The sequence below is a fragment of the Palaemon carinicauda genome, chromosome 28 (genome assembly GCF_036898095.1).
Source record: "Palaemon carinicauda isolate YSFRI2023 chromosome 28, ASM3689809v2, whole genome shotgun sequence".
Classification (NCBI taxonomy): domain Eukaryota; kingdom Metazoa; phylum Arthropoda; class Malacostraca; order Decapoda; family Palaemonidae; genus Palaemon; species Palaemon carinicauda.
The window spans coordinates 53,176,834-53,319,555 of NC_090752.1; the positions used below are offsets into that span (position 1 = coordinate 53,176,834).

The following is a 142,722-nucleotide window of genomic DNA, read 5'->3' on the forward strand; positions in this document are numbered from 1 at the left end:
CAGACAAACTCAGAGTCATTCTGGACTTGTCGCCACTCAACAAGTTCATAGGAAACAGCAAGTTCAGGATGTTAATCCTTCAACACATAAGGACCCTGTTACCCAAAGGGGCGTCACAGTCTCGATAGACCTGGCAGATGCCTATTGGCACATTCTAGTCAGTCGCCCCCTCTCCTACCTAGGATTCAAGTTACAGAAGATAAAGTATGTTCTCAGAGCCATACCCTTCGGACTAAATATAGCCCCAAGGATCTTCACGAAACTTGCAGACGCAGTCGTGCAACAACTATGCCTAGAAGGCGTTCAGGTAGCAGCATACCTGGACGACTAGCTGGTGTGGGCAGCATCCGAAATGGCTCGTCTGCAAGCATCCAAAGAAGTGATCTATTTCCTGGGACATCCGGGATGTAAGATCAGATTAAAAAAGTCTCGACTCTCTCCAGCTCAAGGGTTTCAATGGCTGGAAATCCATTGGAACCGGAGGTCACACCGCCTCTCCATTCCCTCAGGGATGAGGAGAGATCGCAGGGTCTGTAAACAGACTACTGAAATCCGACAGGATCTCAAGACGCCAACAGGAAAGAGTACTGGGCTCTCTCCAGTTCGCAGAAGTAACAGACCCAGTGCTAAGAGCATAGCTGAAAGATGCATCAGAAGTCTGGAGAAGATACGCATCAAACGCTCGAAGAGATCTAAAATGACCGATACCGGCCTTACTATGATCACTTCGGAAGCCGTGGTCGATGGCCAAGAGCCTAACTTCAACACATAAGGACCCTGTTACCCAAAGGGGCGTTCACAGTCTCGATAGACCTGGCAGATGCCTATTGGCACATTCTAGTCAGTCGCCCCCTCTCCTACCTAGGATTCAAGTTACAGAAGATAAAATATGTTCTCAGAGCCATACCCTTTGGACTAAATATAGCCCAAAGGATCTTCACGAAACTTGCAGACGCAGTCGTGCAACAACTACGCCTAGAAGGCACTCAGGTAGCAGCGTACCTGGACAACTAGCTGGTGTGGGCAGCATCTGAAACGGCTTGTCTGCAAGCATCCATAGAAGTGATCCAGTTCCTGGAACATTCGGGATGCAAGATCAACTCCAAAAAGTCTCGACTCTCTCCAGCTCAAGGGTTTCAATGGCTGGAAATCCATTGGAACCTGAGGTCACACCGTCTCTCCATTCCCTCAGGGAAGAGGAGGGAGATCGCAGGGTCTGTCAAGACGCTAACAGGAAAGAGTACTGGGCTCTCTCCAGTTCGCAGCAGTAACAGACCCAGTGCTAAGAGCACAGCTGAAAGATGCGTCAGGAGTCTGGAGAAGATACGCATCAAACGCTCGAAGAGATCTAAAATGACTGATACCGGCCTTACTACGATCACTTCTCAAGCCGTGGTCAAAGGCCAAGAGCCTAACGAGGACCGTGCCCTTGCAACCACCTCTGCCGTCGGTGACCATCCACACGGATGCCTCGACGGAAGGATGGGGAGTTCTCTCCCATCAAAGGAAAGTCCAAGGGACTTGGTTATCTCTGTTCAAGGCCTTTCACATCAAGATTTTGGAGGCCATGGCATTCCTCTTGAAGTTTGGAAAACTCTCCCCTCACAGACCAGTCCACATCAGACTGATCTTGGACAGCGAAGTGATAATGAGATGTCTGAACCGACAAGGCTTGAGATTGTCCCATATCAACCATGTGATATTAGCCATCCTTTGTCTAGAGAGATGGCACTTATCAGCAGTTCACCTACAAGGGCTCCGCTATATGACAGTGGATGCTCCATCCAGGCTCAAGCCGATAGAGTCAGAATGGTCCCTACAATAAGACTCATTCTCCTCCATCTTGGAACAAGTCCCGGAACTGCAGATCGACCTCTTCGCAACGAGCGACAACAAGAAACTACCTCGATATGTAGTCCCATACGAGGACTGTCTAGCGAAGACAACGGACGCCATGTCCCCTGGTTGGAACGAATGGACCCGGATTTTCCTGTTCCATCCATCCAACCTTCTGCTGAAGGTCCTCAACAAGCTGAAATCCTTCCAGGGAACGGCAGCTCTGGTGGCCCCCAAGTGGCCCAAGAGCAACTGGTTCCCTCTAGTGATGGAACTGAAGCTGAGGCCGGCCCCTCTACCGAACCCAGCACTATCTCAACATGTTCAGAAGTCGACTGTCTTCACTTCATCACAGAGAACCCAAAACCTTCATCTCATGATTTTCTCACCTTAGCGGTTAAGAAAAGATTTGGGATCTCAAAAGGTAGTATAGACTTCTTAGAAGAATACAAGTCTAAGTCAACTAGAAGACAATATGAATCGTCTTGGAAAAAGTGGGTTGCTTTTGTTAAAGTCAAAGGACCGAATGAAATTTCAGTAGACTTTTGTCTGTCCTTTATCCACCTCCATGAACAAGGTCTGGCCGCCAACAGGAAAACTACATGTAAGTCAGCCCTGACTAGACCACTTCTATACGCCTTTCAAGTGGACTTGACGAATGAAATCTTTAACGAGATCCCGAAGGCATGTGCTAGACTTAGGCCTGCAGCTTCTTCGAAGGCCATTTCATGGTCCTTGGACAAGGTCCTTGCTTCATCTGTGAACAATGAAGATTGTTCTTTGAAGGATCTAATCCAAAAGGTTATTTTCCTTTTCGCTATAGCCTCAGGGACTAGAGTTTGTGAAATAGTAGCCCTATCAAGAAATGAGGGCCACATTCAGTTCACAGAAGTGGGAGAACTGAATCTCTTTCCTGATCCAACCTTTCTCGCCAAGAACGAGCTACCCACTAAAAGATGGGGTCCCTGGAAAATCTGCCCTCTGAAGGAAGATGTCTCTCTATGTCGAGTGGAGTGTCTAAAGGTCTATCTTTGAAGAACTTCAGACTTCAGGGGAGGACAGCTCTTCAAAGGAGAAACTTCAGGATCAAACTTATCCCTAAAACAACTGAGGGCGAAGCTCACCTACTTCATCCACAGAGCGGATCCTGACAGTACACCCGCAGGTCATGATCCGAGAAAAATTGCTTCCTCACTGAACTTCTTTTAGTACTTTTAGTTCATGGACTTCGAGCGTCTTCGCTCATATACTGAACGGAAGTCTTCCAGAGTGTTCTACAAACACTATGCAAAGCAAGTGCACAAGCTGAAGCATTCCGTGGTGGCAGCAGGTAGTGTATTAAAACCTGTCGTCTAGTGCTGCAATGAACCGTGAATTGATTGGGACTATCAATTAGGGTGAAGAGGTGTTGACACTTCCGGTGGGATACCTTTTAAGTGGGTGTCACCATGGTGACACTAAGACTGTTTAAAATCTCAGGTGTGGAATTATACAGATAACACTTGTGCCGTGTGTACATAGTACACAGTGTTGATATACAACATGTACAGAAAATTATATTAGAAAGTTTTATTAAAATTTTTAAATTTCAGAGTGGCACTGATCATTTCTTCTCTCTCAGGGAGGAAAACGTTTTCTGTATACGTTGTACGTCTAATTCCTGTAACATGTTACACTCGTTATTCCATTTGGACATTTATTCGAAATAAATGTCTATTAGAGTGTAATTGCATCTTATTTCGCCCTGCAATTAGCACAATAAATATGGCCAGAGTTTTCCTACTTATTTAACTAAGTAAACCTCATGTTATTGTATGCTTACAAACTATGGATATAGTTGATACTTAGTTGTTCTGACAACATATACAAACCGTGAGACCTTTGTATATCTAGTTGATAGTTATGTTTGTTCATACAATATATGCAAACCTTGAGACCCCTTTTCTACTGTCTGGTATGACTCTTCCCTGCCGGGGGCAGGAAGCCCTAACATTGTCCGTGATTAGTGGTAATGACGGAGAACGGTAACGTTATATGTCTCAATGGTCCGGAAGACCATAGAAAAATTTGTCCCAAGGTTAAGGCACCTATGGATATCCACAGATACAATACTTTCTAGTAATTCTCTCGTAAACTTCCATCAGGACGACATAGCTTGAGCCTAAAAAACGCATTTTGAAGCGTAGTGAAAAATCTACTTTTGGGTGAGATAGCCATGTCGTCCAGATGGACCCACCCTCCTTTTCCATAGAAAAGGCATAGGCAAGATCCCTCCCAAAAACTACTATATCTGTAGCACCATGCTCAATGCTACAAGGAATGAGTGCCATCTTGGATACTCGTAGTAGTACGGGAGGAAGGGTAACCTTGATAACGGCTCCCCTTCTATTTTCGCCACTCTTCCCTCTCAAAACGAAAACGCTATTCGGGATGAAGATTTCTATGTATCGTATCAAGATATACGTCCCCTGATATTATGCGATATCCTTAAGTGAAATTTTAAGGATATTCGCGCCAGGAGTTAGAATTCTGGAGACCTAAAGGTTAATTCTCTGGGAATATCACTGTAGCCAAATATCCCTTAGAAAGCTACCAATAGGAACCTTCCATGAGGACGACATGGCTATCTCACCCAAAAATAGATTTTTCGCTTCGCTTCAAAATTTGTTTTTTCGCTTTGCTTCAAAATCCGTTACTCACGCCAGGAGTTAGAATTCTGGAAACCTGTGGTTAATTCTCTGGGAGTATCACTGTAGCCAAATATCCCTTAGAAAGCTGCCTAAAGGAACCTTCCATCAGGACGACATGGCCATATCACCCAAAAATAGATTTTTCGCTTTGCTCAAAATCCGTTTTTTATGCCAATCTATACTGCAAATTTTCTGAGCTTGTCAATCTATTGTCTTTTCTTCCTTTTCATGCTATGTTTGCAATCTGTAGGGACCAATTTCTATTATTCATTTTATCCATTTATTATCTGTATTCTCACTATACAGTATGTCCAACCCATGTCCTTTTGAATTTTGCCATGTGTGTCGTGGTATTCTAATGAGATCTTAGATGTGCAGTTGGTAATAAAAAGTTTGAGATACATTAAATTAAATTATTTATATTAACTGCCTAGGTCCTTCAAGGACTTCAAGTATATTTTTAGTATATTTAAAGGACTTTGTTTGCTGCATAAATCCACAAAGCTTGTTGAGTTGTAGTATTGTGCAAGAGTTTGGTAGAGTGATTACCTTTTTGTAACACTAGCTTCTAAATCTATATTTCAAGTCTTTAACTCCACGATTGAATAATGCTTTATACTATATAAAAATTCAACTCCATAAGTAAAGATAACTTTATATATACTTTAGACACATTCAGCCTTTTAAAAAAGTACACTTATTTCTTTGCTTCATAAACATTCAATCATACTTGTCAATCGGGCATTTATATGCTGGTTGGTGCCAAGTGGACTAACTGCATTTGTATATCTGGTGAACATATATCAGTAAAGTATATGTTTTGATCACACAAAACACTTGAGATAAATGTAGTTATTAACAAAGACATCTTCTGTGAATTAAGTATGTGAAAGCCAGATAGATAAGGTTATTGACTATCAACACTTGAAGTGATTAAGATTAGCACCCACGATAGTGATGCTGATAACTTATCGTAAGAGCAATAGCATGCAGGAGTATAGCAAAGATTGGAACTGGATCTAGAGTGTTCAGTTTGCATCAAGCAAGAATTTAAAGCATTTGCAATTTAGCATCTCTCCTGCTGCAGCCGTTGAATAACGATTAAATCATCCGGCTAAATTACCATATTCTGCATATTTTCATCATTGCACAAAAGCTCCTTATGGGTGTGTCATTTACGGTGTACTTGCGACCCTACTCGAAAATAATATAGTGCAGTAAAACAGGAAGTCTCATTACGGAGAAAAGTGAAGTGCCCGAAAACTTATGTAAAACGTCCCTGAAAATTTCACCATAGAAGATGATATATGCATGTTTTATATTAGTCCACAATTTGTGAAAATAAATGTGAATCAGGAAAATTATGTTTAACAAACCGTAACAATAATCTTTGCCCTTGAAAATTATATAATATCAACGAATTTAAAAACAATCAAATTCTATAATTGGAAAAGATTATTTTGGAAATTAAAAGTTTAATATACAGTGACTGATATTTCCAGATAAAACGCGGTTTATCGTAACATAATATACTGTAATTCTATGTTTGGTAAAAGTTACTTATGAAAACTACAGTTCAATAGTATCAATGGATGGTAGAAAGATGGAGTTGGGCATATCTGTCACTCAAAGTACCGAAACCATAGTACCCAAGAGGGAGAGATGTTTGGTGGAAAAGAACAAGTTAATATTCAGTATTTATAGATGTTTGGGCCTATTTCCATTCAGATGGGATTCTTCAAAGTCATTGTACACTGTACAAGCAGTTTCTTTCGCCGTAGCCTACAGTTTTTGGTTTTTGTGGCCACTCATAGGTCTGGGTGTTGCATTATATGGCATAAAGACTTTTAATCTAAATGAGAATTTGGATCAAGTTGATGATGTAGTAGAAACATCTATATTCATTTTAGGGTTTGCTGTTGCTCCTGCAATTACCACCTATTCAATTAAACAAATAGCCAAGTACCTCCCAGAGATCTTAGATGACATATCCAACCTGTGTGAGCTTAAAGTCGGATTCAAGACCCCTTTACACATTCACATGCCATGTAGAAAGCAGAAGGCCCTTTCTTCAAAGGCTGAGTTCATAAATTCCCAGAAATTCCAGGAACACGAGAAAACGCTCTTTTATGTGCCCTTAATAACATTATTCCTATCCATTGTTGCCTTCATAATTGCATGGGTGAATGGTATTCTTGAAGTAACAGAATGGAGCACCCTGAAAAGTGAATGGCCCTTCTACATCTTGCAGTTTTTTTACCTCACTCAGCCAGCCATAACAACATGGTTTTGCGTGGTGTTCATAGAGTGGATGAGACTAGTCTATGAGGCACTTAAAGTAGAGGTTGAATATTTATATCACAACACTTTGACATCTCTACAAAGAACATCTGGCCCACAGAGAGACCGTAACATTCCAACAGCTGCTTTCAGTAAAGAAAGTGTCAAACTTACTGATGACTACATAGATAAAGTGCAAGAGATTTTCGTTTTGCTCATCAAAATTATAAAATATGTCGCCTCAGTAAACTTCCTGGTGTACTTGATCAGTGCTGTATTCTGCACATTGGAACTACTCAAAAGTTTTCGTCTTATTATGTACATGATTCCTTTGGCAATCTCAGTTGGTCACATGGCATTAATTTGTTACGCTTCAAACTGCTTGATGGATGAGGTACGTTTATATCTTCACTTGAATCTTGGCTTTAAATAGACATTATATACATTTTTTAATAAGTTGATACTTTCAGAGACAACTTATCTAAGAGCACTTGGTGCCCAGATCAATGGTCAGGTTAGTTTTAACAATTAATGAAAGATTAAGAAAATGATAATGCCCTTATTTCATATAAACCAAGCAGTCCAGCTGTGCTTTCCCTGATCCAGTCAAATTTCTCCCGATGACTACCTACAGCATTGTCTTCTATATTGGGTCAGTGCTTATCAGTTGGCCTATAAAGAAACTGTTGCCCTTCAGCAATGAAATTATCCTCTGTAGAGGCCTAGTGGTGCCATTGCACATCACACAGTGCACTAAAGGCATTAGTTAAGTGTCTTTTGCTGTGTCCTTGCAGATTGTAACTTCACTTTTTGTCTTTTTTGTCTTTTTTTTCCTTCTAGCTATCTATCTTCTTAATATATACTACGCTTTTTAGTGCAACTGCAGAGGTTTCCCTTAATGTTACCTTGGTGCTAAATAGACTCCCAGTCCCCAGTACTAGCTATCAATAACAGTATTATTCATTTTTTTAAAAAATTACACTCATGGCTTTCAATTTCTCCAGTTAGCTCTTCTTATATCAGTTTCTCCACGAACACTTTTCTAATTTTATGCTCTCCGTGAAATAGCACCTGATTTTTAATTATCTTTGATCATTGGTACAGTGTCATTAAAGCTATAAAATTTTCTTGCGTGATTCTTCGAGTTTGCAGAAGAGTTGGTTTTATCTAACTCTTTTGCCTAGCTGTTGATTCTTTCACTTACCCTTTCTTTCCAAAAACCTACTCTTACTCTTGCAAACATATAAACTAGTCCAGTCGATCTCTAAGAAGGCCAAATGCTTTGAGCATTCCAAACACCTTATTGCTCCATGTTTTGGCTTTGCTAATGATGTCTCTTTGATTCCAATATGAGTTTTATAAGGATGTTTATCTATGAGACTACGGTTATTATTTTTGTGCTCTTGTTATCCTGATTTATTTGACAGAACCTATCATAAGGTTCTGTGTGTCAGTCTTCCTGCTTATAGCTTCTGCCCTTATATCTGAAAAGTTATTTGTTCCATCAATAAATACAAACCCTATCCCTCTTAATTAGGGAATATACTTTCGGAAAAGCTGGAAGACTAACCATAAGACTTTTAGCGAGATGTAACTACTCCACCGTTAGTTAGGGGGTAGTATCGGCTATCCGGCTCACACACATCGGTGTTGTCTCGTCACTTTTGCTTTTGGCTTGGGTGAGAGTAGACGTTCATCTCTCTCCACCGCCCATACTGACTGGCCATTATAGACTTATCTTTCCTTTGCTTTCTCTTTTTCTTCCTGGTCAACATGTGAACATGTCCAGGACCTGAGGGATGCAAGTGCGGTACCTTTATGCCTCCAGTCGAGACAGACACCCCTTCGCTGTGCCCGGCCTACCAAGGATAACCTTGTAACCAGGGCAACACCTGTGAGGAGTGCAGGGAGTGGTCATCCTCTCAGTGGGAGAGGCTTAGTAGGAGGCGTCAGAAGAAGTCGAAGAGGGATTCTCCTTCGGCGGCATCCTCAAAGTCAAAGAAAACTCAACTTCCTTCTTCTACTCCTTGATCTTTGCCCTAACCTCCTTCTCAATCGGTCTCCCCAGGGGAGTGGTCGAACAGGAGTGGTGTCCCTTTAACCCTAGGACAACCCTTAGGTTTGAAGGCCACTGCCGCTTCCCCTAGCAAAGCGCCGCCATCCTTCTTCGTAGGGGTCTTTTTCTGTTGGTGATTTTTTGCAGGTGTGGCATTCCTTGGGCATCGCCAGTCCCCTGTCAAAAGAAGGTCTGCTTGAGCTGTTGCAGTTGGGAGCGAAGGAGAAGTGCATACCAGCTTCCTCAAAGATTGACCTTGATCCTCCTCCTAGAGGCTCAGAAGGTTTCATACTGGAGGAGTCTCTAGCGTCTGTGTCCGTCACTGTCTACCCAGTTCCGTCTCCATCTTTTCTGAGAGATTCGTCCACTGCAGTTCCAGTTCAGCGTGCCGGCGATGGAGCTCTCCTTTGTTCTGAGTTTGCTCAGCCATTAGAAGTTGGGGGGGGGGGGCAAAGTCCGAGGCCTGTTCCTGTCACTCTTGAGGGAAACTTTTCCCGTTCGTGGTTTACGTTCTTCCCAGAATGGTCCCTGCCACATGGGACTATGAGAAGGCGTCTGGTCTCACTCATGCCTTTCTCTAACCCCTAGGAACTTGGCTCATTAGAAAGTGAAGATGTTGTGCACCCCCACCAAGTTTGCCTCATCCATTGTCCTGATACTTCATCTCGCATATCTCCCACCTTGGAGCCTATCAGGAGCTCTTAAAACACTCCCAAGGGAGTCCTGACGAGTGACGCAGCTGTTTCGCCTTCGCATGAGCGTGCTCGCTACCAGAGGCGCCTTGCCAATTTCAACCAACGCTCGTCATCCCCATCTCGCAGCGCCGAGGAACTTCCAGACCCACCATCGCGATACTGAGTGATCGCTTAGGCAGCAGGCAGCAGACTCATCTAGACTCGACAGTGGTCCAGCTCGAGACCAGTTCCCAGCACGGGATCAGGCTTCAGCTCATAAACATGATCTAGCTCGTCAATGGGTTCCAGAGCATAACCAATTTCCAGTGCGTAACCAGGTTCCAGGTCACCAGCAAGTTCTACCTTGTGACTAGATGCCAGCCCACGACAGCACTCCAAAGAGCTCCAACCCTCCAGCTCGAGATCGCCCTTCCACTCGTGATCGCTTCATCTCTCCCATTCATGGTTTGACCTCCGCCCGTGATCACGTTCCTGCTCGCGAGAGCACAGTAACATGCAGCAACGCACCGTTTCACAGCAGCACATTCCGACCCGTGGTGCAGGAGTCCCGTTCCAGCCCTACCTCAGAAACATCGTCCCCCAATGATGATCTCACCAATTTACTTTAAGGTGTGCAACCTTCCTACAGGTTCGGAGATGTTGCAGTAGGATTTCTCCCAGCTGGAGATGTCCCCGATGATGACGTCGAAGAAGAAAAGATAGAGGTAGCCTACTCTTCAGGTGATACTTTTCACTCCTGTACAAGTTGACCAAGTCTTACCAACTGTCTCCCATCGAGGTCCCCACACCCAGTCAGTGCGCTTCATCGGCTGTATCGGAGCAGCCTTCGCACAGCCCAAGGATTCGTCAGATTCCACTAGACGTAGGGAGATTACAAGATTTTCCCTGCTGGCAGAGTTCCTTCCCCCTCCTAGGGAGTGTAAGGACTCTAAGACAGTGCCGAAGAACCGCTTCGCGAGGACCTCGACCCAAACTCAGGAGAAGGTGCAGAGCTCTTCAGCTTCTAGGTCTCTAGGACAACGATGACATAGAAGGAGTGCCCCCGTGACATCAAAGGACTCCTCCAGGCACTACGAAGATGACCGCGACTCAGCCCGGGCTCCTATAGTTGAGAGCCCATTGGTGGACGAGGACCAGGATTTCGATCAGAATAATGCTCTTCCCAGACCAGCAGGTCCAAGGTTTTCGGAGGGCAAGCAGAAAGAAACTGACCACAGGTTCTGGTAGGTCTTGACCTGCAGGAGGGCCATCAACAGACTGGATGATCCTTCAACAGCACCACCAGTAGGGAAGAACATAGTGCTGGATCATCTGCACAGCACTTGGAAACCCTCCAAGACCAATACAGCATTGCTCTGGTCGAGGGGGGTTTGAAGGGTGCTAGGAAGAAGGCCTTCTCTCCGATGACCGGGGCTTCGAACTCTTTGTGCCAACAACTTTTCAAAGCTCCTCCCTCCCCCCTTCATCCAGCAAAAGAGGTATTATGAGATAACCGAGGAGAAACTGTCAGCTTTACCTCTGGATCCGGCCATCGAAGCGCTGACTAAAATTGTATTGTGCCAGAAACTCGCTGGACCTCCCATCACGGTCTCAGCTAATGAGACCCTAAATATGGAGAAGGTTGCGAAGTTTGCCATGCACACAACTTTGTGGCTTGATCTGTGGCTAGGTTCAGTGGGCCACCTGATCAGGACAAAGGACTGGTCGCAGGAACATACAGTACTGCACCAGGAAGTCCATGTCAACCTTTCAGGAACTAGGACTGTTGAGTTCCTTGCTCACCAAGTGGTTAACTTGTGGGTAAACTTCATCCTGAGTCGATGGGACTCAATAATAGATAGGATCCACAGGCACGGGCAAGTTCCTACGACTGGAGTAGCAAGATTATTGAACTCAACATTGGAAAGACTGTGTCTTTTCAGCACAGAAGATGTCGAAAGGGAAGCGGAGCCCTGAAGGAAGTTGAGCCAGCACTCTCTCCTTCTAAGGTGGATGACCTAGATATCCTACAGAATGGCTCCTCCATCCAGGAAACCTCAATTCCTGCATGGGAACAGCAGGAGTCCAGATGCTCTCAAGTCGTCGTCCAAAAAGCCCTTTCCTGCCAGAGACCAGCCGAAAGAAAGTAGGAACAATAGAGGAGGTAAGGGAGGAAGAAGTGGCGGTCGAGGCCTCTCCCACTAGGGAGATCAATCCCCCCACTTCTCCACCAGTGGGGGGGGGATACCTGCGACGCCAGTGGCAGAGGTGGCTGTAGCATGGGGCAGAGTCCTGGACTGTCTATGTGATTCGTTCAGGTTATCGCATCCAATTCATGCAACCTCTCCCTCCATTGACTCAGCGTCAAGTTCTGTCGAGCTCGTACACGAAGGGATCACTGAAGGAGCTGGCCCTCAGGGCTAAAGACCAGACCATATTGGTGAAGGGTGCTTTCCAAGAGGTCTTACACAGGTCCCCAGGCTTCTATAGTCGACTCTTTCTTGTAAAGAAGGCGTCTGGAGGCTGAAGACCCATTATCGACCTTTCTTTCCGGAACAGACTCCATTTAGGATGGAGACGGCAGACACGTCAGACAGGCAGTAAGATCACAGGACTTTATGTGCATGTTGGACTTGAAGGACGCATACTTACATATCCCAGTACAGTAGAACCTCTACATACGAACGTATCTACATCCGAATTTTCCAACATCCGAAGTAAAATTTGAGCAATTTTTCGACTCTACACCCGAATTAAGCAATTTTCGTCGTACCGGTTGTATCCAAATTTTTCGACACGTGAAGTACAATTCGAACACGTTCCTACTCTACACCCAAATTTTTTTTCGACACCCGAAGTAAAAAATACCCGTACGGGTAGGTGGTACTCATAGCGCCGGATGTATTTTTTATTTCCGCCGATAGAAGGCAGCACTTCAACCTCGGAGGGACCCTCAATTAGCATGGCTTGGGTCATTCCTCTGTTCTTGTCGGCTTCGTGTGGTTGTGCGCTGTGCGTTCTGCTATTAACTGTTTTAATCGTGATTTTTTACGTGCATCCTTTTACGGTAATTTACGTAAAGCATGGGTCCTAAAAGGCTTAGTTTTGCAAGTGGTAGTGGTAGTGGTGAGAAAAGGAAGAAGGAAATGCTTTCTTTAGACGTAAAGCAAGAAATTATTGAAAAACATGAGTGAACTTGCAAAAGAATATGGCCGTAATATGTCGACGATCTCGACAATCTTGAAACAGAAAGAAGCCATTAAAGCAGTGAAACCTTCTAAGGGGATCACCATCATTTCAAAACGTCATAGCCCTATCATAGAAGAGATGGAACAACTTCTGCTAATCTGGATCAAGGACAGAGAGATTGTTGGCGACACCATCACCGAAACTATCATCTGCGAGAAGGCGCACGCCATCTTCACGGACTTGAAGGAGGAGAGCTCTGGGGGTGATGCTGGGGAGAGTTCAACCGAACCTTCCTCAGACGATTTCAAGGCATCTCGTGGCTGGTTTGAAAAATTTAAGAAACGGTCCGGGATTCATTCAGTTGTTCGCCACGGAGAGGCTGCTAGTGCGGACACAAAGGCTGCAGCTGACTTTGTGAAGAGCTTTGAAAGGATCGTGCAGGAAGAAGGCTACGTAGAGCAGCAGGTGTTTAATTGTGATGAAACCGGGCTGTTTTGGAAGAAGATGCCCAGTCGAACCTACATCACCGCCGAAGAGAAGAAATTGCCTGGGCATAAGCCAATGAAGGATCGGTTAACTCTTGCCCTATGTGCCAACGCTAGCGGGGACTTTAATAAAGTCAAGCCCTTACTGGTTTACCATTCGGAGAACCCTAGGGCCTTTAAGGCACACAATGTGGATAAGGACCAGCTTCATGTTTTCTGGCGATCCAACTCGAAGGCCTGGGTCACTAGGCAGTTCTTTGTCCAATGGGTTAACCAAGTTTTCGGTCCTTCTGTGAAGAAGTATCTTCATGAGCAGAAATTGCCTTTAAAGTGCTTGCTATGCCTTGACAATGCACCCGCTCAACCCCCCCGGACATGAAGATGATATCTTCGATGAATTCAAGTTCATAAAGGTGCTGTATCTTCCACCGAATACCACCTCTATCCTCCAGCCCCTTGGACCAGCAAGTCATCTCGAATTTAAAGAAGCTCTACACCAAGAACCTATTCAAGCAGTGCTTTAATGTCACGCAAAGCACAAACTTAACTTTGCGTGAATTTTGGAAAAACCACTTCAACATCGTGCACTGCTTGAAGATCATAGATCAGGCTTGGGTGGGATTAACTCGATGAACCCTCAATTCTGCCTGGAAGAAGCTGTGGCCTGATGCAGTTTCTCCCCGAGATTTCGAAGGTTTTGACCCCGAACCTGATCCCGTGGTGGGTGGAGCGGAAGACATAGAGGAAATCGTCTCTCTTGGCAAGTCCATGGGTCTGGAGGTCGACGCAGATGACATCACGGAACTCGTCGCCGAACATCACAACGAACTTAAAACAGAGGAGCTCAAGGAACTCCATGCTATGTCTGAGCACATGAGTGATGACGAGGAAGAGATCGAGGAGGTAGAACATGTGTTAGGTTCGGCGCAAATAAAAGAGGTGTTAGGAAAATATCAAGACGTGGTCGACTTCATCGACAAATACCATCCAAAAAAATTGCAATTTTGTCATGTAGTTGCGCAGTTCAATGATGTTTGCCTAACTCATTTTCGAAACATTCTGAAAAGCTGTACCAAGCAACTTTCTATCGATAGCTTCTTTAAAAAAAACTACAAAGCGAACTTGTGATGAAGAGGATGGAAGTGGTTCAAAGAAAACGGCAAAGAGTGAAGAGAAAAAAATTCAATCAATTTTAAGTGGAGAGAGTGAAAGTGATTAAAATTAATCATCAAAAAGAAAAAAAGAAAATGTAAATAAAAAATATAAAATATGAAAATAAAAAAAATAAATAAGCTAAGTTAGGTTAAAGTTTACTTAGTGTAAGTTAGAATAAGTTACCGTAGTGTACGTTTATCGTAGTCAACCTCTCTACCTCCTCGCCGCCCGTCCGTCTCCTCTCTGCGTAGCAAGACCAACAACACCTGCGCTGGACTTTCTAAGGTAAAGTGACGCTAAAAACCTGTTTCTTATTTATCATTTTTTGATAATTATTCTTTTTTACATGTCTATTATCTTATTTAGTGTGCATATTGTCATGTGTAATTATGTGTAGTACAGTAATTTATTAAGGAGTTATCATAGGTTTTTGGGCTCAACCACGGATTAATCCTATTTCAATGTATTCTTATGGGAAAATTCGTTTCGACATCCGAACATTTTCTACATCCGAAGTCGGCTGTGGAACGGATTAAATTCGTCTGTAGAGGTACCACTACCCATCATCAAGGAAGTATTTAAAGATCATATTCAACAACTGACGATAGCAGTTCAAGGTACTGTGCTTTGGCCTGTCGACAGCAACTCAAGTTTTCACAAGAGTTTTCTCCTTAGTATCAACAGGATCGGCATTCGTCTTTTGAGATATAGTGGAACCTCTACATACGATTGCCTTTACATACGATTGTTCCAACATCTGAAGTAAAATTTGATCAAATTTTTGCCTCGACACCCGAAGTCATGCATCCGACGTAGATCTTGTTTACACCGGTAGATGGCAGCACATCGGAGGGATGCCATTGAGCGTCGAGTCGGTCAGTTCTCTGTTCTCGTGCGCATTGTGTGGTTGTCCTCTGTTCAGTCTGTTATTAACAGTGCTTATTATCTTCCTTTTCTCGCGTTTCATTTGTTATTTTACGTATAATCATGGGTCCTAACAAGCTTAGTTTCGGTACAGGTATTAGTAGTGGTGTAAAGAGGAAGAAGGCAATGCTTTCATTAGAATTGAAGTAAGAAATTAGAAAAAAACATGAGCGTGGTGTGCGTGTGAGTGATCTGGATAAACAATATGGCCGGAATAGGTCTACGATCTCGACGATCATCAAGCAGAAGGAAGCCATTAAAGCAGTCAAACCATCGAAGGAGATCAAAGTGAAGCAAAGAAAACTAAGATTGAGAGAGAGAGAGAGAGAGAGAGAGAGAGAGAGAGAGAGAGAGAGAGAGAGAGAGAGAGATGATGATGTTGTTTATTGTCGAGCATGCAATTAAACAAGCTGAATAAGTGAATCCTTAAAATAAGTTTTAAAAAATTGTCGTTAATCTCTCTCTCTCTCTCTCTCTCTCTCTCTCTCTCTCTCTCTCTCTCTCTCTCTCTCTCTCTCTCTCTCTCTCTCTGTCAGAATCCTATTTGAAGGCAGGCAAATCTGGTGAGTTTATCTGGTCTTTAATGAGAGAGAGAGAGAGAGAGAGAGAGAGAGAGAGAGAGAGAGAGAGAGAGAGAGATTAACGATAACTTTTTAAAACTTGTTTAAAGGATTCACTTATTCAGCTTGTTTTATTGCATGCTCGACAATAAAGATCATCTTCATCTCTCTCTCTCTCTCTCTCTCTCCTCTCTCTCTCTCTCTCTCTCTCTCTCTCTCTCTCTGTGTTCTTTTATTAAAAGAAGTGTCATATGTAAGTGATCAAAATTCAAAAGAAAAAAGAAAAATAAATGTTAAAAAAATATAAAATAAAACAATAATAGAAAATAAATAAGCTAAGTTAGGTTAAAGTTCACATAGTGTAAGTTAGAGTAAGTTACGGTACGTTATCACAGTCACCATCTCTACCTCCTCGCCGACCGTCCGTCTCCTGCATAGCAAATCCTACACCTGCGTTGGCCTTTCTCTAGGGTAAAGTGACAATAAAAAACCCTTTTTTATTCATTATTTCTTTATAATTATTCTTTTTTACATCTCTCTTTTATAATGCCATTGTATTATTGTTATGTGTAATTATGTGTAGTAATTTATTAAGGAGTAATCATAGGGTTTTGGGCTGTAGAACGAATTATACAAACTGCAGTGTATTCTTATGGGAATATTTGCTCCAACATACGATTGTTTTAGCATACGAAGCAGGTCCTGGAACGAATTAAGATCGTATGTAGAGGTTCCACTGTATCTGGATGACTGGCTGATACCAGTAGACTCAGTGATGAGCCTTCTTCAACACTGAAACAGACTCCTCGAGTTTTTGTCACGATCTTGGGATTGCGGTAAATCTCAAAAGTCCTCCCTTCTACATTTACAAAGACTGGTATACTTGGGTATGATCAAAGGCACCTAACCGGCAGAAAGTCTTCTCTTTCGACAGCAGTATCCAGAGTCTGAAGAATGTAGCAAGCCCCTTCTTATAATGAGACACACTCCCGGCGCAGCAGTGGTTACATGTGCTCATCGGCTGGCTACAGATATGATCCCTTCAGTGGTGGCTGAAGTCCAGTTGGGTTCAGCATGAAGACTCACCAGACTAGCTGGTCCCCATGGGACCCAAGCAGAGGATGGACCTGAGATGGTGGGTGTCTGACGAGAACCTCCACTGAGGAGTCGACCGTCTCTCCTCCCCCGGAATTGATGATCTTTTCAGATATATCAAAGTAAGAGTGGGGGGGGGGGATCTGCTGCATTACAAGGCCTCTGGGCTCTGGTCCAAGTCTGAAAGATTCCAGCACATAAACCTTCTGGAGACGAGGGCATCCTTCTTAGCCCTATAACAGTTCTTGGCGGGTCACTCTGTGGTGTTGATGAGTGACAACACTGCGGTAGTGGCATATGTAAACAAGCAAGGCGGTACCTTTTCTCAGCACATTTGCCATCTTGCAGTGGAGACGCTAAGATGTGCAGAAGACAACTCAGTATCCTATCGTGATTCAGATAGTGGGCTACGATTGGTCTTTAATCATCTAATAGCCAACAAAGTTCTGACTTTGTGGGGTTTCCCGGCGGTGGAGCTGTTTGCAACGTTGGAGAACAACAAGCCCCCGCTGTGTTGTTTCCAAGTGCTAGATCCCTAGGCTCTTTAGCAAGATGCATTCCAACAACGGTGGGACAACATCGATGTCTATAACTTTTACCAAGAGAAGGGTTCTTGACAAGGCAAGATTGTCCACCAACTTGGCAATGACCCTCATAGCTCTGCTATGGCATCCTGCAGAATGATTCCCGGACTTTCTTCAGCTGCTGACTGAAGTCCCGAGAAAACCCCCCTCACGTCATGATGTACTCAGACAACCACACGTGAAGATCTACCACAAAGCTGTAGAGTCAATATGACTTCAAGCCTGGAGGTTATCCAGCATCTCACGCAGAGAGGATTTTCGAAACGTTGTGAAGATGTCTGGATACCTCCAGGAATCTTCAGCTACTGTGTACCAGGCTAAGTGGGCAGTCTTTTGTCATTTGTGTCGTGGAAGGGATATCTCTCCTCTCGATGCCACTATTCCAGCAATAGCGTATTTCCTTGTATACCTTCGGGAGGAAAAGCTCCTCTAGGTCTTGGCGATGAAAGGGTATTGCTCAGTCTTGAAAATCGCCTTGAGATGGAAAGGAGTTAATATTTCATCATCGTTGGAATTGTCTCTCCTCATGCGGAATTTCGAGCTTACCTGTCCCTAGTTCAGTTGGAATTAGACCACCTCCATGGAACATGGTTCGTGTCCTTTGAGCTCTGAAAGGAGCTTCTTATGAACCATTACGCCAGGCTTCAGATCTTCACCTGACCTTATAGGTGGTTTTCCTTCTCACTTTGGACTTGGCTAAGAGAGTAAGGGAACTCTATGGTCTTTCCTATGACGTCTCCCATTCAAGGGGATGGGGAAAGATAATGCTTGGCTTCGTCCGTGACTTGGTCACCAAGACTCCAAATCTGGGAGTAGCGGATCCTAGATTTGGGCCCATCCAGATTGAGTGTCTGTAATGTAACCGATGACCTGGATCAATCACTACTTAGTCTAGTGAGGACTTTGAGGTGCTTCCTTAAAAGAAGTGCAGAGCTCGCCCCGAGTGAGAGCACTCTTGAGGTCAAGAGAAGCATGTCCAAGAACATGATCTCAGCGTGTATTCGCAAGGTCGTAGACTGGGCCTTGACTCCTGATCCATCCCCACAGACAAGGAGACCTAGAACTCACGACATTAGGGTTATTGGTACGTCTCTAGCGTTTAAGAAGAACTAATCTCTGATGCAGGTCCCTCAAGCGGGTGTGTGGAAGCGTTAGACGACCTTCACTTCTCGCTACCCTGCGATATGTGACCCACAGGAACATGGAGATGTTCTCCATCGGCCCTGTGGTGGCTGTACAACAAGTAGTTTAAATGCCTCAAGCTCTTTGATGGGCAAGTAGCAGATGGTAGAGGGCAGAGGTTACCCAGAATTAAGACTGGGATGAATGTTATGACTGCCTCTTTCTTTCATATACCCCTTTCTTGGGAACAGCACCTATAGTACTCTGCAAGCTGGTTCCTCTGTCTACAGGTAATAACCATTTCCCTTGTGTAACCTGGTACTGTATAGGAACATATATTTGTTGTGTCCCCATACCCCCTGGCGAGGTGGGATTGGATAACGTCTATGGGTGGTTCAAAGAATCTTACGATTTCTGAGAATTCCTACTCAGACTAGTCACACTGCTAGTATCACGCAATCACACAGATTGCTCAGGCCGCTAAAGTGGGCTATTGCATAGAGTTTTAGCGAGGTGTCAGGGTGTTCCCCCTTATGCTTGCATAGTACTGGTGGAAACCCAGGGTCAGAAACCAGCCAGTTGGTTAGGACTTTCGCCCACCTTGATGATGAGTCTTCCCTATTAACGAGTGAAAGGGTTTGTACTTAGTGATGGAACAAATGACAAATTTGAAATGTTTATTTTCTTAACGATGCAAACCTTGAGCTCTTTATACAAATTTGGCCCGCCATCACCTATCCCCCTTCAAATCTTACCTGCTATTAAAAGTGATGAGACAACACTGGTGCATGCGTGTGAGCGTGGTTACCCCCCCCCCCCCCCCAACTAGCAGTGGAGTAGTTACACCTCGCTAAAAGTCTTATGGCTAGTCTTCCAGCTTCGCTGAAAGCATATTCCCTAATAAAGAGCTCAAGGTTTGTATCGTAAGGAAAAATACAAATTACTTTAAATTTCTAATTTCTTGCATTTTAGAGCTTAAATTGGTCTGGTTACAGTTCCAGTATCATCAGTAGAGACATGCACCAGAACATCAGCCGGGCAAGCCCACAGAAGTAACCTCACCAGTAAACAGCTTACACTATTGGTCTCAGGCTGGGATTGATTTGTCACTATGCAAATGCTAGGCGAATGCATTAGCACTATACTATGTCTGTTGTTATTCCTGATACTATACAACATATGCTACTTTATTCATCTCGGTGTTGCTTCTGTTGGATTTATTCTCTTGGGTACTCTATATCCTGGTAGTTAGTGATCCTCTTGATTCCATCTCATTTTCTGATCAAACTTTTGTCAATAATTCAACGATCTATGTTTTTACATTTACTATCCTACCTCTTGTCATGAAAGCTCAAGTTATTTTTCCCTTTATAGAATTCTAATTATGTGCTTATATAAATCAGTCTGATTCAAAACTGCCATTACACAATATTTAGGTTTATCATTGTCTCACCTCTGAACCCCCTTTTTTTTTTGTTTCTATTTAAAACAAGTTGTTGAACAATAACTTCTATCAACTTTTTAATGCTCAAATTACTCCAAACTTATTTTGAAAGGATCACAAAATTCAAATTTCTAAATGACAGATAAAATTTTTAAATGTCAAAAGTGGCTTACTATATTCCATTGAAACCTTTGTGTTGGCCTCAATTACCCTTTTCTACATTGGTCTTGTATCTACCTGTAGATCCTTTGTCTTTGTCTAATTCTTTGAATGCATCAATTCAAAGACAATTTTGTTTGAATAATGACTATCCCTTACTTCTCTATTATTCTTGCCTCCAATAAGTTACTTCCATTCATTTTATTGGTATTTCTTCACTTGCTGTTCTACTAATCTCAAAGAAAGACTTCCTCATCCAATCAAGTGGCTCTGTAATATCCGTTATGCCGGTGATGTCACACCTTTATCTTATAGAAATTAGAGATCCCGGATCTTATTGGTCTACGATTGTTTCTTTCCCTCAACTGCTAAACTTTGGAATTACCCATGCCTCTGCCTTACTTAACTCTGATAAGCCTCTAATCCTTTATCTTTAAGTAGGCATGTCTAATTGATTGAGCCTACAACTCCTTCCTTTATTTCTGTTCCTCTTTCTTGTTTCCTACTCTTGGGTCTTGGCTAGCTAGGGCCATTTGGTTGGCCGTCACATTGGTCTTTGAATTTAAGGAGAAATCCAACGAGAAATTGGAACACTTAAGAAAAGATTGGTACAACACGGAAGGGTTGCATTTGACATACCAGATTTTTTTAAAAAGACGAAGACGTGGGAGTGCATCTCTCTCTCTCTCTCTCTCTCTCTCTCTCTCTCTCTCTCTCTCTCTCTCTCTCTCTCTCTCTCTCTCTCTCAACACTACAATGCTGACTCAAAACCGATACAAGTTCAAATTAGTATTGTTAGCACAATATATTCAGAACATTACAAAAATAAAGTAAATCATAGAATTCCAAAGACAACAATTACCTTTATTTTTTTTTTTTTTTTTTTTTTTTTTTTTTTTTTTTTTTTTTTTTTTTTTTTTTTTTTAAGTGTGAGATGGGTTCTAAATCTTGTGATTTTTATTTCCACAGTATGAACACATCTTGTTAATCCTGAAAAGAACAGTCCGTCTTGAGCGACATCATCCGGGTCTGCTGCCATATGATGAACTTCACATCCTGCGGGAAAACCTTCTTGAACTCCCGCCACAAGTTGTAGTTTTTGGCGGGTATCCCTTGGGGAATGGCTTTCTCATAGCTGTGCATGGTTTTATTCTGACCTACGCTGTGCTTGCAAATGACATAATGGATATGCAGAGCAATATCCCCCCACTAGGCAATGTGACTGGCAATGTTTAGTAATGATTGTATGGCAAGTGCCACGTTGTTTTGGAAATTAATAACTAAGGGCAGCGACTCTGCCCAGCCCACATGATCCGCCCACATGCATTGTAATTGGCCGTCACTCCAGTGGTTTCTGCTCTACCGTGGCTTGCTTCACTCGTAAATAAACATTGTCTCATTGTTCCTCTGTTCTGACAAGTGGCACATGGATATGCTGTACACACCAGTCGAGTTGGTCACTATCTAAGGTCTTATAATTACCTATTATTATTATTATTATTATTATTATTATTATTATTATTATTATTATTAGCTAAGCTATAAGCCTCATTAGAAAAGTAGGATGATATAAGCCCAAGGGCTCCAACTGGGAAAAGCACCCCAGTGAGGAAAGGAAATAAATAAACCACAAGAGAAGTAATGAATAATCAAAATAAAATATTCTAAGAAGAGAAACATTAAAATAAATTTTTCATATATAAACTCTAAAAAAAAACACACACAAAAAATAGAACAGTGTGCCCGAGTGCACCCTCAAGCATGAGAACTCTAACCCAAAACAGTAGAAGACCATGGTACAAAGGGTATGGCACTACCCAAGATTAAAGAACAATGGTTTGATTTTGGATTGGCTTCCTAGAAGAGCTGCTTACCAAAGCTAAAGAATCTCTTCGACCCTTACCTAGAAGAAACTAACTTCTGAACAATTATAGTGCAGTACTTGACCCTTTGAGTGAAGATTAATTATTTTGTAATCTCAATGTTGTCAGGAGTATGAGGACAGGAGAATGTAGAAAGAATATGCCAGACTATTAAGTGAATATGTAGGCAAAGGAAAAATGAGCCATAACCAGAGAGAGGGATCCAGTGTAGTACTGTGGCCAGTTAAAGGACCCATAACTCTCTAGCAGTAGTATCTCAATTTATAGCTGGTGCCCTGGCCAACCTATTACCTACAAGAATGAGCTATGAGAATGTGGCAGACAATCACGATGTTTGTGGGCAGACTATATTTAAAGCTTGGACAGGACCCAGTCACTTCTATAACAAGGTCGTTGTGGCAGGCAATGTAACTGAAGTGGTTTACTGACGGTATGTTTATGACGAGCTGTTACCTTGGAAAGTATATTGATTATAAATTACCTCCTTCAAGCATTGCGACTGACAAGGTTCATCAGTGAGAGGGTTAAATGTTCTTAAGTCAAGCTAACTTCTTGTTGAAAAATAAATTAAAGTCTAATAAGCTAATTTAACGGCAACAATAATGATTTTGCTTGCAATATACTGTACAACTCTCAATAGTAATTACTTTTAACTATTTACAAAGCATTGTTAAATTTCAACTCTTGTATCATAAACATATCACAGTGTGGTTAGAAATGAACACTTATAGAAATATTGACTGTGAAGTACATATAGTACCCAATTACGGTCTTATTTTTCTTATTTATAAGCAACTGTAATTCCACTAATTAGTTAATTAGGTTTATTCATAGAATTACCCCCTCTTGATTCCCACAATTGGGTGGCTATCGTGTTGATTTTAATCATGTCTAACACTAATTTCACCAATCTTTGTTTATTGTAACATATGATTTGAGGTACTTGTAGAAAATACTTCCTGAAATCCAGGCTATCTGAAACCTTTAAAAAAATATTGCTGAAATGTACTAACTAGGCCTATGGAATAGAAACATTGGTAAAAAAACACTGCATGCTTAGAATGTAAAAAAAAAACATTGGTTAAACCTATTAGTTAAAATCTACAGAGCTTGGCCAGATATATTAAGTTACAGACTTGATTGAAAATAATGAATAAATTATACAGACTCTACCAACCGTGTGTCACACGATTGTACAGAGTAAAGACATTTCATTTTGTGTATATATTATGTTTGTATCTTCTCTCTCCCTTCGCACTGTTAAGAACCTGAAATAACATGTCTGTTTTTCTCACCGTTAACTGTTAACCGGTGCGGTGTCGATTGAACATGAAATTGCCTGTTATGTCTCTGTGCACTTTTTGCCTGGAGTTTATGTATATTAAAATGGATGTTCTGTAATAAATTTACTCAGTTGCTTTCATCCTGCCTTTGAGTCACAACCTTCTCTCGGCCTATCACAAGACCTTCGTGAAATATACTGTTCATGGTTTAAATATCATGAAAAATGAGAAAACGGATTTTGAAGCGAAGCAAAAAATCTATTTTTGGGTGAGATAACCATGTCGTCCTGATGGAAGGTTCCTATTGGTAGCTTTCTAAGGGATATTTGGCTACAGTGATATTCCCAGAGAATTGACCTTTAGGTCTCCAGAATTCTAACTCTTGGTGCAAATATCCTTAAAATTTCACTTAAGGATATCACATAATATCAGGGGACGTATATCTTGACACGACACATAGCAATCTTCACCCCAAATAGCATTTTCGTTTCGAGGGGGAAGAGTGGCAAAAATAGAAGGGGAGCTGCTATCAAGGTTACCCTTCCTCCCGTATTATTACGAGTATCCAAGATGGCGCTCATTCCTTGTAGCATTGAGCATGGTGCTACAGATATAGTAGTTTTTGGGAGGGATCTTGCCTAAGCCTTTTCTATGGAAAAAGAGGGTGGGTCCATCAGGATGACATGGCTATCTCACCCAAAAATAGATTTTTCGCTTCGCTTCAAAATCTGTTTTTTAGGCTCAAGCCATGTCGTCCTGATGGAAGTTTACGAAAGAATTACTAGAAAGTAGTGAATCTGGGGATTTTCATATGTGCCTTAACCTTGGTACAAATTTTTCTATGGTCTTCCGGACCATTGAGAGCATTACCGTTATATGTCATTGCCACTAATCATGGACAATGTTAGGGGTTCCTGCCCCCTTCAGGGAAGAGTCATACTAGACAGTAGAAAAGGGGTCTCAAGGTTTGCATATATTGTATGAACAAACATAAGTATCAACTAGATATACAAAGGTATCACGGTTTGTATATGTTGTCGGAACAACTAAGTATCAACTACAGTGAGCCCTCGCTACTTCGCAGTTCAACCATCGCGGATTCACCACTTAGCGGATATTTTTCATAACGCATATATATACACATATTGCGGATTTTCCGGAAATTTTGAAAATACCGCGATATATGAAGACCCCAAATACATATTTCGTTAATTCCATTAATACTGTAATTAGTAATATCTGCTCTTACTGATGGTTCATTGCATTACATGACATATAATTCAGTACAGAGAGAAATAAAACACGAAAAGAGAATGTGATCATACGATAATTCAATATACAGTACGTAGTAAAATTAAATCGAACATGAAACGCAAATCAGATGCAGTCATACCGTATTTGAATGGTGTAAGGCTGCTGATGGCTACTACTACAAATGTAATGGATGTGCTTCTTTTCCATGAATCTTTTGTATGTACAGTATATCCATAGTTTGTAGGCATACAATAATATGAGGTTTACTTAGTTAATTAAGTAAGAGAACTCTGGCCCTGTTTATTGTGCTAATTGCAGGGCGAAATAAGATGCAATTACACTAATAGACATTTATTTTGAATAAATGACCAAATGGAATAACGAGTGTAACATGTTACGGGAATTATACGTACAACGTATACAAAAAACGTATTTCTCCCTGAGAGAGAAGAAATGATTAGTGCCACTCTGAAATTTGAAGATTTTGATAAAATTTTCTAATATAATTTTCTGTAAATATATACTATCAACACTGTGTACTATGTACACACGGCACAAGTGTTATCTGTATAATTCCACACCTGAGATTTTGAAGTCTTAGTGTCACCATGGTGACACCCACTTAAAAGATATCACACTGGAAGTGTCAACACCTTTTCACCCTAATTGATAGTCCCAATCAATTCACTGTTCATTGCAGCACTAGACGACAGGTTTTAATACACTACCTGCCGCCACCACGTAATGCTTCAGTTCATGCACTTGCTTTGCATAGTGTTTGTAGAACACTCTGGATGACTTCCATCCAGTATATGAGTGAAGACGCTGAAAATCCATATACTGAAAAAAGTTCAGTGATGAAGAAATTTTCTTGGATCATGACCTGCGGGTGTACTGTCAGGATCCGCTCTGCGAATGAAGTCGGTGAGCTTCCTTCGAAGATGGACCTTTAGACTCTCTACTGGACACAGAGAGACATCTTCCTTCAGAGGGCAGTTTCTCCAGGGACCCCATCTTTTAGTGGGTAGCTCATTCTTGGCGAGAAAGGTTGGACCAGGAAAGAGATTCAGTTCCCCCACTTATGTGAACTGAATGTGGCCCTTATTTCTTGATTGAGCTACTATTTCACTAACTCTAGCCCCTGAGGCTATAGCAAACAGGAAAATAACCTTTTGGGTTAGATCCTTGAGAGAACAATCTTCATTGTTCACAGATGAAGCATAATGTAGGACCTTGTCCAAGGACCATGAAATGGCCTTCGGAGGAGCTGCAGGCCTAAGCCTAGCGCATGCCTTTGGGGTCTTGTTAAAGATTTCGTTCGTCAAGTCCACTTGAAAGGCGTATAGAAGAGATCTAGTCAGGGCTGACTTACACGTAGTTATCGTGTTGACGGCCAGACCTTGTTCATGGAGGTGGATAAAGAAGGACAGACAGAAGTCTATTGAAATTTCATTCCTTTTGCCTTAACGAAACTAACCCACTTTTTCCAAGACAATTCATATTGTCTTCTAGTTAACTTAGACTTGTATTCTTCTAGGAAGTCTATACAGCCTTTGGAGATCCCAAATCTTTTCTTAACCGCTAAGGTGAAAAAATCATGAGATGAAGGTTGTGGGTTCTCTATGATGAAGCGAAGACAGTCGACTTGTGAACCTGTTGAGATAGTGCTGGGTTCGGTAGAGGCACCGGCCTGAGCTTCAGTTCCATCAATAGAGAGAACCAGTTGCTCTTGGGCCACTTAGGAGCCACTAGAGCTGCCGTTCCCTTGAAGGATTTCAGCTCGTTGAGGACCTTAAGCAGGAGGTTGGATGGAAGGAACAGGAAAATCCGGGTCCAATTGTTCCAACCGAGGGACATGGCATCCGTTGTCTCCGCTAGAGGGTCCTCGTATGGGGCTACACTTCGAGGTAGTTCCTTTCACATCAACATTTTGGAGGCCATGGCAGTCCTTTTGACATTGAAAAAACTCTCTCCTCGCAGATCAGCCCACGCCACTCTGATCTTGGACAGCGAAGTGATAATGAGGTGTCTAAATTGACAAGGCTCGAGATCGCCCCATATCAACCATGTGATATTAGCCATCTTCCATCTGGCGGAGAAGAAGAGATAGCACCTATCAGCAGTTCACCTTCAAGGGTTCCGCAACGTGATGGCGGATGCTCTATCCAGGCTCAAGCCGATAGAGTCAGAATGGTCCCTAGACGTAGACTCATTCTCCTTCATCTTACGTTAAGTCCCTGAACTGCAGATTGACCTCTTCGCGACGAGCGACAACAAGAAATTACCTCGATATGTAGCTCCATACGAGGACCCTCTAGCGGAGGCGACGGACGCCATGTCCCTCGATTGGAACAGATGGAACCGGATTTACCTGTTCCATCCGACCAATCTCCTACTGAAGGTCCTCAACAAGCTGAGATACTTCCAAAGAACGGCAGCTCTAGTGGCTACCAAGTGGCCCAAGAGCAACTGGTTCCCCCTGGTAATAGAACTGAAGCTGAGGCTGGTCCCTCTACCAAACCCAGCACTGTCTCAATGGGTGCAGAAGTCGACTGTCTTTGCTTCATCACAGAGAACCCAAAACCTTCATCTCATGATTTTCTCGCCCTAGCGGTTAAGAAAAGTTTTGGGATCTCAAAAGACAGTATAGACTTTTTAGAAGAATACAAGTCCAAATCATCCAGAAGACAATATGAATCGTCTTGGAAAAAGTGGGTTGCTTTCGTCAAAGCGAAAGGACCGAAAGAAATCTCAATAGACTTCTGTCTGTCCTTCTTTATCCACCTTCATGATCAAGGCCTGGCAGCCAACATGATAACTACGTGTAAGTCGGCACTGACTAGACCTCTTCTATACGCCTTTCACATGGACCTGTCAGATGAGATCTTTAACAAGATCCCAAAGGCATGTGCTAGACTCAGGCCTGCAGCTCCTCCGAAGCCCATTTCATGGTCCTTGGACAAGGTCCTACATTACGCTTCAACAGTGAACAATGAAGATTGCTCTCTCAAGGATCTAACTCAAAAAGTTATATTCCTGTTCGCTATAGCCTCAGGGGTAGTTAGTAAAATAGTGGCCCTATCCAGAGACGAGGGCCATATTTAGTTCACAGAAGTGGGAGAACTGAATCTCTTTCCTGATCCAACCTTTCTAGGGTCGCTGGAGAATCTGCCCTACTGTATCCAGTAGAATGTCTAAAGGTCTGTCTTCGAAGAACTTCAGACTTCAGGGGAGGACAGCTTTTTAAAGGAGAAACTTCAGGATCAAACTTATTCCTGAAACAACTGAGGGCGAAGCTCACCTACTTTACTCGCAGAGCGGATCCTGACAGTATACCCGCAGGTCATGATCCAAGAAAAATTGCTTCATCACTGAACTTTTTTCAGTATATGGACTTTGAGCGTCTCTGCTCATACACTGTATGGAAGTCATCCAGAGTGTTCTACAAACATTATGCAAAGCAAATGCATGAGTTGAAGCATTACATGGTGGCAGCAGGTAGTGTATTAAAACCTGTCGTCTAGTGCTGCGATGAACAGTGAATAGATTGGGACTCTCAATTATGGTGTAAAGGTGTTGACACCTTCTAGTGCAATACCTTTTAAGTGAGTATCACCATAGTGAGCCTAAAGACTGTTCAAAAACCTCAGGTGTAGAATCATACAAATAACACTTGTGCCGTGTATACTTTACACAGTGTTGATAATATCCAACAGTTACAGAAAACTATATAAGAAAATTTTATTAAATTTTCAGATTTCATTATGGCATTAATCTTTTCTTCCCTTTCAGGTAGAAATTTTTTTCTGTATCAAGTTGTCCATTTTGATATGATTCTCCTAATATATTAATATTTGTTCCGTAACTGAAATACAAACCACGCTATTTACATGGGGTAATTACTTCGGCGTAGCTGAAATGTAGAGCCATAAGAATTTTAACAAGGGTTTACTACCCCTCCGCTAGTTAGTGGGGGGTAGGTAGGGGTAGCATGCTACCCCTCCCCCCTCACACACACAGTGCGTGCTCCCCTTTACTTTTGGCTCGGATGGCGAGCGGATGTCTCCACTCCCATCCTCGCTTGACGGCCATTAATGTTTTGTCTTTTAACTTACTTTTTCTTATACTTAATATATTTAAACATTATTGATGTTTATATATATTCTTGTGTATAGAATATAGTAAGTTTTCCTTTTCAGTGTTTGTGCGGTGTGTGTAGTGTACGTCTACGAGAGTGTAACGCCGGCTTAGCACTAGGCCACCACGATTCACTTCATTGTCACGGCCGTCCACTCCTAGGCCACCATGGTTGCCTTCATGGAGAGCGGCCCCTCTCTCGAGGTCGTTCACCTCGTACTCCGTACTACTATTTCTACGATAGCTTCTCGGTCCGAGTTGCGATTTCGTTTTATTGTCTCAATTATTTTTATGAAATCTAATTGCATTTTTAACTTTTCAGCTCTGGGAACACTTCCCTTCAGGGGTCTGTGATTCTTGGGATATTCAAAGTCAGTTACATAATTATAGTTGTTATAATTCTGTTTTTGTTAAGTTTTCCGCCCTCTCCCCTCGCCCGTGCTTGTCTGTGGGGGAGGAGGGCGTATACCTAACTTTCATTCTTATGTTTTACTTTCCCTCGGGGTTACTCTTCGGAGTCTCACCCGGGGGAATTTCTGTTAAATAATTATTCATTTTCTATTTCCCAGTTTACGATGCTGTTTCTTCATGGACTGTAGTGTGCCTTCAAAGCAGAGCTGTCCTGTTTGTGCCTGGGGAGTCTGCTGTCGCTGCCGTCTCTCTAGGACATCGTCATGGGTGTTATCCCTTCTCTTAGAAGTTCTCCCGGGACAACTGTCAGCTCTTCAGTGCATCCTAGAGCGATAAGGAGGTTTGCCTCCTAGGGTAGTTAGTTAACTTCCCTTCTTACGCTTTTTTCCTGGTTCTTAGGCGGTTATGCTCTTGGGGCTAAGCGACCGCCCTTGTAACTATGCTCAAGGGGCTGAGCGGTTGCAAGGCCGGACCTTGGTACTTCAGCGACTATGCTCTCGGGGCTGAGCGGTCGCTTCTGTTGCTATGCTCAAGGGGCTGAGCAGCTGCAGGATCAGTCTTGTGACCTCTTGTTCTCGAGGGAGGCCGCATTAAGGGCTCCTCTTCGGAGGATTGCTCCTTTTGGTCTCTTCTACGAAGTGTCTCCTCCCGTTCGCGTGAGAGGACACTCATAGAGACTCCTCTCCGGAGGATTGTTCCTGTTTACGTCAGCTGATCCTACGGCCCTTGGGGGCACCATCTCCTGTCTCTTTTACGAAGTGTTCACCTCTCTCGTTCGCGAGAGAGGCCACTCATAGAGACTCCTCTTCGAAGGTTTGTTTCTGTTGAAACAACTTGCTGTTCAGTCACTAACACTTCGGTGTTTAGTGACAGTGAAACTTCGGTTTCTCGTTACACTGAGCCTTCGGGGTCTTGTACTTTAATTACGGAGATCCCTCGGGCTCTCGTAACTTTAATCACTACTACACTTCGGTGATTAGTGACAGGGAAACTTCGGTTTCTCGTTGCGCTGACCCTTTGGGGTCTCGCAACTCAACTCTTCGGGGCCTCGCTACAGAGGCTACGTTAAACCTTTGGTCTCTCGTGCCCTCAGTGGACCTGCTGACCTGCCGTATCCGTTCCTGGCTGTTGACGCGCTTTGGGTGCCCACGCTCCCCGTTAGCTCCTCGTTATCCAACAAGCTCCTATCCCTCTAGGGTAGAAGAGGCTTTCTCACATCGTAAGTAAGTCCCTTAAGCGCCAGGTATCCCCTGCGCGCCAACGTTCTCTTGCGCGCTAGCGCACGACTGCTGTTCCTGCTGTTCCTGAGACTGCCTTCCAGAGACATCCTGTTCCAGAGGCTGCTACAAACGTTCCCTGCGCATTAGCTCACATCGTTGGAGTTCCTGAAATAGCGCACAGGCGCTTACCAGCGGTTCAGCCTGCGGTGTCTCCAAGTCTCTTCTACAAAGGACACCTCTCCCGTTCGCGGGAGAGGTCCCTCACAGAGACCACTCCTTGGAGTGTTAAGCAGTACTTCCAGTTGATCGTCGGCTTTCTGAAGCAGACCTGCCTTGGTCCTCTTCAGGGGATGCCCTCCCTTTTAGGGACACATCCCAGTTCCTGATCTACGAGTTAGCTGATCCTTCAACCTAGCGCACGTGTGCAGTTTCGCGCGCGCGCTCTCGCACCGACGATCTTCTGTTGCGCACTAGACGCGCAAGGGCCGACGATCTTCACTCGCTCGTGAGCACCGAAGATCGTCCGCGCGTGGAATGGTTTCCCGCGCGCTATCTTCGAGGTCCGTCCGCGTGCGATCGTCGAAGATCGTTAGCCGATGATCTTCTGATGCGCGTTAGGCGCGCAAGCGCCGACGATCTTCATAATGCGCATAAGCGCCGAATATCTTTCCGCGCGCGGGATGGTTTCCTGCGCGCGATCGTCACGGATCGTCCGCTCGCGATCGTCACGGATCGTCCGCTCGCGATCGTCACGGATCGTCCGCTCGCGATCGTCACGGTTTCCCGTGCGCGGGCACCGAGGGTTTCCCGCGCGCGATCGCCGACTATCTTCTCTCGCACGCGATCGCCGACTATCTTCTCTCGCACGCGATCGCCGACTATCTTCTCTTGCGTGCGAGCGCCGACGGTCTTCGCACACGCGTAAGCGCCGAAGATCGTCCGTGCGCGCGCGATCGCCGACGATCGTCTTTACATAGCCGAAGATCGTCCATGCGCGGGCACCAATGGTTTCCCGCGCACAATCTCCAACGATCTTCTTTCGCGCTAACGCCGACGATCTTCGTACGCGCGTAAACGCCGAAGATCATCCACGTTTATTTCTTCCGCGTGCGGGATGGTTTCCCACGCGCAATCGCCGACGATCTTCTGTCGCGCGCAAGCACCGGCGATCTTCTGTTGCGCGTAAGCACCAAAGATTGTCCGTGCGAGCGATGGTTTCCCCCACGCAATCGCCCACGATCTTCATACGCGCGGAAGCGCCGAGGATTGTCCGCGCTGGCACCGATGGTTTCCCCCGCGCGATCGCCGATACACCCACACTCACGCGAGCGCGAATATCCTGCTACGGACGATTCATTCACGCGCTACCCAGAACAGGGCTTTTCGCGCGATCACCAGCGTGATCGGCGCAGTGATCTCAAACGCGATCACGCCCGAATTACATTAGGGTTTCTGGCGGTCAGGCCACCATCGCGTTCCCCTCCCCGCAAGCGCAGAGCAGCGCCCTCATTGCAGATTCTCTACAGGCGAACCCTCATGTGTCGACTCCTCCAAGGGATCGTACAATCCCCTTCCCTCCAGAAGGACTATCTGACGGTGCGACGGTCTGTCAGCAACCCTGGTTGGACACCGTTGTCAGAGCGCTTACGCAGGCGATTAAGCCTGTGCTTTCTGACTGGGGTCACTAATCAGTAGCAACTTCCTCCCCCCCTGAAGAGGGAGAAAGGAATCCCTGACGTGGTATCTCCTCCAAGGACTATCCTGTCTCTTCACGGGTCCTTAGGCAGGCTCCTATCCCTCCTCAGACTTCCTCCCCCTCCCCTGCGGATGAGCATTACCCATCCCCAGGTGAGTCGGAAGATCTGGTCCTCTTCCCCATCACTCCAATGGGGGAATCCCCTCCTCTTCCTGAGAAATCTTCTCGTACGGAGGGGGCGAAAGCCTTACATCCTTCATTGCAGGAGTCCTGTTTCCCTCCTATGAGGTAACCAATGGCCCAAGTCTTCCGCAAGGACCCGACAGGAACCAGATGGACCCTTGGAGAATATCTGTGAGTCTCCCCAGGAAGAGCCTCTGGGGACGGGAGACCTCGCTGCCAGTCCATCAGGAGGAGAGCTCGAGGGGTCAGAACACGCGTTCTGGCAGGTCCTCACCTTCAGGAGGAACCTCAAAGGGATCCCAGACCCAGAGATTCCTACTCGTGAAGGGAAGGATACGGTCCTGGACCGAATCTACGCCACCCAGAAACTCCCTAGGGCCGGTGCAGCTTTGCCCTGGTCTCAGGGAATGAAGAGCGCCAGAGACAAGGCCGAGGGCCAGCCCTCTGAGCTTGCCTCCTTCAATAGATCCAGTGCCAATAACGAGCCCCTCCCTCCTCCCTGGGTAGGGATTGGTAAAGGGACAGGCCCTCCGGGCAGAAGTCCAGACTATGCTGAAGAGGCGCTCCCTCTAAGAGGTTGTGAACGGGTACCCAGGCTTCTACAATCGACTCCTTCCGGTGAGAAGGCGTCTGGAGGCTGGAGACCGGTCATCGACCTCTCGACACTGAACGGGTTTGTCAAACAGTCTCCGTTCAGTATGGAGACGGCAGACACGGTCAGGCTTGCAGTGAGACCACAAGACTTCATGTGTACACTGGACCTGAAGGACGCGTACTTCCAATCCCGGTCCACCCGTCTTCAAGGAAGTACTTTGGATTTTGCCTGGAAGACAAGATATACCAGTTCAAGGTGCTGTGCTCCGGTCTCTCCACAGCACCTCAAGTGTTCACCGGGGTGTCCACTCTGATTTCATCATGGGCTCACAGGATTGGCATCCGTCTCCTCCGTTTCCTGGACGACTGGCTGATCCTAGCAGACTCGAAGGCAACCCTTCTTCACCATCGGGACAAGTTTCTCAGACTTTGCCAAGATCTAAGGATCATGGTAGTCCTCGAGAAGTCCTCTCCGCAGCCCTCTCAGAGTCTGGTATACCTAGGCATGGTCATAGACCCCAATCTCCACAAAGCCTTCCCTTCAGACGACAGGATAGCAAGGCTGAGGAAGGTCGCGAGACCTTTCCTCACACGAGAAGAACTTCCAACCCAAACGTGGTTATGTCTCCTCGACCATTTCTCCTCCCTGGCCCGTCTGGCTCCAAACAGTCGCTTCAGGATGAGTTCTCTCCAGTGGCAACTCAGATCGCGGTGGAGTCAAGGATCATGGTAGTCCTCAAGAAGTCCTCTCCGCAGCCCTCTCTGAGTCTGGTATACCTAGGCATGGTCATGGACCCCAATCTCCACAAAGCCTTCCCTTCAGACGACAGGATAGTAAGGCTGAGGAAAGTCGCAAGACCTTTCCTCACACAAGAAGAACTTCCAACCCAAACGTGGTTATGTCTCCACGACTATTTCTCCTCCCTGGCCCGTCTGGCTCCAAACAGTTGCTTCAGGATGAGTTCTCTCCAGTGGCGACTCAGATCGCGGTGGAGTCAAGGACACGACTCCCCGGACACCTTGATCCCTATGGGACAACCAGAACAGACGGACCTCCGGTGGTGGGTAGTAGACGAGAATCTACGAAGGGAGTGGATCTTCTCGTCCTCCTCCCAGACTTGATGCTGTTTAGGGACGCATCAAAGAAAGGGGGGAGGGGGGGGGGGTGGCCCACGTTCTGAACCACAGGACCTCAGGCCGATGGTCAGAACCAGGAAAGTACCTTCTCATAGGCCTGCTAGAGATGAAGGCCGTGTTTCTGGCACTTCAGTAGCTCCACCAAGCCTGGCGGACTAGTCTGTGGTTGTGAGGAGTGACAACACCACAGTTATGGCTTATTTGCTCAGACAGGGAGGTACTTTCTCAGAACAGCCATCCCATCTTGCAGTAGAGATACTGAGATGGCCGGAGTTCCACTCGGTCACCCTAGCAGCTCGCTTCATTCCGGACAAAGGAATGTGCTCGCCAACAGTCTGAGCAGTGCGACACATACCGAGTGGTCTTTGGATCCTCAAGTAGCCAACAAAGTCCTGACTTTGTGGGGTTCCCCAACTGTGGACCTGACCGCTACAGCGCTGAACTACAAGCTCCCGCTGTGCTGCTCCCCGGTCCTGGATCCCACGGCCCTCTGGTAAGCCTTTCAACGACGGTGGGACAACATCGATGTGTACGCCTTTCCCCGTTCTGGCTGATGAGGAGAGTACTCTACAAGACCAGAGTATCGGTCAGTCTCTCAATGACCTCCATAGCTCCGCTAGGGCATCTCGCAGAATGGTTCCCCAGACCTTCTGCAACTCCTTACGGGGCCTCCGAGGGAACTCCCTCCACGTCACGAGTTACTCGCACAACCACATACCAACATCCTCCACAAAGCCGTAGCTTCGCTTCGACTTCACGCCTGGAGACTATCCAGCATCTCCTCAAAGAGAGAGGATTTTTGCAATAAGTTGCGAACAGGATGTCTGGACACCTGGGCAAGTCTTCCGCAGTAGTCTACCAGGTGAAGTGGCGAGTTTTCTGTGGTCGGTGTCGTGGAAAGGGTATCTCTCCACTCGATGCCACTTCCAGCAATAGCGGAGCTCCTCGTGTATTTGCGGGATGAAATGTACCTTTCAGTCTCGGCAGTGAAAGGCTGTCTCTCAGCCTTAAGTCTTGCCTTCAGGCTCAAAGGATAGACATTTCTTCCCCGTTGGAACTCTCTCTCCTCATACGAAGCCATGATCTCTCCTGCCCTCAGTCGTAAGTGAGACCTCCTCCTTGGAACGTGGTTCGAGTCCTCAAGTCTCTAAAGAGACCTCCCTACGAACCACTACGTAAGGCTACAGATCACCACCTTACCGGGTAGACAGTGTTCCTGCTAGCCTTAGCCTCGGCCAAGCGAGTCACAAGGTCTCTCATATGACATCGCCCATTCAAGGAGATAGGGGAAGGTAACGTTCAGGTTCGCCCCTGAGTTTTGTTGCCAAGACTCAGAACCCGAGAGTGCTGGACCCGCGGTTCGACTCTTTCCGGGTTTCGAGTCTCCATCCTGTAACAGATGACCCAGACCATCTCCTACTTTGCCAGTAAGGAGTCTGAGGTTGTGTCTTAAGAGAACAGCTGCAGTTCGTCCCCAGGTTCAAGCCTGGTTCGTGGGCACTGGGAAACGAAGAGAAGGTTCACCAGGAATACCATCTCAGCCTGGATTCGCAAGGTAATACACCTGGCCTTGAATCCTGACCTTCTCCGTCACATCGCCCTAGAGCGCAGGATGTCAGGGGCGCAGCTACGTCAGTGCCCTTCATGAAGTATCATTCAGTGACGCAGGTCCTGCAAGCTGGGGTGTTGAAACGTCAGACCACCTTCACAGCCCACTACCTGCAAGACGTGACCCACAGGAGGCTTGATACATTTTCTATCGGCCCTGTGGTGGCTGCACAACAGCTGGTCTAAACCTTGGGCTCCTTAATGGACAAGTAGCAGAAGGTTGAGGGCATTGTTACCCGGTTAGTCTGCATGAATGAAAAGATCTGTCTGGCCCTTATTCTTTTCTTCATCCTCTCCTCCTTTGGAGAAAGCAGCATCCTGGGTTCTCTGCACAGCTGACCTTAAACCACTGCAGGTAGACCATGGTTCCTTGTGTTCCTAGTATTAAGTGTAATACTGTCATGTCCCCATACCCTGACGAGGTGGTATTGGGAGAGTCCTAGCCTAGATTTCCTTCTGAGGAACTCCAGGTCAACTTCCTAGGACGAGTCACTTTTCACCTTCGCACACACCTTACGTAGGCCGCGGCAGTTTCACAACCGCTAGCGAGGAGCAGGGATTCCCTATTGTCCGAGTACTTAAATGCTCGAATATGGAATCCCCGGGCAAGCCAAAGCCAGTATGGCAGGGACTTACCACCCTTCCTAAGGGTTAAGTCACCCCATGTAAATAGCGTGGTTTGTATTTCAGTTACGGAACAAATGACAAATTCGTAGATAATTTGTATTTTTATCAACTATACAAACCTTAGATATTTACACATATTTGCCCGCCAGCCCTGTCCCCCAAGATAAGTCCTACCTCTAAGTAAAGTGGAGCATGCACTGTGTGTGTGAGGGGGAAGGGGTAGCAAGCTACCCCTCCCTACCCCCTGCTAACTAGCGGAGTGGTAGTAAACCCTCGTTAAAATTCTTATGGCTTGTCATTTCAGCTATGCCGAAGTAATTACCCCATGTAAATAGCTAAGGTTTGTATAGTTAGGAAAAATACAAATTATCTACGAATTTGTCATATATTACACATGCTATTCTATCTTTAGTCATTTTTTAGTAAATAAATGCCTATTAATGTCTAATTGCATCTTATTTCTCCCCACAATGAGCACAAATAAAAGTTTAGCCAGAGTTCTCTTACTTACTAACCTAGGTATAACTCATATTATTGTATGTGATGGACAGTAAATAAAGTTGATACTTTTGTTCCAATTGGTATATGCAAACTGTGAGACTCTTGTATATCTAGTTGATACTATGTTTGTTCATACAGTATATGCAAACCTTGAGACCCCTTTTCTACTGTCTAGTATGACTCTTCCCTGCAGGGGCCAGGAAGCCTTAACATGGTTTATGATTAGTGGTAATGATGTAAAACGGTAACGTCATATGTCTCAATGGTCCGAATGACCATAGAAAATCTGTCCCTAGGTTAAGGCACACATGAAAATCCACAGATACAGTACTTTCTAGTAATTCTCTGGTAAACTTCCATATGGACGACATGGCCTGAGTCCAAAAACGGATTTTGAGCGAAGCGAAAAATCTATTTTTGGGTGAGATAGCCATGTCGTCCTGATGGATCCGCCCTCCTTTTCCATAGAAAAGGCCTAGGCAAGATCCCTCCTGAAACTACTATATCTGTAGCACCATGCTAAATGCTACAAGGAATAGGCACCATCTTGGATACTGGTAATAGTACGTGAGGAAGGGTAACCTTGATAACGGCTCCCCTTCTATTTTCGCCACTCTTCCTCCTCGAAGCGAAAACGCTATTCGGGGTGAAGATTGCTATGTGTCGTTTCAAGATATAGGTCCCCTGATATTATGTGATATCCTTAAGTGAAATTTTAAGGATATTGGCACCAAGAGTTAGAATTCTGGAGACCTAAAGGTCAATTCTCTGGGAATATCACTGTAGCCAAATATCCCTTAGAAAGCTACCAATAGGAAACTTCCATCAGGACAACATGGCTATCTCACCCAAAAATAGATTTTTGGGCCCAAGCCATGACGTCCTGATGGAAGGTTCCTTCAGTAGCTTCCTAGGGTATATTTAACTATAGTGGATATTCCCAGAGAATTAAACTAAAGGTTATCACAGAATTCTAACTTCTGGTGCGAGTACCCTAAAGGTTTCCCTCTAGGATATCGTATATCAACAGGGGACGCATGTATTAACACGCCACATAGCTATCTACACCCCATATAGAGTTAACACTTCGATATGGAAAGGTAGCTGAGTAACTGAGGAGCCGTTCCACAGTTACTCTCATCCGTGGTTGCTTTTGGTACTCGAGACGTAAACAAACGGGCGCCATTGCTAAATGACGTCACGTACGTCCTCATCCTTTCGTCTGTAGCTTCTTTGCTAAGTCAGATTTTTCCCAAGTGCTTTCTTTATCAGCTTACATCGCCGTTATGTCGCTACCTTCAGCCTCGCCTTCTTCTGGAAAGGAGGAGTATTTGAAGTGTGAGAGTAACTTCTGCGGGGTGAAGCGCCCGGACTTCTACGGGCACAAGGCGTGCTGGACCCACGCCCCCTGCGCCGCCAAGAAAGGCGACTTGAAGTATTGGGACCCGCAGAACTGTACTGTCTGCAAAAGTCTTCTTGTCGAGGCGTTCGACGATCCTCCTACTGCAGAGGCAAGGGACATTGCTAAGGAGAAGCTATGCATATGGGTGCGTGGCTTCCAGAAGAACGCCACTGGACCGTACCTTCCCAACGAAGACTTGAGGGCCTTGCTTTTCCCAAAAGCATCCAAAGATTCAGTGGTCCCCCGTGATCAGATCCCCACCGTCCAGATCGTGGTTGAACCTGACGTAGTCATGGCACAGTCCATGCGTGAGTGCCATCTTGATTCCGACAACGTGGAACGTATGTCGGAAGTGTCGGAAGAGACGGAGAAGAACCTCATGGGCAAGGAGCTCGACTTTGAGGAAGATCAGGTGGAATACCCTGATTCGGAAACTGAGGTCGCTCCTGCTCCCCCAGCAACTCCTGCACCGTCCGAGGAACCTGTTCCTTCGACTTCTGTCACCCCGGACCCTCTTCCATCGGCCACTCAAGAGGTCTTCAAAATGCTTGAAGCCCTCATGGATAAGAAGCTGCGAGAGACTCAGGAGCAATTCCGGACGACTCTCATCGGCTTCAAACAACCGAAAAAGATTTCGGTTAAGGACCTCCCCACCTGCTCGGAAGCTAACCCATGGAGATACGCCGAGCATATGCCAATTACAACTGGCAAGATTTACATCAGTGAAAGGGTTGGCTCTATTTTGCTGGAAGAAGTGGAGTTCTTCCCAAATTTCGAGGCTTATCCGGACTGTTACGTCTGGCTCATGTCCGAACCAACCTCAAAGGAAGAGACCGAACCAAAAGAAGTTATTGTGTTCGATCTCGCGAAGGCCCAAGCTATGTTAGCTCAGGCAGTGAAGAGTCGGGGTTTCACTAACTCCAAGATGCCGGCGCTTAGTAAGAAGCATCCAACCTTCGTTGCGCCAAATACTGCGACCTTCCCCTTCATCGAGAAGGCCTTCACAGCGGTCATAAAGGCAGTGGAGGAAGGGAAACCTTGTCCTGCACTGGAGGAGAGCAGACCCTTCTCCATTACTCTTCCCCCCGATGATAGGCACTGGAAAGACATCCAGTCGACCTTCACGGTAGGAAAACTGGAGCCTGATGTAGCCGGTCGTCAATTCAATGAGGACCTCCCAAGGCTGAACGATCACCTCCTTCGTAGGGAACAGGATACGAAGGAGCGACTCGCCGCTTCGCTGTCCCATCAGGTACAACTCGAACTCATGGCCGGGGATACCAGAGTCCCGGACTTTTATATGGTCCTCGCTAAGTCGCACCTGGTGACTGTAACCAAGGACCTATATAGCTTCACTAGGGCTCGCAGAGCCTGTCGAGAATTCGTGTTCGCTAACGCAACGGTGAAACACGAACCCCGGAGGCTGATTTCCTCCAATATCTGGGGCAAGTATCTCTTCCCATCTACCTTGGTGAAAGAGATAGTGGACAAAGCTGCCACGGTGAATAGGAACCTTCTCCATAAGTGGGGCATGTCCCGAAAGAGGAAGTCCTCTCAGGATGATAGCCCTCAGCCTAAGAGGAAATCCTCAAAGCCCAGACCCCAGCAACGTCAACCGAGACGACAGTATCCGGGTCCCGCTACTCCCCAAGTGGCTACGCAGCCGCAACAGACCTTTCAGTTGGTCCCCCAACCGGTGGTGTCGCAGTCGCCGGTCTTCACCCCTGCCTACGAGCAACACTCGACTACCTTTCGTCCCAGAGGTAGGGGCTCAGGCAGAGGTTCCGGCAGAGATTCTTCTCGCCATCCCTCCAGAGGCAGAGGAGGAAGGGGAGCTAGCGGCCGAGGTGGCAAACCCTCGGGACACCAGAAGCAATGAAGTGCTTCCGGTGGGAGGAAGACTCCACCAATTCCAGGATCGTTGGACCTTCGATCCCTGGGCACACAGCATCGTCAAGAAGGTACTGGGCTGGAGCTGGACTCAACCACCCCCAGCCTTCCAGCAATTCTTCCAACAGTCAACCCCCCTCCTGGAAGAATATGTCCTGGAACTCTTGAACAAGGTGATCAGGAGGGTAAAGTCAACCAGGTTCCAAGGGAGACTTTTGCGTTCCCAAGAAAGACTCCGACAAACTCAGAGTCATTCTATACTTATCCCCCCTCAACAAGTTCATTGGGAACAACAAATTCAAGATGCTGACTCTGCAACTAATAAGGACCCTTCCGCCTCAAAGGGCCTACACGGTCTCCATAGACCTGGCGGATGCCTACTGGCACATCCCAATGAATCATTACGCTTCCTCCTACCTAGGATTTTGACTCCAAAGGAAAAGTTACGCTTTCAGGGCCATGCCCTTCGGGCTCAACGTGGCTCCACGGATCTTCACCAAGCTGGCAGACGCAATTGTCCAACAGCTACGTCTTCAGGACGTCCAGGTGATGGCCAACCTAGACGACTGGCTAGTCTGGTCGACATCGCCCGAAGATTGTGTGAGAGCCTGCAACAAAGTCACCCAGTTCCTAGAGCATCTGGGCTTCAAGATAAACGCCGAGAAATCTCGCCTCTCTCCAGCTCAGAAGTTCCAATAGTTGGGAATCAATTGGGATCTTCAGTCACACCGCCTTTCCATCCCACAGAAGAAAAGGAAGGAAATAGCAGGGTCTGTCAGAAGGCTTCTAAAATCCAAGCGGATCTCAAGACGACAGCAGGAACAAGTCCTCGGCTCTCTACAGTTCGCCTCTGTGACAAACCCAGTGCTTCGCGCACAGCTAAAGGATGCCGCGGGAGTCTGGAGACGTTTCGCATCCATCGCTCGAAGAGACCTCAAGAGACGGCTTCCAAACAGACTTCGCCTACTCTTAAAGCCGTGGTCAGAAGCAAAGGCCCTGAAAAGGTCCATCCCTCTTCAACACCTGCCTCCATCGATCAACATCCACACGGACGCTTCACTGGAGGGTTGGGGAGGTCACTCCCACCAACAACAGGTTCAAGGAACATGGTCTCCCCTATTCAAGATGTTTCACATCAACATCTTGGAGGCGATGGCGGTTCTTCTCACCCTGAAGAAACTCTCCCCGCCTCTCTCGATCCACATTCGTCTGACTCTGGACAACTCGGTGGTAGTCAGATGTCTCAATCGTCAGGGCTCGAGATCGCCCCAGATAAATCAGGTACTTCTTCCGATCTTTCGTTTGGCAGAAAAGAAGAAATGGCACCTGTCTGCAGTTCACCTACAAGGATTCCGCAACGTGACGGCGAACGCTCTATCAAGGAAAAGCCCAATAGAGTCGGAATGGTCTCTAGACGCAAGGTCATTCTCCTTCATCTCTCACCAAGTCTCGGAACTTCAGATCGATCTCTTCGCGACGAGCGACAACAATCAACTTCCTCGATATGTGGCTCCGTAAGAGGACCCCAAGGCAGAAGCAGTGGATGCCATGTCACTGGATTGGAACAAATGGTCCAGGATATACCTGTTCCCCCCTCCCAACCTTCTGCTGAAAGTCCTCTCCAAACTGAGAACCTTCAAAGGGACAGCGGCCCTAGTGGCTCCCAAGTGGCCCCGGAGCAATTGGTACCCCCTGGTCCTGGAGCTGCAGCCCACGCTGATTCCCCTACCAGGTCCAGTTCTCTTGCAACAAGTACAGAAGTCGACTGTCTTCGCTTCATCACTGAAAGTCAGGGACCCTCATCTCATGATTTTCTCTCCTTAGCCGCAAAGAAAAGGTTTGGGATCTCGAAGAAAAGCTTAGACTTCCTCGAGGAGTACAAGACTGAATCTACCAGACGGCAATACGAATCTTCCTGGAGAAAGTGGGTTTCATTCGTCAAAGCAAAAAATCCTACGGAAATCACCGTTGATTTTTGTATGTCCTTCTTTATTCACCTTCATGGACAAGGCTTAGCGGCCAACACGATTTCCACCTGCAAATCGGCCCTGACTAGACCACTCCTATACGCCTTCCAGATTGATCTGTCCAGTGATATCTTCAATAAACTGCCAAAGGCATGCGCTAGACTACGCCCAGCACCCCCACCAAAACCTATCTCCTGGTCCCTGGACAAGGTGCTCCATTTTGCTTCTAGCCTGGACAATGATTCGTGCCCTCTGAAAGATTTGACTCAAAAAGTTATCTTCCTTTTTGCTCTCGCCTCGGGAGCTCGAGTCAGTGAAATAGTGGCATTATCTAGAGAAGAGGGTCATATCCTGTTCGCAGAGACAGGAGAGCTTACCCTCTTCCCCGATCCGACGTTTCTCGCTAAGAATGAACTACCCACCAAGAGATGGGCCCCTTGGAGAATCTGCCCCCTGAAGGAAGATGTCTCTCTATGCCCATTGGAGAGTCTTAAGGTCTATCTTCGAAGAACTTCAGACTTCGGTGGAGGACAACTCTTCAAAGGAGAAACATCGGGTAGCGACCTGTCACTGAAACAACTAAGAGCGAAAATCACCTACTTCATTCGCAGAACGGATCCTGACAGTACACCCGCAGGTCACGATCCTAGAAAAGTCGCTTCTTCTCTGAACTTCTTCCAGAGTATGGATTTCGAAAGCCTCAAGGGCTTTACAGGCTGGAAATCATCGCACGTTTTCTTCAAGCACTATGCAAAACAAGTGCACGAAGTGAAGCATTTCGTGGTAGCTGCAGGTAGTATTATGAAACCTGCTGTTTAACTCTGCATAGAACAGTGAGTTACTTTGGACTTTAACTCTACGGGTGCCTGTGTTGACCCTTTTGTGATACATAGTGATTTCATGGACACTTAGTGTTTCTAATAGACTGTTCTTACCAAGGTGAAATGTCATAGACTTTACATGAGTGCCACATGTCCTAGGGCATGATGTGTTTCCTTTGAATTTTTATAAAAGACTGGCGTTCCTTTGGAACTTGTGCTTCTAAAAGTGAATTTTCCTTTCAGATTCAAGATTAAAGTCTTTATTTTCTATGTACATTATTCTTTTATTATTGTAAATAAAATCTATATTCATTATTGTAATTAATGCCATAATGATCTGCAATCCTAGAAATAAAATGTCTATTTTATTCCATGTGCGTCTCTCTTCGCTCCTATTCTTTATCAAGAAATATACGATTGTTATAGTTTCATTTATCCCTTTCCCCGAAGAACAAGTAAGAATAATATAAGTAATTATGTTATATGCTCACTCATGCCTTGATAATGTTCCTATTTGAATATTAACTTTTGCCCTGTCTCTGAGACCAGACCGATCTCTCCCCCAGGGGGAGTAGTAAATGTTATTTACTTACCTATGCTTGATAATATTCCTACCCGAATATTAACCACTGTCTTGTCTCCGAGTCCAGCGTGAACTCTCCGCAGGGTGAGTAGCTCTTCAATAATCGCTTCGAGATGTTCCTATTGTCCACCAGGACTTCCCTGCCAGGGGGGCAGGAAGCTAGTTCAATATAGAATCTCTGGTAAGGACATGTTCTATAATACTGTTCGAAGCCCTTGGCACTTGGATTAAAAGGGGAAAAATTCCACGATACATTAATTCTCTGGTACACTTCCATCAGGACGTCATGGCTTGAGCCCAAAAAACGGATTTTGAGCGAAGCGAAAAATCTATTTTTGGGTGAGATAGACATGACGTCCTGATGGACCCTCCCGTCTATTCTAGTTCAGCCTTTCAGGACCCTCCCTGACCTGCTGTATCATGGAGATTAGCAGAAGCTGAGCTCAGGATGAGGACGGATGTGACGTCATTTAGCAATGGCGCACGTTTGTTTACGTCTCGAGTACCAAAAGCAGCCACGGATGAGAGTAACTGTGGAACGGCTCCTCAGTTACTCAGCCACCTTTCCATATCGAAGTGTTAACTCTATATGGGGTGTAGATAGCTATGTGGCGTGTTAATACATGCGTCCCCTGTTGATATACGATATCCTAGAGGGAAACCTTTAGGGTACTCGCACCAGAAGTTAGAATTCTGTGATAACCTTTAGTTTAATTCTTTGGGAATATCCAATGTAGTTAAATATACCCTAGGAAGCTACTGAAGGACGTCATGGCTATCTCACCCAAAAATAGATTTTTCGCTTCGCTCAAAACCCGTTTTTTCCGTTTATTATTATTATTATTATTATTATTATTATTATTATTATTATTATTTGCTAAATTACAACCCTAGTTGGAAAAGTAGGATGCTATAAACCTGGGGGCCCTAACAGGGAAAATAGCTTAGTGAGGAAAGGAACAAGGAAAAATTAATATTTTAAGAACAGTAACATTAAAATAAATATTTCCTTTATAGACTATAAAAAAACTCTAAGAAAACAAGAAGAGAAATAAGATAGAATAGTGTGCGCGAGTGTACCCTTAAGCAAGAGAATTCTACTCCAAGACAGTGGAAGACCATGGTACAGAGGCTATGACACTACCCAAAACTAGAGAACAATTGTTTGATTTTGGAGTGTCCTTTTAGAAAAGCTGCTTACCATAGCTAAAGAGTCTCTTCTACCCTTACAAAGAGGAAAGTAGCCACTGAACAGTTACAGTGCAGTAGTTAACCCCTTGAGTGAAGAAGAATTGTTTGGTAACCTTAGTGTTGTCAAGTGTATGAGGATGAAGAATCTCTAAAGAATAGGCCAGACTATTCGGTTTATATTATTATGTGTTCACGACCCGGACAGTAAAATGAATAATATTCATAAAAAAAAAGTTATTGAGCTACAGGAGAGATTTTGTGGTTAAAAGAAAGTTTAACTAATGCCACATCTTATGCTATGAGTTTCATATTTGTAGATATTATATTTTGGGTTTTACAGCCGCTTTTAAAATCCAAAATTCTCTGTCCGGGTCGAGACCGCGTGGTCACGACCCGGACGGGGTTGTGGTCTCAACCCGGACGGATGTTTTGGTCCACCAAAAACACACTTAAACCAATGTTTTATATTTTTTCTTAGTAAAAACATCCAGAACATGACACTGAAAGGTGGAATAAAACAATTGGTAGCAAAATCTCAATGTAATACAAAAATATATATATTAAACAAAAATGGGAAACTGAATGACTTAAAACTAATGCATGTTAAAGTGAATGACTTAAAACTAATGCATGTTAAAGTGAATGACTTAAAACTAATGAATCTTAAAGTGAATGACTTAAAACTAATGCATTTTAAAGTGAATGACTTAAAACTAATGCATGTTAAAGTCCCTCAAGGGAGGGAGGACCTTGATGAGGTTTGCTTGTCGTTGGGTGGTCCCCGTGCTGACTGTGAGGACCCCAACACCCTGCTGCGGTCGACACTGTCGACATCCCCGATGGCTGGGAAGTGGAAGGTGTCCTTCAGCAAGGGCGACCTTATCCTGAGGAAGTCCATCTGCAGCTGCTGCCCGTCTTCCTCCAGGGAAATGACCTTGCCCACAAAGTGGACAAGCTCCTCAGACCTCTTCCCCTGGAAGAGAAGCTGGACCAGGACAAAGTCACCCACCTGGGGGAAAAAATGAAAAAAAAAGAATGAATAGCCTAGCCTATGGAATGAATGAATAAGGAATTTGGCTTTAAAACCAAGCCATTCAGCTCGGCTACTAAATTTGACAATTAAATAGAAATTTTCTTCTAGACTTAGGCTAGGCTACTTATGCAATAGATGAACATAATCTAGGCTAGGATAGCCTAGGCTACAGATTTTGAAATATGAAAAAAAAAAGAATGAATAGCCTAGCCTATGGAATGAATGAATAAGGAATTTGGCTTTAAAACCAAGCCATTCAGCTCGGATACTAAATTTGACAATTAAATAGAAATTTTCTTCTAGACTTAGCCTACTTATGCAATAGATGAACATAATCTAGCCTAGCCTAGGCTACAGATTTTGAAATATTAAAAAAAAAAGTCCCTCACCTCTGGCTCCTTCTGGACGAATGGATAGGAGGCAGCATCAAACTCGAGCTCTTCTGCAATCTCATCTGAATATTCAGATGAGTCGTCACAGAGTACAGGATTGTCGATAGCCTCCTCATCACTGCTGCTCGCCTCAACTGGCTCAGACCTCCTCCTCTTGGCCGCCTGTCGTGCCTCCTGCCCTCTCTTCTTCTCCTGCAACCTCCGCTTCTTCTCCTCTCTGGCTGCTTTCTTCTCCTCCTTGTCCCGCAGCTGGCTAAGAGCCTCCCCATCCTCAGTCAGGATGCAGGCGCGGATCTTCTTGCGCCCTCTAGCAGCAGGGCGGGGACGAGCCTTCGGGTAGGGCTGCACAGCTTCGGGAGTGACGTCGGGAATTGGAGGAGATGAAGGTGTTGGAGTTGGAGTCTGCCGAGGTTGGAGTGCTGCTTCAGGAGTGTTAGCCCTAGACACTGAAGCAGAGAAGGCTGGTGACATCCTACCTATTCCAGATGGTCCAGGCTGAGGTTGGTCAGGCTCCGATGGAATTGGTGTCAAGGGTGCGGCAACAGTTTGTGGCAAATCATCATCATCATCAGGAGGGGCCTGCTCTGTGACTTCTGCCCCAGCAAACGCATCATCTGGAAAGATGTTGCGGTTGACGGGAAAGATGCCAGTAGCGCGAAACCCATTGGTGATGTTGGTGACATTACAAACCTTGTCCCAGGCCTTGCACGCCATCTCTGGCAACATATGTTCCGTGATGGGCACGTGAGGGTTTGAAAGTTTAAAATCGTCCTGAATGGATCGCAGGACAGACTTGAAGGGGCCAAAGACACTTACATCTAATGGCTGGAGTTTGGCTGTAGTATGAGGTGGCAGCGTGACAATTACGATGCCATGCTGTATCGCATACTCAACCACATGAATGCTCATGTGACACTCGGCATTGTCCATTATCAGCAGTATCTTATTCTCCACTGAAGAATAAGACACCTTATGGAGATGCTCGAGTGTCTGCACGAAACGCTCATGGTCCATCCAACCGTTAGCCTGCAAGAGCACTGTGGTTCCAGGAGTAGTCCCTCTCTGAAAATCAGCATTCATCTTCTTTCGTGCGATGATAAACACTGGAGGGAAACCATGCCCTGCAGCATTAGCAATCCCCACGAAAGTCATATGATTGCCTCTCTCCCGAGCAACCTGCGAAGCAACAGGACGACCTCTCTCGCAAACAACCTTACATGGCTTTATCACAGTGGACAAGCCACTCTCATCCAAGTTGAAGATCCTGGCTGGCATGAAACTGTGTCGCTCGACAGCTTCCACGTAAGCCTTGAAGAAGACTTCAACGTTTACGCGGTTGAAAGCCATCGCGCGCGAAAGTGACATGCCCGCCGGAGCCTTCAATGCAAGCCTTGGATGACGGAACATATACCCGTAATACCAGTCACGGGTGGCCATACCTTCCCTCTTCCAGGCATCAGGAATAGACGGGCTGCCAACAGCCTCTGCATACTTCAGGATCATCCTCCTGAAAGCTCTCGTTGGCAGGCCGTAGAACATCCGCGCGTTCTCGATAGAGTATTCCTCGATCAAGCGTTCTTGCGCATCGGTGAAAACCTTTTTGACGTTCTGATGCTTAGGCACAAACGTCCTCCCATCACTCTCCTTGATGGACCGAGTGAAAGCATCCTGAAAAAAATAAAACAAAGGTAAAGTGGGGAGCATAGGCCCGATAGGGTAGGCTAGCCTAAATGAAAAGTAGCCTAAAGTTCTTAGCCTACACATAGAATTTAAGAGGGCTTAGATTTATTCAAGCTTACCCCAAGAGTCGAAACTTTAACTCCAAAAAGGTTGCACGCAGTGCGGATGCTAAAACCAGTCTCTAGGCGGTGGTAAAATGCCTTCTCTAAGTTGGTCCTATCCGTGGTTAGGATGTTCCTTGGCTGGTAGTTGCGAGGCATGGCTGGGAGTCACGAAGGATCTGAAAGAGATAAATAGCATTAGAGACATAGGCTAGGCTAATGAATATTGTCTATAAGTTCATAATGAAAAAATATTTTGACCTTTTCAAAAACCCATAATTTGTTAGTTTAGACAATCAATAACTTTATACGAGGTAATAAACAGTATTGATATTTGTTCCATGTTAAAATTCTATTGCCTGACCAATTAATAAATTTTAGAAAAATAAAAATTCTCCGTGTTCTCAACCCTGACAAACCTGTCCGAGTCGAGAACACGGACCTTGCATTTTTTAATAATTTTTAAAAATTAAAAAATTGGCCTAGGTTAAATATTTCAATTTGGAAGACTAAACACTATTGGGGGGCACATATTAATTCTAAAAAAAATTAATTTGCACAAAAATAATAGCTCAAAACTGACTCTATGTTTGACTTTGGCAACCACCCATATTTAATTATTTTAAACCATCAATAATTTTATAAGAGTTAATATATAGTATCAATATTGGTTTTAGGTTAAAATGAGAGTGATTGACAGAGTCATTTAAAAAAAAAAAATTTATTGCTTCTTATACCTCCGTGTTCTCGACCCGGACAAACCTGTCCGAGTCGAGAACACGGACCTTGCTTTTTAAAAAAAAATATTAAAAAATTAAAAAATTGGCCTAGGTTAAATATTTCAATTTGGAAGACTAAACACTATGGGGGGGCACATATTAATTCTAAAAAAAATTAATTTGCACAAAAAAAATAGCTCAAAACTGACTCTATGTTTGACTTTGGCAATCACCCATATTTAATTATTTTAAACCATCAATAATTTTATAAGAGTTAATATATAGTATTAATATTGGTGTTAGGTTAAAATGAGAGTGATTGACAGAGTCATTTAAAAAAAAAAAAATTATTGCTTATACCTCCGTGTTCTCGACTCGGACAGCACGTGCACATTGTTCGAGTCGAGACCACGCACATAATTTTTTTAAAAATTCGTAAAAAATATAAACAATTGACCTAGGTTAAATATTTCAATTTGGAAAAGTAAACACTAATGGGGGCACATATTAATGCTAAAAATAATTCACTTCCATCATTAAAACACTTCGAAAAATCACTCGATATTTAGCCGTGGCAAACACCCATTTCCAGCTTTTTCCATGGCTTTATCTCACATATGGTACATTATAGTTGTAAGAACTATGCAATCATTCACTTTTTAAGTGGTTTTTCCAGTACACTTAATTTGCATGAACCGTCAAAAATTGTCCGAATCGAGAACAAACCATAAAATTATTTAGCGGGCAACCCAAACCACTCCATTGTTGTTTAGGCACTCCGTATTATCACTGATTTTACGCCAATATGGCTATATTACATAACAAAACTTATCACAACTTGATCACGCCTTATTCGTGGTCATGGCACAATATATCCTGATGCCGAAAATTAAGATCGCGACCCCTTAAAATTGAAATTCTTACCTTGTTTACAAGCGGAGCGTTGGCAGGCAGGTTTGCAAATGGCGTCCAGTTAGGACCGCCCTCCCTCATACGTCATAGCTCTGACGTCATCCTAGGCTCGATCGTTCATTGGTTATTAAGACTGTCCGAGTCGAGACCGTGTCCGGGTCGTGAACACATCACCCTATGTAGGCAAAGGGAAAGTGAACCGTAACCAGAGAGAAGGATCCAATGAATTACTGTCTGACCAGTCAAAGGACCCCATAACTCTCTAGCGGTACTATCTTGCTGCTAACAACTATGTAGATTTGCCTATTTCATGTTACTTTTGGTGGATAGATATTTAAAATAACAATCAGGTCAATTGGTTTTATATATTGAAGATTATTTTTATTTTCTTTTCAATAGTTGTTTTGACCTTTTTGATTATTATTATTATTATTATTATTATTATTATTATTATTATTATTATTATTATTAAGCTACAACCCTAGTTGGAAAAGCAGTGGCCCCAGCAGGGAAAATAGCCCAGTGAGGAAAGGAAACAAGGAAAATGAAATATTTTCAAAACAGTTACAGCATTGAAATAAATATTTCCTATATATACTATAACAATTTAACCAAACAAGAGGAAGAGAAATTAGATACAATGATGTGCCCAAGTGTACCCTCAAGCAAGAGAACTATAACGCAAGACAGTGGAAGACCATGGTACAGAGGCTATGGTAGGCTACTACCCAAGACTAGAGAACAATTGTTTGATTTTGGAATGTCTTTCTCCTAGAAGAGCTGCTTACCATAGTTAAAATAATATAGAAAAAGGAAGTCCACCTAGTGTGTTCCATTATCTTTCATGTCTTGAGATTCCATTTTTACACGTACAGTTAACCTTGATTATAATACTAGTGCATCTTTTTTTTACCAAATTCATACCTTGAACGACATTGCAGGAAATTGTACGAGATACAAATAGAGTATAAATGGACCGGTATGGATATAGGTGAATCTATCCAAAAAAATTACTATTTAACGTTTTCTTTGATTGATCTAAGAGAATAGGAAGCGCTATATGACGTCATATTTACCGGACCCAGTACTGCCAGATATGGAGATTTGTCCCTACATTTGGGGGTTTTAGGTGACTGATTGGGATATTCAGTAAAAATTTCTATGAAAAGACAAAGATGAGTAAACATTTATGATGTCGCAATTAGTTTACTTGCACTTACATAAAGTATAGTTAGTAATTTCAATATTAGTAAAGCCTACATGAAGAAAATATATTTGTGGAAATGGAGATTTTTGGGCTTTGGGGATTTTTAGACTAACCCATCTGACAACACTTTACCTTAAGTCCGTAACGTAAGTCCCCTGTTACGTAACCCAAGTCAACACTCCGGTCTGTGTTATCCACCTTAATTAATATGATAATTTCGCGGAACTTGAATTTCATTGAAATTTTGTCTCTAAAGAGGAACGAAGAGGACATGTAATTGTCTTTCTAAGGAGATTCGTAAGTATTGTGATGATCTGTCACTTTCTGGAAAATTTTAATTGTTTTCTCACATGTGGTCAACTGCAGCATTTAGAATTTTAAGGGTCGCTTATGATGAAACAGAGAAGGGGCATTGACAATTGACAGGCCCCCTCTCCACCCAAGCTAGAACCAGGGAGGGGTCAGGCAATGGCTTATAATGAATCTGCAGGTCTTAGCTCACAAATGTGGTGAATGTAAAGACACCACAAGAAACTATAGAACTTGAGCGGAACTTAAACCCCAGTGCACTATAATGCCCATCAGGGACGTTTCCAAGAAGCTACCACACCTTTTCGTAGTTAAGGCGAAAACCCCAGTGTTTTATTTGTTTTCTAACGAAATGGATATTTATTTGTACTTGAGTTTATCACCAGATGCTTATTAAGGTCAATGAGGCATTTCAAGAGAGTTCTATTCCTTGTTAAAGGTAAAATTGTTTTAAATAATAGACACAACCAACGATAGATTTGGTCAGATAGGACGACACCCTATGTTAGGTTAGGATAGAGTTATTAGGCTAATTGTATGGTGTCTGGGAGTAATTGTCAGATTTTACCTATGGAATATTAATTTTGGATTAAATTACATGCCTTTAATCTGACTTGAAGCATGGCCAATTTGAATTGCAACGGCACTGGTTTTATAATAGAATTTAATCGTGATGCCTAGTGTCGTGAATTTCACTTCGACAATTATGTGATTAGTTCTAAGCCCGATGTTTAGGGCAGATAACAAGACCTTGAAGAAGCAAGCCTCCCAAAACCGCCCAGGAATCAAATAAAATACGGCTACACTTTACAATTTTATTACAAAAATAGTTATTTAATAGGGGAATAACATATTAAAAAATTTATACTGCTTAATAAATGAAATATCCCGAAACAATTACATGTGCTCGTGGGACACTAGGTCCACATCGGACTGAAAAGGAGAACAAAATACACCCAATTTTAACAAAATACCTTGGTAGACCACATACCAAAGCTTTCTACCATAATTTAGTGAATGAATCTGGTCCCCAATCACAAGGATCACCGAAATATGTACAGATACAAAACTCGCATCACACTTACAAAAAACTATGGGGAAACCGACCTAGTTATACAAGGAGCAGAGACGTAACAATAGAGACAACTTACTTGTTTGGGGGATATTAGGCAAAGAGGACGACCGTAGCTCCTGCAGCTTCGATGAAAGCAACGATTTTCCGCGCTAACTAAAGTATCCTTGGCAGAGGGGGGGGGGGAATTCTTACCTTATTAATTTATAAGGTGTTGGTTAAAGCTTCTTTATCTACCACAAGACTGAGAAACTGTTAAAGTCTTACTTTAAATACAAGGGGGAGCTTAATGTTTCGGCTGAAGGCCATAATTTGCCGTAATCCACCAACTTAGGGAGTCCTTGGCTCTAAACATATACATAAGACATTTTCATCGTGGTATAGTAACGTGACGTTACATTCGTGATTCATAAATTACAAATACCTGTACTCAATTTCTTTAACACCCGCTCCTTCCCCACCAGGTGGTTAAGTTTTAGGCCCTAATACCGTCGCGTATTAGACCACAGTCATTTGTCTGAACGCCCGCGAGATCTTCCAGCCTTCCCTCAATTTAACGTAGCGTTTGTGGAGTTAAATGGCGGGACCTTCGAATGATCAGTTCGAAATTCCCGACACCTAGTGTAGGCATAGGGTTTATCCTAGTTTACCCTATTGGAAATTTGGTAAATTTTTTTAATAGACCTGGGATAGGTTTTGGATAATGAAATAAGATTTATCCGTTTAATAGTACTGTATGTTTCCTACGATTTTAAGCTTTATTCTAATTGAAATATGTAGGTGTTTCATTTACTGGGAATTCATGGCTTTTGGGAATACATTTATGCAACCTTACATAACCACACCCACCAAACTTAAAGTACTTGGTCCTTCTTTTTGGGCTCAAGCCATGGTGTCCTGATGGAAGGTTCCTTTTTGGTAGCTTCCTTGGGTATATAACTACTAAGATATTCCCAGAGAATTTAACCACAGGTTATCACAGAATTCTAACTTCTGGAGCGAGTATCCTAAAGGTTTCCCTTTAAGACATCGTATATCAACAGGGGACGCATGTATTAACGTGCCACATAGCTATCTGCACCCCACATAGAGGTAACACTTGGATGTGGAGGGGCTGAGAATAGCTGGGGAGCCGTTCCACAGCTAAACTCGTCCGTGGCTACTTTTGGTACTCGAAACGTAAATAAACGGGGGCCATTGCTAAATGACGTCACGTCCGTCCTCATCCTTCTACTAGTAGCTTGCCTTACTAAGTCGGATTTTCCCTTGTGCTATTTTCATCGGCTTGCATCTTCGTTATGTCGCTACCCTCGGCCTCGCCTTCTTCTGGAAAGTTGAGTACCAGGTTCCAGTATTGTTTAAATAAGCTCTGACCGTAAAGTAACTTTTACTTTTCGAGATATTTTATGTTTTCTGGCAGAGCTGTGCTGCTTCCGGACACGCCATTTTATGGCGTCGCTGTTACATTGCATGCGTTATTTAGCTAGCCTGAACAGCTTATTCTGGTCTTTTTAACTAATTGATACTATTAGTTATTTAGTCTTCATAGCTAGGAACTTTATATATCGTGTTTTGACGCTTTTTTATCGGTCATCGCCTGACCCCATACTAGATCGCTAACTTAGCCCCTAGGCCAGAGTACCTATCACCAGTGTTCATGCATGATATATTACAGTGATCCTAGGTTAAGTTATGAAGATAGTGGCATTATTTATGATACTGTTTACTGTGATGCAAGTGTTTTCGCCTTCAGGGACCATATAGGGAATAGGTTTGATAGTGTGCCTTTCTAACCTAACCTAAATGTAGGACCCCTATATGCTCCCTTCACCCCCTGCCTTAGGGCATTCCCTCTGTGTAGCCTTGCTCCCCCTACCATGTAAGGGGATCAAGTTCATACCAGAGTACCTATGGCTTCTCTGTCCTCCCTAAGGGAATGATCCCCCCTTAGGGTTGTGTCCGAGAATGAGGAACGGCCTGCCCTTCCTCAATTGCTGAGGTTAGGTTACCTGACCTTCCTTGCAATTGCGATACGTCTTCCAGCCTTCCTAGCTTAGGGTGTAACATCCCTGCTCTAGGTTAGGCCTTGGGGGGAGCTAGTTCTGTGCCTTGCTTGAAACGGTACCCATGCACCGTTCTCAGCCAGGCTGCCTACCTTAGGCTAGGGAGCGTCCTCCCTTCCTTGGTGGCCGCTTTGGTACAGAGCCTCCCCTATGGAAGACCCTCCTCTTCTCCCCTCCCCACCTATCCCTTGTATGGCCTAGCCTATACTTAGGTTAGCCTATACCCATCTGTCCCCTGTCCTACAACTCCTCCTTAGGGTGGAGTGACGGGGCTTTCTTGAGTCCCTGTGTGCAGTCCGCTCTGGTACATATACCCTTCAAAGTGTCCTATGGGGTTAGCCACTGGATGCGTTTTGTCCGCAGGGGTTCTCCCCCCTCTTGGGTGTTCCCTAGCCCTCCCTTGGGCTACCCTGGCTCCCGGCCGCCTGCGGCCCCCTGCCATTGGGTGATAGGGCTAGCCTCTATCATGGGTACACCCATTCAGGTGGGATGCTTTGGGGTTCGTGTCCTTACCCCTTCCATCCCTCTTTCTGTCTCTTTTCACTGTCCTGGTGCTGGTCCCTTGCCGCCTCTACTGCCGGCGATACCGCCCTCCCCCTTGATGACACATTCCTTGTTCCCCCTTGGCCGACAGTCCTCCGTGTGCCGGAGTGCTGCCGCCTCCCGTTGGCGTACAGCCGATGGCCTACCCTCATACCTCCTAGCTTCGGTCGTCCGTCCATCGGGCCGGCCCCCGGCGTGCCGGCATCCATTGCCGGCGGTCCAGTTTTGCTATAACCTATCCTTTGTTCCTGTGACCAAGCCGGCTGCCGGAGCCGCCGCCTCCCACCGGCGTGCCGCCGCTATCCTGGAATTACTCCTGACTTCTCTATGTGTCTTCACTAATGCCAGAAACTCTGCTGGAGCGGCCTCCGGTGTGCCGTCGGTCTGCCGGAGCCTTCCGGAGATGCCAAGAGACTTGCACCCCTTCTCCCAGCTATCAACACCATGCTGATACCCCTACACTGCAGCCAGATGGCTTGGCTACATAAATAGATAGGTATTGTCTTACTGTTCTATTAGTAGCCGTGCTGTCTTCTTGCATATCACAATTTTCCAGCATGCTGTGTGTATCTTAGCACGGCTGGTTGCCGGAAACCGTTACCCTATGGGGTCTTCTACACCCCCATTTTAATGGCCTGAGTGGTCTCAGTCCCAGATTTATATCTTAGGCAATTCCTGCTAGAATTCCCTTTGCCTCCCTGGCAATCTATGAAGAATTCTGCCTTGTGTCCTTGGCCACAAACAAATTGCCTATGGATAAGGTTACGGTAACCAGCCTGGCGTGATACACGGAGTATGTGTTTATCTACTTCATTTCCCACTCCACTCTCTAACATCACAAAGTTATTAATTACTTAAGATTAAGTTAAAATTAACCTTTTAAAATTTAACTTTAGAATAATATAAGTCATTGGTATGACTTCCATATACTCATGTGCTCTTTCTCTTACAGGAGGAGTACGTGAAGTGTGACCACAACTTCTGTGGAGTGAAGCGCCCGCACTTCTACGGGCACACGGCGTGTAGGACCCACGCCCCTTGCGCCAACAAGAAAGGCGATCTGAAGTTTTGGAACCCGCAGAACTGTACAGTCTGCAAGGACCGCCTGGTCGAGGTGTTCAACAATCCTCCTTCAGCGGAGGTTAGGGACGCTTCTCGAGAGAAGCTACGCTAGTGGGTGCGTGGCTTCCAAAAGAACACCACCGGACCATACCTTGCCACCGAAGACTTGAGGGCCTTGCTTTTCCCTAAGGCATCCCCAGACGCTGTGGTCCCCAAGGATCAGATCCCCACCGTCCAGATAACGGTGGAACCGGACGTAGTCATGGCTCAGTCCATGCACGAGTGCCGTTTGGATGCCGACAACGCGGAACGTATGTCGGAAGTGTCGGAGAATACGGAGAGGAACCTCATGGGCGAAGAATTGGACTATGAGGAAGACCAGGTGGAATACCCTGAGTCAGAGCAGGAGGTCGCTCTGCCTTCCACCCCCACACCGACTCCTACCCTGACGGATGTATCACTTCCGTCTACATCCGCTACCCCCGGATCCCACCCCATCCAACACCCAGGAGATCTTCAAAATGCTTGAGGCTCTCATGGATAAGAAACTCCGCAGGACGCATGAGTTCTTCAGGACCAACATGGGAAGTTCGAAGCAGCCGAAAAGGATTTTGGTTAAGGACCTCCCCGCTTGCTCAGATACCAACCCCTGGAGGTATGCCGAGCACATGCCAATTACAACGGGCAAGATCTTCATAAGCGAAAAGATCGGCTCGATTGTGCTGGAAGAAGTGGAATTCTTCCCGAACTTTGAGGCTTATCCGGACTGTTACGTCCGACTTCTATCCGAACCTGCCTCTAAAGAAGAGACCGAACCAAAGGAGGTGATAGTGTTCGATCTCGCGAAGGCCTAGGCTATGCTGGCCAATACAGTGAAAAGTAGGGGCTTCACCTGCTCGAAACTTCCGGCGCTTAGCAAGAAGCACCCTACCTATGTCGCACCAGACGATGCGACCCTCCCCTTCTTGGAAAAGGCCTTCACTGCGGTACATAAAGCAGTGGAAGAAGGAAAACCTTGCCCTGCACTGGAGGAGTGCAGACCCTTCTCCCTGACTACTCCCCCTGATGTTAGACACTGGAAGGATGTCCAGTCAACATTTGTGGTGGGAAAACTAGAACCTGATGTCGCTGGCCATCAGTTTAACGAAGACCTCCCGAAACTTAATGATCATCTCCTTCTTCGGGAACATGACACGAAGGAAAGGCTCGCCGCATCCATGTCCCTCCAGGTACAGCTCGAAGTCATGGCCGGTGACACTAGGGTCCCTGACTACTACATGGTTCTCACCAAAACACATTTGGCGACCGTAGTAAAAGATCTGTACAGCTTCACGAAGGCTCGTAGAGCCTGTCGTGAATTCGTGTTCTCCAGTGCCACAGTGAGACACGAACCCCGGAGGCTGATTTCCTCCAACATCTGAGGTAAGCACCTCTTTCCCTCCTCCCTTGTGAAAGAGATCACCGACAAGGCCGCCACGGAGAACAGGAACCTTCTCCACATGTGGGGCATGTCGAAGAAAAGGAAATCCTCTCAGGACGACGGCCCTCAACCTAAGAGGAAACCCACAAAACCAAAACCCCAGCAACGTCAACAGAGACGGCAGTTTCCGGGATCCGCTACTCCCCAAGTAGCAGCTCAGCCACAGCAGACCTTTCAGCTGGTCACCCAACCGGTCTTGTCACAGTCGCCGGTTTTCACCCCTGCTTTCGAGCAACAGTCAACTACCTTTTGTCCCAAAGGTAGAGGCTCAAACAGAGGTGCAGGCAGAGACGCATCTCGCCGTCCCTCCAGAGGCAGAGGAGGAAAGGGAGCTAGCGGCCGAGGTAGTAAACCCTCGGGAAACCAGAAGCAATGAAGTGCTTCCGGTGGGAGGAAGACTCCGCCAATTCTAGGATCGTTGGACCTTCGATCCCTGGGCACACAGCATCGTCAAGAAAGGTCTAGGCTGGAGCTGGACTCAACCACCCCCAACCTTCCAGCAGTTCTTCCAACAGTCAACCCCCCTTCTGGAAGAATATGTCCTAGAACTCTTGAACAAGAAGGTGATAAGGAGGGTAAAGTCAACCAGGTTCCAAGGGAGACTGTTTTGCATCCCCAAGAAGGACTCTGACAAACTCAGGGTCATTCTAGACTTATTCCCCCTCAACAAGTTCATAGTGAACAACAAGTTCAAGATGCTGACTCTTCAACAGATAAGGACCCTTCTGCCTCAAGGTTCCTACACGGTCTTCATAGACCTGGCGGATGCCTACTGGCACGTTCCAATGAACCACCACGCTTCCTCCTACCTAGGATTTCGACTCCAAAGGAAAAGCTACGCTTTCAGGGCCATGCCCTTCGGCCTCAATGTGGCCCCACGGATCTTCACAAAGCTGGCAGACGCCATCGTTCAACAGCTCCGCCTCCGCGGCGTCCAGGTGATGGCCTACCTCGACAACTGGCTGGTCTGGGCTCCATCGCCCGAAGATTGTCTAAGATCCTGCGACAAAGTCACCCAGTTTCTGGAATACCTGGGATTCAAGATAAACAGAAAGAAATCTCGCCTCTCTCCAGCTCAGAAGTTCCAATGGTTAGGAATCCAGTGGAATCTTCAGTCACACCGCCTTTCCATCCCATAGAAGAAAAGGAAGGAAATAGCAGGGTCTGTCAAAAGACTGCTGAAGTCTAAATGGATCTCAAGACGTCAGCAGGAACGAGTTCTAGGCTCTCTACAGTTCGCCTCAGTGACAAACCCAGTGCTACGTGCACAGCTAAAGGATGCCGCGGGAGTCTGGAGATGTTCCGCATCCATCGCTCGAAGAGACCTCAAGAGACGGCTCCCAAACAGACTTCGGTTACTCCTAACGCCGTGGTCGGAAGCAAAGGCCCTGAAGAGGTCCATCCCTCTTCAACACCCACCTCCATCACTCAACATCCACACGGACGCTTGGCTGGAGGGTTGGGGAGGTCACTCCCAAAAACAGGCTCAAGGAACATGGTCTCCCCTATTCAAGACGTTTCACATCAACATCTTGGAGGCCATGGCGGTCCTTCTAACTCTGAAGAAACTCTCCCCGCCTTCCTCGATCCATATTTGTCTAACCCTGGACAACTCGGTGGTAGTTCGATGTCTCAATCGCCAAGGCTCAAGATCGCCCCAGATAAATCAGGTGCTTCTCCCAATCTTCCGTCTAGCAGAGAGGAAGAAATGGCACCTGTCTGCAGTTCATCTACAAGGATTCCGCAACGTGACGGCATACGCTCTATCTCGGACAAACCCGATAGAGTCGTAATGGTCTCTAGACGCAAGATCCTTCTCCTTCATCTCTCACCAAGTCCCAGAACTTCAGATCGATCTCTTCGCAACGAGCGACAACAATCAACTTCCTCGATATGTGGCCCCGTACGAGGACCCCTAGGCAGAAGCAGTGGACGCCATGTCACTGGATTGGAACAGATGGTCCAGGATCTACCTGTTCCCTACCACCAACCTTCTGCTGAAAGTCCTCTCCAAACTGAGAACCTTCAAAGGGACAGCGGCCCTAGTGGCTCCCATGTGGCCCCGGAACAACTGGTACCCCCTAGTCCTGGAGCTACAACCCACACTGATCCCTCTCCCGGGCCCAGTTCTCTCCCAGCAAGTACAGAAGTCGACTGTCTTCGCTTCATCATTGAAAGTCAGGGACCTTCATCTCATGATTTTCTCTCCCTAGCCGCGAAGAAGAGGTTTGGGATCTCGAAGAAAAGTCTCGACTTCCTCGAGGAATACAAGACCGAATCCACACAACGGCAATACGAATCATCCTGGAGAAAATGGGTCTCATTCATCAATGCAAAAAATCCTACGGAAATCACAATTGATTTTTGCATGTCCTTCTTCATTCACCTTCATGGACAGGGCTTAGCAGCCAACACGATTTCTACCTGCAAATCGGCCTTGACTAGACCACTACTGTACGCCTTCCAGATTGATCTGTCCAGCGACATCTTCAATAAACTGCCGAAGGCATGCGCTTGTCTACGCCCAGCACCTCCACCAAAACCTATCTCCTGGTCCCTGGACAAGGTGCTCCATTTTGCCTCCAACTTGGACAACGATTCGTGCCCTCTTAAGGATCTGACTCAAAAAGTTATATTTCTTTTTGCTCTTGCCTCAGGAGCCCGAGTCAGCGAAATAGTGGCATTATCAAGAGACGAGGGTCACGTCCTGTTTACAGACTCAGGAGACCTTACCCTCTTCCCAGATCCGACGTTTCTCGCTAAAAACGAACTACCCACCAAAAGATTGGGCCCTTGGAGAATCTGCCCCCTGAAAGAAGATACCTCTCTATGTCCATTAGAGAGCCTCAAGGTCTATCTTCGTAGAACTTCTGACTTTGGTGGAGGCCAACTCTTCAAAGGAGAAACATCGGGTAGCGACCTGTCACTGAAACAACTAAGAGCGAAAATCACCTACTTCATTCGCAGAGCGGATCCTGGCAGTACACACGCAGGTCATGATCCTAGAAAAGTCGCTTCGTCTCTGAATTTCTTTCAGAGCATGAATTTCGAAAGCCTCAAGAGTTTCACAGGCTGAAAATCCTCGCGTGTTTTCTTCAAGCATTACGCGAAACAAGTGCATGAAGTCAAACATTTCGTGCTAGCCGCAGGTAGTGTTATGAAACCTGCACCTAACTCTGCATAGAACAGTGAGTTACTTTGGACTTTAACTCTTCGGGTGCCTATGTTGACCCTCGTGTGATACGTAGTGATTTCAGAGACACTTAGTGTTTTTTCATAGACTGTTCTTTACAAGGTGAAATGTCATAGTCGTCACATGAGTGCCGCATGCCTAGAGCATGATGTTTTTTTCCTTATTAAAGACTGACGTTCCTCTGGAACCTGTGCCTTCTAATAATTTGAAATTTTCTTTCAGATTCAAGAGCGAAGTCTTTCATTACTATGTACATTATAATTTATTGTAAATCACTTTTACATCCCTTATTGCATTTATTTACCATATTCTGCAATTGTGAAATAAAATTTCCATTTTATTACTTGTGCGTCTCAATCCGCTCCTACTTATACTATGAAATACATGGTTGTCATAGTTTCATTATCCCCTTTTCTTTAAAATATGATGATGAAGAATAATAAGATTCAATCCATATTATATACTCACCTATGCTATGTAATATTACTAACTGAATACTTACTTGCGCTATACCTTCGAGACCAGATTGTTCTCTTGTTACAGAACATAGTGCCTAACCACCACTTGTCTGTCATTGTGAATGTTCCTATATGAATATCAACCATTCTGTCTTGTCTCCGAGTTCTTCACGTTCTCCCCGCAAGGTGGGTAGCCCTTCGATGACCACTTTGATCCTCAGCATGTCCGTTGGGACTTCTCTGCCAGGGGGGGCAGGAAGTTTCATCCCCACGGAACCTCTATCGAGGTCACTATGCTTACCCTATTCAAAGCCCTCGGCACTTACTCTACAAGGGGAAATCTACCACGATACAGCCTTTCAGGCCCCACCCTGTCCTGCTGTATTATGGTGATCGGCAAGCAACTGACATCAGGATGAGGACGGACGTGACGTCATTTAGCAATGGCGCCCGTTTGTTTACGTTTTGAGTACCAAAAGTAGCCACGGACGAGTTTAGCTGTGGAACGGCTCCCCAGCTATTCTCCGCCCCTCCACATCGAAGTGTTAACTCTATGTGGGGTGCAGATAGCTATGTGGCGCGTTAATACATACGTCCCCTGTTGATATACGATGTCTTAAAGGGAAACCTTTAGGATACTCGCTCCAGAAGTTAGAATTCTGTGATAACCTGTGGTTAAATTCTCTGGGAATATCTTAGTAGTTATATACCCAAGGAAGCTACCAAAAAGGAACCTTCCATCAGGACGCCATGGCTATCTCACCCAAAAATAGATTTTTCGCTTCGCTCAAAATCCGTTTATTTACCAAATGGTGGGCTTAGACACGGCCACATGCTTAGACCCTTGTGGTTCCTGATCTCACTTATGATACCGTTTCACTTTGAAAACCAGATATTTGTTTTCAAGATCACGCTCTCCATTTACTTCCAAATTATGCAGTTCTGCAGCTCTCTTCTTCTTGTACAATAATTAGGAGGTTCTTCAAATGCTGGGATAGAAAAAATAGCAGGATGATATCATCATCATCACCACCACCACCACCCCAGGGGCTCCAACATGGAAAGAAGCCCAGTGAAGAAAAGAAACAAGGAAAAATAAAATATTTTAAGAACAGTAACAGCATTAAAACAAATATTTCCTGTATAAACTATAAAAACTTTGAGGAAGAGAAATAAGGTAGAATAGTGTGCCCGAGTTCACCCTTAAGCAAGAGAACTCTAACCCAAGACAGTGGAAGACCATGGTACAGAGGCTATGGCACTCCCAAGACTAGAGAACAATGGTTTGATTTTGGAGTGTCCTCCTAGAAGAGCTGCTTACCATAGCTAAAGAGTCTCTTCTACCCATACCAAAAGGAAAGTAGCCACTGAACAATTACATTACAGTAATTAACCCCTTGGGTGAAGAAGAGTTGTTTGGTAATCTAAGTGTTGTCTCTTGTATGAAGGCAGAGGAGAATATGTAAAGAATAGGCCAGACTTCGGTATACAGTAATACCTTGAGGTACGAGTTTAATCCGTTCTGGGACCGAGCTCGTATTTCAATTTCCTCGTATCTCAGATGAATTTTTCGTTATTTTTTTACTTATGGACATTAATTGCTTTCAACATAAAATATAGGTTTTTCTGTTGTATTATGATGTGATTTGAATGATTTTCAGGTTTGTTTCCATCGCGAATGAATACTTATCCTTCCACCACCCCTCCCCCTTTACCCCTACGGGGGGGGCACCCCCCCCCCCTGCGACCCCCCTTAAGGCCACAGTGATTTTCAGGGCACTACCGAACATAATAAACCCACCTAACCTAGCCTAAAGGGCCCTGTACCCCTACCTAGGCCTACCCGGGGGGAGGGGGCTCCGCTCCCCCTGCGACCCCCCCTTAAGGCCACAGTGATGTTCGGAGCACTACCGAACCTAATACAACCACCTAACCTAGGGTCCTGTACCACTACCTAGGCTTAGCCCATGCGACCCCCCCCCTCCTTACGGCCACTACCTAACACATCCATCAAACCAAATCCAAAGTGATGGTACTGCTGTATACATTGTTATACTATCACCATTATAATATACTCTATAAATTGATGAAGCTTACCTTAAACTGTTGGTTCATAAAGATGTGCTGCTGCTTTGAGGAAAACGTGAAGCCATTGCCAAGGTTCGTTGACATGCAGGACAATTTTTATTTTGTAAAATTAAATTGTGTTTTAAAGGTTTTAAAGGTTGCTCATGAACGGCAGAGGCAAGGGACAGTGACATTGCACTAGCAATCAGGACAATGCCCTAGAGACTGACCATATATTATATGATCAGTGCCCAAGCCTCCTCTCCACCCAAGCTAGGACCAGGGAGGGCCAGGCAGTGGCTGCTGATGACTCAGCAGATAGACCTAATCCACTAGTTTTTCAATATTCCCCGAATAAGTTACAACAAATTCATTGTAAGTTAGGAAACAGTCAGGACAAGAAGATGGAATTTCAACTTCTTGTGCAATATGAGATGACGTGCTTGCTATGGCCTCCATGTCTAAGAACGAAATGAAAGACCTGGGTAAGATAATGTATTGTAGCGCTGTGATTGGCCAAACCTGTAACGTCATAGTGGATAGGCGCTGTGATTGGCCAAACGTCATAGTGGACTAGTTTGTCTGCGGATTATAGTGGTGACGGGCTCATTTGAGCAAAAACAAGACACAGTCAACAATAACAACAGACTTAGAAAAAATCTGGGAGGAAGACATGAATAGCGTGAGTTTGATCGTCGATATATAAAGAACTAGGCATTTGCGACAGTTGATATTATACAGAAATACTACAAAAGACTTCCTTAACTAAGTTAAAATACGCTACATTATTAATGTCCATAAATAAACTAATACCAATTTTTCCCATATAAAATAACTGAAAACAAATTAATCCCTTCCCACCCTCTGAAAAAAACCGTAAAAACAGTATATTATAGAGGAAAAACATGTTTTTAAATGTTGTAAGCAACATCCTACGCTAACAAAATAATAAAGGCTATGAACTGGTTATGAAATTTAACATTATTATGGAGTTCTTACCTTCTTACCTAATGGCGGTGTGTGTGGAGGAGGAGGAGGAGGGAGAGAGGCCCGGGAGGAGAGACTTGACGGCAACACGTTCGGTACGCAACACTTTGTAACACTATGTAACATAACCTTAACTTTAAATTCAACTTATATGAAATTCAACTTTAAAATTAACTCAAATGAAATTCAACTTTAAATTTAACTTAAATGAAATTAGCTTACTGTACACACACCTAAAAATAAAATGTTTATCTTCTTCCGGCTTGGCTCTTTTTGCCTCACTTTCACCTGCACTTTTTGACGGCCTTTTTAAAAGGCACCTCTCTAGGATGTTTGCTTCTGTCTACCCTTCAATATGTTGCGAAAATGACGCACTCAAGTGTCGTCACAAAAGGCTAACGCACGGCTGCTCGCCAACTTGTCCGGGTGCCTCTTTTCCATAAAATTAGAAAACTCCTGCCACTTATCTGACATGTCTTTGATTTCTGCCGTAGAAAGGCGGCCTTCGTCTTCCACCACCTGCTCGCTACCGAGCTCCTGCAACACCTACGAATGTTGCATCTCCTGGAGCTCGATCAATTCCTGTGTCGTGAGATCTTCCTGACGCTCCTCAACAAGGTCGTTCACGTCTTCCTCGTCTACCTATAGCCCCATGGACTTTCCAAGAGACATGATTTCATCCATCACAACAGGTTCTGGGTCATCAGGGTCCGTCGTATCAAACCCTTCAAAGTCCCTCTCAGCGACGGAAGCTGGCCACAATTTCTTCCACGCTGAATTAAGAGTTCGTCTTGTGACACCCTGCCATGCATCGTCTATAATTTTCAAACAATGCACGATGTTGAAAATTGAAATGTTCTTTCCAAAATTCCTGAAGGGTGAGATTGGTGTTGTCTGTGATATTGAAGCATTTCTGGAACAAATGCTTCGTGTACAGTTTTTTAAAGTTGGAAATAACTTGTTGGTCCATGGGCTGGAGGAGTGGCATGGTGTTGGGCGGAAGATAAAGGACCTTGATGAACCTGAATTCATCAAGAATGTCCTCTTCGAGACCAGGAGGGTGACCAGGGGCTTTGTCGATGAACAAGAGACATTTCAATGGCAGGTTTTTCTCAGCCAAATATTTTTTGACTGCAGGACCAAAGCACAGATTAACCCATTCTGTGAAGAAATGCCGGGTAACCCAAGCCTTAGCATTAGCGCGCCACATCACTTGCAGTTTCTCTTTCAAGATCCTTTGACTCTTGAAAGCGCATGGGTTTTCAGAGTGGTACACCAGCAGTGGCTTGACCTTACAGTCACTGCTGGCATTGGCACACAAGGCTAGAGGTAACCGGTCCTTCATGGGTTTATTGCTCAGTAGTCTCTTCTCCTATATCGTGATGATAGTCCTCCTGGTCCTGGGCATTTTCTTCCAGAAAAGGCCAGTCTCATCGTAGTTGAAGACTTCTTGGGGGATGAAGCCATGTTGGGAGATAACCGAGGCAAAGGTTGTGACGAAGTCTGCCGCGGCTTTTGCGTCGGAACATGCTGCTTCCCCGTGCCTCACAACCGAGTGTATCCCAGTCCTTTTCCTGAAATTATCCAGCCAGCCACGACTGGCTTTGAAGGTTTCCGCTGGCGTCGAAGTCTCCCCTTTCTCGGCTGCTTGCTTCCCTTTCAAGTCATCATAGATTCGACTGGCTTTCTCGCATGTGATTGTCTCGGTCACGCTATCTCCTGCCAACTGTTTCTCCTTTATCCAGATCAAAAGAAGCCTCTCCGTCTCGTCGTGAATATCACTACACAGCTTGGAAAGGATGGTTACTCCTTTGGAAGGCTTGGTGTTCTTTATAGCATCCTTCTGCTTGAGGATGGTACAGTACATTGAGTCGATGTACTCCTCTCGTAATGGTGCGCCATCTCAGTCACTCTTACGCCACTCTCGTGTTTTGCGATTATTTCATGCTTCATCTCCATTGTCATCATACGCTTTTTCTTCTCACTACCCTTGTTTGCACTCGCTTGCTTTGGACCCATTGTTTATTCACTTAATTCTGCACTGATTCACGCAAAAAAAACAGGTAAAAAAAGCAAACAATACGGCCGATGCTCGGAGATAACTTTACGCGACGGAGATCCGACGGGAAAGACAGAGTGATGCTGTCCTCGTGCGCAGCCTCTCGCGCACGCGGCCACCTGACGGCTGCGTAGGGAACTACTGTACCTCGTATCTCAGAATAAAAATTTGCTCGGAACTCTCCTCGTATCTCAATTTTTTCGTATGTTGGGTCGCTCGTATCTCAAGGTATTACTGTATATGTAGTCAAAAGGAAAATGAACCGTAACCAGGGAGAAGGATCCAATGTAATACTTTCCGGCCATCCAAAGGACACCATAACTCTCCAATGGATATGTTGATCAAGGGGGGAGGGGTTATAAACAAATTAGCTGAGTTTCCTCTCTAAACGAACTGGACTTGACATCAACCTAGTCAACCAAACAGAAGATTGTGATGCCAGCGTACATTTAATATACTGTATATTTAAAATATATACTAAATAAAAAATGGAGTGATTACTTATAAGTGTCCATATTTTGAATATATATCAAATGTACGATGGCATTTGTTAGGTTGAGTCACCGTTGACTGTGTTGACGATGTCAGTTCCAGGTTGTCTTATAAAAAAACACGGAAAACCCTTAAATCAATCATTTATGTAATTAGGCTGTCTATTACTCATATGCTATTCAAAACAAAGTTGCAAAATTTAGATAGAATATATTCAATATCCTTCCATTATTCAAACAGTGATCATACTGGAAATTATACATAAGGATACCATAGTTGCCTCTATACATAGAATACGTAGGCCTACTGCAACTGAGCGAGGGCCAAAATGTTCCATGTGGAGTCCATGCAATATTTAATACCAAGGTGAAGTTCAGAGTTAAATATTTTGGTAATGCTTATACAGTACAGTAGTTATTAGTAGCCTACATAAATTTTGCTATAAACTTTAGCTTGGGTTTTATAGTGCATGATTTGCTGTGACTAGCAATTCATACCTAGAGGAGGTATTGTTTATGGTAATTAACATTTGTTCCCACACGACATACAAACACTCGTCCTTTAATTAGGGAGATTACTTCGGCGCGAGCTGGAATCGGCTGATAAAATTGGATAAAAAATGGTTTTGTTCTGTAACTGGAATACAAACCCCGCTATTTAATAGGGCTATTACTTTTGGCGTAGCTGAAATGACGAGCCATTAATTCTTAATGAGGGTTTACTGCCCACTCCGCTAGTTAGCGGGGGTAGGGAAGGGTATCTTGCTTCCCCCCACCCCCCCGGCTCATGCACCTGTGCTTTAGCTCACTTTGCTCTCGGCTCGGATGGTGGTCGTACGTGTCTGCTCTCATCCTCGCCGTCATATTGGCAGCCATTTAATTGCTTTTGTTCTTTCTTTTTCTAGTGTCTGTGTATGTGAAGTTGGCCTCTGCGATCATGAGCACCTGCCCTGGTTTTCCTGACCTCCCCTGTGGAACATTCATGTCTGCAGTTGAGACTGATCCTCACGCCCTTTGTCCTTGTAGGGGCCAATGGTGTGATAGTATCAACAAGTGTAGGGAGTGGTCTGCCTCCCAGGGAGAGGTTTTCGCGACGACGGGAAGGAGTGCAAACGGGATTTGTTCCGTAACTGAAACACAAACCACGCTATTGAATATGGGTAATTACTTTCGGCGTAGCTGAAATGACGAGCCATTAGAATTTTAATGAGGGTTTACTACCCCACTGCTAGTTAGCGGGGGTTAGGGAGGGTAGCTGGCTACCCCTCTCCCCCCTCACACACACCTGTGCTTGAGCTCACTTTGCTCTTGGCTCGGGTGACAGTCGGACGTGTCCGCTGTCACCCTCGCCTTCTTTGACAGCCATTGCTAATCTTTTGTTTGCTTTTCCTTTGACAGAGTGTGTGTGAAGTTGGCCTCTGCGATGCGTAAGTGTCCTGGTTTACCTGACGTATATGTCGGTGGTCGAAACGGACCCCCACACCTTGTGTCCTTACGGTAGAGGCCAATGGTGTGATAAGAATGTGTGTGGTGAGTGTAGGGAGTGGTCTACCTCCCAGTGGGAGAGGTTTTCCCGGCACCGGAAGAAGAAGTCCAGGCGGGATGTTTCTCCTTTGAAGGTTTCTTTGAAAGGAGAAAATCCCAAGGGCTCTTCTTCCGTGGCCCAAACCTCCTCCGAAGTTCCCACTCGATCGGTTTCTTCCGAGAAACTGTCGAGTGGTAGCGTAGGCCGTAGTTCTGTTGACCGATCTCGGGTTTGGGAGAGGGAGTTGCCTCCCATAGCGAGGCAGTTCCTCCTCCTCCCCCGGGGGAGGATTTAAATGTAAATGTTACTAATAATTATTTGTTGTAGCTCTGGGCTTCCTTGGGGCTTGAGGGTTTGCCCTCCAAGGAAGCCTTGTTTGACATGATCAGGTTGGGAGCAGCTGTCAAACAATCGGCGACTTTAGCAGAGGTTGATCCTCTGTCTATTGTCGACGTTGTTGTGGCAAATGCTTCCGATGAGTTGTATCAAACCTTTGCTCCTGATGTTGCTGATGTAGCTGAAGGCTTAGTTCCCCCCTCCGAACATCTTTTGAGGGAGGAACTAAGTCCAACGGTCTCTCCTGCCGGTGATTCTCCCCCTCGGGGGAGTTCACTCACAGAGACTCCTCTTCAGAGGACTGCTGATGGTCAGCCCGCTGACCCCACAGCCCACAGAGGGCGTATAAGGTATAAAGCCCGCCTTCCTCTTCGCCGTAGAGGCCTTCCTTCACCTCACAAGGGTGTTAGGAGACGCCTCTTTGGTTCATCATCCCCGCAGTCCGCCGCAGAGGAACCTCGCCGTCGTTCGCCGACTCTACCAGCTACATCCCTCGACCTCTCCGCAGATCGTTTGCGATCTCCTTCGGTGGAAGGTCGTCCTTGCAAAGGACACGCCGACCTTCCACCCGCCAGACCTGCTGACCTGCTGTCGTCGTTCCTGGCTGCTGACGCGCTGTGGTCGCCTACTCACCCTGTTGTTAAACAAGCAACGGTCCCTTCGGGGTACAAGGGACTTTCACACAAAATTGTGTCTAAGTCCCTTACGCGCCAGGTATCCCCTGCGCGCCAATGTTCACCTGCGCGCCAGCGCACAACTGTGCGCAAGCGTTCACCTGCTGATGATCCTGTTATAGCACGCCAGCACTCACCTGTGCGCCAGCGCTCACCTGTGTGCCAACGCTCACCCGTTCGCCAGCGCGCTACTACGCGCCAACGATCTCCTGCGCGCCCACGATCTTCTGATCTGGGCGCAAAGGGGAAGATAACCTCTTCCCCTGCTCGCCAGCGCTCTCCAACGCGCCATCAATCGCCGATGCGCCATCGGACCCCGCCTACTCTCCATCCTTCACCTGTGCATCGTCGCACGCTCTGCGCACCCACCTATACAACCAGATGTGCGCACGCCCAACGTTATCGCCCTCACAGGCTATTCGAGAACCTGCGCGCGAACAATCGCCTTCGCGCGCCCTCGCCATGGCCCTCGCGCGAACAATCTCCCACTCGCGACCTAGGCCAAATCCCATCGCGCGATCCCATGCGCGAGACTGCAGGACGCCGCGCGGCCAGGTCATCATCATCGCGTCCCCCCCCCCAAACGCAGAACAGCGCGCTCGCCGGAGGGAGGGAGGAAGGATTCCAGATAGGTCCAGGGACTTTTCTCCTTCTTCTTTTCAGGCAGACCCTCCTTTGGTAACTCCTCCTAGGGATCGAACGATCCCCTTCCCTCCAGAGGGAGTGTCTGACAGCGCAGCTATCAGTCAGCAGCCCTGGTTTGGGTCCCTAGTCAGAGCGGTCATGCAGGCTTTTAAGCCTGTTCTCTCTGAGCTGGGCCACAAATCAGTGGTAGCTTCGACTCCCCTGAAGAGGAAGAGAGGAGTATCTGACATGGTGACTTCTCCAAGGGCGAAGCTGACTCCTCGGAAGTCTTTGAGGAAGGCCTCCTCAACCCCCCAGACTTTCACTCCCTCCCCTTCGGATGAAGATTTCCCATCCTCAGGGGAGTCACGCGAGGTTAGGCGTTCCCCCATCGCACCAATGAGGGAAACTCCACCTCGCGCAGGGAAGTCTAATCGGGTAGGGGTGGAGAAGAGCCTCCCACCATCACTGTTGGAGTCCTGCATCCCTCCCAGGAGGGAGTCGAAGGACTCCAAGACTTGACCGAAGTCATCCTCAAGGATTAGACCAGAGCCAGCCAAGCCCTCGGAAAACGTCTACGAGTCCCCCAAAGAGGAGCCTTTGGGGACAGGAGACTTCGCTGCTAGCCCTTCAGGAGGAGAGCTACAGGAATCAGAGCATGCGTTCTGGCAGGTTCTGACCCTTATGAGGAATCTCAATGGGTTCGCAGATCCAGATTCCCCCTTGTGAGGGCAAGGACACGGTCTGGGACCGAGTCTTTGGTACTCAAAAACCCTCAAAGGCCAGAGCGGTTTTGCCCTGGTCTCAAGGGGTTAAGAGTGCCAGAGACAAGGTCGAAGGCCAGCTCTCCGAGCTTGCCTTCTCCAGCCGATCCAGCGCCGGTAACAAACTCCTCCCGCCTCCTCGTGTCCATCAGAGGAGGTACTTTGACATCATGGAGGAGACTTGTTTAGCTCTTTCCTTACACCACTCTTTGGAAGAGCTTACCAGGGGAGTCCCTCTAGAGAGACTCTCCAACCGGTAAGTATCGTTCTCGGCGACGGAGATTCTTAGCCAGGAGAAGGTGGCGAAGTGTGCCATGCAGGCAGCTTTGTGGCTGGACATCTGGCTAGGGTCTCTGGGCATCCTGTTACGATCTGAGGACTTGTCCAAAGAGAGTACCAGGAAGGCCATGGAGACCTTTTTACTCTCAGGCACTTGTACCATTGAGTTTCTAGCGCACCAAGTCTCGAACTTGTGAGCTAATACCATCTTGAAACGTCGAGTTGCGATGTCTGAGAGATTCCACCAAAAGGTCCCCAGTACCGAGATCAGCAGGCTCAGACATTCTTCCATCTTGGGGAAGAATTTATTCGAGCCTAAGGACGTGGAGCAGGAGATCTCTCCAATGCCGACTCAAGTCCTGGTGGAGTCAAGGTCACGATTCCCCGGACGTCATGATCCCTATGGGTCCTGCGGAACGGACGGACCTTCAGTGGTGGGTGACAGACGAGAACCTACGAAGGTGAGTGGATCTTCTCGTCCTCCCCCCGGATTTGATGCTGTTTTCGGACGCCTCAAAGAAAGGGTGGGGGCCCACGTTCTGCACCACAGGACCTCAGGCCTGTGGTCAGAATCAGAAAAGTGCCTCCATATAAATCTGCTAGAAATGAAGGCCGTATTCCTGGCCCTTCAATAGTTCCAACATTACCTGGCTGGTTACTCTGTGGTGGTGATGAGTGACAACACCACAGTAGTGGCTTACATCAACAAGTAAGGAGGTACCTTTTCAGAGCAGCTATCCCATCTCACAGTAGAGACACTGAGATGGACCGAAGTCCACTCAATTCCACTATCGGCTGGCTTCATTCCAGGCAAGAGGAATGTTCTCGCCAACAGTCTGAGCAGAGCGTCTCAGATAGTGAGTACCGAGTGGTTTTTGGATCATCTAGTAGCCAACAAAGGCCTGACTTTGTGTGGTTCCCCGACTGTGGATCTGTTTGCTACACCACTGAACTTCAAGCTCCCGCTGTACTGCTCCCCAGTCCCGGATCCCAAGGCACTCTGGCAAGATGCCTTCCAACAACGGTGGGACAACATCGACGTATATGCCTTTCCCCTGTTCTGTCTGATGAGGAGGGTACTCAACAAGACCAGAATATCGGTCAATCTCTCGATGACCCTTATAGCTCCGCTATTCTATCACGCGGAATGGTTTCCAGACCTTCTGCAACTCCTGATGGAACTTCCGAGAAAACTCCCTCCACGACACGAGCTACTCAAACAACCACACGCCAACATCTTTCACAAAGCCGTAGCTTTGCTTCGACTTCACGCCTGGAGACTATCCAGCATCTCCTCGCAGAGAGAGGATTTTCGCAACAAGTTGCGAACAGGATGTCTGGACACCTGCGAAGGTCATCCGCAGGGGTCTACCAGGCAAAGTGGCGAGTTTTCTGTGGTTGGTGTCGTGGAAGGGGTATCTCTCCACTCGGTGCCACTATTCCACCAATAGCGGAGTTCCTCGTGTATTTGCGAGAAGAAATGCGCCTTTCAGTCTCGGCAGTGAAAGGCTATCGCTCAGCCTTAAGTCTAGCCTTCAGTCTCAAAGGAGTGGACATTTCTTCTTCGCTGGAACTTTCCCTACTCATACGAAGTTATGAACTTACCTACCCTCAGTCGGAAGTGAGACCTCCTCCATGGAACGGGGTTCGAGTTCTCAGGTCTCTTAAGAGACCTCCCTACGAACCATTACGCCAGGCTTCAGATCGCCACCTAACTTGGAAGACGGTGTTCCTACTAGCTTTTGCCTCGGCCAAGCGAGTCAGTGAACTTCATGGTCTCTCGTATGACATCGCCCATTCAAGGGGAAGGGGGGAGGTAACGTTCAGATTCATCCCTGAGTTTGTTGCTAAGACTCAGAATCCGGGAGTGCCGGACCCTCGGTTCGGCTCTCTCCGGATTTCGAGTCTTCGTTCTGTAACAGATGACCCAGACCATCTCCTACTGTGCCCAGTAAGGAGTCTGAGGCTATATCTCAAAAGAACGGCTGCAGTTCGTCCCCAAGTGCAGGCATTGTTTGTGAGCACTGGGAGAACAAAGAGGAGGGTTACCAAGAATACTATCTAAGCATGGATTTGTAGGGTAATCCATCTGTCCCTGAATCCCGACCCTCCTCCGTCACGTCGCCCTAGAGCACATGATGTCAGGGGCGTAGCTACATCCCTGGTCTTCAAGAAGAACTTTTCAGTGATGCAGGTTCTACAAGCTGGGGTGTGGAAGCGTCAGATGACCTTCACAGCCCACTACCTGCAAGACGTGACCCACAGGAGGCTCGATACGTTCTCTATCAGCCCTGTGGTGGCTGCACAACAGCTGGTTTAAACCTCAGGCTCCTTAATGGACAAGTAGCAGAAGGTTGAGGGCCTTGTTACCTGGTCTTAGTCTGCATGAATGAAAAGGTTTGTCTGGCCCTTATTCTTTTTTTCATCTTCCCCTCTCTTGGGGAAAGCAGCATCCTGGGTTCTCTGCACAGCTGACATCGAACCACTGCAGGTAAACCATGTTTCCTTGTGTTCCTAGTATTAGGCTAATACTGTCACGTCCCCATACCCTGACGAGGTGATATTGGGAGAGTCCTAGCCTAAAGTTTCCATCTAAATGACTACAGGTCAACTTCCTAGGACGAGTCACACTTCAGACCTTCACATACAGCTTACGTAGGCTGCAGCCCTTGCGCAGTAAGGTTCTAGCGAGGTGCAGGGACTCTTTATTGTTGAGTGCTGACACACTCAGATACTGAGTCCCCGGGCAAAGCCAAAAGCCAGTACTGGCTGGGACTTACCACCCTTCCTAAGGGGTGAGTTACCCATATTAAATAGCGTGGTTTGTATTTCAGTTACGGAACAAATGACAAATTCGTAGGTAATTTGTATTTTTCCTAACTATACAAACCTTAGCTATTTGATCAAACTTACCCGCCAGCCCTATCCCCCGTGAAGTCCTACCTCTAAGCAAAGTGAGCTCAAGCACAGGTGTGTGTGTGGGGGGGTAGCAAGCTACCCTCCATACCCCCCGCTAACTAGCGGTGGGGTATTAAACCCTCGTTAAAATTCTAATGGCTCGTCATTTCAGCTACGCCGAAACTAATTACCCATATTAAATAGCTTAGGTTTGTATAGTTAGGAAAAATACAAATTACCTACGAATTTGTCATATTTCTCCTTCGAAGGTTGCTTCGAAGGGAGAAAAACCCAAGGCCTCTTCTTCCATTGCCCAAACCACACAATTTAATAGGGGTATTACTTTTGGCGTAGCTGAAATGACTGGCCATTAATTTTTAACGAGGGTTTACTACCCACGCCGCTAGTTAGCTTGAGCTCGCTTTGCTCTCGGCTTGGATGGTGGTCGGACGTGTCTGCTCTCATCCTCGCCGTCATATTGGCAGCCATTTAATTGCTTTAGATCTTTCTTTTTCTAGTTTCTGTGTATGTGAAGTTGGCCTCTACGATCATGCGCACCAGGCTTGGTTTTCCCGACCGCCCCTGTGGAATGTTCATGTCTGCAGTTGAGACTGATCCTCACGCCCTTTGTCCTTCTTGTAGGGCCAATGATGTGATAGTATCAACAAGTGTAGGGAGTGGTCTGCCTCCCAGTGGGAGAGGTTTTCGCGACGACGGAAGAAGAAGTCCAAACAGGATATTTCTCCTTCGAAGGTTGCTTCGAAGGGAGAAAAACCCAAGGCCTCTTCTTTTGTTGCCCAAACCTCCTCCGAAGCTCCCACTCGGTCGGTCTCTTTCGAGAGACTGTTGAGTGGTAGCGTAGACCGATTTATTGTTAACCAACCTCGGGTCTCGAGAGATGACGTTGCTTCCCCTAGCGAAGCAGCTCCACCTCTCTCCCCCCGGGGGAGGACATGTCACTAACCTCTTTGTTTTAGCTTTGGTCCTCCTTGGGGCTTACGGGTTTGCCCCCCAAGGAGGTTTTACTTAACTTCATCCGATTGGGTGCTGCTGTCAAGCAATCGCCGTCACGGTCAGAGGTTGATCCTCTGTCTCTTGTCGACGTTTTGGTGTCAGAGGTATTCAATGCGGTTTCACCCATCTCCTCTTCCACTCCAGAATCTACGGTAGTTGACGGCTTAGTTTCTCCCGTTCCTGATCAACCTACGAGGAGGAAACTAAATCCATCGTTAGTGTCTCCTGCTAGTGTTTCTCCCCCTCAGGGGAGTTCACATACAGAGACTGCTGAAGGTCAGCTTGCTGATCCAACGGCCCCCAGAGGGCGCATCTGTCAGAAGGCTCACCTTCCTCTTTGCCATATAGGCCTTCCTTCACCTGCAGTCCCCCGCAGAGGAGCCTCTAGACCGATCATCAGTCACTGCACCTGCATTGGTCTTGGACCTCTCTGGAGATCGTTCGCGATCTCCTTCGGTGGAAGGTCGTCCTTTTAATAACCACGTCGACCTTCCACCCGACAGACCTGCCGCCCTGCTGTCGCCGTTCCTGCATGGGCCTAACAAGGCTCCAACCGAACATGATGTTGCGCGCCAGCGAAACCTGACAAGCGCTCATTAGTAGCTCGTCAGGCCCCATCACTACGCGCTGATCTTCCTTCTTACCCTAACACAGGGCATCAAGAGTGTACGTGCCAACATGCGCATACGCTCCACCACGTGCCATGCACGCCCTCATGCGCACATGTGCCAACGATCTCCTGCGCCAGCGCCAATTTGCGCGCCGTCGATCTCCTGCGCAACAGCGCTCTACTGGGCACCATTGCTCTCCCGTGCGCCAACATTCTCCTGCACGTGCGCATACGCGCCCTACATCTTACTCTCCTGCGCGCCATGCTGCGCACCATCCTACGCGCCATGCTGCGCACCATCCTACGCGCCATGCTGCGCACCATCCTACGCGCCAGGTAACCCCTGCGAGCCAACTTTCTCCTGATAGCAGGACTACTAACAAGCCAGCCATGCTGCCTTCACCCGCGCGCCAATCCTTACCAACGCGCCAGCGCTCACCTGCACGCCAGCCTTCTCCCGCGCGCATCCACACGGATATGCGCACGCTCATCAATCCTCTCCTAGGGATGCGCGCCAACATTCTCCCGCGCGCCCCGCATGAATCTACTGCGCACCTGCGCGCTATGGGGACTTTTTCCTGCGCGCGCCCTACGGCTATAACAGATGCGCGCAAACACTATCCCCTGCGCGTGTTACTAATCTTCCGCGTACGCCACCGGTCTCCCGCGCCCGCCACCAGTCTCCCGCACGTGAGCGCCATTATCCTCCCACACTCAAGCCTACACATCTCAAAGAACGATGTCCAGCAAGGTCGCCATCGCCTCATTCCCCTCCCCGCAAGCGCATACCACCGCGCAATGTGGGAGAATGGAAACTTCCAGAGGGGTTCAGGTTCCCAAAGCTACCACAGGCGAACCCACCAATTACAGTGACTCCTCCCAGGGATCCTTCAATCCCTTTCCCTTCAAGGGGTATGTCTGACAGTGCGTCTGTCAGCCAACAGCCCTGGTTCGGTGCCCTGATCAGAGCCGTAACTCAGGCTTTCAAGCCTGCCCTCTCTGAATTGGGACATGGAACCATGGCTTCCTCTACCTCATTGAAGAGAAAAAGAGGAGTTCTAGACGCGGTCACTTCCCCAAGGGCGAAACTGACTTCACGCAGACCTTCGAGGCAAGTTCCTTCTATTCCTCAGACTCTCTCCTTCCATTTCAGACGAAGACTCCCTGTCTCCAAGGGAATCATGCGAGGAGAGACTTTCCCCCATCGCACCAATCAAGCAAACCTCTCTTCGTGGCGAGAGGTCCACACAGTCAGTGATCGGAAGGAACATGCCACCCTCGTCAATGTTGGAGTCTTACATCCTTCCCAGGAAGGAATCCAAAGACTCTAAAACATTGCCTAAGTCCTCCACTAGGACTAGGATGGAGCCAACTAGCCACTCAGGGAATGTCCGCGACTCTCCCCAAGAAGAGCCTTCGGGGAGTGAAAGAGACTTCGCTGCAAGTCCTACAACAGGAGGAGACCAGCCAGAGTCAGAACACGCGTTTTGGCAAGTTCTGACTCTAATGAGGGCTCTCAACAGGTTTTCCGACCCAGAGATCCCTCCTCAAGATGGCAAAGACACGGTCTTAGACTGCGTCTTTGGTACTCAAAAGCCCTCTAAGACCAGTGCAGCCCTGCCCTGGTCTCAAGGGGGAAAGATCTCACAACAGCTCTCCGAGATGTCCTCCTCCAACTGTTCCGGTACCAACAACAAGCTCCTCGCGTACAGCAGAGGAGGTACTTCAAGATCCTAGTGCAGTCTTGTCTATCTCTTCCACTTCACCACTCGCTGGAAGAGCTAACCAGGGGAGTCCCTCTTGAGAGAGACTCCAACCGGCAGGTCTCGTTCTCGGCAGCCGAGATCCTCAATCAGGAGAAGGTCGCGAAGGGTGCTATGCAAGCTAATTCGTGGCTTGATATCTGGTTGGGGACCTTAGGTATCCTGATACGTTCTGAGAATTTCTCCGAGGAACGTACCAGGAAAGCTATGGAAACCTTCCTTCTCTCTGGTACTCACACGATTGAGTTTCTGGCCCATCAAGTCTCGAACTTGTGGGTAAATACCATCCTGAAACGTCGAGATGCAGTAGCTGAGAGATTCCATCAGAAGGTCTCTAGCGCCGAGATTAATAGGCTCAGACATTCCTCTATGGAAGGGTCTGTTCTTTTCGAGCCTAAGGATGTGGAACATGCCGCTGAGAGGTGGAGGAAGTCTCATCAAGACTCCCTTCTTCATGGGGTCTTAACATCCAAGCCCTATAAACCTCCAGCACCACAGCAGTCCTGTCTAGCCAAGACCACTACGACGACAACAGCAGCGAAGACGATGGTGTCTAAGCCCTTTCCTGTCAAAAAAAGGAAAGGCAAAAAGTCCTCCAGGGGAGGCAAAAATCCTAAAGCGAGCAGCTGAGGCCGCAAACGCTAGGATAGGCTGTCCCCCTGCTTTTCCACCAGTGGGGGGATGCCTACAAAGTTGCTCAAGCAGGTGGAAGCAACTCCGGGCCGATTCCTGGACAATCTCCGTGATCAGTCTAGGATATCGCCTCCCGTTCATAACATCTCTACCTCCCCTGACGACGAATTCAGTGTCATTGAACTCCCTTGCCATGGATCGGCAAGGGCCAAGCCCTTCGGGAAGAAGTCCAGACCCTGTTGAAGAAGGGTGCTCTCCAAGAGGTCCTCGACGGATCCCCAGGCTTCTTCAGTCAACTCTTTCTTGTAAAGAAGGTGTCTGGAGGCTTGAGACCAGTCATCGACCTCTCAGTTCTGAACAAGTTTGTCAAACAAACTCCGTTCAGCATGGAGATGGCAGACACAGTCAGACTAGCTGTAAGACCGCAAGACTTCATGTTCACAGCGGACCTAAAGGATGCGTACTTCCAGATCCCAGTCCATCCGTCTTCAAGGAAGTATTTAAGATTCAGCCTAGACAACACAAAATACCAGTTCAAGGTGCTGTGCTTCAGTCTTTCCACAGTACCACAAGTCTTCACCAGAGTGTTTACCCTAGTATCATCTTGGGCACACATGATTGGCATCCGTCTCCTCCGTTATCTGAACGACTGGTTAATCCTAGCAGACTCGGTGTCAACCCTTCTTCAACACCGAGACAAACTTCTGAGACTTGGCCAAGATCTGGGGATCATGGTAAATCTCGAGAAGTCTTACCTGCTTCCCACTCAAAGACTGGTATACTTAGGCATGATTATAGACACCACTCTTCACAAAGCCTTCCCATCATACGACAGGATAGCAAGGCTGAGGAAGGTCGCAAGACCTTTTCTCAGTCGAGAAGAACTTCCAGCCCAATCGTGGTTACGTTTCCTCGGTCACCTTTCATCGCTGGCCTGTCTAGTTCCCAATGATCCCCTCAGGATGAGATCCCTCCAGTGGCGACTCAAGTCCCGTTGGAATCAAGCTTACGATTCCCCTGACATCCAGATCCCCATGGGACTTGCGGAACTGACGGACTTCCAGTGGTGGGTGACAGACTAGAACCTATGAAAGGGAGTGGATCTTCTCGTCCTCCCCCCGGATTTGATGCCGTTTTCAGACGCTTCATAAAAAGGGTGGGGGCCCACGTGCTGCACCACACGACCTCAGGCCTCAGGTCAGAGTCAGAAAAGTACCTACACATAAATCTCCTTGAGATGAAGGCCTTCTTTCTAGCCCTTCAAGAGTTCCAACAGTACCTGGTAAATCACTCTGTGGTGGTGATGAGTGACAACACCACAGTAGTGGCCTACATCAACAAACAAAGGAGGTACTTTTTCGCAGCAGCTATCCCATCTAGCAGTAGAGATACTGAGATGGGCCGAAATCCACTCGATACCACTATTGGCACGCTTCATTCCGGGCAAGAGGAATGTGCTTGCCGACAACCTGAGCAGAGCATCTCAGATAGTGAGTACCAAGTGGTCTTTGGATCATCTATTAGCCAACAAAGTCCTGACTTTGTGGGGTTCTCTGACTGTGGATCTCTTCGCAACGGCCCTGAACTTCAGGCTCCCGCTGTACTGTTCCCCAGTCCCAGACCCCAAGGGTCTCTGGCAAGATGCTTTCCAACAAGGGTGGGACAACATCGACGTTTACGCCTTTCCCCTGTTCTGTCTGATGAGGAGGGTACTCAACAAGACCAGAACATCGGTCAATCTTTCAATGACCCTCATAGCTCTGCTATGGCATCACGCAGAATGGTTCCCGAACCTTCTGCCACTCCTAACGGAGCCGCAAAGAGAACTCCCTCCACGACACAATCTACTCAAACAACCACTCGCCAACATCTTCCAGAAAGCCGTAGCTTCACTACGACTTCACGCCTGGAGACTATCCAGCATCTCCTCTCTGAGAGATTATTTTCGCAACAAGTTGCAATCAGGATGTCTGGACACCTGCGAAAGTCATCCGCAGGGGTCTACCAGGCAAAGTGGCGAGTTTTCTGTGGTTGGTGTCATGGAAGGGGTATCTCTCCACTCGATGCCACTTCCAGCAATAGCGGAATTCCTCGTGTATTTGCGTGAAGAAACGTGCTTATCAGTCTCAGCAGTGAAATGCTATCGCTCAGCCTTAAGCATCGCCTTCAGGCTGAAAGGAATGGATGTTTCTTCATCGCTAGAACTTTCTCTACTCATACGGAGTTATGAACTTACCTGCCCTCAGTCGGAAGTGAGACCTCCCCCATGGAACGTGGTTCGAGTTCTCGGGTCTCTTAAGAGACCTCCCTATGAACCATTACGCCAGGCATCAAATCGCCACCTAACTTGGAAGACTGTGTTCCTGCTAGCTTTTGCCTCGGCCAAGCGAGTCGGCGAACTTCATGGTCTCTCGTATGACATCACCCATTCAAGGGGATGAGGGGAGGTAACGTTCAGCTTCGTCCCTGAGTTTATTGCTAAGACTCAGAACCTGGGAGTAGCGGATCCTCGATTCGACTCCTTCCGGATTTCTAGTCTCCGTACTGTAACAGATGACCCAGACCATCTCTTACTATGCCCAGTGAGGAACTTGAGGCTATACCTTAAGAGAACAGCCGCAGCCCGTCCTCGTGTGCCAGCACTATTCGTCAGCACAGGAAGAACTAAGAGGAGGGTCACCAAGAACACCATCTCTGCATGGATTTGCAGGGTCATTGTCCTGGCATTGAATCCAGACCCCCCTCCATCACGTCGCCCCAGGGGCATAGCTACGTCCCTGGCCTTCAAAAGAAATTTTTCAGTGACGCAGATTCTTCAAGCGGGGGTATGGAAATGGCAGACCACATTCACATCCCACTACCTGCAAGATGTGACCCACAGGAGACTCATACTTCTCTATCGGTCCTGTGGTGGCTGCACAACAGCTGGTTTAAAACCTCAGGCTCCTTATTGGACAAGTAGCAGAAGGTTGAGGGCATTGTTACCTGGTTTTAGTCTGCATGAATGAAAAGGTTTGACTGGCCCTTATTCTTTTCTTCATCATCCCTTCCCTTGGGGAAAGCAGCATCCTGGGTTCTCTGCATAGCTGACCTCAAACCACTGCAGGTAAACCATGCTCCCTCGTGTTCCTAGTATTAATATTAATACTGTTACATCCCCATACCCTGACGAGGTGGCATTGGGAAAGTCCTAGTCTACAAGTTTCTATCTAAAGAACTTAAGAACAGCTTTCTAGGACGAGTCACACTTCTTCAACCTTCACACACAGCTTGCGTAGGCCGCAGATCTTGCGTAGCAAGGTTTTTCTGGGGCGGCCTGTAACGGCTGGTGAGAAAGGTCCTTCCTTATACCTTAACTAATATAAATCTTCCAAATATACTAGAGAAAGATAAAAGCATGGAATGCAGAAGTTACAACCCTCGCGCGAACACCTTGTAGGTGTCGTGTATTAAACAAAGGTGTGTGAAAAACCACTATTCACAGGTTGTCTTCCATTTAGATAATCCCTTCATCAATGGGGAGGGCCACGACAGGCCCTAGAGAACACAGTTGAACTCCCCAACGACACCTACCACGCGCGCCCTCTAGGACATCCTTCTGAAATTGGACTTGCAAAAAGTATTTTTTGGGCACAGTGTTTTTTCAAAGAGTTTCTCGTTATTTCAACATGACTGACGTTGTTACTTCACCCTTACCAATGTTAAGTACCATAGTTTGTTTTGGTAGCTTTTGGCAGTACCGGGCATTTGTTCTGTTTCCAATATGGTGGTTTTTAGTTTTGGAAGCAATTGTCCTGCCGAGGTATCGGCAGCCATTTTGGGTATGTTCGCTTCAGTAAATTTTCTAGTTATTTTTGCCCATCTGGTACTCTGTCAGCTAGGTTATATCACTTACGTTTTATGGCCTTTTGTGTTATCATTAATTATTATTAGTTTTTACTATGGTATTTATTTGCTTGCAAGTCCAATTTGGACCTACGAAGAATAGCGATTTAAAGATAGCGTTTTAAAGCATAGTAGCGATTTAAAGTTTAGCGATTTAGTCTGTTAATTTGTACCCTGGAGGGTTCGTTTTAGACTATATCCTTGTTTATTTGTTACGTTGTCGTTATTCTTCGTTATTACTATTACTAAGAAAAAGCAATCAATTTTATTAATTTTCTTATTTTATTGTGTGATGTTAGTTTTTCAATATTTAACTTAGCCGGTGATTATAATAGCTGCAACTCTGTTGCTCGACAGAAAACTCTAAGGTAAAACTCGCCAGCGATCGCTACACAGGTTGCGGGTGTGCCCAACAGCGCCATCTGTCGTCCAGATACCCAGTACTCAATGTAAACAAAGAACTCAATTTTCTCTCTGTCGAGCTATCGACAAGACGTACTTACTCGCTGTTGCTAAACTGGAGTTTTTTTCACAACTAATTGGTGAAGTACTTTATTCTAGTTTTGAGCTTTCGCTATGCAGGTGTTTTATCTTCATCTTAAATCTTGAACTCGTTTTGGATAGATTTAATTATGGTGACAAAGAGAGTATGGACTTTCTTTCACTTTTAAATGGCCGACCCTTCCCTTAGACGGAAGTGTGTTTAGGCTTTTAGTAATTATCTTATCACGTTATAGATTTTCCTCTATATATTTTATATCTCTCCGCCTTTATTAGGCCTCTTCGATTAACTTTCCATTTATTATAAACATATAAAAATAAATTTTAATGTTTTGTTTATATAGACCTTTCCTGAGAGTAGGTGGTCCTAATTTGGAAACCGAAGTTAATCAACGTTGAGCCCTTTATATCGTAATTAGCTTTTAAAGAGCTAAGGATTTAAAACTTTTTAAATGTAATATTTTATGAAAGAATTTCTTTGATAGTCTTCGTACTGTTTTCAAAGATGAACTAACGTTTAGTTTATTTATGCTACGCAGTTGTTGACGTTCAGGACGTTCAACATGCACTCTATCGTTACGATAGAGAGAGAGTGTATCACGGTTTCACTTTGCAGTAAGAGTAAATCGATTCTGACGTTTTCTTCATTCTTTCTTAGCTTAAATGTTTTAAATTCTAATTTAAAGGAACTTTTTATTTGAAAAACCTTTCAGTTTTTTCCTTTAGTCAAATAACATGTTTTTTTGACGAAATATAATTGGGCTCTTCTCTTAGGTGCGAAATCAAGAGAGAAAGAGAGAGAGAGAGATAGAGACGGAGGGAGAGAGAGGAGAGAAAACGTTCCGTTCAAGCGGGTAACGTTGTTCTCGTGTTACTCGCGTCCCTAGTCGCTGTACGGGGAGGAAGGATAAAACGTTTTTAGGTTTTTATTCTCGTCCCCAGGCTATGTGCGGTGAGAGATTGAAAACGTAGTTTATATGAACTAGTGTTTAGTCTCTTTCCCAGCCACTGATTTTTTTATCTTAAAATATGTTTTCTGTTTTTTGCTGGTATTAATGAGCTTGCATTATACGACTGATTTCGCAATTACTACCTTTTAATGAAGGGTAGAATTGCGTGTTTCAGGTAGAATTCAGTAAAAGTTTCGATTTCAGTGAAATAAGTGCAAAACAGAAAATCGAAGTGATAAAGTGATATGCGCAAAGTGTTACAGTGTTGCGTCCGAGGGTTCGTCTGTTCGTGCCTGTCGTTCACCTAGTCCGGGACCTCTTGCATGCTCCCAAGCCCAGGGGAGAAGTAATGTCAAACGACTTATGGGTTCGAGAGGCCTTGATCAACGAACAGACGTTTTCCCTCTATGGTATCGGGTGTATCTTACCAAGATCTCCCCTACCATAAGACGAGAGAGATGTTGTTTCTCCTTGTCATCCGAAGGCTTTTCGCATAAGAAACCTGTCACAAGGTTTCGAAGCCCTTAAGCGAAAGTCAGTCCTTTCAGGACAGGTCCAGCATCCTGGTTACAACCATTAAGACAGCTCTGACCCTATGCAGTCATCGGATAACTGCTCGCCGCCTAACAAAAGCGTAACACAGACTCCGAGAGTCTTTTTTTGTTGGCAAAGTGTTGCGGTCACAGACGTTACCCTCGTCTCTTACCACAACCATTTCCGTTGATCCTTAATGGGTTGTATGGCAAGACATGCAGTATATGCTTGCCTCCCTTATGGAAGACTATTCTACCGATTAGTCCGTTGAGTCTAGCCGTTTATCTCATCGATATCCTGGCTTTCAGCCAACCTAACGTTCCTTTGTGCTTACTGTTGACGTTGGCGTAGCTTAGTCACGTCAGTCATTTTGTTTAGAACCACACTCGATGCGGTCTCGTGTGGTTTTTCAGCCGCATTTGGACGTTAGGCCACTTGCTGATGCTCCTGTTGACGTTCAAGACGTTCACTAACAATCGGAGTTGACTTGTTTTGACGCTGTGCGTCAACCTCCGCATTCTAGAGTTGTTTTGACTGCTCAGTCTAGGCAGTCAATGCAGTCTCCAGTGGACGCTGTGCGTCCTCACGCACCTGTTGTGGTTGACAGTTCAGTTGTTGACAGTTCACAGACTGTCAAGCAGTTACATGACGTTGCGTTCTGGTCCGCTACTAATGCACCAGTGAGTGTGGACTCTGCTTGTAAAGCATTGCCACCACGGTAGGTCTCTCCCTTGCTTGAGACTCAGCTTTTATCGGACAAGGTTCCTGTAGATGAGGAAGTTGCTGTTCCCCCTCCTACTGATATTCCCTTGAGGACTCTGTCAGATGGAGAGGAGCCTAAAGCTGCTTTGCCTCCTATGGACTTTAATTAAATCATGATGATTTTTTTTTAAGGATCTTTGTCCGGATCTTTTTGTAACTGCTGCTCCTCGTTCGCCTAAACGTCAGAGCTTACACTAGGCCTAGCTACTTCGAAGCCGTTGTTTTTAAGCTAGTGCTCTCTCGCTCTCCTAGAGAGCTTTACGTTTGCTAGGCGACTGGTTTTTCACCAGGAGGAGTTTGGGGGATACAGCCTTTGCTTTCCCTTCTTTTAAACTGGTTTATAGAGCGAGAGTCTGATATGACACGAGAGAAGTTCTCGGCTTGGGAGTTCATGCCTCTGCCCAGATAGACTTCTCAATTCTCGTAGACTCTCCCTGGCGCCTGGCCAGGAGACGCTCCAAGTTGTTTACAGGTCAACTTCACAGCTGTTTTCGAGCCTTTGAAGTTTTGCTGTACAATTATGTCATGCATAACAAGGCTTTCAGGGATGGTAAGCGGTACCGCCTCAGTCGCTAACCCCGTCTGTTGCCACACCTGCTCCCGTAGACCCTAAATGGGCTTTGCTGCAAGACATGCAGTCCAAGCTTGCGTCCTTGATAGAGGACTTTAATGCGGAGAAGGTTGCTACTGAACCCTCTGGCCAACAACCTTCCAACCGGTCGGTTGTGCGCCCTGTTGACGCTGAGGTAACCTACTCACGTCTGCCAGTTGAGGTGGTTCCTCCACCGATGCGACCCAGTGTGGGTTGCCAGCCGCACGTTGACGTTAAGCGACGCTCGGAGGTGGTTGTTGACGTTCAGGACGTTCAACAACCAGCAGAGGTGACTTGTTTTGACGCAGTGCGTCAACCTCAGCAACCCGGTAGGGTGTTGACTGCACAACCCAGACGGTCTAGACAGTCTCGGGTTGACGCTGTGCTTCCTCACGCACCCATGGTTGTTGACAGCTCACAGACTGTGCATCAGTTCCATGATGTTACGTCCGGCTCCGTCACGCATCCACCAGTGCGACCGGACTCGGCGAGCCAGACGTTGCCCACTCCGTTGCCGTTTCCTCATCAGTTTTCGGATGAGGAACCCTCTGATGAGGACGTTGCTGAACAACAAGACGATCAGCCCCCAGAATAGATCAAGCCCTGCTATCCATCCAGAAGATGCTGAAGAAGGAACGCTGCTCAGTCAGGCTGTGGATGAGTCTGGTAGGGACGCTGTCATCCGTGGAACAATTTGTGTCACTAGGAAGACTACACCTCCGTCCTCTTCAATACCATCTAGCTTTTCACTGGAAAAAGGACAAGACGCTAGAAGCGGTCTCGATCCCGGTTTCCGAAAAGATGAAGTCTTGTCTGACTTGGTGGAAGGACAATATCAACCTAAGAGAGGGTCTTCCCCTGGCTGTTCAGACTCCCAACCACGTTCCTTCTCGGACGCATCGGATGTGGGCTGGGGCGCGACACTAGACGGTCGGGAATGCTCAGGACTGTGGAACTCGAGTCAGAGGAGCATGCATATCAACTGCAAGGAGCTGTTGGCAGTACATCTGGCCTTGAAAAGCTTCAAGTCTCTCCTTCGAGGCAAAGTGGTGGAAGTTAACTCGGACATCACCACGGCCTTGGCGTACATCTCCAACAAGGAGGTACCCACTCACTGACGTTGTACGAGATCGCAAGGGACCTGCTCATCTGGTCAAAAGGTCAAGACATCTCCCTAGTAACGAGGTTCATCCAAGGCGACTTGAACGTCATAGCAGATTGTCTCAGTCGGAAAGGGCAAGTAATTCCAACCGAATGGACCCTCCACAAGGATGTGTGCAAGAGACTTTGGGCCACTTGGGGTAAAACCATCCATAGATCTCTTTGCAACCTCGCTGACCAAGAGGCTTCCAATCTATTGCTCTCCAGTCCCGGACCCAGCAGCAATACATATAGATGCTTTCCTCCTAGATTGGTCACATCTGGATCTCTACGCATTCCCACCGTTCAAGATTGTCAACAAGGTACTGCAGAAGTTCGCCTCTCACGAAGGGACAAGGTTGACGTTAGTTGCTTCCCTCTGGCCCGCGAGAGAATGGTTCACCGAGATACTTCGATGGTTAGTAGACGTTCCCAGTAGTCTTCCTCTAAGGGTAGACCTTCTACGTCAGCCACACGTAAAGAAGGTACTCCAAAGCCTCCACGCTCTTCGTCTGACTGCCTTCAGTCTATCGAAAGACTCTCGAGAGCTAAAGGCTTTTCGAAGGAAGTAGCCAGTGCGATTGCTAGAGCAAGGAAAGCTTCTTCCATTAGAGTCTACCAATCGAAGTGGGAAGTCTTCCGAGACTGGTGCAAGTCAGTTTCTGTATCCTCGACCAGTACCTCTGTAGCTCAAATAGCTGTTTTTCTCTTATACCTGAGAAAAGGACGATCCCTTTCAGCTCCCACTATCAAGGGCTACAGAAGCATGTTGGCATCGGTCTTCCGGCATAGAGGCTTAGATCTTTCCAAACATAAAGATCTGCAAGACCTCCTTAAGTCTTTTGAGACCACCAAGGAGCGTCGTTTGGCTACCCCTGGATGGAATTTAGACGTGGTACTAAGATTCTTCATGTCAGATAGGTTGGAGCCGTTGCAATCAGCCTCCCTGAAAGATCTCACTCTTAAGACTCTTTTCCTGGTATGCTTAGCCTCGGCTAAAAGAGTCAGTGAGATTCATGCCTTCAGCAAGAGCATAGGATTTTCGTCAGAAAAAGCCACTTGTTTGCTACAACTTGGTTTTCTAGCCAAAAATGAGCTGCCTTCTCGGCCTTGACCTAAATCTTTCGATATCCCCAGCTTATCGGAGATCGTAGGCAATGAACTAGAGAGTCTTATGCCCTGTTAGAGCTCTTAAGTTCTATTTAAAGCGTACTAAACCTTTACAAGGCCAATCTGAAGCTTTATGGTGTTCAATTAAGAAACCATCCTTGCCTTTGTCAAAGAATGCTTGGTCAGACTTTATCAGATTGTTAATACGAGAAGCTCATTCACATCTGAGTGAGGAAGACCGAACTTTGCTTAAGGTGAAGACGCACGAAGTTAGAGCTGTAACAACTTCCGTGGCCTTTAAGCAAAATTTATCTCTGCAAAGTATAATGGACGCAACCTATTGGAGAAGCAAGTCAGTGTTCGCGTCATTTTACTTGAAAGATGTCCAGTCTCTTTACAAGAACTGCTACACACTGGGACCATTCGTAGCAGCGAGTGCAGTAGTGGGTGAGGGCTCAACCACTACAATTCCCTAATTCCATACCCTTTTAATCTTTCTCTTGAAATGTTTTTATTGTTGTTTTTTGGGTTGTCCGGAAGGCTAAGAAGCCTTTCGCATCCTGGTTGATTTGGCGGGTGGTCAAAGTCATTTCTTGAGAGCGCCTAGATTAGGGGTTTTGATGAGGTCCTGTTGTATGGGTTGCAACCCTTGATACTTCAGATCCTAGGGGTCGATCAGCATCCTAAGAGGATCGCGAGGCTCCGTAAGGAAGACGTACTTAAAAAGGCAGAGTAATTGTTCAAGTCGACTTCCTTACCAGGTACCTATTTATTTTGTTTTTGTTATTTTGATAACTTCTAAAATGAAATAAAAACTCTTAGCTCATAATAATGTAAACATATATTGCTGGTCTCTACCCACCCCCCTGGGTGTGAATCAGCTATTATAATCACCGGCTAAGTTAAATATTGAAAAATGTTATTTTGATAATAAAATAAATTTTTGAATATACTTACCCGGTGATTATAAATTAAAGGACCCTCCCTTCCTCCCCAATAGAGACGCAGTGGAACGAGGAGAAAATTGAGTTCTTTGTTTACATTGAGTACTGGGTATCTGGACGACAGATGGCGCTGTTGGGCACACCCGCAACCTGTGTAGCGATCGCTGGCGAGTTTTACCTTAGAGTTTTCTGTCGAGCAACAGAGTTGCAGCTATTATAATCACCGGGTAAGTATATTCAAAAATTTATTTTATTATCAAAATAACATTTTTTATTATGTAACCTTGAGAGCGAAAGCATAGAGTGCTCGTTTCCTGTTCTACAGGTATGAGTTATCCTTTCTCTCGTTTTCTTTGAGTAAGAGAGGTGAATTTCCCGTTCTCCGTTTTTATACGATCACGAGTTATTCAGGCCTCCTCTCAGTATCAGAGTTGATGATAGTACGTTTAATATTATAAACGATTTATTGATATGGTTACTGTTAATATAGCTAACACTATTATTAGGTACGTTAGTGTATGAGTCATTAATTGGGGTCGTTTTATACCGACACCCTTAGCTCCGCCTTGAGTTATGCTTAGCTCCGCCTTGAGTTATGCTCCGCTATAATGGATACTCATTGGGTGAGAACTAGTTATCGTTCCGGAGCAGATTTTTGGAGTGCAACGGTGAAATCCGGCACTCGGACTCCGGCTGAAGCCTTTTACACACGAACCTTTGTCATGTTTGATCACAATTACACCGTTACGGCCCCCGTTTTCATCGTATCTCCGGCTTCACTGGAGATAACTCATTCATTGAGGTTAATGTTATCGTACCGGAGACGGTCACGATATCACGATGACGGGCCTTTGCTACCGGACCTCCGGTACAAACAGAGATCAAGCAGGCGTCCAGAACCGGAGTTAACAGTGTGATACCGATGAAGTTTAGAGATTCATGTTACGTGGTTACTGGTTTCTATTATAATTTCTTAATTTATTAAGGTGTTAGCTACTACCATACTCACACATAATTAAGATTTAAGTGTTTCTGATTCATAAGTCAATGACAAGAATCTCAAGGAACATCCAGACTTATGTCTTCTTTCTTTTTACAGAAAGTCCGCTGCACTGCCAGGGGCTGCTCCGCTGCCTTTACTGATCCCATGGGCCATGATCTATGCCGGGCTCATGCCCATTGCGCCATATCCTCCTCTCGGGAACCGGGACAAGCCCCCTATACGATATGGTTTCCGGAGTCATGCATGCTCTGCTATGAGCTGTCAGCCCTACTCCTGAGCGAGGAGGTAAGTTGGTTCTAGTTTGTCCCTGTTAATATCCTTTGCGAAGAATTAATTGCTCTTTATATATTGACTTCAGTTTTGGCTTCATCATTAATTCCCCTCTCCTCTTTCAGGCTGATGATGAATCTCTCAGGGAGGCGAGAGCTACTCTCCGGCCTTGGGTGTCAGGGTTTGGGAGGAATGCGCTGGCTGGCGCACCCTATCTCCTTGATGGAGACATGGCTTCTCGCCTATTCCCAGGCTCTACTACTGCAGCAGTTCCACCGGAGACAGCGGCCCCGTTAATTGAGGTGGTTAGAGCAACCATTCTAACTGAGGAAGAGGTTTTAGTGACGGAGGCCGAGCCCTACCTAGGTCTGGACGAGGAACCCATGGATGAGCAGGTAGGTGGTGTTGAGTTGGTGGACCCCCTTTCACTCCACACTCCTTCCTCTACTACTTCCTTTCACGGCTTTGATAAACCTATGGCTTCTCCTCGAGGTCCCTCCGTTCCTGTACGACCCAAGGTGAAGCCACTACGTACCTTTAAGCCTTCAGCTTTGCCATTATCAGTGTCACCGGTTCCGGGACCCTCAAAGGATCCTGATGTTCATATTACTATACCTAAAACCGTGACTTCTAAGAAGTCAAAGTCCACTAAGTCCAGGGCTTCGTTAGAGGATCAGGCTCGGGAGCCCCCTTTATCTGCCGCCATGGTCAGGGATATTGTGAAAGAACAGATACAACAGTATCTTCAACAGTCTAGGGCAGACCAAGGAGCTATGACGGAGCTCAAAGATATGGTGGCAAGTCTCATCCGTTCCGGAACTCAGATGCCCCCTCCTTCAGCCCTGGACGCATCGAAGTTACCTCCCTTCGAGAAAAACAACCCTTGGAGGTTTGCCTTACATGCTCCATATATTGATGGTGCCATAACTCTAGAGGGCATAGGCACCCGTCCTCTAGAGGACTTAGAATTTTACCCTCCGGGACTAGAATTCCCATTCAACGGCTTCGTCCGATTGAAAGAACATGCCTATGTTAGGTTAGACAAGGTACCGAAGGAAACGGTAATATTCCCTAAAGAGCAGGCCCAAGCTTTCTGGGCCAGGATGTTGTCAGACTGGGGGTGCACTAATTCCAAGCTCACCCCACACAAAGGAGCCTACACCATATTTACAGCTTCTCCAGTTATTACCTTGCCTATTACAGATAAAGTGGCAGCTCTTACTTTTCAGGCTATCAAAGAAGGTTCTGCCATGCCGGCTCTTAAAGAGACCGATCCCACCTCCATGCTCATTCCGAGTACCGTTACTATCTGGGATGATGCCCCCGCTACTTTCACAGTAGGGAAGTTAGACCCAGACTGTGCCTCTAATCTGTTCTCCGAGAAGCTTCCTAAATTACCAGATATTCTTCTCAAGACTGAGTTTGAGGCACGGAATAGGTTGGCTAGGTCTCTCCACTCCATTACCTCCGTGGAGTCCCTAACCTCACTTTATCCGACCGAGACCTTGTTCCGGGTATTTACAAAGAACCTGTCTCTGTCCTTCCAAATCGACTTACACGAGTTTTGTTCGGCTCGGGTTAGTTGCAGGAAGCACGTTCTTTCTGAGGCCTCGATCAGGCATGAACCGAATAGACTGATAGCTTCCCCCTGCTGGGGTAAGAACCTTTTTCCTCAGGAGGAGGTGAACAAGGTACTACAAGACGCTGCGAGAACAAATCAAAATTTGCAAGTGAGGTGGGGCCTCACTGCCAAAAAGAGGGTTGAAGGTCAAAAACAAACCTTCTTCAGGAAGAAACAGAGGTTTGCCCCTTACAAGACGAGCCGAGGTCACTACCAACAATCGCCGATTGCCCACTCGTCTTTACAGTCTCCCACTGCTTCGTCTCCTCTACAGCCGAAGCACCCTCAACAGGTGGTCTACCTCACTGCTCCCCCAGGTACCCAACCCAACCCCGTTTGGATGCCCTCACCCGCATACAACCCTAGCTACGGACCCTCAGGTCCCTTTCGTGGACACCAGAGAGGTAGCTACAGGGCTAGAGGACAGTTCCGTCAACGAGGCGGACTTAGGACAAGGGGTTCTCGAGGAGGGAAAGAACCTAGATTCACTCCCACGCAATGATATAGTTCCGGTAGGGGGGAGACTTTACCACTTTCGAGACCGTTGGACCTTCAGTCCGTGGGCTCACAGCATAGTCTCCAAAGGCTTGGGGTGGAAATGGTCACAAGGTTTTCCTCCTCCACCAGTGACCTTCTTCCAGAGACCCACAACCATTCTGAGAGAGTACACCACCGAGTTACTAAAGAAAAAAGCAATCAAACGGGTTCGATCGCTGAAGTTCCAAGGCCGCCTGTTCACAGTTCCGAAGAAAGGCTCGTCGGCATTGAGAGTGGTCCTGGACTTGTCAAAGCTAAATTCTTACATCCTCTGCGACAAGTTCCGGATGTTGACCATCTCTCAGGTACGTACCCTGCTTCCCCGTGGGACCATCACCACCTCTATCGATTTTACCGACGCCTATTATCACGTACCAATAGCTCGAAACTTCTCTCCTTACCTAGGTTTCCATCTAGGCAGGAAAGCCTTTGCATTCAAAGTCATGCCCTTCGGCCTCAACATTGCACCCAGGATATTCACGAAACTGGGAGAGACAGTGTTAGAACAACTCAGGAACCAAGGGATTCAGATCGTTGCTTATCTGGACGATTGGCTTATTTGGGCTCGGTCAGCCCTGGAGTGCAACAGAGCTACGAAGAAAGTACTTCGTTTTCTCGCCAACCTGGGATTCCGGGTCAATCTCCAAAAATCCCGCCTACTTCCATCAGACCGCTTCGAATGGTTAGGCATACAGTGGGACCTTGCACGGCACAAGCTGGTTCTACCTCCCAAAAAGGTAAGAGAAATAGCTTCCAAGGTCAAGAATTTTCTAAAACACAAACAGGTGTCCAGAAGAGCCTTAGAAAGAATCCTCGGCCTTCTTCAATTCGCTTCAGTAACAGATCGCCTATTGAAAGCCAAACTCAAAGACATCAATCGAGTTTGGAGAAAGAGAGCCACAGTACCTTTAAGAGACAAGGTCTCGAAAATCCCCTCTGTCTTGAAAATGAGATTACAGCCATGGTCCGAACCGAAGAACCTCTCCAAATCGGTTCCTCTTCAATTCCCACCCCCACAAGTGACAATTCATACAGACGCGTCTCTGAGTGGATGGGGGGGTTACTACGAACGTCAGATGTTTCAGGGCTCTTGGTCACCCGCCATGAAACACTTCCACATCAATGTTCTCGAAGCCATGGCAGTGTTCTTGACCCTGAAGAGACTCTCTCCTCCAAGGTCGACCCACATCAGAGTAGTGTCAGACAGCACAGCCGTAGTACACTGCATCAACAGAGGAGGATCCAAGTTGCCCAACCTGAATCAGATCCTGGTCGCTATCTTCGCCTTGGCAGCAGAAAAGAACTGGTTCCTGTCAGCAACCCACCAAGCGGGAGTCCAGAATGTGATAGCGGACTCACTATCCAGGACGAAACCACTGGAATCAGAATGGTCTCTGGACATAATTTCATTCCGGTGGATACTCAGGCTGGTTCCGGGCCTTCAGGTAGATCTATTCGCAACTCAGATGAATCACAAACTTCCTTGTTATGTGACACCAAACATGGACCCTCAGGCTTATGCCATAGACGCATTAACCCTGGATTGGAACCATTGGAGGAAGATTTACCTATTTCCACCAGTGAATCTTCTAATGAAAGTATTGCACAAACTACGCCCCTTCCGGGGGGCAGTGGCCTTAGTAGCACCTCACTGGCCAAAGAGCAGTTGGTTTCCTCTCCTCCTCGAGCTGAAACTCCGACCCTTCCGGATTCCATTCCCCAAACTAACCCAAGTAATTCAAACACAGACTGTGTCAGATTCCTCAAGGATAGCCAAAACCCTAACTTTGTGGACTTCATGAAGTTTGCAGCTCATAAAGACGCAAACATTGACCTGGAAAACGTTCTCTTCATCGAAGCGGACAAAAGGGACTCGACAATTCGTCAATATGATTCGGTTGTTAAGAAATTAGCAGGTTTCCTAAAGAATTCATACCACACTCTTATGACTCCGAATTTAGCCATCTCGTTCTTTAGGTTAGCTGATTCCTATTTCTCATCTATTCCAAAAGCATGTGCTAGGCTTCGGCCGTTGGATCGGCCGCAAAAAGTCTCTTGGTCTCTGAACAATGTCCTCAAACTCGCGTCGGACACTGACAACGAGTCCTGCTCTTATATCACTCTGCTTAGGAAGACGTTATTTCTATCAGCTATGGCCTCAGGTGCTAGAATCTCAGAACTAGCAGCGCTCTCACGTAACCCGGAAAACATAGATTTCCTCCCTACAGGCGAAGTACTGCTTACCCCAGACAGCTTTCCTAGCTAAAAATGAGGACCCGCAAAATAGGTGGTCCCCTTGGAAGATCATCTCTCTTCCCCAGGATCCTTCGCTGTGTCCAGTCACTACTCTCAGGACCTTTTTAGCTAGATCTGCCACCCGCTCGTCTGGCCCCTTATTTATCAGGGAACAAGGTGGTACTATGACCATTCAAGGTATCAGACAACAAATCCTCTACTTCATTAAACATGCTAACCCGGAATCATTTCCCCATGCTCATGATATACGGTCAATAGCTACCTCTATCAATTACTTCCAGAACATGGACTTTGATGACCTTAAAAAATACACGGGTTGGAAATCTCCTATGGTTTTCAAACGCCACTATCTAAAGAACTTACAGGCCCTTAAATACCCTACGGTTGCAGCGGGGAGTCTTATCTCCCCCCATTAATCTCTGATTATTTCTTTATTCCATCTCTTCTCTCCTCCCTCCTGACCACCTCTCACACCACGTCGCCACTCTCCTGGGTGGTTCGTTAGCCCTAAGTTATTTTGCCATGTTTAATTGTTATGATTTAACTGTTATTGTAATTACCATTCCTGTAAAGTTTAGATATGCTTAGACATGTAAGGTTGATACCTTTTACGACGGGACACTCAGGTGATCCCTGGTCCTCATATTATTTTAGCATTACATCCCCTATGCCTATGGCTAGTTTATGATTTATGTTTACTTACAGTATTATATTATTGCCTTACATGGTGTTTGTTTTCTCCTTATTATGTTATTAATTTATTGGGCTTGGAAGGCATTCTCTGGTACATTCTCACCGGCCGTCACAGGCCGCCCCAGAAAAGGGATTTTGACGAAGGAAAAATCTATTTCTGGGAAGAGGCCTGTGACGCCCGGTGAAACCCTTCCCGGTTATTTGATACGGACCCCACCCCTCTTTTTTCCTTGCCAAGCCATATGTTCTTGCAGAAGGATGTCCTAGAGGGCGCGCGTGGTAGGTGTCGTTGGGGAGTTCAACTGTGTTCTCTAGGGCCTGTCGTGGCCCTCCCCATCGATGAAGGGATTATCTAAATGGAAGACAACCTGTGAATAGTGGTTTTTCACACGCCTTTGTTTAATACACGACACCTACAAGGTGTTCGCGCGAGGGTTGTAACCTCTGCATTCCATGCTTTTATCTTCCTCTAGTATATTTGGAAGATTTATATTAGGAAAGGTATAAGGAAGGACCTTTCTCACCGGGCGTCACAGGCCTCTTCCCAGAAATAGATTTTTCCTTCGTCAAAATCCCTTTAGCGAGGTGCAGGGGCGCCTTATTTCTTTGAGTGCTAACACACTCAAATAAGGAGCCCCTGGGAAAAGCCAAAAGCCAGACTGGCTGGGACGTCCACCCTTCCTAATGGGCAAGTCACTCCTATTAAATAGCATGATTTGTATTCCAGTTATGGAACTAATGACAAATTTGTAGATAATTTGTATTTTTCCTAACTATACAAACCTTAGCTATTTAACCAAACTTGCCCACCAGCCCTATCCCCCTTGAAGTCCTACCTCCAAGCAAAGTGAGCTCAAGCACAGGTGGGGGGGGGGATGTTTAGCAAGCTACCCTCCCCCACCCCCGCTAACTAGTGGTGTGGGTAGTAAACCCTCGTTGAAAATTAATGGCTCATCATTTCAGCTACGCCGAAAGTAATACCCCTATTAAATAGCTAAAGCTTGTATAGTTTGGAAAAATACAAATTATCTACGAATTTGTCATATCTAAATTATTATTATTATTATTATTACGTGCTAAGCTACAACCCTAAATGTATCATATATGAACTATAAAAACTTCAAAATAACAAGAGAAATACGATAGAATGGTGAGGATGTGGAGCAAGGAGCCTTGCCCCATATCCAATCTGCGAGAATTCAGTTTTAGTTTGACTGATGTTGTTTAAGCTACAATGTACAGTACAGACAGCACCTGTCAAACTTACTAATTTTCTTCTTTTTTCGAGAAGTGATTATTGGTTATTAATTGCCTTCGCCAAAAATTCTAAGATTTTGTGAAGGTATGTATTCACCCTTGTCGATATTTATTTGCTTATAGCAACTTTACATAAAACTACAGTACCAATTTTGACCAAACTTGGTAGTTGTGTTGTGACCTAAGGTTAAATCTGTGACATTTTGGATAAAGTACATCAAAGTAGAAGTATGCAGCAGTAGGCCTACTTTAAAAATACTGTAATGGCAGTATTTTGTTAGTTTAATTTTTGTTTGTGAACAACATTACGCAAAAACTACAGAACTAATTTCAATGAAACTTCTTGGACATATGGGTTATGATATGACCCCAATCACAAATTCATTAGATTTTGAAGAAAATACATCTAACTACATGTACACAGTGGAGTTAGGAGCAAATTAAGACTGACGAAGGCATGCTCTCTACTGAGTGCCCCTCTAGTTTGTGAGCAAATTTACACAAAAACTACAGTACCAATTTTTACAAAACTTAGTAGTCATATTGAGCATGGCCCCTGGATGAATCTGTAACCTTTTGGATAAAGTACATCAAAACATAATTATACAGCAGTATTTTGATAATGCTGTAATAGCAATGTTAAGTAAATGGCAAATATTTGTTTATTTTTTGTGTGCAAACATTATGCAAAAACTAATGAACTAATTTCAACGAAACTTGGTAGACATGTGGGGTATGACCCAAGGACAAATCCATTGGATTTTGAAGAAAATGCATGGAATTACAAGTACAGTACACAGGCTAGTTAAAAGAAAAATAAGACTGCTTGACATGGTGAAGGCATATGTTATACAAAGTGGCCTGCTAGTTGTGTGATGGAAGCAAGAAGCTAGTTGCTGACAGAGGGTTGGTATTGTTAGCTGATGCACACACTCGGTGCTTTGGGTCATGTCTGTTTGCAGGCATCCCTGTGTGCTGAGTGTAGGTCGTGGCCTCTAGTGCAGTGTTGGGCTTCATCCTGAGGGGAATTGGAATAGGTAAAAAGGCCCCATAAACTGGCAGATTTTTTTGCTGCCTCTTGTCTTCCAAGATGACACGTCTGCTGCTGTCGCCCCAATGCATACCCTCCTCGATTGTTCCCTGGGAAATGTGCTGCAGGGTCCGGAGTTTCAGGTTTACTGCATGAGGACTCCCTTGGCTGTTGAGCAGTCTGCTGTCGACATGTTAACCTAAGGAAGTTTGGCTTCCTTAGGTCTTTCATATAAGGCTTCCATTACCTGAGGGTATTGGTAACTGAAGCTACTAATCCCTGGATCCCCCTGTGCTACTCATGTCCCTAGTGATTGTGATGATGTCAATAGGGAAGGGTATGGTGGTTCCCCAATGGTCAGGTAGCCCGATGGTTCCCCCTTTAGCACTAAAAGACTGGCAAGTTATTTGGTAGATCCCAGCACGGCAGTTAAGGTGCTGTTGTCGGAAGCCGGAGCCCTGCCAGTGGGTGGGGGTTCAGGGTGACTAGGTAAGTGCCTCTCTCCTGTCCCAAGGATTCCCCAACTCCTTTCCAGGTCCTGGTGATCCCCACTCTTTCCCATTTGGCAGTTACCCTGATCCTTGTGTCAGGGGTCTGGTGCCTTTGCATTCCCTCAGTATTAATGGTAGTACCTCCGGCCATGCAAGTTACGGGGCCTTGCGAGTGTCTTCCCCTCCACTCCTGTGATAATGTTGGGGCTTCTGAAGAGAAACCCAAGTGGTTCTCCCCTCGAGAAAGAGTTGTCATCAACTGTCACTCATACTTTGACCACTCTTCTTCCAGAGCCAGCAGCGAGAGCCAAGAGGAGGGTAAAGTGTGCGCCCTATTCTTCTTTGTCCTCCTCCTTGCATTTCAACTAAGAGGAAAAAGAGGAAGAGATTTAAGAATCCAAGATGGAGAGCCGTAGCTGCAGGGACAGAGCTCTCTGTGACACCACCTCTTTTTCGAGAGAGATGGACAGCACCCATGTGGTACCCTGAATGGTCCCTTGGGCTGAGTATGGGACCAGGCCCAGAACCAGAACCTATAGTCTGGTCCCCGTGCCACATGGATCCAGAGTTCCGCCCCAAGACCGTAGCTGTGATACTGGGCGCCGGCCCCTGAATCCATGATGTGACCTAGGGTCTTCACCCTGTGCCTCCCGACCCTCCTCTGAAGCTCCTGCTTGAACTGTTACCTCTGGGGAACCGTCGAGTAGTAGCATAGACCAATTAACCCCTGGATAACCTCGGTCCTTGAGAGACGGTGTCGCTTCCCCTAGCAAAGTATCCCCAGCTCTTCCCCCGAGGGAATCCTTATCTTTCTCTCTCTCCTATTTTGCAGGTTTGGATGTTCCTGGGCTTGCCCAGCCCTACCTCTAAGGAGGCACTACTGCAACTGCTCCCTAAGGGCGTTGAGCTGCAGCATTCGTCGGCATCGGACGTTGACCCTTTGACCCTGGTCAAGGTCGTGGTGTCGGAGGACTTGTCTGCTGCCCGGCCAGCAAACTCTATTCCTGCTTCGTTTTCTGCTTCTTCCGCCACTGCCGAGGATTGCGCTCCCCCCTTGCTGACCATTCTTCAGGGGTGGAGCAAAGTCGAAGGCATGTCTCCTGGGAGTGTTCCCCTCTCTCGTTTCCGAGATATGCCACTCGTAGAGACTCCTCCTGCCCTGAGGGCTATCGTCAATATGCTCGTCCGCCGCTTCGCCTCAGACATGTTTCTTTAGTGAAGAGACACCTCTTCGGCTCTTCAGCTTCATCACAGCAGCTCTCGTCTTCAGAGGAGCCTTCTTATCCTGTCTCTACTGGTTCCCAATCTTCACCTGTTTCTACAGACTCGCCTGCTCATCAATGAACCTCAGTTTGTAACTCCACGTTGAGGAATCCGTCTCAATCCTCTTCTGGGGATGTTCACCCTTCCAAAGGGCACATCCCTTTGCCAGATCATCGTTCTGCTGTTTGCCTATCTACTGCTCGCTGATCTCCAGCTCGTCAGTTGCCTGCTCACTGATCGTCTCCTGTTGGCTCTTCTCCATCTCGACGATCCCAGGATCGCCGACATGCTGATCTTTTGACCGTAATTTGCTGTTGTGTCGTCATACGACTTTCCCAGCATCACCAACGTGTTGGTCGCCTGCTCATCAACCCCACTGTTCGCCGAAGCAGCATTTACCTCACTGCTCACCAACGGCTCGTCAATTGCCAGCTCGCCGATTATTGATTCACCATCCACCCTCTTGCCGGGTGTCGACATTGATCCAGAACCAACTCGTCAACTATCACTAACGCGTCAACACTCTCTGTTGCACCGTCGCTCAGCATTAATGCACCAGTGTCTGGCAACGCATTAGCGCTCACCAACGCTCTTGCCATCGCACCAGCGTTCGCCAACGCGTCTGCAACCGTCGGTCACCCAACGACCCTACCATGGTTTGCCAACTAAGGTGAGTACGGTAGTCACCATCAGTCACGCACTGATCGCCAGCTACTGTCGACCTTCCAACAGTAGGAACATAAAGGTAAGAACCTTTCCAAGTCATCTCCACCGAGAATTTTGGTTCTCTCACCGAGGAAAGGCAAGATTCCTTCCCACCGTTCACTGTTGCCTCATACCCCTCCCCGCAAACGCATAACAGTTTGACCACTGGGGAAGGAGAAAAAGGGCAAGCAGCAATTATTCAAGATCCCAAAGCTGCCTGCCCCTAGGAAGGAATTGACATCCCATCAATTGATACTTTTGAAGTCTTCCTCTTCGGAGATGAAGACTTCTTGGAGAGAGCCTTTGGCTTCGTTCCCTTTAGGGGAACTCTCGGACAATGCCTCCATCAGCAAACAACCATTGTTCGGAGCCTTTGTCAGGGTGGTGACTCAGGCCTTCGGGTCAGGTATGCTATCCTCGCACGCTGCGGAGGATAGCATACCGGAGTTTCCCTGGAAGAGTCTGCCTTATCTTCAGACTCGAAGCAAAGAGCCACGGTTTCGTTTCCCCTGAAGAGGAAGAGAGGGGTTCCAGATGTCATTGCATCATCAAAGTTCAACCTAACTCAAGTCAGGGCTTCTAGGGTAGAGACTAACCCTGCCACTTCCTCTTCTCCCCGATCTCTTGCTTCCTCGTCACCTCAGCCAAGAGGCACCTGTAGGGAAGAGTCTTTATCACCCCGGTCGTCCCCAACGGGAGAAGCTTTATGAAACGGCAGTGTCACAGCCTTGGAACCTGTAGAGGTTACCAGCCTTGTCTCTACGAGTATCCGTCAGAAGGACATGCCATCAAGACCTTCGGTATTGGAGACCTATTTCCCTCCTAGGAGGGAGCCAAAAGACTACAAAACGCTACCGAAATCCTCGTCTAGGATTCCGAGACCCGCAGAGGTGGTCAGACCATCAGTCAGCCATCTTGATATCGACCACGACCCACCCCAAGATGAGATCTGGGTGGTGGATAATGAAGATCATGGTGCCAATCCCACATCAGAAGGTTACCAGAGGGAGTCGGACCATGCCTTTTGGCAGGTTGTGGGTACTGTGAGGGCCCTCAATGGGTTGTCAGACCCAGAGATGGCTCCTCAAGAGGGCAAAGACACGCTCTTCGATAGTGTCCTAGGCACTCAGAAGCCCCTGAAGTCCAGTGCAGCTTTGCCCTGGCTTCTGGGCCTGAAGAGTGCCTGGCATAAGGTTGCCTCTCATCTCTCTGAGTTCTCTGCATCGTCCTCCCACCTCCGGGTGTCTGGCAGAGGAGATACTATGAAATTCTTGACGAGCCCCGCGCGACTCTTCCTCTCCACCATTTGCTAGAGGAGTTGACGAAGGGGGTCTCGCTATCATCTCTGGCTCGTCTAGTTCCCAACTGCTGCCTCAGGATACAATTCCTCCAATGGCGACTGAAGTCCGACTGGAATCAGGCCTTTGATTCCCCGGACATTCTGATCCCCATGGGACCAGAGGAACAGATGGACCTCGAGTGGTGGGTGGCAGACAAGAGTTTGCTGATGGGTGTTGATCTTCTTGTCCTTCTCCTGGACTTGCTGTTTTCTGACACATAAAGAGAGGGGGGGGGGCCACGTGATGCACCACACAGCCTCAGGCCTTTGGTCAGAGTTTGAAAAGTACCTCATAAACCTCTAAGAGGTGAAGGCTGTCTACCTGGCCCTTCAAAAGTTCCATCAGTTCCTGGCGGGTCACATAGTGGTAATGATGAGCGGCAACACCACAGTAGTGGGTTACATCACAAAGCAAGGAGGTACTTTTTTGCAGCCCCTATCCCATCCGGAATTAGAGATATTGAGAGGGGCAGAAGTCCATTCGGTCTCGCTATCAGCTCGCTTCATTCCCAGCAAAAGGAAGGTGCTCGCCAACAATCTGAGTAGGGTGACTCAGATAGTGGGTTCTGAGTGGTCTTTTGGATCATCTAGTAGCCAACAGAGTCCTGACTTTGTGGGGTTTTCTGACTGTGTATCTGTTCGTAACGTCCCTGAACTTCTGGCGCCCCCTGTAATGCTTCCCAGTCCCAGACCGCAATGCTTTCTGGCAAGATGCATTCCAGCAACGGTGGGACAACTTCGACGTTTACAGTTTTACTCCCATAGCCAGAACATCGGTCAATCTTTCAATGACATTCATAACTCCGCTATGGCATCACGAAGAATGGTTCTCAGACCTCCTGCTACTCCTGTCGGAGCTCTTGAGAGAACTTCCTCCACGACACGATCTACTCGGACAAACACATGTCAACATCTACTACAAAGTCGTAGCTTCACTATGTCTTCACACCTAGAGATTATCCAGCATCTCCTCACTTAGAGTGGTTTTTTCCAACAAGTTGCGGGAAAAGATGTCTGGACATCTACGAAGATCGTCAGCCTCAAATCAATTCAAATTCAAAACATTTATCGTCAGCCTCAGTCTATCAGGCGAAGTGGAACGTCTTCTGCTGTTGGTGTCATGGAAGGGGTGTCTCTCCACTCAATGCCACTTCCATCAATAGCGGAGTTCTTCGTGTATTTGCGGGAGGAAATGCACCTCAGATTCGGCTGTAAAAGTCTATCTCTCGACTTGAGTCTTGCCTTTAAACTGAAAGGAGTGGACATTTCCTCATTGCTAGAACTTTCCCTTCTCATTCAGAGTTACGAACTTACCTTTCCTCAGTCGGAAGTGAGACCTTCCTCCTTGGAACGTGGGTCGGGTTCTTAGGTCTCTGATGAGGTGTCCCTACCAATCATTCCTCAAGGTAACAGATCACCACCTCATAAGGAAGACGGTGTTCCTACTTGCTTTGGCATCGGCCAAAAAAGTCAGCAAACTTTATGGTCTCATTTATGACATCGCTCATTCAAAGGGATGGGGAGAGGTAAGCTTCAGCTTCATCCCCGAGTTTGTTGCTAAGACTTAAAATCCGTGGGTACCGGATCCTAGATTCGATTCCTTCCAGATAATGAGTCTCTGCTCTGTAACTGATAATCCAGATCATCTGTTGCTATGCCCAGTAAGGAGTTTGAGGCTCTACCTCAAAAGAACAGTAGAAGCTCGTCTCCAAGTGCCTTCACTTTTTGCTAGCATTCGGAGAAGTAAGAGGAGGATCACATAGAACCCCATTTCTGCTTGGATTTGCGGGGTCATTGGCATGCACTAAATCCAGATCCTCCTCCAACACTGCGACCCAGAGAGCACAATGTTTGGGCATAGCTGTGTCCCTGGCCTTCAAACCAAACTATTCTGTGGCACAGGTTCTGCTTGCGGGCGTGTAGAAGCATCAAATGATCTTCACCGCCCATTACCTGCAAAATGTGACCCTCAGGAGACTCGATACATACTCTATCGGTCCTGTGGTGGCTGGACAACAGCTGGTTTTGTACCTCAAGCTTTTTAATGGACAAGTAGCGGAAGGTTGATGGCACTGGTTACCCGGTTTTAGTCTGAGTGAATGAAAAGGAATGACTGGCTCTTTTCTTTTCTTCATCCTCCCTTCTCTTGGGGAAATCAGCATCCTGGGTCCTCTTCATAACTGACCTCAACCAATGCAGGTAAACCATTGCTCCTTTGGGCAACCTAGTATTGTGTCAATACTGTTACGTCCATATACCCTGGCACGGGGGTATTGGGAATGTCTCGGTGAACTCTGTTAATTCCTATGGACTATTATTATTAATTATTATTCATTTTACAGTAGTGTATTGATTATTATTATTAATAATAATCATTATTGTTATTATTATTATTACTATTATTATTATTATTATTATTATTATTATTATTATTATTATTGTACCTTGACAGTCACATTGCTCGTTTGTTCCGTAACCGAAATACAAACCACGCTATTTACATAGGGTATTACTTTCGGCGTAGCTGAAATGACAAGCCATTAGATTTTAACGAGGGTTAAACTACCCCCACGCTAGTTAGCACGGTGGTAGGGGAGGGGTAGCTAGCTACCCTCGCCCCCCCCCACACACTGGTGAGCTGCCTCACTTCACTTTTAGCTCGGACGATGAGCAGACGTCTCTGTCCCGTCCTCGCATGGCAGCCATTAATGTCTTTACCTAATTACTTTTCTTATACTTAATATATATGTAAACATTCTTATGTTTATGTATATATTTGAGTATAAAATTACTGTACAGTAAGTTTCCTCTTCAGTGTTTGTGCGGTGGGTGTGTGTAGGAAGTCCACTCAATTGTACGACAACTTCTCCGTGTGGTCCAAGGCCCCCATGGTGACATTTCATGGGTCGCAATCTCTCCCTTGGTCCTTCGATCTTCCCTTCGGCAGGGGCCGTGGGGAATCGTCATCGCTGGACTTTATTATTTATCTTTTTCTCTGCTGTTCCTCCTTCCCTACGGTGAACTTGGTCTATCAGCGTAGAGAACATGGGAGTTTAATTTGACTACGGTCTCTCTCTCTCTCTCTTGAGGTCGTTCACCCTTTTATTACTACTACGTATTACGGTAGCTTCCTTCCTGTTGCGGGTTGAGTTGCTACTCCGTTTTTTTGTCTCAATTATTTTTAATAAAATGTAATTGTATTTGTTAACTTTTCAGCTTCTGTGTAGAACGCTTCCCTTCAGGGTTCATTCGTTCTTACTATTAGTGAACATTCTTAGATGAATTACATAATTATAATTGTTATAATTCTGTTTTTGTTACAGTTCTCCGCCTTCTCCCCTTCCCTGAATGTCAGTGGGGGAAGAGGGCACATTCCTGGTGCGTAATTCTTATGTTCTTTCCCCTCGGGGTTCCTCTTCGGAGTTCCCCCGGGGGAATAAATGTTAACTAATTTTTTTATTTTAACAGTTAACAATCTAGTTTTTTCGTTTGCCTAATGTGCCAACGAAGCAGAGCTGTCCTGTTTGGGCCTGGGGAGTCTGCTGTTGCCGCCTCCTCTACGACTTCGTCATGGGCGTGTTCCCTTCTTCTAGAAGTTCTCCCGTGACAACTGTCAGCTCCTTAGTTCATTTAGAATGCTCAGGAGGTTCGCCTCCATGGGTGGGTAACTTCCCTACCGAGGGAGGTTCCCTTCCCAGGTATGAGTTTTTTCCCCTTCAGGGAGGGCAACTTCTCTTACCTTAATAATTCCTGGTTGGTTTTTTCCTGGTCCTCAGGCGGTTATTCTCTTGGTGCTGAGCGACTGCTTTTGTAACCATGCTCTAGGGGCTGAGCGGTTGCAAGGCCGGACCATGGAATTCGTGCGATTATGCTCTTGGTGCTGAGCGGTCGCACTTGCAGCTACGCTCAAGGGGCTGGGCAGCTGCAGGAGCTCCTCTTCGGAGTGTTTCTCTTTATGGTCAGCTTGCTGATCCAACGGCCCTAAAGGGCGCCTTCATCAGTTCTTCTGGTCTCTTCTACGAAGTGTTCTCTCTCTTTCGCGAGAAGGATGCTCATAGAGACTCCTCTTCGGAGGACTCCCCTGCTGTTGTTGCTGATGTTGCTGAAGGCTCAGTTCCCCCCTCCGAACATCCTTCGAGGGGGCACCTGAGTCCAACGGTCTCTCCTTCGAGTGTCTCTCCCCCTCGGGGGAGTTCACTAACAGAGACTCCTCTTCGGAGGACTGATGATGGTGCTACTGTTCGTGGTCGTCTTCATCTTCAGCCGCAGAGGATCCTCCTCGATGAGAACAGACCGTTACAGCTGCTTAGCTAGACCTTTCGGCAGATCGTTCGCGATCTCCGACACCTGCCAGACCTTCTTGTCTTCCATCTCCGTTCCTGGACGCAGATGCGCAGTGGGCACCACTCCACCTCGTTTTCCGACGGGCACCGGTCCCTTCGGGGCTAAGGGCTTATCTCACAATGTGAGTAAGTCCCTTAGTGCCAGGTTTTTTACCTGTGCAACCTCGTTCTCCTGCTCGCTCGCGTGCAGTATTTTGCAAATACTCTCCTGCTGTGGGTCAGTCTTTTGCTGAATCAACACTCCAGCGATCTCCTGTAGCCGAGTCTCGCCGTAGATCTCCTGATCGCCAACGCTTCTGGGACCTTCTGTGCGGCTATGTGCCTTGTGCACCAACGGTCTCCTGAACGCCCACGATCGCCTGCTCGCCGGCGCACATCTGATCGCCATTTTCTGATGTGCGCAATGCGTGCCAACGTTCGCCCTTGCGCCACGATCTTCGGATCCGAGCGCAGACAAGGAGTTTATTCCTTCGCCTCCTCGCCAACGATCTCTCTGGTTCTGCACCCTTGCTGATATCTTCTGGCCACGCAACTACGCACTTACGATCTCCCGGTTCCTGCCTCGTCGCGCGCAGTTCAAGAAGTTCCTACGCTAGCGCACAGGCGCTCACAGGTTCTTCTGGACTCGCAGTGCCCTTCTGAGTTTCGCGCCAAGTGTGCCCACGCGCGGTTCCAGTTCCAGCGCGCAAACGCACCAGCACGCTTCCACTTCACACCGCGCCGCCCAGGAGACTCCTAAGCTAGCGCTCGGGCGCTCACAGGCACCCCTGGGCTCTCCTTGCGCGCCAGCGATCTCCTATGCGCCCGCGCGATTCTTCGCCTGCGCGCAAGCGTTTTCAACGCACCAACGCTTATATCGTTGTAGGTTTCCTACGCGCCTACGCTTTAACTCCTGTACGCGATCGGTCGCTACGCGCCATTGCTCACCAACGCGCCTTCGCCTGCCTATGAGCCATCGCTCGCTTACGCGCCATCGGTCTCCCGGCCACCTACGCTCGCCCTTAAGACCACGCGCCCGCGCACATGTGCACCCATGTTCGCCCGCGCGCCAACCAACGGTTTTCCATCGCGCGAGCGCCAGTCCCTGCCACCTGCGCTCGCCCTTACGACCGCGCGCCCACGTGCCTGCGCGCCCAAGCACATGCGCACCCATGTTCGCCCACACGCGAACCAACGGTTTTCCATCGCGTCAGCGCGATTTTGTCCGCGATTCCCGTCGGGTTTCACAACACGGGCAGCCTGGTGAGTCTTCTGGAGCGCGTACTTCCAGATCGTTGGCGGCATGATCTCTCAACTGTAGAAGCAAAGCAGCGCACGTGCAGGAGCAGGAAGAAGCTTCAGAGAGGTCTGGGCAACATTCTTCTCCTTTTCAGGCAGGCCCCATCATATCTACTCCTGAGGATCGTCCGATCCCCTTCCCTCCAGCGGGAGTCGCTGACACTGCGTCTGTCAGCCGTCAGCAGAGGAGGTACTTCGAGATCATGGGGGAACCTGGTTTAGCCCTTCCTCTCCACCATTCCGTGGAAGGGGCTTACCAGGGAATTTTTCTCTTGAGAAATTCTCCGCCCGGCAGGTGACATTCTCGACTTGGGAGATCTTAAGCCAGGAGAAAGCCGCAAAGTGTGCCATGCAGGCCACTTCGTGGGTGGTCGTCTGGCTTGGTTCTCTGGGCATCCTGTTGCGATTCGAGAATTTTTCCAAGGAGAGCTCCAGGAAGGTCCTGGAAACTTTCCTCCTCTCGGGCACGAGCACCATCGTTTCCCGGCTCACCAAGTTTCGAATTTGTGGGCAAACTCGATGTTGAAGCATTGAGATGCAGTGACCGAGAGGTTCCTCTCGGAAGTCCCAACCATGGATGTCGGCAAGCTCAAACACACTTCCATCCTTGGAAAGACCTTGTTTTGAGCCCAAGGACGGGGAACGGACAGCTGAGAGGTGGAGAAAGTCGAATTAAGTTTCGCTCCTCCAAAGGCGCTTACATCCGGACCCTACAAACCTCCAGCGCCTCAACAACAACAGCCTCGTCAGCCTAGGACATGGGTGCCAGCCCCAGCAGCTAAGACAAGGTGTCTAAACAGCAGCCCCCTCTTGTCAGAGACAAGAAGGGCGGGAAGTCCTCCTGGGGAGGCTATAATCCTAGAGGGAGCGGCCGAGGCCGCAAACGCTAGGATTGGCAACCCTCCTGCATGGTCCCCAGTGGGGGGATGCCTAAGGTTGCGCGTTCAGATGGCAGCAACTCGGGGCCGATTCCTGCACAATCTCCGTGATCAGCCAAGGATATCGCGTCCTGTTCTTTACATCTCTACCTCCACTGACAGCGAATCCAGTGTTGCTGAGTTCCTATGCCATGGGATCGGCAAAGGGGCTAGCCCTTTGGGCAGAAGTCGAGACCATGCTCTAGAAGGATGCTCTCCAAAAGGTCATCGACGGCTCCCCCCCCCGGCTTCTTCAGTAGACTTTTTCTTGTAAGAAAGCGTCTGAAGGCTGGAGACCTGTCATCGACCTCTCAGCCCTGAACAAGTTTGTCGAACAAACTTCGTTCAGCGTGGGACAGCAGAGTCAATCAGGCTTGTAGTGAGACCACAAGACTTCATTTGCACACTGGATCTGAAGGACGGGTACTTCCAGATCCCAATCCATCTGTCTTCCTGGAAGTACTTGAAATTCAGCCTAGACAACAAGATATACCAGTTCAAGGTGCTGTTTCAATCTCGCCACAGCACCGCAGGTGTTCACCCTGATATCTTCATGGCCGCACAGGAGCGGCATCCGTCTCCTTCGCTTTCTGGATGACTGGCTAACCCAGCCAGTCTCGGAATCGACCCTTCTTCGACACCGAGACAAGCTTCTGGGACTTTGCCAAGATCTAGGAATCATGGTAATTCTCGAGAAGTCTTCTCTGCTTCCATCTCAACAACTGGGATATCTAGGCATGATATTAGACTCCAATCTCCAAGCCTTCCCATCAGATGTCAGGATAGCAAGGCTGAGGAGAGTCGCAGAACCTTTCTTCAGACGAGGAGAGCTTCCAACCCAATCTTGGTTACGTCTCCTAGGTCACCTTTCCTCCCTGACCCGTCTAGTTCCAAACGGCCGCCTCAGAATGAGATCCCTGCAACGGCGGCTCAAGTCCCTGGGGAATCAAGACAACGATTCCCCGGACATTCTGGTCCCTTTGGGACCTGCGGAACAAATGGACCTGCAGTGGTAGTTGACCTACGGAAACCTTTGCAAGGGAATGGATCTTCTCGTCCTTCCCCCGCATTTGATGCTTTTCTCGGACTCGTCAAAAGAAGGAGGGGGGGGGGGGGGGGGGCACGTTCTGAATCAGGCCTATGGTCAGAACCAGAAGGGTACCTCCACATCAATCTGCTAGGAATGAAGGCCGTATTCTGGCCCTTCAACACTTCCAACAGACCTTGGCGAGTCACTCCATGAAGGACAACTCCACAGTAGTGGCTTTTCTCAACAACCTTTTCATAACAGCTTTCTCATCTTGCAGTAGAGATACTGAGATGAACCGAAGTCCACTCAATACCCTATCGGCTCACTTCATTCCGGGCAAAGGAATGTGCTCTCCTACAGTCTGAGCAGGGCCTCACAGATAGAGAGTACCGAGTGGTCTTCGGCCCCCCCTGGTAGCCAACGAATCCTGACCTTGTGGACCTGTTTGCGACAGCCTTGAATTTCAGGCTGCCGCTGTACTACTCCCCAGTCCCAGACCCCAAGGCACTGTGGCAAGATGCCTTCCTACAACGGTGGGAAAATATCGATGTCTACGTCTTCCCACCGTTCTGTCTGTTGAGAAGGGGCTCAACAAGACCAGACTATCGGTCAACCTGTCGATGACTCTGATAGCTCCGCTGCGGCATCATGCAGAGTGGTTCCCGGAACTTCTGCATCTCCTGATGGAACTCCTGAGAGAGCTTCTCCCACGACACGAGCTACTCAAACAACCACACTGCAACATCTACCACAAGCCGTAGCATCACTTCGGCTTCACGCCTGGAGACCATCCAGCATCTCCTCACAGAGAGAGGCGTTCCGCAACAAGTTGCGGCGCGGATGTCTCGACACCTGCGAAAGTCATCCGCAGGGGTCTACTAGGCGAAGTGAAGAGTCTTTTGTGGTTGGTGTCGTGGGAGAGGTACCTCTCCCCTTGATGCCACTATTCCAGCAATAGCGGAGTTATTGTATATCGGCAGGAGGAAATGCGCCTTTCGCTCTCGGCGGTGGAAGCCTATCGCTCAGCCTTAAGCCTGGCCTTCAGGCTGAAAGGAATAGACTTTTCCTCCTCATTGGATCTTTCTTCGCTCATACGAAACTACGAACTTACCTGCCCCCAGTCGGTAGTGTAACCTCCTCCTTGGAACATGGTTCAGGCTCTTAGGGCTCTTAAGAGATCTCCTTGCGAACCATTATGCCAGGCTTCTGATCGTCACCTGTCTTGGATGACAGTGCTCCTGCTCGCTCTGGCCTCGGCCAAGTGTGTCAGCGAACTTCATGGTCTCTCGTACGACGTCGCCCATTCAAGAGGATAGGTGGAGGTAACGTTCAGGTTCGTCCCTGAGTTGGTTACTAGACTCAAAATCTTGGAGTCCTGGACCTTTGGTTTGACTCCTTCAGGATTTCGAGTCTTTGTTCTGTAACAGATGACCCAGACCTTCTCCTACTATGCCCAGTAAGGAGTCGGAGGGGTTATCTTAAAGAACAGCTGCAGTTCGTCCTCACGAGCGAGCCCTGTTTGGGAGCACAGGGAGGACGGAGAGGAGGGTCATCAAGAATGCCTTTTCAGCCTGGATTCAAAGGGTCATCCATCACGCCCTGAATCCAGACCCTCCTCCGTCACGTCGCCTTAGAGCACACGATGTTAGAGGCATTGCAACGTCCCTGGCCTTCAAGAGGAACTACTCTGTGACGCAGGTGCTACAAGCCGGAGTCTGGAAGCGTTAAACGACCTTCACAGCCCACTACCTGCAGGACGTGACCCACAGGAGCCTCGATACGTTTTCTATCGGCCCTGTGGTGGCTACACAACAGCTGGTCTAACCTCAGGCTCCTTAATGGACTGGTAGCAGAAGGTTGAGGGCATTGTTACCAGGTTTTAGACTGCATGAATGAAAGAAGTATGTCTGGCCCTTACTTCTTTCTTCATCCTCCCCTCGCTTGGGGAAAGCAGCATCCTGGGTTTTCTGCATAGCTGACCTCAAACCTCTGCAGGTAAACCATGCTTCCTTGTGTTCCTAGTATTAAGTTAATACTGTTGCGTCCCCCATACCCTGACGAGGTGGTATTGGGAACGTCCTAGCCTAGAATTCCAGCTAAAGGACTTCAGGTCGACTTCCTAGGACAAGTCACACTTCTCCCCTCCACACAAAGCTTATGTAGGCCGCACGTTTCTTGCGTAGCAAGAAACTTGTGAGGTGCAGGGACTCTTTTTCTCGAGTGCTGCTCACTCGGATTCTGAGTCCCCGGGTAAGCCAAAGCCAGTAAGGCTGGGGACTTTCCACCCTACCTAAGGGTAAGTCACCCTATGTAAAAAGCGTGGTTTGTATTTCGGTTACGAAACAAATGACAAATTCGGAGATAATTTGTATTTTTCCTAACCATACAAACCTTAGCTATTTACACATATTTGCCCACCAGCCCTGTCCCCCAAGACAAGTCCTACCTCTAAGTGAAGTGAGGCAGCTCACCAGTGTGGGGGGGGGGGGGGTACCCCCGTGCTAACTAGCGCGGGGGTAGTTTAACCTTCGTTGAAATCTAATGGCTCGTCATTTCAGCTACGCCGAAAGTAATACCCTATGTAAATAGCTAAGATTTGTATGGTTAGTAAAAAATACAAATTATCTCCGATTTTGTCATATTTCAATACAGTACTCAGCTTGTAAAGGACGCCGACCATGCTTAGCAAGGTTTAGTTAGGTGTTAGGGTTTTTTTATTTCTGTACTAACCTACACATAAGGACTCCCCTGCAAAGCCAAAAAGCCATGGCAGGGGTGAGTTAACCCCTATAAATAGCGTAGAATTGTATTCCAGGTACAGAAAAAGTGACAAATTTGGAAGTAATTTGTATTTTTCCTTACGATACAGATCTGTAGCTATTTATACAGATTTGCCCGCCATCCAAGCAAAGTGAAGCACAGTCACAGGTATGTGAGTGAGAGGAGTACCCCCCGCTAACTAGCGGGATGGGTTGTTAACCCTTGCTAAATTCTAATGGCTTATCCTCTAAGCTTTGCCGAAAGTAATACCCCTATAAATAGCTACAGGTTTGTATTGTTGGGAAAAATGCAATTTACTTCCAAATGTCTCATTTTGCTCAAGCTCTTTGCTTGCACCAGTCTTTGAAAGACTGCCATTTTCATTTATACTGCTACTGTAACGAGTTTATGCCTTGTGAAGGAGAAAATTGAGACTGGCAATTGTAACTTGATGAGCATGCAAGTGTGAGTTACATGAGGGACTTTCAGGAATCAACTGTTCAAGGTGAGGCAACTCCTGCCTTCTAAGACTTTGAGCAATACATTTTTCAATGTGAAGCCCCAATAAGACTACAAAGAACTCCTCACCATAGTTTGTTGGCAATGCCCATTGATTTTGCTCTACTGTTGCATAAAGAGGTTGTTCTATTGTGATGACTTCTTAGGGTTAAGGGCATTAACAGGTATTTTATCTACATCCATTGAATGCCAAATCATGTTTTTTGAAGGGGCAGATTCATAGAAAAGTGGTAGCAAAGAAGTGACTACACGGTTTTGTCTTCACTATTAAGTTGACTAAGATATGTTTTGAAATAAAAAGATCACAATCAATAATTGCAGATCAATAATACCAGTCTAGTTCATGTACTGTACATGTTATACACAAGTTTTAACATGCTTAGTGAACTATAATGATTATTAATGCTTCAAGGAACTAAAATATGCACAATCCAACACATGAATGTGGGCTGCAGCATCCTTTTCTTCGAGTGGATGCCCATGCATCCATGGGACAAATCTGAAATGCCTCAATAGCTAAATATAGTCCTCATATCATCTAACATGGTGCAAATTCTCATGCTTTTATGATAAAAGGCACAATTTGTCTAAAGATTCCCTCTATCTGCTAAACTATTTTCCTTTCAGATGACCATTGTTGTTCCTGCTTAGATGGAATTTGTCAATCCCAAATTAAGTACTGAACAGTATTTTACAGCTATAAGGTCTTGAATATAATGTTCTCTTTCAGCTCTTGTACTACCAAAAACAGTCATTCAAGATGTTATTGTATCCACTAGTTAGTTCATATAATTTAACATTTAATGTTTTGAATATGCCTGTTAAGGAATGTCTATTTAGCTACAGTATATAGATCCCTGCAGGAATTGCAGAAAACTGCTGATTTGAGTTTTTGGTTCTCTGATATTGTTGAGAGCCATTGGCATGGATGAAAGTTCAGCTGTGAATGAAGACTTTTATATTGCTTTCTTTATCTGAAAAACGGCAGCTCCTACTCCTGGTATACTTTTTGAACCATCTGTACCTAATAAAAATCAGTGTCCTTTCCTTGGATTTTGGATATGCTCAAAAGAACGTTAATGAATTATTTCATTACTAGGGATATTATATTTTAGTAAATATGATAAAGTGCAAATTTTTATGTTTGATAATCCTTAAAGATTGGAAATTAACATTTGGGCAATATGATGGCGAAGTATTGAGAATTAATTGGGCATATTGTCCTTGAGCCTAGACAACATGATTACTGTGTATCATATTGTCCTTGAGCCTAGACAACATGATTACTGTGTATGTATGTTGATATGCTCATAGTTGTACCAAAACTGTTCTTTACACCCTGACTTGAAGACGACTCTTCCAGAACCTAGTATCCTTGATGCAATTTGCCAGATTATTTTACTTTTATGACTGAGACTGCTGAAGTACCTTCACTTTCTCCCTGTGGTATATTAGAGAATGGTCACCTTTCTCACTGCCTCTTTACGATTTTCAAGATGCCATTCTTACAGTAAAGAAATGAACAGTGACAGGCAGACAATAGAGAGACTGGGAATGTCAACAAGAAAAGTTCTTTACTTGGCAGCAGATGTAACAGTTCCGTTCCAAGATTGGAAAAAGTTACCGAAACCATCTTCAGTTTCTGATGGAAGTTGCTTGTAACTACTGAGGGAAATGCACGGTATAACTCTAGGTCGGATCAGTGTCTGTCTTGATTTTTACAAAGTCCTGGTAGCTTTGCATCTCGTCGCAATAACTCGTCCATGTTTAATATGTTGTTCATGTGTAAAGTACTTTTCAATATTCTACCTCCTTTTTTTGTAAGATGTGCTCATGAGTAGGCATACAGGTCTCCTATCATATCCTTGTCTTCTTACTCCTCCATTGATGTCTCTTCTTATTGCAGGAAATGAAAACTATTGTAGGGGCAGTCCACACGACCAGGCAGTGCTAGCTGGGCCAGCGAACATTATCAGAACGTGATGGAGAGGCAATAAACACCGATGACATCTTAAGTGAGAACACCCCTTGCTGCTGATAAATTGTCTGTAGTTCGGGCAAGTAACAATGCTGGTAGGTACACAATTTGAGTAGTAACATTTCTTTCTCATAAAATTGTAACATGTGGCTATTAGTTTTTTTGGTCATGTCCATCATATATTGTAAATGTTCTATAGGGTTATAAATGGTTAGACTTCTCTAAATATTGCAAAATGTGTTCGTCCATTCTCATGTACTTTATCTAGTCTGATTAATAGCTATCTTGCTGTTCATGTTAAATAGTTACATGGCCTTCCCTTGTAGTTCTTCTAAGTAACCACTCCTTATACCATCTTTTGTATGCACTTCTTTTTCTAGTAAAGCCTAGCTATTATAATGCTGCAGAGAACCTTTTTTTGATTTCATTATCTTGCTGATGAGACTGAATTCAACCAGCTCTGACACCATAGTTCGATTGAGTCTAACACGTGTAGACAATTTTTCAACTTTATCCAGTGAGAGAAGGTATAGAGACCAGGGTGCTAGGCACTGGTGCCAGATTCATGACTGGATTTTGCACTATGATGTCATCGCCGCTTATTCATGCCACCCATTTTTGTTTTGTATTAATGTATGTCCGTAAGCATTGCCTGATCGTGTGGATACACTTAAAAGTCCCTTATCCAGTTATTTGTTTGGCCAAGGCATTTCCAGACAGGCAGCCAGCATTTTCTAGTCTCGACTAAAAGGGCTCTTTCTTTTAACAATGCTAAGAGGTCATGTGTTATTAGTGGAACAGTGAGAAACTCCAGACACCCTCATCATTAAAGGATGAATCCTCCCATTCTGTAGTCATGACTAGGTTTGCTAGATTTTGAAGTAGGAGTAGTTAGTATAACTGAAGGAAGCTTTAGTCGTAAAATTGAGACCTGATGATGAAGACAAATTGTCATTCTAGGTTTTTCATCTACCCCTGGCAAACTCATGGAGAGGAGATATATTTGTATTTCCTAAACCATCATCTTTGAAGTTTTATGAAATCCAGTGATGTTGAGGTCAGGCATGACATTAGGTAATTGCCAAGGATACATACATACATATACCAAGGCACTTCCCCCAATTTTTGGGGGTAGCCAACATCAACAAATGAAACAAAACAAAAAGGGGACCTCTACTCTCTATGTTCCTCCCAGCCTGACAAGGGACTCAACCGAGTTCAGCTGGTACTGCTAGGGTGCCACAGCCCAACCTCCCCCATTATCCACAACAGATGAAGCTTCATAATGCTGAATCCCCTACTGCTGCTACCTCCGCGGTCATCTAAGGCACCGGAGGAAGCAGCAGGGCCTACCGGAACTGCGTCACAATCGCTCGCCATTCATTCCTATTTCTAGCACGCTCTCTTGCCTCTCTCACATCTATCCTCCTATCACCCAGAGCTTTCTTCACTCCATCCATCCACCCAAACCTTGGCCTTCCTCTTGTACTTCTCCCATCAACTCTTGCATTCATCACCTTCTTTAGCAGACAGCCATTTTCCATTCTCTCAACATGGCCAAACCACCTCAACACATTCATATCTACTCTAGCTGCTAACTCATTTCTTACACCCATTCTCACCCTCACCACTTCGTTCCTAAGCCTATCTACTCGAGATACACCAGCCATACTCCTTAGACACTTCATCTCAAACACATTCAATTTCTGTCTCTCCATCACTTTCATTCCCCACAACTCTGATCCATACATCACAGTTGGTACAATCACTTTCTCATATAGAACTCTCTTTACATTCATGCCCAACCCTCTATTTTTTACTACTCCCTTAATTGCCCCCAATACTTTGCAACCTTCATTCACTCTCTGACATACATCTGCTTCCACTCCACCATTTGCTGCAACAACAGACCCCAAGTACTTAAACTGATCCACCTCCTCAAGTAACTCTCCATTCAACATGACATTCAACCTTGCACCACCTTCCCTTCTCGTACATCTCACAACCTTACTCTTACCAACATTAACTCTTAACTTCCTTCTCTCACACACCCTTCCAAATTCTGTCACTAGTCAGTCAAGCTTCTCTTCTGTGTCTGCAACCAGTACAGGATCATCCACAAACAACAACTGATTTACCTCCCATTCATGGTCATTCTCGTCTACCAGTTTTAATCCTCGTCCAAGCACTCAGGCATTCACCTCTCTCACCACTCCATCAACATACAAGTCAAACAACCACGGCGACATCACTCATCCCTGTCTCAGCTCCACTCTCACCGGCAACCAATCACTCACTTCATTTCCTATTCTAACACAATGCTTTACTACCTTTGTAGAAACTTTTCACTGCTTGCAACAACCTTCCACCAACTCCATATAACCTCATCACATTCCACATTGCTTCCTTATTAACTCTATCATACGCTTTCTCCAGATCCATAAATGCAACATACACCTCTTTACCTTTTGCTAAATATTTCTCGCATAGTCCAACTTATTTCATCTCGGTACATGTACCTGACACTTGCTGAATTATGGTCGCCGCAAAGATTCCGGGCGAAATAATCACAACTCCCTGATGACGGCATAGCCAATTATGTTGTCTCACATGTTAGCAGCGGTCACAATACATCCCATACAAATTTCAAGCTATTCCAACTTATAATCACTTAAAGGTGAAGTTTTGTGACCGCTGTAAACGCAGGAGACTACATTATTGGTTATGACATCATCGGGGCCGGGTCTTGTTTTGCCCGAAATCTCTGCGGCGACTATAGATTCTACTTTTGAGAACCGGACATTCAGGTTGTATTAACAATTGGTAAGTGATGATAGCTCTCTACTTTCAAGGGTCTAAAGGCATTGGCCTATCGAGAGTGGCAACGGTTCAAAGCATGGGTCTTTGCTTGTTTGACCTTTATTCCTTTAGATCAGGATGATTTAGCTCTTGATGATTTTAATGTCTGGATAGTATTAGGCTGCTATATGGTACTGTAGGAAATTTTAAGAGCCTAATCTTCCATTAATCACTTTCTGGTGAACCTTTTATCCAGGAACACTAGCAAATATTTAGATGAATATTTTAAAACTAAAAAGGGGGAAAATTCTCTTACATACCTTCTCTCTTGCATGGGTTTGTGGTGTGGAGTACCTTATCACAGCCAAGATGCAGGCATTGATGAAAATGAACCCATCCAACATAAATCTGTTAACCATCAGGAGAATGGGTTCTAATCAATATACGTATTCATAAAGGATTTGAGATGGAATGCAAGGTATGGGACAACACGGAAATGATGGTTGTAATATGTGGGGTTTTCAATTATTGTCATTGATACATTTATTTATATGCATACAGTATATATACTGTACTGTATTTAATTATTCTTCCCCATTGTTATCCTTACATTAAGGGGTTGGTTGCCTGATGCGCCCTCTCCAATGCCTTCTATCAAAGACATCCTCTTCCACCAAACTTCTTCTCTCCATGTCATCCTTCACATTATCTCGCCATCTAAATCCCTGCCCCCTCTCTTGATCTTCTCCCCTTAACAGGTTCTTCCAAAGCTCCCCTCACTCCCCACCATCCATCCTTGAAAAGTACTGTACCCTTACCATCTGTTGTGACTCGTATCACCTCTGTAATATTTACTACGCTTGCCATTCTTCTTATTTCATCACTTTACTGTATTTAATTACACTATTACTAATACAGTACTACTCAGTATGTTACTATGATCATGACTTCATTTTTATTATAAGCATATTATCACTGTTCTTATAACTTGCATTTAGAGTTTTACAATCTTGAGCAAAACTTTGAGAAATACTGTATGATTGCAACTCTAGCTCCAACATATAATGTATGCATGTATCTATATCTGTGGATTTCTTTACACCAGAATTATGATATAAAGGTTACTGTTTTAAATTTTATTTTGTTCTGTCACTAAATACAAGCCTGTCGCTCTTTATTGGGGAATATGCTTTTAGCGAAGCTAGAAGACTAGCTACAAGACTTTTAGTGAGGTATAACTACCCCATCGCTAGTTAGCAGGGGAGTAGGGGTTGATACTGGCTATCCTACTTACTTTTTCATCCCCAATTTTCTAGGGGATTAAATTAGCTCATGCCTCAGGGTTGAGTCTTCCCTAATAAAGAGGGAAAGGGTTTGCATTTAGTAATGGAACAAATAACATATTTTACAATAATTGGTATTTTTTCTAATGATACAAACCTTGAGCTCTTTATACAAGTTTGGCCTGCCATCACCTGTCCCTCTGCAATCAAAAGTAACGAGACAACACGTGTGTGTGTGTGTGTTTGTGCGTGTGTGAGCGGCATAGCCGGTACTACCCCCTAGCCCCATCGTTAACTAGCGGTGGGGTAGTTATATCTCATTAAAGAAGTCTTATAGACTTCCAGTATATTCCTTAATAAAGAGCGTAAGGTTTATATTGTTAGGAGAAATACAAATTACTTTACATTTGTCCTTTTCTTTCTTTCAGACGCTGTACATGTATCCATGGGACATATCAATATCCTAAATGATTTAGGATAGTAACAGTGAATTTGACAATTCGACGAGTTCAAAAACATTTAATAACCTATTGATAAATAAAAAGGAAATGCTGAATACAACAGGCAAGTTTTATGATATTTGATTAAAAATACACTCCTGGTCACTGCAATATATGTAACACTTTTTAATAATTTTGTAACATTGTTATTTGAATGCATTTTTAGTCTTTGATAATTAGGGTAAATCTATAAGAAAAACCTAGTACAAAAAGTTTAATTTAGTGTCCATGATTAAGTATAGAATTATCAAGTTTAATGAATAAGAAATTTGTAAAGAAGGGCTCCATAATTTTAATAAGGTCAACTCTATGCTAGCTGGCATCGTGGTTCCAAATGTTGAATTTTTTTAGAAATTATTTATGTACAGTAGTTGAATGTATTGGGTTATTCTACCTACTCTTAACATCAGCTATAGCTGTAGTGCTTAGTTGACAGACAATAGTTAGAGAATTCTGACATAAAGTATTAGTTAAGACAGAGGTTTTTCATGCATTCTTGAATCTTGAGATATAGTAAGCATTTGTGTGTAGGGAAGTATTGAATCTTGTATGGTTTTATTTGTTACTTTCTGTTGCTAACAGTATGGTACTTAGGTACAGCAGTAGTTTGTCGCTTAGAGGCTGTCCTAATATTTGACAAAACAGTTCCTGTATACAATTATAGGTCTTGAACTCAGTCCTGCATTTACAAAGCTGTAAGGAGTAATATTTCCATTAGTTTGTTACATACTGTATAGTGCCCCATTGCTTCAAACTTGGTACAAAGGTAGAACATGTTAAGAAAGATCATTTAGCTGTTTCTATCAGTATGTCTGCGAGTCTTTTCATAGTAGTAGCTATTATGTGGTTGAAGGGTTTAAGGTCCTTTTCAGTGTTAAGATATACCAACATACTTGAAGAAGAATGGTGTGGAGATGTCATACTGCTTGATAAGTTAGGTTGGTTGTCATGCTAACATATTGCAGCTCTTGCCTCCTGTTTGAAGGAATTTGAAGTCAAACTATGTCATGTACTATAAATTTGAAATAAGGGAGGTAGTTTTTCTTGTCTGTCAGTCTTCTTTCGTGATATTGTTGCCAACATCTGATTAATTGAAGAAAAATTATTTTTTGTAGATGTAAATACATGAAAAGATTAATTTATCCATCCATTGTGTTGTCACTTTACCTTTTCAATTAATAGCTTCCCTTATCCCAATACTGAGTATGTAACCCATCCTAATACTTTAATTGGATGGTAGCAACCATCTAATCCCATTCAGTGGATTGTAGATAACTAAATTTTCTTTACTTATGTCCCTTCGGCTTCCAAGATCTTCAACCTCTAAGGTCTTTTGCAAATGTCTATTCGAACTCGGGTTCTTTATAAATATCCCTTGAACATCTATCTCGACTCAATTTTCAGCTGTTGACTAACTCTGTTTCAGCTTCCATTTTTCCATCCTAGCTTCCATCTTCTCAAATTTAACAAAGTTTGTGCAACTGTGGGGTATCCTCCTAGCATATGTTATATGAAATTTCATACATTGGCTGTTCTTTGGATTTTACCTACACTATTTTGAAGGATTTGTGGTCAATTTTGTTGCAATGGTAGACCATCACACAGATTATAGAGTTGTTTGTCATTCTGTCCATATCAATAATGCATACTTTGTCATTGTACATCATCCATGTGAAAAGAATATGTTTTTATTAGGATCATCATTTTATAGATTTTAATACTTTATCAGCATTAGTAAGTGTGGTTGTAGATAAATTTTGAATTTGTTGTTTATATATTGCAAGAGAAATATTCTTGTCTGCTTATTGAAACAGATATTAGTAGAATGGAGGTATGAGTTTTGAAAAATTCTCTAGGTTAAGGAGTATGACTTTGCTTCGTTTTAATTTTATTTTTTCGGTTATGTTAAACTCGTACTCCTTTTTGTTTCTAAACTGATTTGCTTCATTTAAAAAGCATGAAGAGGATTTTATACTCGTAAACTTTCCTTGCATTTTAATTTGTTTTATAAAAACATGTATTAATTTATCAGTGCATGTTAGTTACTTTTAAAAGTAATGTAATATGAAGTTTTTTTTAGTAAAAAAAAAACTACATTAGATTGTAGGTTATGATGAACTTCCCTAATTTTTTTCTAACCCCTTTACCCCCAGGCTATTTGGAAATTTCCAACCCTTAACCCCCAGGGGGTTATTTTTTTTGCAGTATATTTTTTTAAATTGCTCTAATAGCCTTAATTTTTGTCATAGAGAGGTCAGGTTGGTCTCATTCTCTTGGAAAATGCCTGAATTCTCTCAAAAATATGAAAAAAAAAAATTTTATAGCATTTTTTTTGCAAGGACGTACCGGTACGTCCATGGGGGTAAAAGGGCTAATATCCATTATTTGTCTTTAAGTGGCAATTTTCCTTCATATGAGAAGTGTTCTTCAATTAAAGGTTGCTAAAGTTCAGTTGTGTAAAGGGAACGAGAATAATGGTAGCCTGTCCTGTTACCCTTGTACTTGTTAAGTTAGTTAAATTTCATTTCTGAATCCTCTGGAATACAGTAGCTAGTTTTCCTTGTAAGATAGTTTTTGCTCTATACAGGGACATTTTTAGAATGAAAAGCTATCAAAGATGAAGTTTATCCTACAATACACCATGTTGTGAAAGTTTAATTTCTCCTGAAATAAACTGTCATTCGTACAAATATGTTGAAGTACTCAAGGGAATTTATAGCTATACATTTTATATTGCTAGAATTGGATTATTATTTCACCTTCCCAAGTTGAGACTAAACTTTTTCCAAATTTGTTTATAATACAATATCCATTTTTGTATAATTGAAGGATATTTAATATTTAGTGTCATTTTCTATTTATTGAAAAAACAGCCTTCTTACAAAACCAGTTAACATTAAAGTAAATGCATGTAATGCTAATTATATCCACATTATTCTTTCCTGCCTGCTCCCTTTATATTACTCCAATACAGCTCCTGTAAGAAAGAAATTTATTAATGGTAGTAAAGCCATGAATGAAACAACTTAGACTAGATAAATTGACTAAAGTATGGCATCTAGCACTGGAGACATTAGTAACTAAGATGAAATTGAAAATTATGAAAAAAAATGTTTACAAGTGAACTTTCTTCAGGCAACAAGTGCTAGATATAATTCCCAACTTGAAATTTTATATTCTGTTGATAGATCATCAGTCAATCTAATTCGGTGCACAATAATATAAGCAAGACAAAAGTATTTTTTGTAACCTTGCAGGGTTATTAATTACCAGCTCTGTAAAAGAGTTAAAAACTTGACTTAAAAGACAGGTACATCTCCTCCTTAAATGTTACACTCAAAGTTGAGCTTTCTTTACCTTTCTTACCTTATTACTCTAGTTGCGTTCTTAAAATCATCCATTTTAACCTCTACGAACTTCAATATTTCAAATCTTTAAGTAGCATGAAAATGATGATCAAGGTATTTTATTCTTTGAAAAACACTGCAGTAGAATACTAGTTTTCAGTTCAATTAACCCATAAATAGCTAGTCTAACCTTCATAATTACTCTTTTCCAGAGAGAAGATTCGAGGCAAACCACCGAGACCTTGATGCAGCATTTACCAACTAGAAAGTAAAGCAGCATCTACCAACCAGGTACCAGGACAGCTCCCATTAAAGTCCCTGCTAGACATGATGGGATAGTTGCCAACCAATGTTGGCAAGGCATGCACCCTAACAACCAGGTGATGGCAAGATGAGGCAGTAGCAGCTACCAAATAATTGCTGGCAAAATGGCGTATGACATTGCAGATCACGTGTGGTGCAGCAAACTGATCAGACAGCAGTGAGGAATAGTGGGACAACCAGGATAGAGCAACTCCCAATCAAGTGCCTACGGGATGTGACAGGAAAGCTGTCAACCAGAAGCTACCGAGGCACGGCAGTTTGCAGCAGAAGCTACCAACCAGGTGCAGGAGTGGTGAAACATGGCGTGGCTGCTACTAATCACGCAATGAGACAAGGTGTTCCAGGGTGGATGATACCAACCCTGATGCTGGCATGATGTGCCAGGGCAGCTGCCAAATCAGGTACCGGGAAGATGTGGTAGGGCAGCTGTCAAAACAGGTGCTGGTGAGCTGTCGCAGGCCAGCTACCAAAACAGGGTCCGGCAAGATGTGGCAGGGCAGCTACCAAAACAGATGCTGGGGAACATGTGGCAGAACAGCTACCAAAACAGGAGCTGGCGAGATGTGGCAGGGCAGCTACCAAAACAGGAGCTGGCGAGATGTGGCAGGGCAGCTACCAAAACAGGAGCTGGCGAGATGTGGCAGGGCAGCTACCAAAACAGGAGCTGGCGAGATGTGGCAGGGCAGCTACCAAAACAGGAGCTGGCGAGATGTGGCAGGGCAGCTACCAAAACAGGAGCTGGCGAGATGTGGCAGGGCAGCTACCAAAACAGGAGCTGGCGAGATGTGGCAGGGCAGCTACCAAAACAGGAGCTGGCGAGATGTGGCAGGGCAGCTACCCAAAACAGGAGCTGGCGAGATGTGGCAGGGCAGCTACCAAAACAGGAGCTGGGGAGATGTGGCAGGGCAGCTACCAAAACAGGAGCTGGGGAGATGTGGTAGGGCAGCTACCAAAACAGGAGCTGGGGAGATGTGGTAGGGCAGCTACCAAAACAGGAGACGACGAGATGTGGCAGGACAGCTAGCTACCAAAACAGGAGACAGCGAGATGTGGCAGGACAGCTAGCTACCAAAACAGGAGTTGACAAGGTGTGCAGGGCAGCTACCAAATCAGATGCCGGCAAGATGTGGCAGGACAAAACAGTTGCTGGCAAGATGTGGCACAGCTACCAAAACAGGAGCTGGCAAGATGAGGCATGGCAGCTAAAAAAAAAGGTGCCACAGAGATGAGACGGGAATTACTAAAACAGGTGCTGGCGAGATGCGGAAGGGCAGCTACCAAAACAGGGTTTGCCAAGCTGTGGCAGGACAGGTATCAAAACAGGTGCTGGGAAGAGGCCAGTTACCAGAACAGATGTCGACGAGATGTGGCAGGACAGCTACCAAAGTATGAGTCAGCAAGATGTGGCAAGGCTGCTACCAAACCAAGTGGCAGCACAATACAGCAGGACAGCTACCAAAACACGTGCCGGCGACATATCACAGGCTGTGGCAGGAGATTGTGAGATGTGGCAGGGCAGCTACCAAATAAGAGCCGGCCTCATGTGGCAGGGCAGCTACTAAATAAGAGCCGGCCTCATGTGGCAGGGCAGCTACCAAATAAGAGCCAGCCTCATGTGGCAGGGCAGCTACCAAATAAGAGCCGGCGACATGTGGCAGAGCAGCTACCAAAGCAGGAGCCAGCGCCATGTGGCAGGGTAGCTATCAAATCAGGTGCCAGCAAGATGTGGCAGAACAGCTACCAAATCAGGGTCCAGTGAGATGTGGCAGTGCAGCTACCAAAGCAGGAGCCGGCGACGTGTGGCAGGGCAGCTACTAAATAAGAGCTGGCAACATGTGGCAGAGCAGCTACCAAAACAGAAGCCGGTGAAATGTGGCAGGGTAGCTATCAAAACTGGTGCCAGCAAGATGTGGTAGTGCAGCTACCAAAACAGATGCTGTGAAGAGGCTAGTTACCAAAACAGATGTCGACGAGATGTGGCAGGGAAGCTACCAAAGCAGGAGCCGGTGAGATGTGGCAGTGCAGCTACCAAAGCAGGAGCCGGCGACGTGTGGCAGGGCAGCTATCAAATCAGGTGCCAGCAAGATGTGGCAGAACAGCTACCAAATCAGGGTCCTGTGAGATGTGGCAGTGCAGCTACCAAAGCAGGAGCCGGCGACATGTGGCAGGGCAGCTATCAAATCAGGTGCCAGCAAGATGTGGCAGAACAGCTACCAAATCAGGGTCCGGTGAGATGTGGCAGTGCAGCTACCAAAGCAGGAGCTGGCGACGTGTGGCAGGGTAGCTATCAAACCAGGGGCCGGCGACGTGTGGCAGTGCAGCTACCAAAGCAGGAGCCGGCGCCTTGTGGCAGGGCAGCTACCAAAGCAGGAGCCGGCGCCGTGTGGCAGGGCAGCTATCAAATCAGGCTCCGGTGAGATGTGGCAGTGCAGCTACCAAAGCAGGAGCCGGCGACGTATGGCAGTGCAGTTACCAAAGCAGGAGCCGGCGACGTGTGGCAGGGCAGCTACCAAATCAGGTGCCAGCAAGATGTGGCAGAACAGCTACCAAATCAGGGTCCAGCGAGATGTGGCAGTGCAGCTACCAAAGCAGGAGCCGGCGACGTGTGGCAGGGCAGCTATCAAATCAGGTGCCAGCAAGATGTGGCAGAACAGCTACCAAATCAGGGTCCAGCGAGATGTGGCAGTGAAGCTACCAAAGCAGGAGCCGGCGACGTGTGGCAGGGCAGCTATCAAATCAGGTGCCAGCAAGATGTGGCAGAACAGCTACCAAATCAGGGTCCAGCGAGATGTGGCAGTGCAGCTACCAAAGCAGGAGCCGGCGACGTGTGGCAGGGCAGCTATCAAATCAGGTGCCAGCAAGATGTGGCAGAACAGCTACCAAATCAGGGTCCTGTGAGATGTGGCAGTGCAGCTACCAAAGCAGGAGCCGGCGACGTGTGGCAGGGCAGCTATCAAATCAGGTGCCAGCAAGATGTGGCAGAACAGCTACCAAATCAGGGTCCGGTGAGATGTGGCAGTGCAGCTACCAAAGCAGGAGCTGGCGATGTGTGGCAGGGCAGCTATCAAATCAGGTGCCAGCAAGATGTGGCAGAACAGCTACCAAATCAGGGTCCTGTGAGATGTGGCAGTGCAGCTACCAAAGCAGGAGCCGGCGACGTGTGGCAGGGCAGCTATCAAATCAGGTGCCAGCAAGATGTGGCAGAACAGCTACCAAATCAGGGTCCTGTGAGATGTGGCAGTGCAGCTACCAAAGCAGGAGCCGGCGACGTGTGGCAGGGCAGCTATCAAATCATGTGCCAACAAGATGCGGCAGGACAGCTACCAAATCAGGGTCCGGTGAGATGTGGCAGTGCAGCTACCAAAGCAGGAGCTGGCGACGTGTGGCAGGGTAGCTATCAAAACAGGAGCTGGCGACATGTGGCAGGGCAGCTATCAAATCAGGGTCCGGCGACATGTGGCAGTACAGCTACCAAAGCAGGAGCCGGCGACGTGTGGCAGGGCAGCTATCAAAACAGGGGCTGGCGACATGTGGCGGTGCAGCTACCAAAGCAGGAGCCGGCGACGTGTGGCAGGGCAGCTATCAAATCAGGTGCCAGCAAGATGTGGCAGAACAGCTACCAAATCAGGGTCCTGTGAGATGTGGCAGTGCAGCTACCAAAGCAGGAGCCGGTGACGTGTGGCAGGGCAGCTACCAAATCAGGGTCCTGTGAGATGTGGCAGTGCAGCTACCAAAGCAGGAGCCGGCGACGTGTGGCAGGGCAGCTACCAAAGCAGGGTCAGGTGAGATGTGGCATTACAGCTACCAAAGCAGGAGCCGGCGACGTGTGGCAGGGCAGCTATCAAATCAGGTGCCAGCAAGATGTGGCAGAACAGCTACCAAATAAGGGTCCTGTGAGATGTGGCAGTGCAGCTACCAAAGCAGGAGCCGGTGACGTGTGGCAGGGCAGCTACCAAATCAGGGTCCTGTGAGATGTGGCAGTGCAGCTACCAAAGCAGGAGCCGGCGACATGTGGCAGGGCAGCTATCAAATCAGGGGCCAGCAAGATGTGGCAGAACAGCTACCAAATCAGGGTCCGGTGAGATGTGGCAGTGCAGCTACCAAAGCAGGAGCTGGCGACGTGTGGCAGGGTAGCTATCAAACCAGGGGCCGGCGACGTGTGGCAGTGCAGTTACCAAAGCAGGAGTCGGCGCCTTGTGGCAGGACAGCTACCAAAGCAGGAGCCGGCGCCGTGTGGCAGGGCAGCTATCAAGTCAGGCTCCGGTGAGATGTGGCAGTGCAGCTACCAAAGCAGGAGCCGGCGACGTGTGGCAGTGCAGCTACCAAAGCAGGAGCCGGCGACGTGTGGCAGGGCAGCTACCAAAGCAGGAGCCGGCGACGTGTGGCAGGGCAGCTACCAAATCAGGTGCCAGCAAGATGTGACAGAACAGCTACCAAATCAGGGTCCAGCGAGATGTGGCAGTGCAGCTACCAAAGCAGGAGCCGGCGACGTGTGGCAGGGCAGCTATCAAATCAGGTGCCAGCAAGATGTGGCAGAACAGCTACCAAATCAGGGTCCAGCGAGATGTGGCAGTGCAGCTACCAAAGCAGGAGCCGGCGACGTGTGGCAGGGCAGCTATCAAATCAGGTGCCAGCAAGATGTGGCAGAACAGCTACCAAATCAGGGTCCAGCGAGATGTGGCAGTGCAGCTACCAAAGCAGGAGCCGGCGACGTGTGGCAGGGCAGCTATCAAATCAGGTGCCAGCAAGATGTGGCAGAACAGCTACCAAATCAGGGTCCTGTGAGATGTGGCAGTGCAGCTACCAAAGCAGGAGCCGGCGACGTGTGGCAGGGCAGCTATCAAATCAGGTGCCTGCAAGATGTGGCAGAACAGCTACCAAATCAGGGTCCGGTGAGATGTGGCAGTGCAGCTACCAAAGCAGGAGCTGGCGATGTGTGGCAGGGCAGCTATCAAATCAGGTGCCAGCAAGATGTGGCAGAACAGCTACCAAATCAGGGTCCTGTGAGATGTGGCAGTGCAGCTACCAAAGCAGGAGCCGGCGACGTGTGGCAGGGCAGCTATCAAATCAGGTGCCAGCAAGATGTGGCAGAACAGCTACCAAATCAGGGTCCTGTGAGATGTGGCAGTGCAGCTACCAAAGCAGGAGCCGGCGACGTGTGGCAGGGCAGCTATCAAATCATGTGCCAACAAGATGCGGCAGGACAGCTACCAAATAAGGGTCCGGTGAGATGTGGCAGTGCAGCTACCAAAGCAGGAGCCGGCGATGTGTGGCAGGGTAGCTATCAAAACAGGAGCTGGCAACATGTGGCAGGGCAGCTATCAAATCAGGGTCCGGCGACATGTGGCAGTACAGCTACCAAAGCAGGAGCCGGCGACGTGTGGCAGGGCAGCTATCAAAACAGGGGCTGGCGACATGTGGCAGTGCAGCTACCAAAGCAGGAGCCGGCGACGTGTGGCAGGGCAGCTACCAAAGCAGGAGCCGGCGACGTGTGGCAGGGCAGCTACCAAAGCAGGGTCCGGTGAGATGTGGCAGTGCAGCTACCAAAGCAGGAGCCGGCGACGTGTGGCAGGGCAGCTATCAAATCAGGTGCCAGCAAGATGTGGCAGAACAGCTACCAAATCAGGGTCCTGTGAGATGTGGCAGTGCAGCTACCAAAGCAGGAGCCGGCGACGTGTGGCAGGGCAGCTATCAAATTAGGGTCCAGTGAGATGTGGCAGTGCAGCTACCAAAGCAGGAGCCGGCGACGTGTGGCAGGGCAGCTATCAAATCAGGTGCCAGAAGATGTGGCAGAACAGCTACCAAATCAGGGTCCTGTGAGATGTGGCAGCACAGCTACCAAAGCAGGAGCCGGCGACGTGTGGCAGGGCAGCTATCAAATCAGGTGCCAACAAGATGCGGCAGGACGGCTACCAAATCAGGATCCGGTGAGATGTGGCAGTGCAGGAGCTGGCGACGTGTGGCAGGGTAGCTATCAAAACAGGAGCTGGCGACATGTGGCAGGGCAGCTATCAAATCAGGGTCCGGTGAGATGTGGCAGTGCAGCTACCAAAGCAGGAGCCGGCGACGTGTGGCAGGGCAGCTATCAAATCAGGGTCCGGTGAGATGTGGCAGTGCAGCTACCAAAGCAGGAGCCGGCGACGTGTGGCAGGGCAGCTATCAAATCAGGTGCCAGCAAGATGTGGCAGAACAGCTACCAAATCAGGGTCCGGTGAGATGTGGCAGTGCAGCTACCAAAGCAGGAGCCGGCGACATGTGGCAGGGCAGCTATCAAACCAGGAGCCGACGACGTGTGGCAGGGCAGCTAGCAAATCAGGTGCCAGCAGATGTGGCAGAACAGCTACCAAATCAGGGTGCGGTGAGATGTGGCAGTGCAGCTACCAAAGCAGGAGCCGGCGACGTGTGGCAGGGCAGCTACAAATCAGGTGCCAGCAAGATGTGGCAGAACAGCTACCAAATCAGGCCGGTGAGATGTGGCAGGCAGCTACCAAAGCAGGAGCTGGCGAGTGTGGCAGGGCAGCTACCAAATCAGGAGCTGGCAGATGTGGCAGGCAGCTACCAAATCAGGAGCTGGCGAGATGTGGCAGGCAGCTACCAAAGCAGGAGCCGGCGAGATGTGGCAGGGCAGCTACCAAATCAGGAGCCTGGCAGATGTGGCAGACAGCTACCAAATCAGGAGCCGGCGAGATGTGGCAGGCAGCTACCAAAGCAGGAGCTGGCGACGTGTGGCAGGGCAGCTACCAAATCAGGAGCTGGCGAGATGTGGCAGGGCAGCTACCAAATCAGGAGCCGGCGAGATGTGGCAGGGCAGCTACCAAAGCAGGAGCTGGCGAGATGTGGCAGGGCAGCTACCAAAACAGGAGCTGGCGAGATGTGGCAGGGCAGCTACCAAATCAGGAGCTGGCGAGATGTGGCAGGGCAGCTACCAAAGCAGGAGCCGGCGAGATGTGGCAGGGCAGCTACCAAAACAGGAGCTGGCGAGATGTGGCAGTGCAGCTACCAAAGCAGGAGCCGGCGACGTGTGGCAGGGCAGCTATCAAATCAGGGTCCGGTGAGATGTGGCAGTGCAGCTACCAAAGCAGGAGCCGGCGACGTGTGGCAGGGCAGCTATCAAATCAGGTGCCAGCAAGATGTGGCAGAACAGCTACCAAATCAGGGTCCGGTGAGATGTGGCAGTGCAGCTACCAAAGCAGGAGCCGGCGACGTGTGGCAGGGCAGCTACAAAGCAGGAGCCGGCGACGTGTGGCAGGGCAGCTACAAATCAGGTGCCAGCAAGATGTGGCAGAACAGCTACCAAATCAGGGTCGGTGAGATGTGGCAGTGCAGCTACCAAAGCAGGAGCCGGCGACGTGTGGCAGGGCAGCTACCAAATCAGGCTGGCAATGTGGCAGAGCAGCTACCAAAGCAGGAGCCGGCGATGTGGCAGGGCAGCTATCAAAACAGGAGCTGGCGAGATGTGGCAGGGCAGCTACCAAATCAGGAGCTGGTGAGATGTGGCAGGCAGCTACCAAAGCAGGAGCTGGCGAGTGTGGCAGGGCAGCTACCAAACAGGGCCGCGAGATGTGGCAGGCAGCTACCAAATCAGGAGTCTGGCGAGATGTGGCAGGCAGCTACCAAAGCAGGAGCCGGCGAGTGTGGCAGGGCAGCTATCAAATCAGGAGCTGGCGAGATGTGGCAGGCAGCTACCAAAGCAGGAGCCGGCGAGATGTGGCAGGCAGCTACCAAAGCAGGAGCCGGCGACGTGTGGCAGGGCAGCTACCAAAACAGGAGCTGGCGAGATGTGGCAGGGCAGCTACCAAATCAGGAGCCGGCGAGATGTGGCAGGCAGCTACCAAATCAGGAGCCGGCGAGATGTGGCAGGGCAGCTACCAAAGCAGGAGCCGGCGACGATGTGGCAGGGCAGCTACCAAATCAGGAGCCAGGCGAAGATGTGGCAGAACAGCTAGCCAAATCAGGGTGCCAGGAGATGTGGCAGTGCAGCTACCAAAGCAGGAGCCGGCGACGATGTGGCAGGGCAGCTATCAAATCAGGTGCCAGCAAGATGTGGCAGAACAGCTACCAAATCAGGGTCCGCGATGTGACAGACAAATCAGTGTGGCAGATGTGGCAGCAGCTACCAAATCAGGAGTGCGTGAGATGTGGCAGGCAGCTAAATCAGCAGTGAGCGGGACCAAAACAAGTGTGGCAGATGCAGCAGCTACCAAATCAGGGTCTGCAGATGTGGCAGACAGCTACCAAACAGGAGCCGGCGAGAGGCAGCTATACAAAACAGGCTGGCGAGATGTGGCAGGGCAACTACCAAAACAGGAGCTGGCGAGATGTGGCAGGCAGCTACCAAAGCAGGAGCTGGCGAGTGTGGCAGGGCAGCTATCAAATCAGGTGCCAGCAAGATGTGGCAGAACAGCTACCAAATCAGGGTCCTGTGAGATGTGGCAGTGCAGCTACCAAAGCAGGAGCCGGCGACGTGTGGCAGGGCAGCTATCAAATCAGGTGCCAGCAAGATGTGGCAGAACAGCTACCAAATCAGGGTCCTGTGAGATGTGGCAGTGCAGCTACCAAAGCAGGAGCCGGCGACGTGTGGCAGGGCAGCTATCAAATCAGTGCCAACAAGATGGGCAGGACAGCTACCAAATCAGGGTCCGGTGAGATGTGGCAGTGCAGCTACCAAAGCAGGAGCCGGCGACGTGTGGCAGGGCAGCTATCAAAACAGGAGCTGGCGACATGTGGCAGGGCAGCTACCAAATCAGGGTCCGGCGACATGTGGCAGTACAGCTACCAAAGCAGGAGCCGGCGACGTGTGGCAGGGCAGCTATCAAAACAGGGGCTGGCGACATGTGGCAGTGCAGCTACCAAAGCAGGAGCCGGCGACGTGTGGCAGGGCAGCTACAAATCAGGTGCCAGCAAGATGTGGCAGAACAGCTACCAAATCAGGGTCCGGTGAGATGTGGCAGTGCAGCTACCAAAGCAGGAGCCGGCGACGTGTGGCAGGGCAGCTACCAAAGCAGGGTCAGGTGAGATGTGGCAGTGCAGCTACCAAAGCAGGAGCCGGCGACGTGTGGCAGGGCAGCTATCAAATCAGGTGCCAGCAAGATGTGGCAGAACAGCTACCAAATCAGGGTCCTGTGAGATGTGGCAGTGCAGCTACCAAAGCAGGAGCCGGCGACGTGTGGCAGGGCAGCTACCAAATCAGGGTCCTGTGAGATGTGGCAGTGCAGCTACCAAAGCAGGAGCCGGCGACGTGTGGCAGGGCAGCTATCAAATCAGGTGCCAGCAAGATGTGGCAGAACAGCTACCAAATCAGGGTCCGGTGAGATGTGGCAGTGCAGCTACCAAAGCAGGAGCTGGCGACGTGTGGCAGGGTAGCTATCAAAACAGGGCCGGCGATGTGGCAGGCAGCTACCAAATCAGGAGTCCGGCGATGTGGCAGGCAGCTACCAAAGCAGGAGCCGGCGACGTGTGGCAGGGCAGCTATCAAATCAGGCTCCGGTGAGATGTGGCAGTGCAGCTACCAAAGCAGGAGCCGGCGACGTGTGGCAGGCAGCTACCAAAGCAGGAGCCGGCGAGTGTGGCAGGGCAGCTACCAAAGCAGGAGCCGGCGAGATGTGGCAGGGCAGCTACCAAATCAGGTGCCAGCAAGATGTGGCAGAACAGCTACCAAATCAGGGTCCGGCGAGATGTGGCAGGGCAGCTACCAAAGCAGGAGCCGGCGACGTGTGGCAGGGCAGCTACAAATCAGGTGCCAGCAAGATGTGGCAGAACAGCTACCAAATCAGGGTCCGCGAGATGTGGCAGTGCAGCTACCAAAGCAGGAGCCGGCGACGTGTGGCAGGGCAGCTATCAAATCAGGTGCCAGCAAGATGTGGCAGACAGCTACCAAATCAGGGTCCGCGAGATGTGGCAGTGCAGCTACCAAAGCAGGAGCCGGCGACGTGTGGCAGGGCAGCTATCAAAACAGGTGCCAGCAGATGTGGCAGAACAGCTACCAAATCAGGGTCCTGGAGATGTGGCAGTGCAGCTACCAAAGCAGGAGCCGGCGACGTGTGGCAGGGCAGCTACCAAATCAGGTGCCAGCAGATGTGGCAGAACAGCTACCAAATCAGGAGTCCGGCGAGATGTGGCAGGCAGCTACCAAAACAGGTGCCAGCAGATGTGGCAGAACAGCTACCAAATCAGGAGCTGGAGATGTGGCAGTGCAGCTACCAAAGCAGGAGCCGGCGACGTGTGGCAGGGCAGCTATCAAATCAGGTGCCAGCAAGATGTGGCAGAACAGCTACCAAATCAGGGTCCTGTGAGATGTGGCAGTGCAGCTACCAAAGCAGGAGCCGGCGACGTGTGGCAGGGCAGCTATCAAATCAGGTGCCACAAGATGTGGCAGGGCAGCTACCAAATCAGGGTCTGGTGAGATGTGGCAGTGCAGCTACCAAAGCAGGAGCCGGCGACGTGTGGCAGGGCAGCTATCAAATCAGGAGCTGGCGACATGTGGCAGGCAGCTACCAAATCAGGGTCCGGCGACATGTGGCAGTGCAGCTACCAAAGCAGGAGCCGGCGACGTGTGGCAGGGCAGCTACCAAAACAGGGCTGGCGACATGTGGCAGTGCAGCTACCAAAGCAGGAGCCGGCGACATGTGGCAGGGCAGCTACCAAAGCAGGAGCCGGCGACGTGTGGCAGGGCAGCTACAAATCAGGGCCGGCGATGTGGCAGCAGCTACCAAAGCAGGGTCCGGTGAGATGTGGCAGTGCAGCTACCAAAGCAGGAGCCGGCGACGTGTGGCAGGGCAGCTATCAAATCAGGTGCCAGCAAGATGTGGCAGAACAGCTACCAAATCAGGGTCCTGTGAGATGTGGCAGTGCAGCTACCAAAGCAGGAGCCGGCGACGTGTGGCAGGGCAGCTACCAAAAGGGTCCAGTGAGATGTGGCAGGCAGCTACCAAAGCAGGAGCCGGCGAGTGTGGCAGGGCAGCTACCAAATCAGGTGCCAGAAGATGTGGCAGAACAGCTACCAAATCAGGGTCCTGTGAGATGTGGCAGTGCAGCTACCAAAGCAGGAGCCGGCGACGTGTGGCAGGGCAGCTACCAAATCAGGTGCCAGATGTGGCAGGCAGCTACCAAATCAGGATCCGGTGAGATGTGGCAGGCAGGAGCTGGCGACGTGTGGCAGGGCAGCTATCAAAACAGGAGCTGGCGACATGTGGCAGGGCAGCTACCAAATCAGGGTCCGGTGAGATGTGGCAGTGCAGCTACCAAAGCAGGAGCTGGCGACGTGTGGCAGGGCAGCTATCAAATCAGGGTCCGGCGAGATGTGGCAGTGCAGCTACCAAAGCAGGAGCCGGCGACGTGTGGCAGGGCAGCTATCAAATCAGGTGCCGCAAGATGTGGCAGAACAGCTACCAAATCAGGGTCCGGTGAGATGTGGCAGTGCAGCTACCAAAGCAGGAGCCGGCGACATGTGGCAGGGCAGCTATCAAACAGGAGCCGACGATGTGGCAGGGCAGCTACAAATCAGGTGCCAGCAAGATGTGGCAGAACAGCTACCAAATCAGGGTCCGGTGAGATGTGGCAGTGCAGCTAAAGCAGGAGCCGGCGACGTGTGGCAGGGCAGCTACAAATAGAGCTGGCAACATGTGGCAGAACAGCTACCAAAACAGGGTCTGGCGAGATGTGGCAGGCAGCTACCAAAACAGGAGCCGGCGAGATGTGGCAGGGCAGCTACCAAAACAGGAGCTGGCGAGATGTGGCAGGCAGCTACCAAAACAGGAGCTGGCGAGATGTGGCAGGGCAGCTACCAAAACAGGAGCTGGCGAGTGTGGCAGGGCAGCTACCAAAACAGGAGCTGGCGAGATGTGGCAGGGCAGCTACCAAAACAGGAGCTGGCGAGATGTGGCAGGGCAGCTACCAAAACAGGAGCTGGCGACGATGTGGCAGGGCAGCTACCAAAACAGGAGCTGGCGAGATGTGGCAGAACAGCTACCAAATCAGGAGCTGGCGAGATGTGGCAGGGCAGCTACCAAAACAGGAGCTGGCGAGATGTGGCAGGGCAGCTACCAAAACAGGAGCTGGCGAGATGTGGCAGTGCAGCTACCAAAGCAGGAGCCGGCGACGTGTGGCAGGGCAGCTATCAAATCAGGGTCCGGTGAGATGTGGCAGTGCAGCTACCAAAGCAGGAGCCGGCGACGTGTGGCAGGGCAGCTATCAAATCAGGTGCCACAAGATGTGGCAGGGCAGCTACCAAATCAGGGTCCGGTGAGATGTGGCAGTGCAGCTACCAAAGCAGGAGCCGGCGACGTGTGGCAGGGCAGCTATCAAAACAGGAGCTGGCGACATGTGGCAGGCAGCTACCAAAGCAGGAGCCGGCGACGTGTGGCAGGGCAGCTACAAATCAGGTGCCAGCAAGATGTGGCAGAACAGCTACCAAATCAGGGTCGGTGAGATGTGGCAGTGCAGCTACCAAAGCAGGAGCCGGCGACGTGTGGCAGGGCAGCTACCAAATAGAGCTGGCAAGATGTGGCAGAGCAGCTACCAAAGCAGGAGCCGGCGAATGTGGCAGGGCAGCTATCAAAACAGGAGCCGGCGAGATGTGGCAGGACAGCTACCAAAACAGGAGCTGGCGAGATGTGGCAGGCAGCTACCAAAACAGGAGCCGGCGAGATGTGGCAGGACAGCTACCAAATCAGGAGCCTGTGAGATGTGGCAGGCAGCTACCAAAGCAGGAGCCGGCGAGATGTGGCAGGGCAGCTACCAAAACAGGAGCTGGCGAGATGTGGCAGGCAGCTACCAAAACAGGAGCTGGCGAGATGTGGCAGGGCAGCTACCAAAACAGGTGGCCAGAGATGTGGCAGAACAGCTACCAAATCAGGAGTCTGGAGATGTGGCAGGCAGCTACCAAAGCAGGAGCTGGCGACGTGTGGCAGGGCAGCTATCAAATCAGGGCCGGCGAGATGTGGCAGTGCAGCTACCAAAGCAGGAGTCCGGCGATGTGGCAGGCAGCTACCAAAGCAGGAGCCGGCGACGTGTGGCAGGGCAGCTATCAAATCAGGAGCTCCGGTGAGATGTGGCAGGCAGCTACCAAAGCAGGAGCCGGCGACGTGTGGCAGGGCAGCTACCAAATCAGGGCCGGCGAGATGTGGCAGGCAGCTACCAAAGCAGGAGCCGGCGACGTGTGGCAGGGCAGCTATCAAATCAGGTGCCAGCAAGATGTGGCAGAACAGCTACCAAATCAGGGTCCAGCGAGATGTGGCAGTGCAGCTACCAAAGCAGGAGCCGGCGACGTGTGGCAGGGCAGCTATCAAATCAGGTGCCAGCAAGATGTGGCAGAACAGCTACCAAATCAGGGTCCAGCGAGATGTGGCAGTGCAGCTACCAAAGCAGGAGCCGGCGACGTGTGGCAGGGCAGCTATCAAATCAGGTGCCAGCAAGATGTGGCAGAACAGCTACCAAATCAGGGTGCGAGATGTGGCAGTGCAGCTACCAAAGCAGGAGCCGGCGACGTGTGGCAGGGCAGCTATCAAATCAGGTGCCAGCAAGATGTGGCAGAACAGCTACCAAATCAGGGTCCGTGAGATGTGGCAGTGCAGCTACCAAAGCAGGAGCCGGCGACGTGTGGCAGGGCAGCTACAAATCAGGTGCCAGAGATGTGGCAGACAGCTACCAAAGCAGGAGCCGGCGAGATGTGGCAGGGCAGCTATCAAATCAGGTGCCAGCAAGATGTGGCAGAACAGCTACCAAATCAGGGTCCTGTGAGATGTGGCAGTGCAGCTACCAAAGCAGGAGCCGGCGACGTGTGGCAGGGCAGCTATCAAATCAGGTGCCAGCAAGATGTGGCAGACAGCTACCAAATCAGGGTCTGTGAGATGTGGCAGTGCAGCTACCAAAGCAGGAGCCGGCGACGTGTGGCAGGGCAGCTATCAAAACAGTGGCGACATGTGGGCAGGGCAGCTACCAAATCAGGGTCCGGCGAGATGTGGCAGTGCAGCTACCAAAGCAGGAGCCGGCGACGTGTGGCAGGGCAGCTATCAAAACAGGGCTGGCGACATGTGGCAGGCAGCTACCAAATCAGGAGTCCGGCGACATGTGGCAGGGCAGCTACCAAAGCAGGAGCCGGCGACGTGTGGCAGGGCAGCTACCAAAGCAGGAGCCGGCGACATGTGGCAGGGCAGCTACCAAAGCAGGAGCCGGCGAGTGTGGCAGGGCAGCTACCAAAGCAGGAGCCGGCGACGTGTGGCAGGGCAGCTACCAAATCAGGAGCCGGCGATGTGGCAGGCAGCTACCAAAGCAGGGTCCGGTGAGATGTGGCAGTGCAGCTACCAAAGCAGGAGCCGGCGACGTGTGGCAGGGCAGCTATCAAATCAGGTGCCAGCAAGATGTGGCAGAACAGCTACCAAATCAGGGCCGGCGAGATGTGGCAGGCAGCTACCAAAGCAGGAGCCGGCGAGTGTGGCAGGGCAGCTACCAAATCAGGGTCCAGTGAGATGTGGCAGGCAGCTACCAAAGCAGGAGCCGGCGACGTGTGGCAGGGCAGCTATCAAATCAGGTGCCAGAAGATGTGGCAGACAGCTACCAAATCAGGGTCCGGTGAGATGTGGCAGCAGCTACCAAAGCAGGAGCCGGCGACGTGTGGCAGGGCAGCTATCAAAACAGGTGCCACAAGATGTGGCAGGGCAGCTACCAAATCAGGGTCCGGTGAGATGTGGCAGTGCAGCTACCAAAGCAGGAGCCGGCGACGTGTGGCAGGGCAGCTATCAAATCAGGGCTGGCGAGATGTGGCAGGCAGCTACCAAAGCAGGAGTCCGGCGAGATGTGGCAGGCAGCTACCAAAGCAGGAGCCGGCGATGTGGCAGGGCAGCTACCAAATCAGGGTCCGGTGAGATGTGGCAGTGCAGCTACCAAAGCAGGAGCCGGCGACGTGTGGCAGGGCAGCTATCAAATCAGGTGCCAGCAAGATGTGGCAGGGCAGCTACCAAATCAGGGTCCGGTGAGATGTGGCAGTGCAGCTACCAAAGCAGGAGCCGGCGACATGTGGCAGGGCAGCTACAAACAGGAGCCGGCGACGTGTGGCAGGGCAGCTACAAATCAGGTGCCAGCAAGATGTGGCAGAACAGCTACCAAATCAGGGTCTGGAGATGTGGCAGTGCAGCTACCAAAGCAGGAGCCGGCGACGTGTGGCAGGGCAGCTACAAATAAGAGCTGGCAAATGTGGCAGACAGCTACCAAAACAGGAGCTGGCGAGATGTGGCAGGGCAGCTACCAAAACAGGAGCTGGCGACGATGTGGCAGGGCAGCTACCAAAACAGGAGCTGGCGAGATGTGGCAGGGCAGCTACCAAAACAGGAGCTGGCGAGATGTGGCAGGGCAGCTACCAAAACAGGAGCTGGCGAGTGTGGCAGGGCAGCTACCAAAACAGGAGCTGGCGAGATGTGGCAGGGCAGCTACCAAAACAGGAGCTGGCGAGATGTGGCAGGGCAGCTACCAAAACAGGAGCTGGCGAGATGTGGCAGGGCAGCTACCAAAACAGGAGCTGGCGAGATGTGGCAGTGCAGCTACCAAAGCAGGAGCCGGCGACGTGTGGCAGGGCAGCTATCAAATCAGGAGCCGGCGAGATGTGGCAGGGCAGCTACCAAAGCAGGAGCCGGCGAGATGTGGCAGTGCAGCTACCAAAGCAGGAGCCGGCGACGTGTGGCAGGGCAGCTATCAAATCAGGGTCCGGTGAGATGTGGCAGTGCAGCTACCAAAGCAGGAGCCGGCGACGTGTGGCAGGGCAGCTATCAAATCAGGTGCCAGCAAGATGTGGCAGGGCAGCTACCAAATCAGGGTCCGGTGAGATGTGGCAGTGCAGCTACCAAAGCAGGAGCAGACGTGTGGCAGGGCAGCTACCAAAACAGGAGCGGCGACATGTGGCAGGCAGCTATCAAACAGGAGCCGGCGACGTGTGGCAGGGCAGCTACAAATCAGGTGCCGCAAGATGTGGCAGAACAGCTACCAAATCAGGGTCCGGTGAGATGTGGCAGTGCAGCAAAAGCAGGAGCCGGCGACGTGTGGCAGGGCAGCTACCAAAAAGGAGCTGGCAATGTGGCAGACAGCTACCAAAACAGGCCGGTGAGATGTGGCAGGAGCTACCAAAACAGGAGCTGGCGAGATGTGGCAGGACAGCTACCAAAACAGGAGCTGGCGAGATGTGGCAGGGCAGCTACCAAAACAGGAGCTGGCGAGATGTGGCAGGGCAGCTACCAAAACAGGAGCTGGCGAGATGTGGCAGGGCAGCTACCAAAACAGGAGCTGGCGAGATGTGGCAGGGCAGCTACCAAAACAGGAGCTGGCGAGATGTGGCAGGCAGCTACCAAAACAGGAGCTGGCGAGATGTGGCAGGGCAGCTACCAAAACAGGTGGCCGAGATGTGGCAGGGCAGCTACCAAAACAGGAGTCTGGAGATGTGGCAGGCAGCTACCAAAGCAGGAGCCGGCGACGTGTGGCAGGGCAGCTATCAAAAGGAGTCGTGAGATGTGGCAGTGCAGCTACCAAAGCAGGAGCCGGCGACGTGTGGCAGGGCAGCTACCAAAGCAGGAGCCGGATGTGGCAGACAGCTACCAAATCAGGGCTGTGAGATGTGGCAGCAGCTACCAAAGCAGGAGCCGGCGACGTGTGGCAGGGCAGCTACCAAATCAGGTGCCAGCAAGATGTGGCAGAACAGCTACCAAATCAGGGTCCGGTGAGATGTGGCAGTGCAGGAGCTGGCGACGTGTGGCAGGGCAGCTATCAAAGCAGGAGCCGGCGACATGTGGCAGGGCAGCTATCAAATCAGGGTCCGGTGAGATGTGGCAGTGCAGCTACCAAAGCAGGAGCCGGCGACGTGTGGCAGGGCAGCTATCCAAATCAGGGTCCAGGTGAGATGTGGCAGTGCAGCTACCAAAGCAGGAGCCGGCGACGTGTGGCAGGGCAGCTATCAAATCAGGTGCCAGCAAGATGTGGCAGAACAGCTACCAAATCAGGGTCCGGTGAGATGTGGCAGTGCAGCTACCAAAGCAGGAGCCGGCGACATGTGGCAGGGCAGCTATCAAACAGGAGCCGAGACGTGTGGCAGGGCAGCTAGCCAAAATCAGGTGCCAGCAAGATGTGGCAGAACAGCTACCAAATCAGGGTCCTGTGAGATGTGGCAGTGCAGCTACCAAAGCAGGAGCCGGCGACGTGTGGCAGGGCAGCTACCAAATAAGAGCTGGCAACATGTGGCAGAGCAGCTACCAAAACAGAGCTGGCGAGATGTGGCAGGGCAGCTACCAAAACAGGAGCTGGCGAGATGTGGCAGGGCAGCTACCAAAACAGGAGCTGGCGAGATGTGGCAGGGCAGCTACCAAAACAGGAGCTGGCGAGATGTGGCAGGGCAGCTACCAAAACAGGAGCTGGCGAGATGTGGCAGGCAGCTACCAAAACAGGAGCTGGCGAGATGTGGCAGGGCAGCTACCAAATCAGGAGCTGGCGAGATGTGGCAGGGCAGCTACCAAAACAGGAGCTGGCGAGATGTGGCAGGGCAGCTACCAAAACAGGAGCTGGCGAGATGTGGCAGGGCAGCTACCAAATCAGGAGCTGGCGAGATGTGGCAGGGCAGCTACCAAAGCAGGAGCCGGCGAGATGTGGCAGGGCAGCTACCAAAACAGGAGCTGGCGACGATGTGGCAGGGCAGCTACCAAAGCAGGAGCCGGCGACGTGTGGCAGGGCAGCTATCAAATCAGGGTCCGGTGAGATGTGGCAGTGCAGCTACCAAAGCAGGAGCCGGCGACGTGTGGCAGGGCAGCTATCAAATCAGGTGCCAGCAAGATGTGGCAGAACAGCTACCAAATCAGGGTCCGGTGAGATGTGGCAGTGCAGCTACCAAAGCAGGAGCCGGACATGTGGCAGGGCAGCTACCAAACAGGAGCCGGCGACGTGTGGCAGGGCAGCTACAAATCAGGTGCCAGCAAGATGTGGCAGAACAGCTACCAAATCAGGGTCGTGAGATGTGGCAGTGCAGCTACCAAAGCAGGAGCCGGCGACGTGTGGCAGGGCAGCTACAAATAGAGCTGGCAACATGTGGCAGAGCAGCTACCAAAACAGGAGCCGGTGAGATGTGGCAGGAGCTACCAAAACAGGAGCTGGCGAGATGTGGCAGGGCAGCTACCAAAACAGGAGCTGGCGAGATGTGGCAGGCAGCTACCAAAACAGGAGCTGGCGAGATGTGGCAGGGCAGCTACCAAAACAGGAGCTGGCGAGATGTGGCAGGCAGCTACCAAAACAGGAGCCGGCGAGATGTGGCAGGGCAGCTACCAAAACAGGAGCTGGCGAGATGTGGCAGGGCAGCTACCAAAACAGGAGCTGGCGAGATGTGGCAGGGCAGCTACCAAAACAGGAGCTGGCGAGATGTGGCAGGGCAGCTACCAAAACAGGAGCTGGCGAGATGTGGCAGGGCAGCTACCAAAACAGGAGCTGGCGAGATGTGGCAGGGCAGCTACCAAAACAGGAGCTGGCGAGATGTGGCAGGGCAGCTACCAAAACAGGAGCCGGCGAGATGTGGCAGGGCAGCTACCAAAACAGGAGCTGGCGAGATGTGGCAGGGCAGCTACCAAAACAGGAGCTGGCGAGATGTGGCAGGGCAGCTACCAAAACAGGAGCTGGCGAGATGTGGCAGGGCAGCTACCAAAACAGGAGCTGGCGAGATGTGGCAGGCAGCTACCAAAACAGGAGCTGGCGAGATGTGGCAGGGCAGCTACCAAAACAGGAGCTGGCGACGATGTGGCAGGGCAGCTACCAAAACAGGAGCTGGCGAGATGTGGCAGGGCAGCTACCAAAACAGGAGCTGGCGAGATGTGGCAGGGCAGCTACCAAAACAGGAGCTGGCGAGATGTGGCAGGGCAGCTACCAAAACAGGAGCTGGCGAGATGTGGCAGGGCAGCTACCAAAACAGGAGCTGGCGAGATGTGGCAGGGCAGCTACCAAAACAGGAGCTGGCGAGATGTGGCAGGGCAGCTACCAAAACAGGAGCTGGCGAGATGTGGCAGGACAGCTACCAAAACAGGAGCTGGCGAGATGTGGCAGGGCTAGCTATCAAAACAGGTGCCGGCAAGATGTGGCAGGACAGCTACCAAAACAGGAGCCGGCGAGATGTGGCAGCAGCTATCAAAACAAGGTCTGCCAGATGTGGCAGACAGCTACCAAACAGGTGCCGAGATGTGGCACAGCTACCAAAACAGGCTGGCAGATGTGGCAGGGCAGCTACCAAAACAGGAGGTGGTGAGATGTGGCAGGCAGCTAAAAAATCCAGCAAGTTGGCAGGGAATACCAAAACAAGCTGGCGAGATGTGGCAGGGCAGCTACCAAAACAGGGTCTGCCAATGTGGCAGAACAGCTACCAAACAGGTGCCGGCGAAGAGGGCAGCTTACCAAAACAGTGCCGGCGAGATGTGGCAGGGCAGCTACCAAAACAGGAGCTGGCGACATGTGGCAGGGCAGCTATCAAAACAGGTGCCAGCAAAATGTGCAGGAGCTACCAAAACAGGCCGGCGACATGTGGCAGGGCAGCTACCAAATAAGAGCTGGCAACATGTGGCAGAGCAGCTACCAAAACAGGAGCCGTCGAAATGTGGCAGGGCAGCTATCAAAACAGGTGCCAGCAAGATGTGGCAGATCAGCTACCAAAACAGGTTCTGGCAGGATGTGGATGTGGCAGCATACCAAAGCAGGAGCCGGCGACGTGTGGCAGGGGAGCTACCAAAACAGGAGCGGCGACTTGTGGCAGGGCAGCTACCAAAACAGGAGCCGGCGATATGTGGCAGGGCAGCTACCAAAACAAGAGCTGGCGGCATGTGGCAGGGCAGCTATCAAAACAGGTGCCGGTAAGATGTGGCAGCACAACTACCTAATCTCCAGGGTCCGGCAAGATGTGGCAGTGCAGCTACTAAAGCAGGAGCCGGCAACGTGTGGCAGGGCAGCTACCAAAACAGGAGACAGCGACATGTAGCAGGGCAGCTACCAAAACAGGAGCCAGCGATACGTAGCAGGGCAGCTACCAAAACAGGAGCCAGCGATACATGGCAGGATAGCTACCAAAACAGGGTCCAGCGAGATGTGGCAGGGGAGTTTCTAAAACACGTTCCGGCGAGATGTGGCAGGGTAGATACTGTAACAGTAGCCGGCTACATGTGGCAGTACAGCTACCAAAACAGTAGCCGGCTACATGTGGCAGGACAGCTACCAAGACAGTAGCCGGCTACATGTGGCAGGACAGCTACCAAAACAGTAGCCGGCTACACGTAAGAACAGCTACCAAAACAGGGTTCGGCGAGATGTGGCAGGGCAGCTACCAAAATAGGGTCCGGCAAGATGTGGCAGGGCAGCTACCAAAACAGGGTCCAGCGAGATAAGGCTGGGCTGCTACCAAACCAGGTGCAAGCAAGATATGGCAGAGTACTAACACAGTTGGCGAATAGGCCAGGCAAGGAAGTTGTCAAACCAGATGGCAGCAAGGTGAGATAGCTACCAATCAGGTGCTGATAAAGCAATAGAAGCAGATGTAGTAGGTACTACACTACGTGGTGAAGAAGTGAAGCAGCCACCAGCTAGGTGGTGACAAGACTTGATACTCAACTTTAAATGCAGCTGCTTAATTTATTCCAGGTATAACTTACAGCCAAGGAAGAATTGAATCATGAACTTTTGGCTATATCACTTAGCTCTGGGGTTGTGCAAGGTCACTCAACACCCAAATATAAACTTTAGTTACACAGGTCAAAGTTTAAAGATGTTTGGTAGCAAGATGAAAGAATAGAATTCAGAACACAGTTAAAAGTTGGATATAAAGCCACAGCTAGGGGCCAAAGTAAGGCTTTTAAGACAAAGTAATGGCTACAGTGGTCGACAGCACTTCATCCCTATGAGAAAGAGGGAAAGAGTTAAAAAGATATTTCGTACCTTGGAAAACCATACAGATCCAAGGGTGTAATTGAAGACTAACTTCAAGGGCCAAAGAATTGCAAATAATTCTTGTGCCATGCCAGATTGTAAGGCTGTTAATGAAATTATTTTCTCCTAATCTGCCAACAGACTTTACCCCCTACTGTAGCTTGAATATTGTTAAGTGATTCTTTATGGAAATTCAACCACTCGGCTCAAGACCTTAAGAAGGGTAAGCAAGTCACCGACTGATTGTCAAGCT

The 142,722-nt window shown here is 47.5% G+C and overlaps 1 protein-coding gene and 1 long non-coding RNA gene across 2 annotated transcripts; both read left to right on the plus strand.

The window, feature by feature from the left end:
* The first annotated feature begins 5,527 nt into the window (after nt 1-5,527).
* On the plus strand, nt 5,528-23,559 carry LOC137621584 (uncharacterized). The gene is made up of 2 exons (XM_068351995.1): nt 5,528-7,200; nt 21,223-23,559. The coding sequence occupies exons 1-2, from the start codon at nt 6,115-6,117 to the stop codon at nt 21,487-21,489; spliced, it is 1,353 nt and encodes a 450-aa protein (XP_068208096.1). The 5' UTR covers nt 5,528-6,114; the 3' UTR covers nt 21,490-23,559.
* Nucleotides 23,560-50,832: 27,273 nt separating this feature from the next.
* LOC137622040 (uncharacterized) lies at nt 50,833-119,021 on the plus strand. Its single transcript, XR_011040335.1, has 3 exons — nt 50,833-50,982; nt 113,226-113,392; nt 117,808-119,021. It is a non-coding gene; the product is annotated as an uncharacterized lncRNA (long non-coding RNA).
* Nucleotides 119,022-142,722: the final 23,701 nt, after the last annotated feature.

Coding starts and splice junctions, on each gene's coding strand:
- LOC137621584 (XM_068351995.1), top strand. CDS start 6,115: ATGGATGGTAGAAAGATGGAGTTGGGCATATCTGTCACTCAAAGTACC. Junction 7,201..21,222: donor CAAACTGCTTGATGGATGAG/GTACGTTTATAT, acceptor TTATTTCCACAG/TATGAACACATCTTGTTAAT.